The sequence below is a fragment of the Salminus brasiliensis genome, chromosome 7, assembly GCF_030463535.1.
Source record: "Salminus brasiliensis chromosome 7, fSalBra1.hap2, whole genome shotgun sequence".
Lineage (NCBI taxonomy): Eukaryota > Metazoa > Chordata > Actinopteri > Characiformes > Bryconidae > Salminus > Salminus brasiliensis.
Window position 1 is genome coordinate 25,909,502 of NC_132884.1, and position 115,999 is coordinate 26,025,500.

Consider the following 115,999-nt stretch of genomic DNA (forward strand, 5'->3'; position numbering starts at 1 on the left):
TAAAAAAGCCTTAAATGTAATGTTATTAATATGTGATTCTATACTGATTGATGAACGTACTGAGGCATTCCACCGGAGTGGTTCACTTGTTAACTTGGTACTCGATCAGTTTCTGGACCACATACACACACATTTACTTCTTAATTTTTTTAACTTGAAGGTTTTCTCCAGCCTCATTCCGAAATTGAAGGAGATGACATTGAGGGTAACACGTTATAATAAGGTAAATTTTTCTGTAATGAAGTAGTGTATTCAGTGCCCGTTACTCTACAGTATTTGCACGCGTGTGTGTTTCTTGCCACAGATGACTGCACATGACTCAGGATTGTCAATTCTCATGCATTGGCCATGAGCTCTAATCTCATGCTCTCACGCCACACTTGCCATTTCTCAAGAATTTTTACCAACCCCTTGCTCCCCTTTAAAACAACTTTCAGATGACTTTGACTACTGATAGACTACTGAGGTTTCCTACTTATGCCATTCCGGATTTCACTGATTAAACACACTCTGAGCCGGCAGTGGTGGACTTCTGATGAAGTAAAGGAGAGCTGGCTAAGTTAGTCAGTCATAGCCTGACAAGTATATGTATATACTTTATGAGGGATCTCTCCAGTCAAGAAAAAAACATCTCCTAAACACAGACAAGAACTGAGAAAAAATCAAAGAAAAAAAAAACTCTATAACTGAACACCATCAGTAACCAGGCAAATCTATAAATAACATATATATATATCAACCTAGTTTATGAGGCTACAAGAACATGATTTATCTAGTCTCCAGCTAAAATATCCATGGGGTCCAATGTATGGGTAGCCCAACTGGAAAACAGAATGTTTTATTCCATGTTGGTCCCACATTGGATGGCCACCGCAGTCAGTGTTGAGATCAGAAGGGGTTTTAAACATAGGCCTCATCTGGGATGTACACTGCATACGAGGCCTAGATGGAACTCATGTAAGATTAAGGTGGGCTGTAACTATGGGGTCCATATGGGAGTCCCAGTAGCAACACATATACAAACACACTCAGACAACACTAAATACTAAACACCATAGTACTAGAGTATTCAACATTTTTGTACTTGCAAGCAGTTGATTCTAAAATGTACTACTTAAGAACTGAAAGTAAAAGTACAAGTGTTTTGTTTTGTAGTTATTATAGAAAGTGTCATGGCTGGGCAGGGCTTAAACAGGCGGGGGGGGGGGGGGGGCTCTGGGAACTGAGCTGGGTGAGCAGGATAGGGAGAATGGGGGAATACAAACAAACCTTCCAGGCAGAGCCTGGGAAACTAAGGGGAAAACTAAGGACATGCATAACCCTGCGCAGAGTCAACTGAAAACTGGGGGAAGAGAGCTGGGGAACCAGTCGCTGAACCATAAATGGCTAGGCCGACCAAAGCTGAAGACGCGAAGTAGAAGAGGGTCGCCTAGCTGGAGCGAGAGTCGAGGATATAACCAGGGAACGAGTAAAAGCGCCTCGCTAAATCCAAAGATCGACTGATGGTCCGCTCAAGGACCTGAACTATGAACCAAAGCTGGCCTAAACAAACCGTGATTCATGTGTAGAAAGTCTCAGGCTACCTCGAGGCTCTTAACTTACAATTCTCGGCGACGAGCTCTGTAGCCCAGCACATTAAGTAAAAAATTTAACGGAGTAAATGTGTTAAACTCCTCCAAAATATGCAGTGAAGTAAAGTCGAAGTAGAAGAAAAAAAAATAATACAGATTCAGCATTTTAGTACTTAAGTACTAAAGTCCTACTTCATTACTGTACATCTCTACGTTTGTAAGGAACATGCATGTGTGGGATAAGCAGTAGAGCAGAGTATGTAGGTTGCGTCCATGAAAGATTTGCCAAATCTTCTCTGCCATTGACAAACAGCTCATTTTGCTGTTGCTATTGGCACTTGTTTTGAGCTTCTGGTACCCCCTGGTGCTGCTGACCAAGTGCCTGATTATATATAATATATTTATATTGAAGGCCAAGTTCCATATAGCGGGGGATGTCAGAGACAAAAACGACACCCCAAGAAGATTGTTTCCTCACCCTGTCAGCTCTTAGGTACTGTAGGCTGTCTTCTACAGATTTGCAGTCAAGGTTTGCTGGCCCGTTTGCACTGGTGTCAGCAACATCTGCACCGGAACCTGAACATGTGGAGGAACGTTATGTTCATTGATGAGTCCAGATTCCAGTTGGATCGTAGGGTCAAAGTGTGGAGAAGGCACAGGGAACGCTTTGCTGATTACTTCTCTGATAGAGTAACATCTGTTGGTGGAGGCACTGTGATGGTGTGGGGAGGCGACATCTCCATCACTGGAAAAATGAGGCTTATCATCTTTGGACGCTTAATCTCAATGCAGGAAAAAGTGCCAGGCTGTTGTGGCTGTGTATGGTTCTTCCACACGCTACTTCAATCATCCAGTCCACCAAACATCAAACGAGTCAATGGCAGAATAAGCTGTTTGGCAATGGCAGAGAGGATTCAGCATTTTTTTTATGGGCACAACCCACATACTCAGCTCTGCTGCTCATCCCACAAATACATGTTCCTTACAAATGTGACACCATTTAAATGGCTTTCCAATGGTATAAGATTTATTGCCAAGACGCATGGTTACAACAAAGAAATAATCGACCAAACACAAATTGCCTTACTTTTTGTGTTAAGTTTATTTATATACTTGACTGAATTTACGTGATTATGTGAAACTGATTTATGTAGCGTTTTCTAATATTACTGTTAATGTGGTATTTTCTAAAGATCTAAAGTTGTGGACCTATTTGACCTATTTGACCTATTTACATAATAGCGCTCATGGCTATTTTACAGTAGTATTGTACATTTCTGTACTATACATACGTTAACGCAGTTTTAGTGGTGGTGTGTTATTTTTAACACACTGTTCAGTGTGGTAGTGTGTGATTTGGGACACAGCCTTGCACTGTGCATATGCACCGAGCGTCACACTAACCATGCCAACGTGAAACTAATGGATAAAGACCCTGTACTGAGGAACAGTTCTGAAAGTTTACGTTATTTATTATAGCTAAATAAATACGGTATGAACGTTTTCTAACACCATCAGCATCCTTTCTTGATTTTAATCTGTGTTCAGAGTAAAAAAAAAATGGTTCACTATGATCGGCTAGCTGGAGCAGAATTGAATGGGTTTTAGCAATGAGTTGTGAGATTACCTGTTTTCCAGGAAGTATAAATCAATTCCATTACAGTATGAGAGAAGTAATTAGTCATTTGTAACGGATTACAGACTTCTTTAGCTATACCCAACACTGTTGAGATGTCTAAAAGTCATCCGGCCTGTGTCCAGAACCGCACACTGCCGTACTAAACAGTATGCCTAAAAATAAGTGCACCTCCATCAGAAGTGCATTAACAGCACTGGTATGTACAGCACAGCAGTGTGGGCTTTTGGACGCGTGTACAGGCTAATAGGCTCTTGGCCCCTCCCCGCGCGCGCACCAGTATGAGCAGGGAAGGAGCGCGCGCGCACACACGAACGATGTGTATGAGAGAGCTGGACGACTTAAACCGAGGGCTGTTCATTTCGACTTATCGGCTTCAGTTTGGACTCAAACGACTGAAACCTCTCCAAGACTATGGACAGATGACCTGGGTAAGTCACTCTCCTCAGCCACAAAAAAGCTGGACTGCGAAATATTGCGGTTATGGTTCATGAAATCGCTAACAGCAGGTTATGGTTTACACACAGAGTGACTCACTCAGTCCTAAGGCGTTGGGCTAGGTTGGCTAACAGTGTTTGGTCAAATGTTTGAGGCTCTTTCTGATTCTCTTTAGTGCTCGGCATGCTAGAAGCAGACGTGCTCTTGGAGAAAGTGGGTCCCATGCCTCTTAAATGCAGCATTTGGGTCAACTTCATTTTCCTGCTGGTCCTGGCTACTGCAACACCTGCGAACAGGGCAGGGGGGGATGGTGTGTAGCACAAAGTTCACGACCACTTGAGGTCACACAAACTCTGTTTCTGTCGTGTTTTGTATCATCCTTACATGAGGATGGCTAGCCTATTTGACTCACTTGTGTTTTGTCCTGTGTGTGTGTGTGTGTGTGTGTGTGTGTGTATGTTTCTCAGAGAAAGTATGCACCATACACGCCAGCAAGGAGGTCCATATGGGCTCCAGCTTCCAGATCTACTGTGTCTTCAAAAAAGAGTGCAACAAATTGATCTACCAAAATAAGGTGCCTTTGCATTACACCAGCTTTAATTTAACAGCGGTGATGAGTGTTGTGAAGTTGACGCAGGCCACCACCTTCACCTGCAAGTGTCACAACCATCCAGAGCCCTGTGGGACAGACATCACTCCAGGATGTATGTATACTTCTTAATACAGCATACATGAAACTAAGCGTTGTCTAACCGACGTCTGCCACTTTTGAGGAAGTTTTAGAGCTGAACTGCTATAACTACTCAGGGTGTAAATGCTGAGTGTTGTATTACCAGAGAACTGAGGAGAAAATGAACAAGTGCAGTAATAGGGTGGAGACACACGCGCACACAACTGTGTCCCTGTTTTAACACATGATATGTAATCACCCCAGCAGTTTTTTGACTTTCTTTTTCAGATCCACCTCAGGTTCCACAGAATCTCACATGTGTGCAAGAAGGAGAACTTGGCAATGTGAAGTGTACATGGAAAACAGGATGGGAAACGCACATCCAGACCACATCACATCTGTGGTTAGTAATGAGAGAAATCAGATCAATCAGATCAGATCAAGAAAGATCTTTGACTTTACTTTAATCATATATGATCTGTTTGGTGTGGGCTGCAGCACTGGCCAGTATACTGTCTATGCAGTATTGGTAACACTTAACATTGATATTGATTTTTAGTTTTGGCAGTGTTGCTACAGAGAAAAAACCTATTTACCTGAAATAGGTCATTTGCTGGATGCTTCAGGTTGTAAACAAAACAGCCCGGTTCAGACAGGATTTGTTTTCAATGGGGAGGTGGAGGAACGTAAAAATGATGACTTGAAATCTTGGCATAAATGACGTGGATGCTTGGTGCGAGGTGGATACTTGACTGACACACACTGCCATCACCTACAAAAATTAGATTTTAATCCACTTATAGTAATAATGATATTTTAGTTTGAAAATGAGCAGCTACATATTTATAACATATGTAGGCTATAGGTTATGCTACACAGATGTGTTGCACCTCTGAGAAGTCCTTGGCTTATCTTCTGGAGGTTTGTCACAGACCCGAGGTATCTGTACCATACACAACAGTACTTAAATGCCTCCTCGAGCGCCTCCATACTTGAGAAAACTCTTTTCCACAGGATATAATAGAATATGTACCCATATGCTGATTGGCATTGGATTAGTATAACCTGAGGTGATTTTTATGAAGGTAGGTAAAAATGACTGACATCAGCTAGGGCTAAAATCACTGAGAAACTCTGGTAGTAATTACATTACCCCACCTCTCTATGTAAAACTAATCCTGTCTGAATAGAGCTGTAGATATGGAAGAGTAGCAGTACTCAGGGGGCAGGGCGCATCTATTTGATTCCATGCTACATTTGGGAAATATTTGTACTATTACATTTTATCAGTACGCCCCAGTGCTAACTTCATGTTTTCTGGTTTTACACAGAGACGCACTGAATTATGCTACATATTGTATGTTGCATTGTTTTACAGGGTGCAAGGGGACCCTCCTGTTATTTATGCAGGTAAAACACCCAGTGATGGGACCCATTCAGCTTTGTTTCCTGTCCCAGGCGCACAGGAACAATTTACAGTGTGGGTCAATGTCAGCAACAGCCTGGGCTCCGCAGTGTCAGCTGTCCTCAACTTCGTGCTCAACGACATAGGTATAGTAGGCCTAAAATGTAGGACTGATATTTTACAGTTTATTGAAAAGAATGCTGCTTCAGAGTAAGCAATAACAGTACCACTTTTGGTCATAAGTCTGGTAATCAAACAATTAGGAAATTGACAACTTCATTGAAAATATAAAGACTGATAAAAAAATAAATAGAGAGAGTTCTGGTTGAGTGTTGAACAGCATGGCAATATTGGACTTTTAGTGATTTATTTGAACTGTTCTTTTTTTTCTGGGGCAGAACCAGTCAGTATTGTTCCTACAGTATCAAAAATGTATACCCATCCACTTAGATTATTATAACAGTTATAACAGTGGTGTTGAGTCCCAAAATGTATTTTAACTTGCCATGGTCTCAATTTGCTGTCAGTAAATATGATTGACTGCAGCTGGTAGCTTCTCTGTGCACACAATAAAAGGGTTTGTTTGACATCACTAAATGTGCAATGGGAAAGTCTAAGGAGCTTAGTGCAGTTTGTGGGAGGTGTAGCCACTTTTCCGAAAACCTGCTGTAAGGAAATTGGTTTGAATGGTTAGGAACAACCCAAGAAGCACCAAAGCACAGACCTACCATGAACTGAAGGTTGTGTCTGTTTTTAGTGTCACTGTTTTTAGACAAAGACCAATGAACAGAAGAAGTGAAGGTGAGGCATGTCCCAAGAACACTGTATCAACTGTTGAATAAATGGTGGTGGTAGATTCATGCTCTGGGGCTGTTTTGCTTTCATTGGAACTGGCAAAATGCACAAAATGGATGGAATAATGAAAAAGGAGGGCTGCAGACTTACAGGTAGCTGCACATATATAACCAGAATTTTGCTGCCAACAGCATCTGGTCAAGGTGCAACTTGCTAAGGGAGATTAATTTTGACCATGTATGTATAACTATATTGATTTCAAAATGCCTCAGAAAATTAAATATTGTTTTGTCTATTAATGATGTGTGTTGTTTGCACCTTCTGCATCAGAAAGAACAGTTTAAATAAATTAATTCATGTCCAATACTGTATGCACATACCCATCAACAACTGCATATATATATTGTCAAATTATGGACTCTATGAAGTATTGTCTTGCAAATTGACAAGTAATCATATCAAGAGATTTTATTTTGTGGAATCGTGGTAGCCCTAGTAACAATACAGTATGTTTATAAATTGTCTTTGGCTCCATGTCTTCTGCCGTTCTATCCATGTGCAGTAAAGCCTTCGAAGCCAAATATCTTGAAAGTGGAGTGCTCTTCAAGACATTGCCTACTACATGCAGACAAAGCACAAAGCATTCAACTGGTGGAGATCTGGTACAGAATGGACCAGGGGAGCTGGAAGCCTGCATCATTCAATGTATGTATACCTGGTTCACGTATTGCAAATTCAGAACATATTGTACAAAAATTGATTGCTGGACTGATAAGGAGAAGCATGGTGTCCCTCTTTGAACATCAAAAACCACTTAATGTTTAGATAAGATGCCTAGCAGATGCTGTATAGTAGCAAACCGTTGACTCATGGTGACACTGGCAGCCCACAAGACCAAACGGCTTAGGTTAGTATGTAAAGCACAAGCACTTTTGTGGGCTGATTCAGATCTAGACAGATAAATGTCAGGGGATTTTGCTATCCTTGTAAGGTGTCAGAACTGCCCATTTTTACTGTAAAAAGTAAGGAGTGTGTTAATCTTTTCAGCATTTTTATTGTTACCGTTTGCATTTAAATATCTTCTCAAGTTGCACTGGCAAGTGATCAACAAGTAAGATAAGTAATGTAATGTAATAAGTAAAGAACAATGTGAATCACTTGTTCTTGTGCATTTCAGGTTATTGAGTGTACCTAACAAAAATAACTCATAGATCATTTTAACTGATTATTAACTAAACATCACACTGCAAAACAGAAGTCATGAAGGGAATTATAGCGAACTGAAAAAGCCAGAGACAGCATGTCTGCAATAGAGTTTGTGCATGCTGTAGCTGTGGCACTTGAATTATTAAGGCAGATCTTGCAGTGCTTGAGCATATCAAAGGGGAAATGTGACTGAGAAGCACTCAAAACTAAACTGAGACTAAAGTTCATCCTTAGGACTAGAACTACTTTTAACTGCCTTTCTCTAGGCAGTTACTGCAATATTTTAATGTAACAAATATCAATATGCAGAAGTATCTAGAGGATTTCATGTGGGAGGGCAGATCTAAAGAACCTTTGCAATAGAGGCAGGAACCACGTTTGTTATTTTTGGGATCTATAATATCATATAGTCTCTTAAATTTAAATTCATTTGGAGCATTCTATAGCAAAAGAAATCATTCATTTAGCATTACAGTGCAGATGACTAGACCTGTGTGGTAGGCTTTTTATTTTTTTTTTAACTCTTGTAAAAATGTTGAAGATACTGTGTGTATCTTTGGGTGAATGACTAGAGGAAAAAAAATCTCAGAGAGTACACCAGAACTTTCACCACTGGTGTTTCTCAAGAACAGATTGGCATGTTTGTGGTTTGCATTGAAGTACCTGTGAAAAAAGTAAGTTCAGTTTTGTAACAAAGTCTTGTGGCTTGGATACATTGCGCTGATTGTGCTATAGTATGATAAAACATCACGCATTAGGATTAGCAATTACACATTTCTGCTGCTACATTTATATGGAGAACCTTTATGTTGAGTTCAGTAAAAGTAGGAGATTTTGAATAAAATCAGTCTCACAATTACATAATAGGCAAAAAAACCTAATGTCTGTGGTGTATGAATGATAGAGCATCATCTATCTATCTATCTCTCTAGCTAGCTAGCTATCTTGTTGCTTTTTGTAGTTTTGTAGCATTCATTGTAGTGTTCTTTTGTCTTATCTCTTTGCAGCATACAAATTCAAGCACAAGCTGGACTATAACTTCGCTGTATCCGTATAGCTTGTATACGTTCCAGGTCAGATGGAAACTTAGCCCTGCAAGAGGACTGTGGAGTGAGTGGAGCAAGGCTGAGATAATGACTGGTGAAGAAGGTGACTAACACAACAGTAGCACATTATTAACCGTGTCTAAACCAAGGAACTTCTTTAAATTCATTGGTTTAGATGTTGTAGCTTCACTCTGTTTAAGCATCAGCACTGAGTACACTGTGCTTTAGGAGCTGAGGTGTTTGATGGAAACAGTGTGTGAGAAGTATGATGGCGTTAGATAACTCCACTCTTATGTTCTGACGTAGGTTTTTTAGCTGTTATTTGTCAGAAAGTCCGAGGTGTAACTTATCTTCCAAAGGCTACTCCTTCATACACGTAGCTGTAGTGAGTAGTTTTTTACTGTTATTAGTTCTGTCTGAGTCTGAATAAAGAGAACCCAGTTAAACAAATCATGAAAACACATAGTTTTTACATTTATTTATTGAACAAAATTATCCAACATTAATGTATCTTTGTCAGAAAACGTATTTGGATCTTTGCCTTCAGTATCCTGACTGACGTGGCGGATTTAGACAGTACTAACACTGAGATACACCAGTATTAATTACATTACTCTACCTCTCCATGTAAAACTGATTCCGTTTTTTGTTCTTGTAGTTTAGTTTTAGATATTAGATAAAGATCTAAACAATGCACAGATATGAAGAAGTATAAAGGGTTCACACAATGCTTGCTTGGTGCTGTTGAATTGTAATAGTACTCTGAGCCTAAAATGATCAACGAGTCATTGTGACTTCCTAGACTGGACCACTTGAGCCCCCTAGCTGCACACACAAACATTCCAGTTTGCATGACTTCTTTGTTTTTTTTTTTGTTTTTTTTTAAGACATGAAAACCTCACAACAGTGAATTTCTTTCTGATAATAGACCACTGAAAGACACTGGAGTGTAATTTGTGGCCATGCCACCATACTAGGCTACAGCACAGATAATAATGAAACTTGTTATCAACAAGAAGTGGTAACTTGCACCTGAAAAGCAAGATATCCAAGTGTGCTTGTTGTGTTTTTTTCCCCCAGCTCCTGCAGCAATGGTTGATGCTTGGTATCTTGAAGAAACCACACAGTTGGTTGAAAAGCCAGTTACACAGTTATTCTGGAAGGCAAGTATTACTACATATCATTGCTACATTGTATTGTCCACATATCATAAGCTTTAAGCTTAGACCACACTTTGAGGAAGCGTTAACAGTGTTTAAAAAGAGGTGACGTATTGGTCTTGATGCAATCTTGCACTACAAATAGCCTTAAATCGGACACACTTACACTATGTGATATTGTTATCTGTGTCATTCTTCCTGTGGAATAGTAGAGCTTGAGTACTCGATAGCCTCAAATTACTTTCAGAACTTAGTAGTTTTTTTTTTATAAAAAGAAGAGAGGAAAATTCATTAGTGTTTCCACCAGTGTCTCCATTGTCCATCACACCCCCTTGTTACTTCCAGGTGTTCCTTGTTATCCTCTGTATAAGTACCCCTTTGTTTCAGTCGTACCCTGTCTGGTCTTGTGTGTGGGCATGCCAGTTTTGTGGTTTCTTGATTCGGCCTGTTTGTGATTCTTGTGTTGTTCATTGGGTAAGCTTTGTGATTGTTGGGTTTCTGTTTGGTGTGTTTTATTTTCTTGTATTAAAAGTATCCAGCGAGTACGTCCGCCTCTGTCTCAAAGTGTGAGAAACCGTGACAGTCTTTTTACAATGCAATCAAATCCTCACCGCAGTACTCTAGTAAAAAGCCTTCCCTGGGCAGTAGAGGCAGTTCATCCAAAAAAAAAAAAAAAAAAAAAAAAAGCAGGATGATTTTTTTTTTTTACACTAATTAATTTTTTTACACTAATTAATTTAGGAAAAAACAGTGAATGAGCAGGTTTCCCAATACTTTTGTCCATATTGTCTCATGTCCTCGCAATATATTCGCAATAAGCATTCTTTGCTTAGATAAACTCCAAATTACACTAGAACGGACGCAGGTCAACAGTAAAAAGTCATCATTTCATATTTTGAAGAAAGTAGTTTGTCTCATGAGTTTGAAGCACAAAGCTTGGTTCCACATTTTTCCTGGATGCCCCTAGCTAGCACGCGGATATGTTCAATTCCATCACCAGCTCACTTGATTTCATATAATTAAGCACTGATTTAGCAAACCAGGTGTATAAATAATACTAGACTCAATGATTTTAAACTAAAAAAAGACTAAAAAGATTTTTTAAATTTTTTAAAGCGTGACAGGAATTTAAAAAAATGTTATTGCCATTTATTCTGGTATGTCAGTTTTAATGAGTAAATAAACACTTGTGCATGTGTATATACCGGATCAGTATTGGTATCGGCTAGTACTCATGATTTTAATGTTGATACTGGATAAATATCATTCAAGGCAAGGATAGCACAATACTGGCCTGAAAAATACAGTACTTCTTCTCTATATGTATGGGAATGCATGGTACAGTCATGCTGCTACTCCAGACAACCCCCTCCCCAGGAGCTACATAAAGGTCAAACCACTACTGAGCAATGACTTGCATGATATGAACGACATCCTTTCAACCACTCTGTTAAAGCAAAAGCAAGAAGGCTTTCAGGTTTCAGTTTATAAAAAATCAAGTAAGGCTTAGAGGAAATGACGGTGCTGACTAGTATCCTATTCAGAGTTGCTGCCTCTATGATTTTTTTTCAGGTTTCATATTATTCCTGACCGTATCAGGATTAGATTGTTGGCATGTTTAGAATGCATAGGATTCATAGACCGGTTTTAAAGCTTAAAAAAAATGAAAACATTCATTCAGTTTGAATATGTGTTCTTTTGGAATTAGGAGCTGAGCAAGTCAAAAGCAAGAGGAAAAATCCTGGGGTACAATGTGACTGTGGTGGACAAGAGGAAGGAAATCAGCAGTACTTTTATTACACATCCACGCAGAAATCACAGTGTGGCGTGTGCTTTCTGTAATATATCCATCTTTGCCATCAACTCAGTCGGCCAGTCTCCTGCCAGGCTCATTCAGCTGCAGCATATAGGTAAGCCATAATAACTTCAAAACAGCAGCCCTTTGTCTTGTGTTACTCTTCTTGTTATGTGAAAGGAACGTACGCTAGTGGACATCAAGTAAACAGGTCTGAGGCATTTGTGCATTTTAATCAAAGATCTCAGAGTTTGTTCCTCATTTTAACTAGAAAGTCGAAAAACATTTAAGGCTTAAGTGTTTCTGATTTTCCAGTGAATCTAAACTGCTCGTCTTCTGGTTTTTTTCAGCTTCGCATCAATATACTGTTTCACACAAGTGTCTAGATAACTACACTGTTGCCCTCTCCTGGCAGAGGCCTGCCAATGCACCCAAACTGAAAGAGTACCTGGTGGAATGGTACCCTGCTGGACGTAAACCACGGCTTCAGTGGATTAGAGTGGAGCATCACCTAAACACTACAAATATTACAGGTTAGTTTTTATACCTGTATTGCGGTCTTTTCTTTCAGTTCAAGTAATGTAATAGGTGTTAACTATGTGTTAAGGTATTGTAACTTTTTGACCCGAAATTTGTGTGAACAGAGCAGTTGTATGTGCACGGTAATGTCAAATCTACAGATTTCTATTAACACTAACGTGTGAGAAGTGAAGGATATACATTTAGATGGATGGTAATAGAATGATTGAATGGTTAATTAGTTGTAACATTTCCTACTAAATTATAACATCTACATCTGAAATGGTAATGGAGAAGAATTCTGAAATGGAAGTACTGAGAATTATGATGTGGTAGATAAGGGAGCTGTATGTTACAAGGATTGCTGACTTGATCAGAAAGTCATGAGTCATACTCAGCTGAAGTGGAGTCCTTTTCGGTTATTGGAAAAATATTTTGGAAATATTTATCAGAGAAGAATGGTGTCATGTTTTCAGGGTTTAGCTAAATTATAATGGTCTTTCAACCATTAAAATTACTCACTCACCTTAAAATGAGTCAGTTGTGGCACCATTTTGACATCAGCTAAGTCCTTTTAAGGTCCCTGAATTTGACCACAAAAACAAAACAAAAAAGTTAGTGTATGTGACATGAAATGCTCACACAATGAAAGAAGTTACTTTAAATTTTGTCATATGGTTAAACATCACTGCTCACAATAATGAGTACTTTGGTTTTTGCTTAAACCGACTGATCCTTCCTCCGCCGCCCCTCCCCCCGTACAGGTCTGCAGCCTGCTGAGTGCTATGATGGTGCAGTAATTTATCTGTCTCCGTCTGGGACAAAAAAGGTTGTCTTCAGTGATATCGCAACATGGCAGTCAGGTCAGAAAGTTTCTCCCTTAAGCATGACTTCATAAAAGTCCTCGATTAATTGATGAAAACACAGATGTCCTAAAATGATTTACTTGTACCCACAGCACCTCAACAGGGCCCAGAGTGTGATGCCACAGTAAAAAATAACAGTGTGGAGGTGAAATGGAAAGAAATTCCTCCAGAGAAGAGAGGAGGCTGTCTGATAAACTACACTGTCTACCTGCAGGATCTAGGGGGTAAAATGAAACGTTACGGTAAGAACCGAAAGTTCTTTCAAGTTGGGCTGAGTGGTATGACCAAAAATGTGCTTTTTAAAAGATTTTTAAAACATGTAACATACTGTAACCGTATGAGCATTTCTTGCCATTGTTATTAGAATATTAGGCCACATTTTGAGGTGGTGAAATAATTGAGCAATGTTCAAAGTTTAAAAAGTCAACAGCTTACATAATACAATCCCTCCCAAATACATTCATTTGTATGGAAAGGTCCTGTTGTTGACATGCTGAGAATGTATTGTGTTGCAGGTACAAGTGAGAGAAAATATACCATCACTGGCCTGGCCCTTGGGCAACGATACAAGGTCTGGGTCTCAGCCTGGACTAAAGCAGGAGAAGGACCCAAAGGAAGGGAGCGCAACATTGCAACACCATCAGGAATGCTTTCAGGTATGGCATGGACAGTTATTTTATCAGAATAAAAATCAGTGTTACAACCCAACCTTTGGTCTGGGGTGCTGTGGGATCAGTGATAATGTATGGCATTTTAGGAAGTTTGACACAGTGTAGCCAGGAAAGAGACTAAGAAACAGAAGAGCTTTTATTAAATTGCCATTTTCTTCATACTACACATCACAGACATAAAATGAAACCACTGTGTGAGCAAGTGCCATAGTGGAAGAGTTGCACAGTGGACAACACAAAAATCCACACCTCCTTACTCTAAGTCAAGACAGGTTACAAATATAAACAAACAAGGCTACTCTGAACTTCCCTTGCCAGCAGCCAAAAATAAGGCATGGTACCCATCCACTAACCTAGAGAATTAAACAAAGCAGAAATGAACAGGTGCACTTCTCTTACCTGTTTGAAACCCCACGCGGTACAAACAATCAGACCTCCCTAAAACAGAGTTAGATAGTGCTGGAAAAAATAACCAAACAGCAAACTCCAACAAGAGAGGAGGTAACTCATGCTCTACAGGTAAAGTACCTCAAACAAAGCATGTCCAACACAGTTCCAGACTCCATTGAAACAGAGTGCGGGAGTGTGCTAATAAAACACCTAAAACTAAAACCACTGTGTGATAACAGTGCTCTAGTATTTCCGCCTTCTTGTCTCCTACCATTAAAGGGTAGGCTCCTCCTCCAATTACTCCAACTCTCATTTGTCAGCTAGTTCCCACTTAATGAGGGCTGGCAAAAAATCTGCAAGGATCTAGTGTGCTTCTCTTTTAAGCATTAGTGCAAGCTTTCCACCTTTGTCTCATGTGTATCCTGTGACTGTCGTCTGACTATCTGTTACTAATCTGAATGAGCCATTGGTCTTCCCCTTTCAGCTGAGAAACCTCTGGCTCTGGTTGTGTCAGTTGGTGTTGCTGTTTTCCTGACCTGTCTTTTTTTACTGTGCATCTGTCAGTTTTCGTCAGTGCAGAGAAGGTGAGAACACAAAAAAAACAGAACCACAGTCTGTAAAATACACACTTTTCAGATTTTCTTAAATTAAGAAACACTATATGATCTTTCGTCCTGCAGGTTGTCACGCTGTTGCCATTGCTTAATGCCAAGCATAGTTCCAGATCCTGCCAACAGCAAATGGGCGAAAGAGTGTGCAAGTGAGAAGGTATGTTTAAATTTGATGAATGTTTACTTCATATCCATCTCTGCATAATACTAACACAGGTGATTTTTTTTATATTATATACAGCTCTGGAAAAAAATAATTGTTAAAATTAATGTTATTTCTTAAATTTGCGTCTCTATGTGTATGGCAGACATTTTATTCCAGGCAAACAAAGTTGAGTTATCTGAATTTGCAGACTATGAATGGCATAAAGTCTCCAACAGCAATGTGAAAGTCTAGTGGAGAGCCTGCCAAGACGTGAAAGTTGATTGGCAATAATATTTGCAATATTGTTTAGAGTCATTTTTCCTTTAGTTTAAGACTGTGTTCTGTGTTTTTTGTTACTTGTCATACGTGTTGCTCTCACCAAGACAAATTCCTTGTATGTGAACATACTTGGTGAAATAAAGAGATTCTGATAAAGAGATTCTGAAATTTGTAATATTTATATTTGGAATTTAAGGGAAATGTTGTTAATGGTTTATGAAATACAATACAAATATTAATTTTCCCAAACACAAAAAGCCACAAAATAGTAAAACCAGAGAAACTGATAATGTAGGGTGGCCTCTTCATTTTTTCTGGAGCTGTATATATTTATATTATAACTGATTTGTACAAGAACAATAGTGGATATGCACTACTGATTATTAGGACAGCAAACCTACATTATCTAGATAAAATCGGGAAACCTGCTCACTCATTGTTTCTTTGGAAATCAAGGTTATTAAAAAGGAGAACATCCTCCCTTTTATTGGAGTAACTGTCTCTGCTGTCCAGGGAAGGCCTTTTACTAGATGCTGAAGCATTGCTGTAATGATTTGACTGCATTCAGCAACACCAGCATTAGTGAGGTCAGGATGTTGGATGACCACCACCCCACCTCATGCCTAACTCCGCCGCCTCATCTCAAAAGAATTGTCTCATTTCAGAGAATACCGTTCCACTGCTCAATGACTTGGGGCATCACACCCCTCTTGCCCTCACCTGGTATTAGGCATGGTGTCAATAGGTTAATGTTCATCGGGGACCAGACAAGCTGTGTGTGTGTGCATTTGCACATCTGTGTCAGCAATAGGTGCAACCTATAGTAGCTGAATGCATTCATTAGAAGGGTGTCCACAAACATTTGGGCATACAGTGTAGTAGCATGTGGAGGTAGCAGTTAATACTTGCACTTAAGAGGAGTTAATTTATACATCCTAATAATTCATACATATGGCAAGAGGTGAACTGCTAAGCAGCAACAGTAATAAAAAAGCAGTGAAATAATATTAGAAGAAATGATCTAAAATGCTTACTTTTCAGTGCAGTTTTACGCTAATTGACTATGTCAAATAAAACTTAGCTTTCTTGCCTGGCGTTTAGTACTGCAACAGCACTGATGTTTCTGTTCTTTTACAAAGGGTGAGATGAAACTGCATTTGTACCTCAGCGACTCCAGTATGAGTGAAGAGGAGCCAGATACTGTAGAAGTGCAGGAACTTCCACAAGAAAAACTGAAACGAGAAATCGTCCCCACAGAGGGAGGACGTCACTCAGTCAGCAACCTCAGCGTCCAGAAGCAGGAGCACCACATTCCATCATCACCCTATCAGCCTACCACAACCAGCTCATACCTCAAAAGCTTTTCTCATGAGTCCAGCTCCTCCGACAACACTCAGGACTCTAGGAGCACAGATTTGACCGTGGAATACATTTCTACTCATGGAGTGTTGAGTGGCGAAGAAGAGGATGATGATGATGAAAATGAAAACTTCTTCCCCTGTCCAACAAGCCCTTTCCTGGACCCTTTGATGTCTGTAGGAGGAAAACTGACTCTGGACACAGTGAAAATAGACTGCAGTGATTTCTTAGATTTCACGTGAAATTTGTTTTCTCTGCATACAGTGAAATGTAAAACGCTGAACTGTCGTAATACTGGTGATCTACTTACGGATGAGCGCTGAATGTGTCTATACTGTTTTTACGCTTCATTCTCAAACGTTTCCATCAGTCAAGAGGACCACTGTTGGCAGCCACAGTCTTTATGCTTTATGTTTGAACATTTCAAACTAAGCCACTGTAACACTAACAGAACACTGCAGTATCGAACTACACTGTTGAGCAAATCATGTACGTGGTGAGAAGACCGTATTACACCAACCCAGTCAAATCCATGCTGTGAAGACCTGTTACCACAGAGCTTTAACATGCCATCAGATCATGTTTCTGGCTTGTAAAATTAGACCAGTTTACCTCAGTTGTGTTTTATTCTGTTGTAAATTCTGTTGTACATATTGTTACTGACATATTACAGGTGTGTTATTCCATCCACATGAGCTGGTAGAATTGTTTTTTTTTATATAAAGTTCCACTACTAAAAGGACAAGTTATGGATTTCCCAAAATGCACATACTTGGTAAATTCTTCAGTGTAATAAATATATAGTCAAATCAGACTATATACTGTTGCAATGCAAGTTTGAACACTCCTGGCATTTAAAAAATGTAAGAAAATACAGCCTCTGCTGCAGTAAATTATAGGAAAGAAAATCTTCCTCAAGCACCCTACTAAGTCAGTACCTATTTGAGTTAGATCACAGCTTGCTTAAACCCTTTGGGAGTATTTTTAAGTTTGTCTTCAAAATTCCTTGCCGATGTTTTTAATTCTGTGATATTCTTGGGTTGACCCATCCATAGACTTTTAATGATGTTCGAGTCAAAGGACCATGAGGGCTATTCTTTTAAGTGTCCAGCGTTCCTAGTAGTTGTTCACAGGGAACTTCAAGGCGTTTTGTATTATTGTCATCATATTATCAACCTCAGCCTTTTTCAATTTCTTGATGGTCACGTTTCACAATTTGCTGCTATTTAATTGAATGTATTATTCCATTTATTTGTGTAAATGTTTAGTCTGTCACTAGCTGCCCCACATTTCAAGCTTAACAGTTGGCAAGGGTTGCTTTGCCTGTATAACAAACATACAAGCAGCTTTTTAGAGCTTTTTGTTTTTCCAGATTGTGCTTTGACTCAAATGGGTAGGGAAAGATATTGTAGGAGAGGAGAAAACTCTTGAAATCTTGGACTGGAATTTGTGGATGGCCTTTGCTTTGAGCTACTTTGGACATGGTTACCAAAAGCCATGTGCAGCTGCCACAGAGCATTCATTATAATAGCATCACATTTTATGGATTATTTAAACTGGGCAGAATTGGATGCCCAAAGGCTGTTACGACCTTATGACAAATTTATATACAATTTGTGATTTTTGAACCTCTCCTCACCCATTGAAATGAAAGACTGGCTATTCTGATTGATTGCCCTACATTATCTTAACAGCAAGCTGCAACATACCTGAACCATGAACGGTGAAGCTAAACTGCTGTAGGGTGCCTATACGTAAATATTTTCAAGAACAAGTTGGTAATGGGCTGGTTTTGCAGGATCACTTCTATATATGGACTGTGGGGATAAACTCAGTACCTTTCTATGTATACTACAACTATGAAATTTGTTTCTCCATATAGGCCCTTTAAAAGTAGTACAATTGCCTAATTACAAGCAGCGTCTAAATAGTATGACAGCATACAGAATCCTACCTAGAATGCAGCCTGACTGCATCAGATCAAATAAACACAAATGGATTATACAAGTTTAAGGTTTTTGACCCAAGGTCAGATTTTACCTTCCAGTTCACAATCACTTGAGTAACAGGGACAGAAACAAAGGGAGATCAGTGCTGATATTTTGTACACAATTTGGAAACCTTATTCAAGTGTCTGAAGTCCACACACAACCACTCAATATGAATAGACCATCTTTTAATTATGGACAGAGGTCTGAATAATAGCAGGGTTAGAATTCACACATTTTCATAGCACGCTGTTGTTCCACACTGAACAACTAGTATTTCTTTCAGGACACCTATGCAGTAGTGCTGTTCTAAAAAAAAGCAATGGGGCAGAAAGAAAATGAACAATTGAATTTAAAACCGATTTAAAAACAGATGCCTGTATTAAAATAAGAACTGATTTATACTGCCATCAGTAAACAGGAGTGCACAGTGTAAACTCTACTTAAAAACAAAAACTTTAAGGGCATTGAATGAGTGCATTTACCATCCTCAGAGCAACCTGCAACTGATGTGAATATAAACCATTCTCAAAATGGTTATTCAACAAGTGTCACATTTGGGTTATAGGAACACACCTCAGAGGATTATCAATAGCTATGATGAAGGTAGAAGAATCAAAGATTTTGGCATCAAGCTATAAATCAAATTTCTTGCAACTTCATTCAAAACATCAGAATCGAATCTGTTAAAGGCCTACTGCAGGGTTCACAAACTGGGTTCCTTCCAAGCCAAAACTCTGCAGAGATTAGCACTTCCAAGCTCAACTCAAGTAATGAAGGCCTTAAGAAAGAATAACCTCTGTAGTGCTTTGGCCTGCCTAGACTGCCATCTGACACATGGCCTACTGTATAACAAGTACTTTGAATCAAATCTTGCTCCAAAATGTAGGCAACATTTTAGAGACAAAATACTCAAGACCTGTTTTTGGAGCAGACACCTGTGAGTGATCCCTAAGAAGAGTGTCTAAGGCATAAGAAGAAAGCAAGCCACGGGCCACCACAAGCCAACTGATGCACTCTTCACACCTATGTGGAAACGCATATTTTCAAGCAGCAGTACAAAAATTATTCATGGAGAATGCATAACCTCTGAAAAAAAAATACTGTATGAAAACATCCCTGCTACCTCATACTGAATACAAAACCTCTACCAATAATTTGCTTCTGAGTAGCAAGAAGTCCTTCCTTTTTTTGTAAGATTTTCTCCTTTTTTTCTAAAACAAGTAAAATTCAGTCCTCAGGGGTGAATGGGATGGATGACAGTCTTCCATCATTTCATCTGCTGAAGGATCCATTAGCATGCAAGCCTCGTAGCGAAGGGCCCTGGGAGGGGGCTCAGTGGCATGGCTGATCGTAACTACCAATCAGGCAGCTTAAGCCAGGGCTGGGAAAGCCTCTGGGTCATCCACGTCGGGGGCAGAACCTCCGCTTGACTGAGGAGAGACATAAAGCATAATGAGAAGTTAATGACTTGAGTATTGCAGAGGCCTTCCAGTTCATAATCATCTTCATTAACCAAGCTCACCTTATCTGGCCTGCGCTCACGAGGTGGTCTGGCAAGCCCAGCCCCACGGCCTCCTCTTCCTCCACGAGGTCCACCACGACCACGTCCAGTGCGGCCAAGATCCCCAAAGTTAATCTCCAGCTGGGACGTAATGTCATTGGCTGGCTTGCGGAAGTGGTGATCACCAGCAGCATCATCATCAGAAGGAGCCTAATGGATGGAGATACAAACCTCATTTTAGATAGTTCTAAAACAGTGTCTAAAAGAAGGATGTGAATTTCATACTCAACACAAATCCCAACCACACATTCCATGGACTGTAACCTACATTTTTAAACAAGTTTCTCTCCCAGCAAGACATCCCAATGATTAAAACAAGCAAAAGTGCTGACTGCCATATCATGTATAGTAAAACAAATATCTCCATTTTACTGTACTGTATTGTAAGACTTAAAATCTTTCAAAAGAAAAAAAAGTAAACTTACATCCTTGGCCTTAGACTTATGCAGCAGGAACCCTTTCTTCCAGTCAGTTCCCTCGTTGGCCTTACGAATGTTAAAGTCTGAGACCTTGGCTCTCTCTTTATCCTGCTGGGCCTTCCATTCGTCCAGAGTCATCTCCTTAGGTTCCTCCTCCTTCACCTCTTCAACCTCGTTTTCCCTGAGACAGGTCATACACACAGGTCAGTGCTCATCAACCAAGATAGTGAGAAAATGTGTTCCAGCAACTGCAGTGTGCAGTAAGCCGTGTACAGTGAGCCAAATACTTAAAGATTTAAACACTAATTTTAATTAACTTTCAAAATAATGGCACATAAATGATATTGCAATTGTCACAAAAACCCTGTTTTTTTTCCCCAGACAATTTGAAGCTTGCAGTTGTTTACATGTTTAATTTCATCCGCTGCCTTCTTCTGTAAAGTTGCTCTTTAAAAATACAAGGTTTGTGTGTGACTGCAATGATTACAACAAAACAAAATCTATACACACTTGTTCTCAGAGTCAGCAGGTGGGTGCTCCTCTCCCTCATGGGCTTCCTCCGTGACATTTGACTGGTCAAGCTCGCTGTAAGGACAAAAATAAGTCAGTCAGTGTTTTTGAGCATAAATTAATGATAGTCTCGTTTTATTATTGAGTTTAGAAGGGGAGATGATAGGCTAACACTGGTTCTAATCTCATCTACATAAAGGCAGATCCAAAATTCAACCCGCTCAACATGGACCCAGATCTCTCTTTATTTGGCTTAGATACATTTTTGCGGCTATGACTGACTTGCCTTTATTTATTAAGGAAAGTTCAAAGGTGTAACCATGTTATTTTAATAAAACTCTTTCAATCCTGTTTACATCCTTTTCCAACTATTTTGTGACGCAAATAAATATATTAGAAACTATTTTACACAAGACCTGTGTGCAATTAATTTCCAGAAAATAATGTGCATGGGTCGTTGGGTGGAAACAGTTTGGTTTCCAGAGATGAGCCACTGGGCAAATTATGCCACAGAAACATCACATTAAAGGCAGCCTCTCACAGTCTCAAACACCACTCTCCAGTGCTGCTTGCAGAGTCAGTGAAATACAATGAAGTGTGCCATTGCCTAATGTTTTTAAAAGTGTAAAAAAACAAACAAAAAAAACACTTATTTAAATATCCAGCATGCAGTGCAGTACAAAAACTGATATTTTAACAGTATACTTTAATAAGGTTTTCGATAAATCACTTATATCACTATATATTAGCTATATATATATTTCTATACATACAGATCAGTGACAGTTCAGTTCAAGTTCAGAGTTTGTCTACCATCTCTTCGTAGACTGAAGAAACATCAGATACCAAAACATATATCTTGGCTGCATCTAGGTTAAGTGAGGTAATTTTCAAAATGATTCCTTTAACTGCCTACGTATACTATTCCACACCCATTTACACTTTGTGCTTATTTCACAATAATTAGGTTTCACCAACCTGAAAAACCCTGTATGTGAGCTAATAAAAGCTTTAACATGTAATAAACATGCTCAAAACTGCTATGAGTGCAAATATCCTGCTGTACTGACCTCAGTTCATCCTTAACAGTGCCCCAGTTGTGAGATCCACTGCCTCCCCGCTTCTCCTCTGCTTTCAGGCTGCTGAAACAAAAATTCACACTTAGCCTTGAGATACTGGAGTTTGGGTTAGTGCTGCACCTGAACTGAGAAACATTGGAGAGCATTTAAGAGCTGGAAACAGAACTGGAATCACTTACGAACGATCACTGCCACTGTGTCTATCGAATTCTCGTTTGCCGCGCATGTCAAAGCCATCGTTTCGGCCAACGCCCCTGCCTCGCCCTCCGCGGCCTCCTCTGCCGCCTCCACGACCACGGAACGGCCTGTCTCCACCAGTCCTGAAATAAGGGGATTAAAGAGTGAGCACCTAAGTGAATCCTGATTTAGCTCATGTTTTTGAAAAATAGCACTAGTAAATTAGTAATACTCTTACAGACACTTAAATGTCATTGGTCCAACCTGTTTTCACTTGGTAACCAGAAACAAAGCAGTACTTTCTGTAACATGAAGCTTGTTGGAAAAGCTGTCTATAGAACTGTAAAGCACTTATTTGCAACTGCAGCACAGAGCTTGGACAACTGAAAAGATTTCAGCTAGCAGATCTGTTGAATAACCCTGATGTTAAAACAGTGGTTCATATTTTTTTCCACTGGAACAAATCTGAGGACAACCTCAGAAAATAAAAAGTGCTAGTCTAGCAGTCACTGGACTGCTACAACAAATGAAGTGCTAGTTCTTTAATGATTATTACCAGCTTTATGTTTAGCTATGATTGCAAATAGGTGTTTTAATGTTTAGCCATGCTTAACACTGACTGAGGAAATATCTAACTTCACTTAAGCCTTTAAACCTTTCCCACAGTGAGTGTGTGTAGTCTGTGTGATAATCACTCCTAAATTTAAGTGCAAGCAATAATACAACCTATCATTAAGACAGACTTTGTAAAAGTCTTTAAATTTTGATGTTTTAGGAGCAACAATGAGTTTCTCCTTTAGACAGTACAAACTTACCCCAACCCTGACTTAAGAAAACCTCCACTAGATGGGTTTAAGCCACAACTTAAAATAAAAACCTATACGTTTCCAGGGTCTTAAAGTGGTCAGAAGTCTTTATGGAGCATATCAGCTTCATATTTATTAGTGACAATCACAAGGTTAGCTATGCTATCAAACAACTGAATCAAAATTTGCTGAGATTTAGAGCATGCCGTAAAAGTGTAGATCTAACATTTAGTTTACACTGTAGTCTTAAAAATGTCTTATATTATTTCTTAATACCAAATAATAATAATAATTAAAAAAACAACAATAATAATAGTCCTGCCCTGCTGCATCACTCACTTTTCCACTGAAAACTCTCCACCCTCGGCTGGCTTGTCTTCAGCAGGTCTGTCCGGTCTGCGCTCGCGTGGGGGCCTCCTGTCAGGCCGCCTTTCTGCCTGAGGCCGACCCTCACCCTGAGGCCGACCCTCACCCTGAGGCCCCTGCTGTTGCTGGAAGCCTTGTTGACCCTGCTGACCTTGCTGCTCTGGACGACGGCCCATTCGCCTCATGCCTGAAAAACAAGACAAAAGTAACTCAACCAACCCCAACACACATTACAACCATGCGCCCCCCCCCTCTCCCCTCTCCCCTTTACACACATTTGTTTTTAGAGAAAATTATTTAATTACCACAAATGCAGCCTCGTGTATGATTGTGACAAATCGTTTTAAAGGAACACTCCATCCTAAATTGTGCTGCACAATTTTTCTTCACGTTTTGACAGCTGTATAAAAGCCTCTACACGCTTTTAGGAATGTGATCTTACACACAACGGGGTCTGGGACGCACCTACTCAGGCCGATCACGCAGGCCTACCGAAGCATTTAATGTAAAGTGCTTAAGAACAGGCTTTAAAAAGAGGTCCTAAAGCTAATATCAGACTGCCCATATCTCCAATAAAACAGTAATGGTGCAGCACCAGTGTCGGTCCTGGAAAGGCGCCTCCTGCTGAGCCTGATTCTCCACCTACCAAAATAGCAGCACAGAGGAGCTGCACCTGTCTGTCTGTCCGTCCGGCCTCCCTCCCCTCACCCAACGTGAGCCCTCCGAGACGAGCCGCAACACTGGCGACGATTAAAAAAAGCTTTAGGAATAATTAATTAATCCATTTCTTCTCCGAAAAATAACCAAGACCGCTTCACTTCAGCCGGTGAGAGTTGATCAGGAGCTAATCCCGCTTCACGGTCATCGCGGAGGCTGCCAGTACAGCTCGTTAGCTAGCTAGCTACTTTGTTAGCCTGCTAGCCAAGTGCCCTCGCCTCAACTTCACACAAAACGAAAGCTAATTAGCTACCTACATTGGAAAAAAAAGGAAAATCCCCTCGTGTTTAGTGGCTTTTTAATAAAAGTCTGAAGCTGAATAAGGTGGGGAACTGTAGTGAACTGTATATCTGACGTTTAACGCGCACGCCGCTCTGCTCCAGCCACGAGGTTTGTCTGTGTCTGTTGATCCACCCGCTCGTATCGCGGTTATCTCCCCAACTCGCCCCGCCATCTCCAACAGTGCTGCACACAGGCTTCGGCCTAACGGTGTGTGCACACCATGCATCGAGTATTAGCGTCGCTGGTTCGCGTTCAGCACGTCTGCGTCGTGAGCAGGCGTTTTACAAAAGCGTCAGATGAGGCAGAGCCTCCATGAGGCTCGACGGAGATCTAGATAACACGACCGTGAGACCACATGAAGGCTCGCTAACCGTGAAGTTGCTCCTCAGGCATGACAGCACGATTACGACTAAAAGGCCATGAGCACCCTGATGAGGATTCAGCAGCAACAGGTTTAGTCCGTGTACCATCAAAAACAGCCACGCCGGGCAGTTCAGCAGGCTGCAGACACGGCTTTCTATTGTGTCAGACTACAAATACAAAAGTGCTGCTGGATGCGTGACCTCATGGTGCAACCTGCACACCCTGATCTGGAGAAAAGCAGACATTAACCACAGACAGGTGAACCCCGAACACCCTCACCTTCCTTCTTCAGGGGAACGGGCGCCTGTGGCTCTTCTTTTTTGTCTGGAAGTGGGGCTCTCCTGTCTTTCTGGGACTCTTTTTTGGGTTGCTTGGCTGCCTGAGCCGCGCTCTTGGCGGCACCCGAAGCGGGCGCGTCCTTCTTCTTGGTCTCTGCCTGCTTTAATACCTCGAATGGATCTTCTTCATCATCAAATAACTGGTCGAACCGATTGGTTACGACACAGCCAAAACCTTCTTGCAGATGTCCGGGCATGATGGCGCCCCTTCAACAGGATTCTCCTCCGATTCTACGAGGCTTGGTGCGAACAGCTCGCTTGCAAAGGCCACAAGATGGCTGGGGAAAAGACTTTCTCTTCTCTTCCGGCGTGGAAGACATCCGGGACCTTGGGTGTCGTAACGGCTGGGATTTGTAGTTCTACAGCCTGATACATGTGTAGGTCAAACACGTGTTGGTATAAAATGCACTAATAAATAAAAAAAACACTTTAAATACGTTTGTTTTGATAACATTAGAAAGATCGTTGAATTACACTCGTCCAGTTTCTAAAGACAACTCTTAAAATATGTGTTATAGTAATATAATAATATTCAGTTATATAATAATTAGTAATATAATAATATTGATAATATATTACTAATAATTATATATTATATAGTAAGATAATAATATTCAGTAATAATAGTCAAAAATGTGAGGGCCTTAGAGTCACTATTGCTTATCAGTGAAAGCAGGCATTTTATAGTGGGTTTCATTTATATGGACTTAGATCACAAAACACAAAGCACCTCAAAATAATGAGAAATATAAATAAAAATTACTAAAAAAAATAAAAATTTAAATAATGCCAAAATATAAATAAAATCATAAAACAAATATGACAGTGTTTTAAAAGAATGACTTAGTGTCTCAAATAATGACACAGCATTTCATATTTCAGCTTCCATATTCTCCTCTATAGGTGTCCCTTAGACTGACTCCTTAACCGTGTTTGTTAACCGAGTTGTTGTCTCAGCAGTGTGTTTATGGCATTATTATGTGTGCTTGCAGAAAACATACTTCTATACATGTTAATTAGTTATGTCAGTTAGTTATGAGGCGTAAACCAGTTCTGGGGGTTTTCACCCATGCCTAAACCCTGACACTTCAACCACATTACATAATAAAGCTGCAGAGTGCAATATTCCCAATGCTTTCCTCAGCTAACCTGTGTGGTATTTAGCACAATAGTCTTTTGTACAACACACTCTAAGTCCCTGATCTTGTTATTTCCCGTGCCCGTGCTGTGTTTCATTCAGCTTACAAACTTGCTTCAAACTTCTCTTTAAGAATCAGCTCTTCTTTGTGCTGGTTTATGTGTACTGACTCCTAAGAAGGCCTAACAACTGGAAGGCTGGAGCCGGGTTCTTTATCACTCACCCCAGATGCAGTTGATCAGCTACAACGTTTGATATCTGACGTGTGCTTCTTTAGTTTAGAAGGAGAGGTGCTAGGCTGGCACTGATAACAAACATGCTGCACTTTGCACTTGGACTTGCATCAATCATCTCGCAATAAATACAGGCCAGAATCTACATTTGTTTGCTTCAATCCATAAAAAAATCGAATTGTTTTGAAATAGTAAAAATGTTTAGTTCAACGTTTTAACTTAAATTGGAACAGTTACTCCACATGGCTGCTCCACCATTCAGATACGCAGAGAGGTTTATTGTTGTAGACTAAAGTAAGTCATGCCTTGTTGTAAACCACACTGATCTGTCTGCGCTGAACACCTTCAAGTGTGCATTTATAAAGATCAGATTGGTCTCTCTCACTGCGTAACACTGTGGCTTTGCCTCTAGGGTTTTATCTGAGCTTTTTCAGTGTTAGAATTTCTTATTTCTTATTAAAATGATCATTCATGAGTCTAGGACTGAGGTGGCAGCCCAGTCTATAGGCCTATTTGGTTGTGACTAAGAATGAGGTATCAGTCTTGCTTATACCATCACACTCATGATCTATTTTAAAATAAATATACACTCTCAGTATATTACACACAGTATGTTCCATTTTTAGTTCATGTACCATTCAATGTTTTAAAATAGATAAACAGGCTTAATTATGCTCTCTTGTATGTATATATGTATGTATGTATGTATGTATGTATGTAAGGAACACCCAGTGACAGTAATCACAATATGACCAGGAAAGCACATTATAGGGTAACATCATTTACCATGGTAATCTAGTGTGTCTAACTTGCCACCTCTTCGCATGACCACTGCCGATAACAGCCAGTGCATATTAATAATAATATTATAGAAAATAAAAGAGACAACTGTGCTATTAGTCAGCAGACCTGCGCCTCTCAGTGTGCTCAACAGTGTCCTCTCAATGTTCCACAGCACCACTGCCTTCAAGGTAATGTGTTTTAATGGGGGAGGCTGACAATCCTGGTAAATGGTTTAATAGAGAGGAAAGTGAAACATTGAAGAGTACAGCATGTTCAGAAACGAGCCTCCATGTTCTGCTGGATACCTGAGCTGTGATGGGGAAACCAGTGGATCCTGGTGTGTGTGTGTGTGTGTGTGTGTTATTAGACGCGAAATGATGTGAATTTGACCAGATTCACAAGATATTCTGCTTTTTGGAGGCGAGTAAAAAAAAAAAAAAAACGAATCAAACGAATCGATTCATTCGAGTCTTTTAAAGAGTCATTCCTCTGCGAATCTTCCTGGGACCAGCTTTTGGCAGCTCCATCGGTTTCCTTCACACGAGAATCGCTCTGCAGCCTCACCACCAAGACATCTCTGAGGAGGAGTGTCAGAAATGTCTCACGCCGTTACTGAAGCGATGATTGAGTCCTATGCCCTGATGATCTTGGTGATGTCCACGTTTTTCGTGTACTTCTGTGGCATGGTGTGGGCATTCTGCAACCCCAAACTCAGCGGCTTAGAGGAGGAGGAGGAGGAGGAGGAAGAAGGAGAAGACACATTACAGTGCCAGAGCGACACTGGGAAGACCAACGAAGTTTCACTGGAGCAGTTCTTTGCCTTCCCTGCAGAGATGCAGGGCAGCACAGACTGGTGGGATCTAGCCCCCACAGCTGAATTACCGTGGGCTCACTCTTGTGGAGATGCGAGGTTTGTGGAGCAGTCTCCTCATAGCTGCTACATAAATTCCTCCTACGACGTGGATTAGCTCAGAAACCCACTTGGACTTTCCTGGGCTATGACAGGGAAAACCAGCTGGGAGCAGTAACCTGTGGGTCCTGTTCTGAGGTAGGAGACCAATTCCTGGCACTGAATGTATTAGTTTTATTTAATTGTATTTCTTCATTATTATTAATTCCATTTATTTGTTGTGTAGGTGGGAGATGCCTTAATCTTCTAATCCCAACCTTCTGCTTTGGCCAGCAAAACATTAATCACCCCAGGAGAAGCTTTCCAGGAGCATCATGCTGTTTTATGAGACTGTAGAACAGCAGTAGAGCAGCATCGTTGGAAGGCTTTGGTCTGGTCCTTGCTTTACTGCTCTACTTTATTATAGAAAGGCTGGTTGGGATGTTTTTTTTATCCTGTTACACTTGTCAGTTCAGTGACAGTCATACAGCATTGTGAAAGCAAGCATACTTCAAACCAATAAGTAAAAAGACCAGACGCTTGATGTCAGGCAGTAATTTAAGTACGCACATTGGTCCTGTGTTTATACTGCATGTGTTTCATTAAAAAGGCCAGTGCATGTGTTCAACAGGTGTTCAACAGTTGCTCATAGTCCTAAGACTTCAGCTGAAATACATGATGAGGACAAAACTGCCAACTTCCAAACTGTGAAAACTGCAGCTCCATACCAGCCCTTTCCAGACTGGATTAGGGATAAGAAAGAGCACACACACAGCTCTGTGTCCATGGTCAGCCACTGGAAGGTGATGACCCAGCAGACTCAGTGTCCAGCAGCACTAGCAGTGCTCTATCTGATTTGGACTCATCTCTCACAAAAGGGCGACATCATCGTTATCTCAGCTGCCAAATGAGGCCATAGGGGACCAAAAATAACCACTAAAGCAATCACAGACACAGGAGTCAGTTAGAAAATAATTAGTTTATAGGAATGTTTTGAAGATCAGGTAAAGTTCAAACCACACAAGGCACCTCTCTAATTTCAGAATCTAAACTCATCCATATGCTCAGATAGGTAGTATTTAATTACTGTTTTGCAGAGCAGTTGGCAGAAAGGCACTGTACAGGCAAGGATGATCATTAGAAAGAAATCAGTTATCTAGAATTATGTTGTAGATTGGTTTGGCTCAGATAAAAGGCCTACAGGACCACCCTCTGACCAAATAACCCCCCAAAATCACAACCCTTAGAATGTATAGATGTCTTAAAAAAAACAACAATAATACTACTACTACTACTACTAATAAAGGTGTGTCTACTGTATAAGCCCCTCCTTGCCTTGTTTTGGTCACTCGCTGTGGTTTTCATTAAAAATATACAATTATAATCACTATACTTGACTTGCACTATACAGACAAAAGTATTGGGACACCTTCTCATTAACGGGTTCTTTTAAAATCAAGGGTATTTATATATATATAAATATATATATATATATATATATACTGTGAGGATTTTATTGCTTTCAATGACAAGAGCGTTAGTGAAGTCAGGATGTTGGATAATCACCCCTCCACCTCACCCTCAACTCATCCCAAAAGTATTGGATGTCGCACCAACCATCATACCAGAGAACAGTTCCACTGCTCAATGCTGGGGGCTTTATACCCTTCTAGCCCACGCATGCCATTAGGCATGGTGTCAATCGGTTTAATGAGTTAAAATGTAAAAAACATAATTCTCACATGTGTATTTCACATCACATACAACAGTGTAAACTCACACTAGTGAGTTTTCTACAAAGCGTGTTTGCATGGTAAAATCTCCTTTACACTCCATTTGGGTGATTTATGATCTGCGCTCAAGATCTTCATTTTTCAGTTTCTTCCGAACTGTGTCTTCCAGCTCTAGTAATTTCTCATAGAGCGCCTCTGCCATGGTGTCATCAACATCCATCTAAACACACACACACACACACACACACACAAACACAAACACAAACACAAACACAAACACAAACACAAACACAAACACAAACACACACACACACACACACACAAACACAAACACAAACACAAACACTGTAATTTCACTTCCAGATAAGCACTTCCATCCAGAAGGTCAGGTCTGTGTTTTTGTTAGGACAGTCGTGGTAAGGGTAAACTTGAAGTCATGCAGAACATGACTGATTGTTTTTCACTGAAAATGTGACTGAAATGGCACTGTGAAGCTGTAAGAGAAGGGTCTAATGCCAGCTCTGACCTTGTGAGGCTGAGTATAGTTGTTTCCCAGGCCGGAGGTCAAACTGTGATATTTGGCCATTGGATCCAGTGCCTCAGGTTTCTGCTTAAACAGCCAAAACTGGAATACAAAACCATAGCTGAATACCGACCTTGACGCAGCAACACAAAACAAATATGAATGCAGGTAAATGTGTGTTGCAGTTTTAAATGTGCCATAGAATTTATCCAGTATTTTAAGTTATCATGTATAAATAATGAGTAAAAATATTAGCCCATGCTTTTCCTTCTGATGTGTGTTTAGCTTCAATCTCGTACTCAGGATAGTTCAGCTAGTTGTCAAGGGAGAGGATACTGGAGAGAAGAGATGGCAAAAGCAGCTAGCGTTAACCTTTAGCCTAGCGTGAAGCTTTGGTGTTGGCATTTGGAATCATGACCCTAGGCAATGATTTTTTTTATTTTTATGGAAAATTATATAATTATAACTATACTTATTAATAGGGTTCCAATGGTATGACAGCTCTCTCAGAAAATATTGCGTTTTTACGGTATCATAGTACACAATATACAGTACTTCACAATTGTTCTTATTCATCTTCATTTTATTATTATTATTATCAGGTATAATGACCTTTAAAGGAATAAAAACATATGTTTTAATGAACAAATGCTTTACTACAGATATAACCTTTTAAAATGGTTATAACAGAAGTATATGTAAAAAGTCCCCCTTCTGATAATAAACAGTAAATACATAAGAAGGCTACAAATGAGGTGGATCCTTTTTTAACTGTTTCATATCTAGATAATGAATATTCTATTAGATTAATTTTATTAGATTGATTTAATTAGATGAGATTAATTTGCTGATTATTTTCTCATTGACTGTCCTTCCAAAGTTCAAACATAGTAAATAATTGGTGGGAAGCTCTGTTTTGTTGCATTTTTGTAAATGCTGGTATTAAACACATGTACCTGGTATGATGATCATTCATTTTCATATCATGGCATAACTAAAACCAGTATACCGCTGAAACCCTACTTTGTATAAGCTGTGAATCCTAACCCAAACCCAAAAACTGCATGGATAAGCAATCATTAATCTTTCAGCTGTATTATAAATAATTCAGTGACTACTAAATTTCGTGTTATGAGAGTCGGGAACCACAGGTAGAGCTTGGAATGGTTTCAGCCTCTTAAAGGAATACTCCAGAAATGTTGGAACCAGCAGTCTATCTATAGCTTGTGATTGATTACTGCGGACAATACGTTTGCCACGTTTCCCTCCCTGTAGGTACACATGGGTCATTAAGGGTCAAGGTGTTTAATTCGATTAGAAAGGGTTTCTGCCAGCTTTTGGATTTATACTGGCCGTCATTAGAAATAGAAACCTAAATTAAACTACAGTAGATGTGCATATGTGTAACTGCATGGCACATACCAAAGCCTCAGCTCCATTATAAGGTGTGAGGGTAAAACTGTTGGTGAATATTCTTATCTGAGCAGAAAAAAAGAATAAAAACAGCAACAGCATCATCTACTGAAATACATATAGGATGGCTATATGAAAATATACCAAGTACAATACACATTTATCTTATTAAATATTGGGAACTTACAAACCACATTATGGGCATGATAAAAGTCCAGAAGAAGGAGGGTAGAATGCCATAGGTTAGGTTAGTCATCACAAGTCCAGGGCACATTGCTGATGAATACAGACCCTATAGGACATATAGGAGTATAATAAATACCTTTGGTGATGATAAAAAATGCTCATGATAATGTCTAATTCAGGGTCACAGTCAGCGCTGTGGGTGGGATCTGCTTTAGGGAAGGCAGTATAATGATGTGTTGTCATTATCATGTAAATTACACCACAATGTGCTGTTTTTTGTGCTGCCATCACCTGGTTGTTATAGTGACGGTTGAAGGCCAGACTCAGCAGGTCTGCGGCGTATTTGGAGGAGCTGTAAGGCTCTTTGCCTTGCTTGTGCTGCAGGTCATCCAGACTGAATGCTGACCGGCGGGCATTACTGGACGATGTCCAGATGACCTGAGAGCTACTGCCTGGACGGCACAACAGGGGCTCCAGCTCTCGTACCTGCAACAAGAGGAACAAACAGAAACATCAGTGAAGGCCGTGCTGGAAAAACACCAGCCTACAAGTTTGTGTAGGTGATCCATGATCAAAAAGTGTGATTCTGGAGGTGGAGGATTCATGGAGGTGGATCTTAGGAGAAGCATCTTGATTACTTGCTAAACTGCAGCATAAGCAAAGTGAGGGCTACAACTTAGATAAACAGGTCAAACTGAAAAGAAGGGTACACAAAAGTTCAGTGTCCAGACCTTACCTTCTTTTCAAAGTAATACTATTGTTAATAATTACTGTTATTGTTTTATGATGAGTGTACTGGTTTTGTTCTGACTGTGATAATATATTGGGTTATTACTAGTAGGTCCCAAATATTTGACTATTATTTGAATATAGTATTATTTGAATATTTGAAGCTGTACAAACCCAATATCGCCTTAAGCAAAACACAAAAATAGAAAAAAAGGAGTTTGTATGAGCAGAAAAGACAAGGACAGAAACCTAAACCCTAAAGGTCCTCTATCTGTGCTGCTAAGGCCAGCGGAAAACCGATACCTGACCTACCGGCTCACCCGACCCATCACAACTACTGCAACTTTAATGCACACCTGAGCCGCAGTATTGGCCCTGCCACAAAAAAAGCCTCAGACTAACTGCTCTGTAATTCTGTCTCAGCTTGAGCTTTTACATCTGATGAGCAGGACTTTAAATCAGCCATCACAAGAGACATCAGAGGAGCCAAAAGTGTAAAAAAAGACTTAAATGACCTGGATTTCTTTATCTCTACTCACCAATATGAAATGACCGAAGAGATTAGTAGCGAACACTTGCTGTAGACCATCTGAGGTGACCGCGTCTTTCTGGGTCAAGAGACCCTCACCCGTTGAAAACATGTGAATCGCCTTACTGTGAACAAAGCATATCCGTAAGTGAGCAGGTTTCTACTGGGTAAAGTTAAGTGCTTTTAAAAAATAATTTATTTGTCCCTCACAATTTTTTTGTGATTTTATAGAACAAAAACAATTTCTTGTTAAATGACCATTTTCACACTGTCTCTATTCCTTGTTGTTGTTCCTCTAAGACTGATATATGCAAATCTCTGTTCTGATTGGCTGCCCTGTACTGTGCTTCATTTGAAAAGCAGTTCAAAGCAAAACACTCCTTCTAACGTCAGTCTGAATGGGCAGGGCTACTGTTGTATGCTGCATAGGTGACTATGTATGTAAATACTAGAGGCAGGGGGTGGGGGGGGTAGATTCTTACATGCATCTTAATTCTGAATTGAATCTAATCTAAACATCAAAAATGGGTTTTCTAAATGTTAACTTTTAACGTTATGTTGACGGAAGCCAAAAGGCGGACGATGGATGGATGAGCGAAAGACACGACTAGTGTCCTCTGCTTTAAAAGCTAGCATATGGAAGCATCCGCTACTTGCTTTGGCTTTTCTGAGTTGGGTGGCAGCTTTGACATCGCTCGCTCGGTGGTCCTGTGGATGGCAGACTGTTACTGCTGCTACTCAAAGGACTATTGAAGATATTTTACTGACACACGGACATCCATTGCCATAGAATCTTGTGTCACCATAAGTGCACATTTATTATCCACGAGGGGCAGCTAGCGTCTCATGTGCTCTAAAACAAAAGCAGTAAATGAGAGCCATGGGTGCAGATATGGAGGAATGACAGATTTAGTGTTAGTTACTGATAACACTCTAACATGTCTGTTCCTGCTGAACCGAGTAATTGCAATGCCTACATGCCAAACATTGGCCTCTCAGCGATCACTCAAGCTCCCCACTGTGTCAAGGTGTTTTTCCACAGCCCTACTGCAAAACCTACCAGTAGACTTGCCACATCAATTCCCTTTGTTTAATTAATAATAGATATTGGAAGTAAAACCAGTATGGATCATTAAAAATACTTTGCTTTATAGGCCCTTTAAGCAATATGTCAACAGCTGTACATGTTACTGTACTACATGCTGCACTGTACATTCATACAGTATATACAGAGTGCTGGGTTTGTACCTGGAAAACAAGCCTTTGTAGAAAGCTTTGTGATCCACCTGTGGATTAAGCATGATTCCAGCGTTTAGGTAAAGGCAGTCCAGCCTGTTGTACCTGTTGAGAACAAGGATAACTGAGTCTGAGACTGCAGAGAACGCCTCAAGTCAGTTAGATCAACAAACCTTTCCTAAGTTAAAGTGAGGTGAAGTATAAGAGCAGGAAAACAGGACATGGGTACTCCAGGACCAGGGTTGGGAAGCAGTAACACATATTTTCAGTTTTGCAGTTTCTTATTTTGAGAGAGTGAACCAAAGGGTCTCCAGCAAATAAACTTTACCTCTGTCTGACCTCCTTGGCAGCTCTGAGGACAGAGCGCATGCATCCGACATCTAGCTGGACGAGGGAAATGTGTGCCTCTGGGTGGGAGACCAGGAGGGCCTGGCGAGCAGCCTCAGCCCTCTGGCCGTTTCTACAAGCCAGACACAGCTGCAACTGAGCATCGTGGCTCAGGAGGCGCTCACAGAGGGCAAGGCCGATGCCACTGTGCACAGACGGACAGACACACACACACACACACACACACAATGCAAAGGAAATCAGTGATAAGTTAGGATTATTAAATCACATAATAGAGGGTATGCACTGACAGTCCGGCTGGAACACAACCACTTTAGTCGGCCTGAGTGGCAGTCTGTTCATTAGGGAAACAGCCCAACTCATGGCTGCCACTCAGTCTGTGTTTTGACCGCTGAGTGGGCGTGACCGCAGGGACTCCCGCCCCCTGAGACGTCACCTGCACGCCTTACCTCCTCCATACCATGTTTCTTTATATGAATTTCACACATCCACACAGACCTACTGCTGGACACGAGGTGAACATTACAAGGCCATTGGCTGCTGTTTGTCAGTTAGCTGCATGGGTTCATAGAAAAAGTCTTATGAAGACATTGTGAATGGCTTAGATCCATCATTTCATTTGCATTTAATTACTTTATAAAACTTAGTTTTCGATATTTAACAGATATATTCAGTTTAAGTACCTTAAAAGCGTTTATCTGAAAATGTCACGAACTATTTTTCATTCCAAAAAGAATGAGGACATTTCAGGTCACTCTTTCTTCATATCGCACGTCGTGAACATTACAGGGAACATTACAGAAACGTTAAAGGCAGCTAGTCAACACAGCGCTGCTGTTGGTGCACTATGCACAACCTCCCTATACGGAGGCTAAGGTGAAAATACGTGTGTAACTCGTGTCGAAATGGTCAGAGATGTAGCACTATGAACATGTCCCAGCCTGAGTGAAGCCAGTGTTACACACACGTTGTACAGAAGCATGAACTCGGATGTTTACCTGTTCGCCCCGGTCACCAGCACCACCCGGCTCATCCCCGCCGCTCTTCCACACTTCATGACGGCTCCACACTGCGCGCGAGGTTACTGTAGGAATAGGCTCCTCCCCTATGGTCTTATTGGATGTCATCGCATCACCAACCAATAAAATCGTTCCTCTGTCTGACGTAAGCCGAACAAAGGCCAATGGCGTTGTCCCTACAGTCAGGCCAGCAGTGTGGAATTTGACTCCAGTGCTGGTGAGCAGGGTGAGGAGGACACAGGCAGCCAATCCCAAATTCACTCACTTTTATTTCAGTTTACAGTGACCCATTCCAATATGGCCGAAACAAGGCGTTTAGCATCAGCTGAAGGAATGATCTGAGAGTACAGAGACTAGAATCACTACACATGATGGTACAGACATCAATACCTGCACATTTCCGCTGACAACAATAAAGCAGATGCTGTGAAGGAGTCAGCTTGTGTGAAATCCATGCTTTTTGATAAAAATGGCAGGACAAATTCACCGGTTTACTACAAATTATACACTTTCCTACCATGAACAATGTATGCTCCAGGAGGAACCATCAAAAAATAAAAAGAAACAAAAGGTTTAATAGTAAATGTCAACACAGACGCAGAAAACAAAAGGCTTAACACATCATTTAAAGAGACATTTCACTCTGGTGGTCTTACTTGAATCTAATCGATCTGCAAAAAAGCAAAGAGGTTTTTAGAAAAAGTGGTAAAGAAATAAGAAAGTCTTTATCAGGCAGGCTGACACATGACTGCATGCTTTGCTCAATGAATGAACTACTTACACACTCTGGGCCTTCTGAGAGGCTGCCTGTAACACTATATGGGGCAAAGTTGACTGATAAATAGTCATGTGAATGTTCACCATAACAGGACTTGAAGAGTTGAACAGAGAACTGGTGTTGACATCCTGGTACTTCAAATGCACAGAAATCTCAGCACCACCACCAGAGACCACCAAAACACTTCAACCTACACCACCACCACTTTCCCTGATTACGCTCAATGACCATAAAATCACACCTAGCCTAGTCGTAGTTAGTGCATTTAGAGCAGTAGAAAAGCCAAACTGCCCTGGACTCCAGTCCCCAATGACCTTTGATCTAGATGATCAACAACCTACCGTTGGTTTTCTACGAGTTTTGTACGTGCAGAACTTTTAGCATCCTATATCACAACCTACTGTGAGTCTCCCTAGTCCTTCTCAGCATTACACATCCATTATTTATCCCAAAGGGCTTTCTGCAACATTTCTACCAAATACATAAAAAAAGGCAAAATAGCTTATCTTGACCTTTTTTACATTTTCTCAGCAACATTACTTACTGTAAAACGTTTAATATGCACACTGCATACTTTTTACTTTAAACAAATATAATACACAAACAGAAGACATAAACAGAAGAGGATAGAATATGAATATACTGCATACACCTAAAAAGCTGAGTGAAAAAACTGCCTTAGAAAAGATGACAACAGACTACACTGATCTTCCAACTTAATGTACCTATTGCTAAGGAGGAATGACAAGAATTTATTGGTCATTTCCAAAAATGCGAACCTACAGTATACGTATGTGCATATCTGTGCTAAGATAACTGAAACCAATGGAAAAAAGCAATGGAAAATGGTAAAATAGGAATGTCACATATGAAACCATTAAATGTTCTCATTTGAAGTAGGAATAAAAATAGAAAGCAGGAAACATACATATAAATATTAAACTACATCAAACTATAATGCAATGTAAAACGGTTGCAACAGTTATGGGACAACTCCAGCAATTCTCCAAAATTTCTGCATATTTTAATGGTTAAGATGTAAGCAAAGGCAGACCTGTTCACAGTGGTGGTGACATGAACTAGCTGTAAACAGATTAACACCAATAACCCCTAAATAACCCCTAAACTGAATACCTCTAAAATTCTAGTTATCCCTCAAAATGTATTATATAACCTAATTATTGTCGCTTACTAAAAAACTATAATAGTTGTAAACAAACTTGCAAAAATTAAAAAAAATATTTGAACACAGCAACACACAATATTTTATATCATGTGGACATGATAAATGTGCTAATAAATAGCTCTTGGAATAAAATCCTATTATTAACTACATTAAGAATTCTTATCTCCTCTTAAGTAATAATGTATGAATAGTTTTTTGTACAGTGATGATACCAATAGAGAGGTGCATGCAGGGCCTTGTACGGAAAAATAATATCATTTATTATAAATGAAATATCAATATCAGAAAATATATCATTTTTACCACTGGATTGGACAGTTTTGTTTCTACAATTTCAGATGTATAAACATTTAATGTGGGTCCACTGGTTACATTGGATAGCACATAAATTCTTTATGTGGACACTTTATTATGTTACTGCTATTAATCCATTCATGCTGCTACACTTATCTCATATCGTGATTAGTTTACTATTTATGTCTACCCTTCTTATATTCTAGGTTATTATTATTATTATTTTATTTATTCATAATTGCTCTTTGGGTGTAACTGGGACCTTGAAATCTCAATTTCGTTCCACCCTCATGTACCACATGTGATGCGAATGACAATAAAAACTCGAATCCTTGAATCCTTTGCTTATCTTAATGATTCAAGTATGCAGATGTTTTTGAAAATATGGTGAAAATCCCCCCTAACAAATGTTGTGTTTAAAAAGTGTCCTTTTAAAATGTTGATTTTCTTTAGGTCCATGCATGCTTGGGCCTAATACACTTATTTGTAGGTTATTCAGTTTGCTTAAAAAACAACAACAAAAAACCAAACAATTAAAACTGTCTGAGATGAAGTTCAAAAATTAGAAACAAATCTTAACACATTTGTTGAGATACATGAAAATCTGGATTATGTAAAAAGAAAATCGAAACTCTTATTTACATTCAAGCTGTCTTCTAATTAAACGCAAACATAATACATAACATTTGCAACTGTATCAAGCTTCACTAAGTTTCACTATTGTTTTGATAGGAACTATTTTCTGAGATTTATCAAATGTCTTAAGCATAAAATATTTAAAAATACAAAATTACAAAGTATTCTTTTCAAAAGTGCCTGAACTCACTGCTACATTTTATTTAGCCTCCTAGTCCTCTACCTTGTGCCAACCAAAGGCATTTAGTTATAGGTGCATTCAATATGATGACCATATGTGTACCATCTGTACCTTCTAAACCTTTTCAGTTGTGAACAATCCAACCGAAAAGGGGCCGTAGAACAAATCTGGATACCTTTCCATGGGACTGTGCGGAAGGAGGTGTGTGTTAGTGTATGTGCGGTTGTGTAGGTGTCTGGAGTCCTGTGGGCACACTAAAGCGTCTCTGGCAGTGCTGCGGTTGGTGAAGGAGCTGGCACTAAGGTTTGCACTCTAGCAGTACTCGATGGATCTCCTGGAAAGATGGTCTCTCTTTGGCGTTTCTGTGCCAGCAACTCAACATGAGCTTGTAGACGGGGTCAGGACACATGGGTGGCTGCGGCAAGTAGATCTAGGAATGGGAAAATACTCATAAGTGTCAGATATTTTTAAGAACTTGATTCTTATATATATATATATATATATATATATATATATATATATATATATATATATATATATATATATATATATATATAATTTTTCTTTGAATAATAATTTTTTTACTAGACCAGTAGTAGTTTTTTTTTTGTTACTTCAGAGTTCATATATGTAAACGACCCCCTTTTGATTGGATGTCATGTATTGTGTCTCATTTAAATGGCACAATGATTCAGACCTCAAGTGCCCCAGCCTGCAAGTCTGTATTGTTCTAGACAACTTAGATTTTGTGAAGTGTTTATTGGTACTTTTGTGAATAGTTACAAATATGTGGAGGACATGGGTTGCAAGTGAGAAGGCATAGCACACCTCCCAAAGCTAGGGAGTGTAAGGTAACGGCTAATGGGTAAATGGTACATACACACTATCAATAACTTCAATCTGACAAAAGTAATAATAAATAAAAATTCTATTAAAATGAACAAATGAAAATCTGACATTGATTTTGAACCATGCTTTAACAGAATTATAAAAAAAAAAATAAACTTATAAAACAGGCCTGGACAAAAATGATGGTCCCCTTAACTAAATATTTTGTTGCACAACTTTTTGAGGCAATTACTGCAATCAAACAATTCCTGTATCTGTCAATGAGATTTCTGCACTTCTCAGCAGGTATTTTGGCCCACTCCTCATAAGCAAACTGCTCCCGTTATCTCAAGTTTGAAGGGTGCCTTTTCCAAATGGCATGTTTCAGCTCCTTCCAAAGATGCTCAATAGGATTTAGGTCAGGGCTCTTAGAAAGCCACTTCAGAATAGTCCAATGTTTTCCTCTTAGCCATTCTTGGGTGTTTTAGCTGTGTTTTGGATGTCATTATCCTGTTGCAAGACCCATGACCTACGACTGAGACCAAGCTTTCTGACACTGGACAGCACATTTCTCTCTCTCTTTCATTGTACCCTGCACAGATTCAAGACATCCTTTGCCAGATGCCGCAAAGCAGCCCCAGGACATAACATCCTCAATGTTTCACAGTAGAGACAGTGTTCTGTTTTTGACATGCTTCATTTTTTTCATCTGTGAACATAGAGCTAATGTGCCTTAGCAAAAGGTTTTATCTGTCCATACGACATTCTCCCAGAATCTTTGGGGCTTGTCAACATGTAGTTTGGAAAATTCCAGTCTGGCTTTTTTATGATTTGTTTTCAACAATGGTGTCCTCCTTGGTCATCTCCCATCTCCACTTTGGCTCAAACAATGACAGATTTAGATTTAGATAACCATTACCTTTAACATTGTCTATAATTTTCTTTCTAATCTCCTGAGACAACTATTTCCTTTGCTTCCTCTGGTCCATGTTGAGTGTGGTACACACCATGTCACCAAACAGTACAGTGACTACCTGTAGCTCTATATATAGGCCCACTGACTGATTACAAGATTGTAGACACCTGTGATGCTAATTAGTGGACACACCTTGATTTACCATATCCCTTTGGTCACATTATTTTCAGGGGTACCATCATTTTTGTCCAGGCCTGTTTAATGAGTTTATTTTTTTAAATAATTCTTTTGAAGCATGGTTCAAAATCAATGTCGGATTTTAAGTTATTTCTGTGACCATTGTGGGTTTTTCTTTAACCAAGGGGTACCAACAATTTTGTCCACGTGTGTAAAAAAACCCCAAGAACTCCAGTGTCCCATGACATAGTCCCAAAATATCCTTAAACTTTAAAGCAAACATTTGCATGCTATGTATTTTTCCACAAATGCAAATTACCTGTCGCCTCTGGTCCCGGAAGAACTCCCCTGTGTTTTCGATGACCTGCTCATCTGAGAGCTGCGAGTAGGGCTGCTCCTTGCAGAACGTCAGTGTCTCCCAAAGAGTCACACCGAATGCCCACACATCACTGGCTGTGGTAAATTTACCCTGCCAAGTACATATAACCCAGATCAGATTCAGTGCATTTAGTGCAATTCAGTTCAGAGTTGTTATAACATGTTTATGTGTTCTATGTGGGTGTGGTCCTGAGAGAGGGAAAATGTTTGTTAGTGTACTACCAGCAGGATGCTTTCCCAGGACATCCAGCGGATGGGCAGCACGGCTCTGCCTTGGATGCGGTAATAATCTCCACTGTACAGGTTCCTGCTCATGCCAAAGTCTGCTATCTTGATGGTATAGTTTTTGCCGACTAGGCAGTTGCGGGTGGCGAGGTCTCTGTGCACAAAGTTCAGCGATGAGAGGTACTTCATGCCAGAAGCGATTTGGGTGGCCATGTGATGTAAGTTACTGTAGCTAAAGAGAAAAAAAAAATATTTAGCAAACATAAAAAACCTTAAAGCATCACAATATGAGACATTAAAAAATGCAGGATGGAGATGAACTCTGTATCTGTATATCTGTATCCGCATTACTTTAGTAAGACAATATGTTCTTTAGTAAGACTCTTTTTACACACCTGTGCATTTGTATTTATTATTATTAGTACATATTGTTATTAGTTTTGTATAGTGGCACTTATTTTACACTTGGATGGCACATTTGTCTGGACTTTCTTTGCACATTTATCACTGTTATGGTCACATTCCATCATTTATACTGTTTTAACTACCCTGTAAATGTCCTGTACATATCTTATGGATATGATATCTTGTTTTCTTATGTTTTATTTACTATTCTGTATTGAATGATATAGGCAGCAAATTTCCAGGATGTGCAAGTGAACACTACCTTTCACTGGCCATATTAATAATTTTCATGTTATTCTATATTCAGTAAAAAACAACAGTATATTTTTAAATATTATAAACAACATGCCAAAATGTATCATTTTTTAAAAATAACATTAAGAAAAAAAGATTACACAGATGAAACATTTGTGTTTGTGCGTACATTTTAACATTATAATTTATGACTTCACCTTCACCTAACTTTGTGCTTCTTACCCCAGGGTCAGGGGCATCTGGCCCTCTTAATGCCCCTTTACAATACTTTTTTTGTTCTATGACAGCAAAATGCGCAGCTCCAGATATTCTTATAATTATGTGATAGATTAATGCGTCATCATCCTGTACATGCTGAACTGCTGTGCAGATATGGTTTAGCTCTGTAGTGAATAGGCACTGTTTGTGTTTGGGGACATTTTCCCTATCCCCCTCACTAACAGTAAATTAATGTCATCCTAAAGAGGTAAATGTGAGCATCTACCTGACTGTCGGTGCGTTGCTGAGCAGGGCGATCATGCCCTCCGGTTCATGGCGGGACAGGAACTGGTTGAGGTCCCCGTTCTCCATGTACTCAGTGATCATGCACAGGGGATCTGAGCTCATGCATACTGCCAGGAGCCGAATAATGTTGGGATCTTTTAATCGCGACATGATCTTTATCTCTTTCAGAAAGTCATTCCTTTGAAAAATGAATAGACAAAGAGACTTTATTTTCAACAACATTATTAATCATGTAGTGTCTTGGATGGTCAGACTTCAGGCAAAAAGCAAAAGAAGAAGAAATTGAGAATTAAATGGGATAGTAAACAGAAAATATCAATCAATAATATCAATCAACATGTATTGGCTGTCACTCTGTGACATCCATTGACAATTCTGTACAAGCTAAATGATCAAATATTACACTTTACCTGGCATTTTTATTTGCATCTGTCCGTAACATTTTCACAGCCACGAGTACTGTCTGGTTGTCACTGACATCAAAGGAGAAATCTTCATCCATGTAGTCCTCCATGTCTTCTGCCTCACAAAGATGTACCTATGATACAGAGGGCAATAGCAGCCATTTACTACACAATATACTTTTATGGCTCCTGTGAGGAAACAATATTGCTGATCCATCACAAGTACAAAACAATACAAATGTACTTTTATTGTTAACAATTATGACTCTTGTAAACATTCCATTCCTTTTCAGCTAATCCATGCATTAAAACAGGCCGTTGAATGGAGCATCTTTTCACAGCTCACACCAGAACTGACCTCTCCAAACTGCCCCTCCCCCAACTTCTCCTTGAAGGTCAGCAGTTTCCGTGGAAACTCCTCCACGGCTATGTCCTTTCCTGATAGCAGATCCATGGTGAGGGCCGGCACAGCATAGGTGTTGCCCCCAGTTACGCCTTGCAAGTTGACAATGTCTGCCTCAGCGTAATGGGGGACACCCTCTTGAGCACTGGCCTGAGGAGACTTGGTGGTTGTGCAGGTCGATGCTGTGATGACAGGAACATTAGCTACTTCAAAGACAACAAATATACATAACATCGTAAATAGTTCTTAAAATTTATAGGACTAGTTCAGCCAAACACCTGATTCACATAGTAGTACTTGGTGTAATGTGTGCTGCACAGCTAAAGGTAGTAGTAGCAGCCATCTTAAAGCTTGAGGTTTGACTGTAGGGGTGAGAAATATACTGATATTTTATCGTATCTTGATCAATTTTGTTACTGTAATACACAATATGCTTTTTAAGCATATCAATAGCATTGTCAGTGCTCAAAGAAGACTAACACATATCAGAAACAGTATAATTAGTCTGGTTACTGGTTTACCTGGATGATGTGCAGCACTTTTTGTAAAAAAAACACTGTACTCAGTATGGGCGAGTATTTGAATGGTAGTGTTTAAGAATCTGTAGTAGCTAATGTATTTTCTCTGCAATCAGGTGAATTGCAATAAATAATGTGGTTGGTGTGGCGCAACAGATAACACCACTACCTGACACTGAGCTACCATACCATGTGGGAGACTGGGGTTTGATTCCCGGTCTGGGTGACTATGCTGCGCTACACCAATAAGAGTCCTTGGGCCAGACTCCTAACACTACATTGGCCCTCCTCTGTAATATGAGTAACCTTGTATGTCGCTCTGGATAAGAGCGTCTACTAAATGCCGTAAATGTAAATAATGTGTATCTTGAAAATGTCTTTAAATATTGTCATATAATTTTTTTACTATATTGCCCACCCCTTTTCGACTGTACTTTTGTCTATTTTTACAACTACAAACTACAAGCAAGTTCACACAATTTGTTGGCAGCCTATAGATTGTTAGCTACATTAGCCTCACAACTTCAGTAGCAAACTATGGACACTAAAAACGTCCTGGCTGATTGACCATGCTTGGGGTGAAGGCGAGGCCAAACATGCAAAAATTAAAATTTTCTTCAAATAATTTCTTTAAATAGCAGAACTCACCAGTATCTTCTGAGGTTTGTGAGAACTCAGGCAGTTTGCGGACCAGGCGGGAGGGCTCCTGGTAGTCCGGGCCGAGGGGAAAGATGCGCTCGTAGGTGGAGTTCGACTCCTGGTCACTTGGTGCTGAGGAGGGGTTGTTGTTGTTATAGGTGAAGGTCTCGCTCTGTATTGACAGACTAGCAGTTAGTTCATCGTCCAGCATCCTCCGTGATACCTGGAAAAGGGAGGCTCAGTGAAGGAAGCTAGAGGAGCAGCAGAAGGGTGCAGGAAAACTCCAGCTTGCTCCACGCCAATTTTATCCATATAGAAGTTCTGTACACATTTGAATTAAGTATACTTAATGCATTCATTCCAGAGTACTGACCGGAAAGTTCATTTGGTGGAAACCAGGTCTAAGGGAACACTGCACTCTGTTTAGGTAACCGTGTCTATCAGACCTCACAACCCAACAAACGATACCATCAGTAACATGAATGTTTGCACGGCAGAGGGCTCACCTTCTCCAGCATCTTCTGCCAGACTTGTCTCCAGAGTATGATGACAATGATGGCCACCAAGATGAAGATGATGGCTACCAAACAGCCAATCAGAATACGAGTGTTGCTGTCATCTACTTTGTGAATAGGATTATCCCCTGAGGAGGGGATACAAAGGGAAAGATTCTTTTGAGTGAGCAAGCACTATGCTTAGGGGAAACGTGTATAGAGCCTATTGTTATTAAGCACAAAGACTTTAGCCCCTCAGTGGAGCGTAAAGTGAACGATCAGCAGGAGGTCTAACCTGGCTGAGTGCTGGTTGGAGGGCCAGACTTGGGGGGAGCGAGAGTTGTGTTGTACATGGCTGTATCTGAAAAAGCAGAAGCACATATTGAAGAGAAATTTCAATGAAGTTTGGTGAATTCTGACATTACAGCAAAAGCTTGTATCTCTGTGAAGGGTCAGTCTGTGCCATCGGCTGCCAGCAGAGGGCGAAGGCGGTGAAGTGCTATTAGCCGGTAAAACTTTAACACCAGGGGCTAATTAGCACCAACCTGATGCACCTGCTGCTCTCTTGTATTTAAGGCTTGGGAGACAGCTCAGCTTTGTCACACCTTAGTTGAGGGTTGAGGTTTTCTAAAAGAAAAGAAATGAACAGAAGAAAAGAAAAGAAAAGAGAAGAGAAAAGGACACAATATACAAGAGAACAGCTCTAAACTAAAAGAGAGCAAAAATGCAGAGCAGAAAAGAAATGAGAAGAGATATCACAGGTCTAATCAAAAAGATAACAGTCAGAGCTGAAGAACATTCACGGCTCTAATCTTCAGTTAAAATATATAAAAGTTGAAAAGAAATCAGCTTCTTCTCTCTTGAGGGGTGTATTTATGTTTGGTTATTTTCTTTTTGGTTTAGGGAGGCTGTCTTCTTTTTTTTTTGAGCATATTGCCGTCTCCTTTGTTTGTTTTCCAACAATTTACTTTTTATTAGTCAGGGGAGTGTAGTTCTCCATGGCGTAGCGCTAAGGTACTGGACGTGTGTCGCCAAAGTTGCCAGTTCAAATCCAGCTGAGAGTGACTCCTCTCCCAAAGTGCATAACACACTTACTGTCCCTACAACAATATTTATTATATCCCATTATATTATCTATCCATCTATAAATAACAATAAAAATAATAAATAAAGATATTATTTAAACAATTCCGTTCTTATAAAACCCGTTCTCACTGGGTCCATTCCCAATGACAATCTAGTGGTACTTTAAATGTAAGTTCGTTTAAATTACTATTATTATGTTTCTATTAGCCTATTCAACCGGAATTGCTGAAGCAATGAAGGAAGAAAAGTGTCAATTCTGTAAATGATGTAAAACCACTGACACTGATACTTTTTTTTATATAGTATTTTAAGCTCACCTGACTGGAAAGTGATTTCACTGAACATCATCCACATGTCAGCGAAGTAATACTGGCACTTGATGGCACTGGCCATGTGGTTGTGGAGGGAGACAGTGACGAAGCGAGCACTCGGGTTCACATCGTCCATTACAGGGCTAAATGACACAGGGGTGGGTTCCCAGTCTGACTCTGAACGGAAATAACACACCACCTTCTGGAAAGTCTTCACTCTCTGAGAGAACATGTTATTGCAGTGGACCTGAAACAAAAGGAGAAAAAAGTCTGATAGAAGTCTGATTTATAACACAAAGAGCCTGATAAAGCCTTCCGGCCAAACTTAACAAGGTATCTTAAGAAATAAAACCAAACAGGTTTTTTTTTCCCCCCTGAATTTTCTCCATTGCCAATTCCCACCAGCTAGCAAGGATTGTCCCATAACATGATGCTAAGGTGGTGTGTTATTCTGGAAGGGTCTAGGTCAGCATGTTCTTCCTCATGTCACATAAAGCTAGCTACACATTTTTTTTAAACTTCCCCTAACACAATGTCACTAGATAGCTGAACTTGGAGAACACTTATTATCATCCTGCTAAGGGATGGAGGAAATGGAAGGTCAAATATATTCTCTGGGACTCCCACATAGACAGCTCGGTCATGAGATCAAACCAGCGATCCCCACTGATAGGGTCAAAGTTGAGACAGCTGCGCAACTTGAGGGCCCCTTATATGTCTTCTACAAAACATAAATTGTTATATCTCACTTTTTTCCATAAAGAACATTTCTACGTATATATTCTTATTCTTGAGAATTCAAGATCTTTTAGATCTCTTTTCTTGGCAAAAGGGATCTTTGGAAAGGTCATGTATTTGGAAAGCTAACTAAGGAGCTGAATAAGGCATGTTTGGTTAGGAGAAACCCACAACTGGAGCTTGACTGCCCTAAATCTAGAACAACAAAAACAACAGATGATATAGTAACTTATAAAAACAGGTATAAAAGACTCTACAGATATTTCTTATGATAAGTTACCAATCTTCATTTTCTTCATTTAGAAGAAAAGCTTGTCAAATTATGTTGAAATGGGGAGAGATGAGACAGCGCCCTGCGGTAATAGAATACCTTCATGGTGGTAAAATTGCGGGTTCGGTCGAACTCAAACATGATCTCTACATATCCACTGGGGAAGCTCTCGTTAGTCCAGCCCACATAGTCATAGCCAGGCCACACGTTGTAGACATGACTGAGAACGAAATCGTCCAGACCACACATACCATCCGTCAACTGCCCCAACCCTTCTGTCATACTAGAGGGAGAGAGCCAGAGAGAGGAATATTCATTAGGGATTACAATTACTCTGCAATTTGCAACATAATTAGACCCCCATTTTTAGAAAATTATATACATTGGTGTTGCAATATAAGGTGGGAAATGTTTACAATACAAAATGTTTCACAATACATATCACAGTATTTATTTTCTCTGACTTAAACATTTTAAATCATTAAAACATTTTAAAATAGGTATGAAAAGAACAGAAAGCAATAAATAATTGACAAAAATACTAACATAAGATAATACTATGGTCCTCCAATCAGCTGTTAGCTACTATGCCGTTACTATGCACTGTACACTGATCGTATTTACATTATTAATAGGCCTATAAAAGCTATAAATCTCCCAAGAATGCTATTACCAATTTCACCACTAGGTGATAGCACAACTTTAGTATGAAACCAGGCTTACACCCAAGTGAGGTCTTTCAGTTAGTGGTTTTATGACTGTGAGAGTGTGGGCTGCTCTGTGGTATTCTGCACAGACACGCACACACACACACATGCGCACACCCATATACGCACACTGTCATGGAAGGCATTGTTCAGCAAGCCATGAGTCAAATCCTCCCATGAACACTGAAACCACTCTCTCATCTCTGTCTCTCGCTGTAGTCATAGCAACCGGATGCAATAACAGTGCCACTCTGGGCACTTTTCATCTTAACTGGTCAGAGGTCAGTTTCCCTTGTACCAGACTTTCAGTAACCCACCCAGACCTAATCCAAACCCTGAATTAGTGTGGGATGACCAAGACTGCTACGACTATAGGCATGTTAATATCAAACATGACAAACCATATTGTATATGAGCTCTGAAAACAGACAAGCTGCTCTTCCTGTTACTGTAACCAGTCATTAAGCTCAAAATACACAATGGTTTTATGTTTAGTTTGGATTAGACTAAGCAGGAAGGCAAGTTACATAATTCCTGTCCGACTCCAGAGCTCTGTCTCAGGCTCAAAGTGAAAGAATACTGACCTGTAACTCATGGCACCATCATACACAGAGTCATTGAGGTGAATGAGCTGGCTGTGCAGGATCATCTGCTGCCCCAGTGGGGCATTGTATGACACCAAACCATCTAAAAACACACAGGGTAATACCATTACTTCAACAGGTAAACTGTGACAGTGGAAAAATAACCTACAATTATATAAGTTTGCTTCTTTAGTTTAGCACGATAGCTAAGAAGTCTTGGACGTTTATACATCGCCTGCGCAAACTGTATGCCTATGTCATGCCATACATGCCACGCTTAACTTTAACCATGTCAGTAATCTCAAATAAACTTGCTATTGTGGTTTTTGACACTGTAGAGAGCAGGAGAGGAGGATTTTTTTAATGTAAAAAAAATAGAACGTGCTTTTGGTCATCTTCTCATACCTCTGTGAATATAGACAGTAATCAGACAGATTACCCGATGTGAGGGTGAAAGTACAATTCATCCTAAAGGATGTTTTTTCCCCAATAAAATCAACTTTCTTTTTTATTGTGTTTTGATGATCGTCGTGTTTTGAGTTTTGTGTATTCATCATGGAATTCACACTGACATTGTTTTATTCTCCTGGTGGCTGTAATATAGCATCATATTGAACCACGTAAACAACTTACAATGAGAGCTAGCCAAGCTAAAGTACAGCCTCCACACTGAGTGTGTGTAATTTGGCTCATGCTACTTAGAACTGAATTAAATTTGCTTTGTTTTACTTTTAGAGACTTTTTACAACAAGCTTTTTCTGTTACATTTAATCCTGCCCATGGGGTAAGTTGTAACATTTGCATATAATCTGATTATATTTCAATATATTCATCTTGCTCAAATACTTTTATTTTAAATTCTTTTGCAAAAATAAAATACAAATAGGACGTCTCCTGCCTCCTCAGCATTCTGTCCAGCATGCTTATTAGGTGTTAGCTATTTTAGCCTATTAGTTTCTATTCCAACCTGAAGACTTGAATTGGTATAGGTGCCAAAACTGTGTCATTTGGAACTGTTGCAAAACCTATCCTTACTAAGCAAACAGCTCTCGGCTCTATTCCAGTTACATTTTTAGAGGATTAGACAGAAAGTCATTTGCCACGATAATGTGTCTTGATATAGAGGAACTAAACTCTGCTGCTATCTAGGTCTGGTTCATTTACAGCAGATAGCAAGAAAAGGGCAGAGGGGAAAATGTTGAACCATGTCTCAGCAGCTGAACAGCAGCCAAACAGATTTGGTTCAAGCTGACAATGGTCTAATATACCACTATAAACCACTGTGTCATGCTAAAGATGTGTGAGACAGTGTGAGTCCGTAAGACATCGCTGTCAAGCCAGAAAACAGTGACTGCTTGTATGAGCTTAATCATTAAGCGTCATTAGGCAGGAGTCAGTAGGTTTTCAGCAGGAGCAATGAAATCACATACAAAAGAAGTACAGTAAGCACATTTCCCTTTTTTCAGAATGGCCGACCAAAGTGCACACTCACAGCCAGGCAGTTTGTAACGAGAAGTGACTTTTCTGATTAGTGCTTTTTCCAAAATAATGAAATTGATTTAGAAAGAAAGCTACAATATGGTTCTGGATGCAGTCAGCTTTTGTTCGTACCTAGCCATTCACACCCGTAGAGCTCCACACGCATACACACATTCATGGAGTGGTCGATGACAGGCATGAAGCGCACAAAGCGTGCAATGATGGGCGGCTCCAGGTCCTTCAGAACTATGTCATAGGCATTCCTGTTCCCCTCGATCACCTTCAACACAGCAGCCATCACAGACTTACAGAGTTAGCCATCGAATGATTTGTACAGTATTCTACTGACAACTGACAATCTTATTGAACAGTATGTTTAATATAGGGTACAGGGAACTACAGTGCTAATAAACTATTTATGAACACTTTATATGGCCAGGAATGTGTGAGAAGCCCTTTATTTTTTTCTTTAGCTTTTTACATACATGTACCATATGAACTGGGGAGCGATTGATAGATTTTGAAAGACAGAATGTTTACTTTTTTATTTAAAAAACTGATTATTTAGGTAGTAAGTAGTAAGTGAAGGAGGGGGAGTAATCTTCAGTACACACCTGCTTTCCCTGCCGGTTGCGCCAGGAGATCCAGCGGCTGCCATCCCGGCTGTATTTGATCTTGTAGGTCTGGGCAAACTCATTTCCGATGCCTCCCGCATGTCGCCCCTGAGTGCCCACCAGTGTGATAAAGTGTAGGGAGCGAAGGTCTATCTGCAGAAACTCCTTCATATTCTCTGGTTCTCCAGTGATCTCTGGACACCACGCACCGTCCCCATCCTCACACTCCAGTCTGTAACAGGGCGAAATGGCACGCAAGGTAAGAAACTTTATCAGGGGGTGGAATTCACCCTCAGCATGCTCAATGCCAGAAGCTAATCTAAAGCGGTTCATTTGTGGGTAAGAGGGGGGGTACTGATGGGACAGTTTAGTCTAAATGACATCGGCATTATTTAAGAGGAAACAAAATTGCATACTTCCACTGAGGTTTGGCGGAGGCCGCCCACATTTACCATGATGCAATTTTCTTCATAATGAGACCACTGAGAGAAAAACCCACAAACACACACACACACACACACACACATAGGCACACACCCGCTTACCTGCCATATTTTGCTGCTGTTGAGTCAGACCACTGACTTGAAGCAGAAATATCTTCATCTAAAATCTGCCCTCCAGACATCCCTAGAGGGGATCGACACACACCTGTAGAGGAAAATCCATACATAGGAATCAACTTCGCTGTTTATATTTGTCCAAGAAAGTAGTTCCAAGCGTTTGTACAGAAAACAACTTCAAATTTAATGTTTATTGAAGGTTAAACATATATTTATGGTTACAAATTGTGAATAAAGCAGACAGTGACAGACACTAATATATATCCCAAAGAAATGTGATTCTAGTTCTAACACATCCGCGTCAACTTAGCAAGGGCTTGACAACCTCTTTTAGCACATCTTCTAGAGGCCATTCCACTGAAAAACAAAAGGTGTCTCTAATATTTTTCAAATAAGTAAGATTTACATTAGGATCATTCTTTACAGTCATTCCACAGCAGTATTACAGGATTTCCTGTGTCTGTATTTTGCCCATCTGTGGCAGTGAACACAATCACTAGTGAATTGGGGAAGTAAGCAGTCACTTCAGCACAGTTAGCTGCCCTGCCTAAGGGCATCTCAGTCGTGAATGTTGAGATAGGAGAAAGCACTGTTTCTTTTTTGTCCCTTCCTGCTGGTCGTGGGGTCTGAACCCACGACCTTACGGCCCCAGGCTCGCTCCTCTAGCCTAAATTAAACACTTTTGCCTGTTTACTCTCAAACAGGTGGAAATCTCATTTTATGAGTAGTGTGAAACTAAGTTAATGAGGTGATGAATTAGAGTGAGGTGCGTTGAGAGTACAGAGGCTAAAACAGATCCAGCAGGGGACCCATTTAACTAGGAGGGAGTATCACTGGTCTACAGCATTCAGGTCTACAGTATAGAAATGATGTGTGTTATGAAAATATCCCTTGCCAGCAAAATATATATGTCTGACATAGAGCAAAATCAGAACTGCAATAACAATAAATAAACCAAACGTCTGAGGGCAGAACGCATTACTGAGGGAAAGGCGTGGGCAAAGTTTGAGGTGAAATTGAGCAACACTCTCCCATCCCCAACGATGTGGTTTCCCTACAGAAACGCGGTTTGGGAAATATATCATACTCCTTGGCTTGTATGATTAGTGCGGCCGCTAGACGTCCTCGTTTGGATTGAAACGTTGGTCAGAGCTTCACGGCATCTCCTGTGTGGTCTCTGCTCTCTTATTTACTTTACAAGGATGCGATTAAAGTCAACCCACCTCCTGAGAAAGTCTTTAAGAGCCTTTCTGTAATTTAATCCTGTTAGCAGCCTACCGAGAATCTGGGCTACGCCGTTAATGTTTATGAGCAAGAAATAGAATGTCATTACATGTGGATGCTGCTTGCTGTAAAAGCAAATGATGATGAAGAAGATTCTTTGATCAATATTGTTACAGTATGGCCCGGAGGAACAGGAGAAGGTTTTATACAGCTTTATGGTTCATTTCCGTTTGTCTGGCCTGCATGAGGCATCGCTGCTGGGTGGCACGGTCAAACACCCACACTCAGCAGGATGTGCTGGAACAGATGAAACACCTCACTGGAGTTCTATTGCTCTCTGATGGTTTGAAACCAAAGAACAACAACAGCTAAGGCTGGTTTGTTGAACTGACTGAATTATGGAGCCAGTCCTTACATTTAGAATTTTCCACATTTTACAATGCAATACAACAACAAATAATACACATGGATCAAGGCTGTGACCAAAGAGTGTTAAATAAATATAGCATATAGCAAGGGCTTAAAAGTCACATGTCATGGACAATTAAAATTCCGATGATTCGATTTGATACATAAGCCCACACAAATGTCTAAATGGTAAAAAAACACACATTAATACAAGAATCACAACAGACCATTATCACACTTCCGCGATCGTTAATGAACAAAATAGTAGCGTTAAATGGCTTCATGTCATCATGTGTCATTTTTACGTTTTACTAAACACGAAGATCGACAGTCATTTAATCAACATTCATTCAAACTGCTATCAGATAGCTTAAAAAGTCTGAGAAACAGACCCCACAGTGGTGGTAGTTTAATGTAGATATACAATGCTGTGACTTTTTGCTAGTTGTGGTGTTCAGGGCGCTCAATAATGCTGCTAATATTTACATGGATTGAGTGTGAGGAGTTAAACCTGACAGACTTTTCTTCCTCTAACATGAAGCTCAGTAAGCGCCGGTCTTTAGTCTGTCCATACAGAGATGTGATGTTAACATAAAGAAGCACCCTGTCCCTTCTCTGCTTTGCTAAACTCGTCACAGGCGGATCCGATTCTGATACGCTCCACCGTCGGAACGACGCTGCTTTACACACTGGACGTGTTCACCACTGAGCTCCATTCAGTGGTAAACAGTATGCTGCAGCAGACGTGAAGGGTCCCACAAAAGGGACTTCTCGATATGTTAGCAGCCCTCCTGCTGGTTATGCTAAAGCCTAGTGAAGACTTTTGAGGGAGGCTGAAATCCAGCGAGGGCTCTGTTAAACGGTGCAGGCGGAAGTCTGATCATGCTACTATTTAGAGCCGGACAAGACGACGCAGATTTGTAACACACAAGAAAAATAGTGGGATATCGGCCCTTTAAGCATAAACCCCTATATTTCAAAAGTGCAACGCAGAAATCATATTACACAATGCAAATGTAATACTCTGTATATGTGTTTGTGTGTCACGGGCTGGGCGATAAAAGTGCATTCGGAAGTGCACAAGGCCTCTGCTGGTCCGAGCGGCCCCTCCATCTCAACAGCAAGCCTTTGTGCGCCTGCCAGCAACAGCAAGGCGAGTGGAGAAGGCCTTTTTTGTCTTCCCTTTTCTTTTTTCCGGCTCTCCTCCAAATGTTTGCTTAAAAGTCAAGATGGGGGAAACCTCAGAGGCTTGGTCTTGGCAATGACGAGCTGATATGGTCCAAAACGAGCCCAATCCCCCAACAAAAACTTCTTCCAGATGTGACAGAGCTGCCTCCTACACCCCATGTCCCTCACCACGCCTCCCTCTCTCTGGCAAAAACCCATGAGCCCATGCACAGAACTCACACTGAGTATTAACACTGTGCACACTGAAATATTGTGCGTTTCCACATGAATCCATTACAGATTACATCAAAACAGGCTTGTCTTTCAGTTTACTGCCTTTTGGTAATGACCGTGTTGATAAGGTCTATTGTGTTTATGTAAAATTCACACATTTTGGAATAAAGTTACTGCTTCGTGAATGCAAGAACACTCTTAAAAAAACACAGGTGCTTCAAAAAGCTCTTTGAGCTATGCCATAGAAGAACCACTTTGGTTCCATAAAGAACCTTTAAATTGGCAACTAAGAAACTAAATATTCTTTAGACCTTTAAAAGGTTCTTTACATGAACATCTCTATTACAAACATTTTATAGGTCTTCTGGCATTGCTCAAATGTGGGTTCCAAGTGGCTCAGTGGTTTAATTCGCAATTCTGAGCCATGGCGCTTTGCCATCAGTGGCCAGAGTCCGAAAGAGCACAACTGGCCGCGCTCTCTCTGGGTGGGTACATGTGGCTCTCGCCCCTTCAGCAATGCATGTGTCTGTATGCCCTTTCTCATCAGTCACAAACCCACTTATGACTATATCTACATGTTTTTTCAGATACACTGTAAGTGTCAAAAAAGCACTAACCTACCGCTCATTCAGTATAAAGTAATCCACATGAAGTACGCTCACTGATATGAACACACTGCACCTAAAACATGGCAGACCACCACATTCACGCAAGAAGATATGACCCTCTTATCCCACGCCTTAAACAGTTCTATCCACCAACATTTTATCAGAAACTATCACAACCAGAACTTTTTTCATCTTGTCCCCCATTCCCTGAATCACCCCCCCCCTTACCTGTATCTATATGTATGTCCCAATAGTCTTCTTTCTATGGTGTTAGAGATGGACAATGTGGGCAAGCAATACTAAATAAATTCATAAATAAATACTCAAGTACATACATTTCCCCCTATACTCTACATGCCAATCAGTCAATAAGTGTTTGGTGTCCTAAGTTTGCTTCTCTAGATTTGCACTACAACTAGCAACAAGACTAATGTAGCTGAGTTGTGCGAGCTAATACTGTACTGTATAGTGCATAACTGCTACAAGAAATTCTGAGTCATCGCACCATCTGCTAATACTGCTTTTGATGAACTTTTATCTATTAATTAACTATTAACAGTGTGTCATACAGTGTCAAGGTCCACATCAGCAAGCCTATTTGAGATCACTACTTTATACAGTTAGAGGCATGTGATATGATGATTCAGGCATTTGGTGACTGCTCATTAGTAGGCTTTACGCGTAGGGCCCACCCACATGTATTCAGGATATTTGATATTTCAATACAGAGATTTCATTACTTAAATTCATTACTTCATTACTTCATTACTTTTTTTTTATATTTAAAAAACACCTGCTTTTTTGTGTCTGTATGGGGTGGTTGCACCTCACAAAGAGAGACATCAAAACCAGTCACCAAATCACGGATTCTAAATCTAAACAGTGCACTATACGTTTGCTATAGACCAGTATTTACATGTATCTATGTTGAAATATGAAATCTGGAGCTATCTGTGTGCAGACGTTATAATTGTATGATTTATGTAGTTTACTTATAGTGCATAAGAGATTCAGGCAGAAACAGGCATGTGATTTTTTATAGTTTTCATGTCAACAGGAGGCCAAAATGCAGACGTTTGGATACGTGTGGACAAGCCATAGCTTTTAAGATTAGCCTCGTAGCTCCAGTGCAAATTTAAAGAAAACAATGACTATAGAAAACATGGACGTCATGGTTCCCTACCCTTCCGTTCTATAGAAATGAAGCCAAAACCGTCTGCCATGTTGTCAAATCTGTGCAGTAGAGACCAGTGGCACAGCCAGACTACTCCGTGAAACAACTACTCCATGTAATGAACACAAAGGACGTGATGGAGTGATGTGTCCTGCAGACAGTCCCATCCAGCCAAAGCTGTCAATCAATTCATTCTAGTGTAACCCCGCCTCCTTACTTAAACTGATTTCTGGGGGGAAATATGAAATAGCACAGTGAAAAGACAGTTGGAGGAGAGATATGAGATGGAAAATGGGCTGTTTTGTCACTGAAACATGGGAGGAGCGGAGCTACACATTATACAGCAACCGGCCGGCAGAGGTGCTAGACCTCGGGTTGCTTCACTTTTGAGAGATGCTTCGCTGTCCATGTTTTCTACAGTCACTGAAAGAAACCAACTACAGCTTTGGAAAGCCTCACAGACAGATGACTGCACTCTCTTTTGTCAGGGAACCTTTTCTACAGGGACACTTACAAACAGGAACTGATTGCTAAGACAAAACCTCCCACACTAGGTCTGTTCAGAGCAGAGTGTTTACTTGCAAACACACTTTACTTGGCCATACGCTGTAGCATATGTGCTTGAAGCGCTTTATTTACTCAGTATCTGTTTTCCTGCCCTCTCTGCTTGACCCCCAAGGGAAACGAGCACGTTTTTTTTTACAGCCTGAGGAGCAGACGCTGCTAGCGTTCAGCTAGAGAGCCTAAAAATACCATGTGCTTCAGAAAGGTGGAAAAATACAAATTTTGTCTGGAGAAAATGCAGGCTTAGGCCTATTCGCCTCTTTCTGAGTGTGTGTGAGTGTGTGTGTCCATGGCTAGCTATAGTGGACTGATGCAGTAGCTCATAACTCCAAGTGTCCCTTTTTTCCCCTCTCACCAAGGCAGCTTTTTCCATGCCCTGGTCTTGTGAATGGCACGTTTGTTTCACTGTGTTTGCTGTCTAACCGCTGGCTCCAAAGCCACACACGCACACACAATGTAACACACAGACACAAGAATATACACATATGTTCATGCATGTGTGCACACATATATACAGTGGCAGGCAAACGTCTGAGCACCCCTCGTGATAATTTCTATTACTTTGAGTAGTTGAGTAGAAAATGAATTGCCAAAGCAATCCCCCAAGACATGAAGTTAAAGATGAAACCCTCTTTTTAACATTTTAAGCAAGATGAGTGTATTATTAATGTTTTGTACAATTTTAGAGTGAAAACTAAAAAGGAGCACCATGCAACAGTTTGGGTACCCCAAGATATTTGAGCTCTCTCAGACCTTAATTAATAGCTTGGTTAACAGTCATTGTTAGAAAAGGTCGGTGATGTACATTCTAAATCTTTATGAATATTCTGACTACTCAAATCATGTCCCAAGAGTCAGCAGCCATTGGCTACTCTATGCAGCTGATTAGCACTCAGAAAGGTTAAAAATAAAAAAAAGGAGAAGAGAAGGCTATAAGAAGAAAGCAAGTCACTGTCAGGCAGCCGTTTCCTTAGTTGGTAATGTATTTAAGAAATGGCAGGAACAGGATTAACAAGAAGTTGGGGTCTGGAGGACCAAGAACACCTTCTGAGAGAACTTCTCGTAGGATTGCTAGAAAGGCAAGAATTATCCAACTCTGGAATGGTGGTGCACTGTTCTACTGTGCAGCGACACCTGCACAAATACGATGTTGATGGAAGATTCATCAGCAGAAACTGTTCACTGTGTCAACATCAGAAGCTTTTGAGCGTGATGCATTTTGTATTGTGGCCGCAGTGAGTAAAGGAGTGTTTGGAGATAAAAGGGTGCAGAATTTCAATTTCAGGAAAAGACTGCTGTGTTGCAGCCAGTGGCATGGGGAACATTTCACTGGTAGAGGGAAGAATGAATTCAATAAAATACCATCAAAGATAAAAGGAGGATGGCTTCTACAGCAAGATAATAATCCTACACACCTCAAAACAGTTAGTTCTAAGTTATGTTATATTATGATTATATCAGTACACCTGGGTAGAAGGTGCAGTCTTATGTGAGGGCATGGTGATGTTTTATCAAAAATTTATAAATAGTTCTGACCAGAGGAGGATGGGTCTGCCTTGGTTCCTCCCATAGTTTCTGCTTTGCAACAACGTTATAAAAAGGTGTTGCCATGGCCCTCACCTAAACATCACTGAGAATCTGTGGATAGATCCCAAATAAGCAGTGCAAGCAAAACGGCAAAAATCTCACAGAACTAGAATTCTTTTACAAGGAACTGAAACTGACTTTTAGCTGGTTACAAAGAACATTTACAAACTTGCCAAAGGGGGTGTACTGATATGCTATTTTGAGCCTGATACTATGGAAATGAAAAAGTTACAGAAAGGTTTCCTCTTTAACTTGCTGCCATATGGGAATCAGGTCATATTTACGTACTTAGCTATTCACATTAACAAATATTTTAACCAGGGGTGCCAAACATTTGCATGCCAGTGTACAAATATACAGACTCACCCATGATAAATAGAGAATTGCCAAAATTATTAGAGAATTGAAAAAATAGGTCATTAAAAAATATTAAAGAAGTATTAAAAAGAAGAGAATCAGAACAAGAATAATTAAAGGAAACACTTTCATGTTGGAGTAAGTGATCCTTGAGTTTCCCTGTTCAGTATACCAGCACTATTGAAACTGAAAAGCGCCGTCCCATCACGCCAAAGGAGAAACTGGAAAAAACGTGGTGTGGTATGGTATAACTATAGTGCTTGGGAATTTTAAACAGGGGAAAATTGGCACTGGAGCACGTCATAGCTCCTAAATTCTGCAACGCACTTTTCCTGCTGCTGGAAAAAAACCTTTCATTTTAATTTCAGCGGAAATATGGTGGAGCAACTAGAGATTACAGCATCTGCCTCACATCACAAGTATGTTTAAAACAGTGGAAAAATGACGGAAATGTACCATCCTAGCCGAGAAGCTATTCTGAACTTCTGAAGGCGTTACTGTATCTCCACCACTAATATCACTTCTTTAACCTCCCTCAACCCTTCTTCTACATCTCCGAATGTGAGAAAGACTGTGCTGTGGCTCACAAACCGGGCAACAAAAATCTGGGAAACACACAGAAGCTCTGGAAAAATTAAAGAAAGAGAAGCCGATTCAATGTACTTTCCTGTTGTCAAAATGTCTGGTATGCAGTAGCCACAGACTCCAGCCTGATTGCTGAATCCACTGTAAACAGTCATGCTTGCTCTCTTGCTTCATTCAATAATAAACTCGAGGCAAGGTCACAATCCTCTAATAGATCCCAGGATTCTAGGTGCAGCCAAACATGTATTTGACGTACTGACTGATGGAGCTTGACCTTTTTGCACTTCAGCGTTGCCTTTTTATGCTGCCTTGCTCCCTTAAACACTAACAGGAACACACTCCCCATTCATCCAGAACTGTCTGTGAGCATCACAGCTAAACAGTTCCCTGTGTGTTGCTTAAGAGAGCATTTCTTCAAGGTAAATTCAGTGTTATGTTGTGTAATTTTTTTAAAATTTTCAGATGTTTGGCTTTTACTTTTCAAATCAAATCAAATCAAATTTTATTTGTCACATACATAGTCATACACAGTATAACTTGCAGTGAAATGCTTTTTTGACAGTCTGCTCACATCAAGCTATACAATAAAAATCTACATTTAAACTTAACTACACCTTAACTTAATGAAGTAAAGTGCAAAAGTGCAAAAGAAAAATAAAATAAAAATGAAGAAAATAAAAATAGAATAAGTTACATTTAAGTTAAAGAATAGAATATAAAAATTAAAATATAGAAATATAAGCAAAAAAAAAGTACAGAATACAAATATACAAATATATATACAGAGATGAAATAGTGCGTGTCTGTGTGTGTGTGTGTGTGTGTATATATACATACATATACATATGTACATATTTATCTGTATGTGAGTGTATGTGTGAGTTAAAAGAAATATTTTCATTATTGTCCGTAGTGTGTTTTCCGTGAGCCATGGTTGTGTATTGTAGTGAGTGAGGGTCCAGTTTGTGTATGTAGATACTTTGATTTAGTGTCCTAAGTCCCTGTCCCCATTCAAGGCACGGATGGCTTGTGGAAAGAAGCTCCTCCTCATTCTCTCTGTGTTAGCCTTCAGGGTTCTTAAGCGTTTCCCCGAGGGCAACAGAGAGAACAGTTTTACTTTTACTTTTCTCATTAGGGGGCTTTAAGCCTACGGCTCGTCCACATGTATTCAGGAAATTTGATATTTAAATACAGAGATTTCATTCCTTCCATTTTTGAAAATATTTCCGTCCACACAGAGACACACAGATATTTTTGCGTCTGTATGGGGAGGCTGCACCTCACAAAGAGAGACATTAAAACAAGTCACAACATTACGGATTCTAAATCTAAATCCAGTGTCACGTTCTGTAATTTCTTTAGAAATGTTCAGATGTTTGCCTTTTACTTTTACTTTTCATTAAAAAAATAATCCTGCAAAAGCTTTGTTTACAGAAAACAACTATAACAATTCTTTAGACGTATTTGGGGCTCTTGGCATCATGTTAATCTAAATGTCCATCCAGTTCTTTTTTTTATTGGGTAGTTTCAAGATATGGTTAAATACATATATTGAAACTTTTTTGGTTTAAAGGTTGTTTAAGCACCCAGCAGCTTTGAGAGCTGACATCACAACCAGAGGAAGCAATGTGAGGGCTTTGGCATTAGTTTGGTAAAATTAGGATCTTTACATTCATCAATATAAAAACCTGTCCGATTTAAATGAAGTCAAAAAGAAAAAAATGAAGATACAGGATTTTTCTGTAAAAGTAACAATATGTTTCTTTTAATTAAAACCTGAAGTCGTTAACCTGTTAAACTCATTGGAACAAATGAGCTAAAGTGTTGCTATTGAAGTTTGCTTCAAAAAGATTGCAATAAAATGTGTGTACACCGAATTCCTCCTAGTATGTTCACAAAAAAAGAATCAGTATTAAATTCTGTGAACTTAGTTTGATGTTCTTAAACTTTTAAACTTTTTAAGTTTAAGGCACCAAAGTCTTTTTACTGGGAAGAGATTTTAGGTATTAGATGTTCATTACATTTTAGCCATAGTTTTAGCTGTAATACTTTTAGAACAAAGCAAAGTTTAAACACCAAACACATCTTAGCCAATTAACTACCTTTAAGGTATAGGAAAAATATGTAAACTATAGATATAAATCAGATTTTTTTGCTGGGCCATTCCTTTTAAATGCTAAAATTACGTTATTGCAAATTGACAACATGCTATTTTGTATTTAAATCATGTTAAAAATCTAAATCTGCTGTAATCTGCCAATCTGTGATTGGTGTATAGTTCTCCTTTAAAAAAGAGCTTTGAATCCCAAGTAGCACTTTAGTTCTTAATAGGTTTATGCTACAAGTTAACAGTTGGTGGTTGGTTTTCTGTCTGAAATTGAATCACTGTGTGCTTAGTTCAAAGCAGAAGAACTGAGAATAAATGATACCTAGTATAAACAGACAAAGGAAAATAACGTTAACCTCATGTCATCATATTAAAGTCATGATTTAATGAACTAAAGTCATCTCTAAACCAGCTCATCCACATGCAAGGCAAGAGCTAAATGCAGTAGGATGGCTGGCAGGTCATGTTTCTGCAGTGGCCACAGTGTACTCCAGCGCGATAAAAAGGACATCAGGATCCAGGGCCTGCTTCTGCAATACAATTAGAGCACAGCGACTGGAAAGATGGACTCGAAATGACACAGAGTCTTAAAACCACAGAGAGCTGGGAGACAGTTTTCTTTTGTTTGAATTCTTCTGGGATCAGTGATACAAAAAAGCTAGCAGTGCCCCATGCTGAGCTGGATAATCAGCCTGGGTTTGTGAATTTGTGTGTGGGAGTGTTGTCCAAACTCCAAAGTTCTCCAAAATTCTTAAAAAGTATGTTAACCCAAAGTGCTTGTTGTACACCATATGTCAATAAACTCCCAGCTTGAGAAAACAGTATTCGGAACAGCTATGTGTGAGGCTTTTCATGAACATGGAAAGCCATGAAGCCCTTAAAGCAACCTCAAGTCCTTGACCACCACCCACGGGGACAGATATTCTTTACCTTGAAACACACCAAAAAAATGCTGGTGGCAAGCCAAACAAGGCAACAATTAAACTCTCCTGTTAATCTGTATGAAGAACTGAACATTTATTGTCCTTCCCATGCCATAAAGCAACATGACACACAGCTGTAAAAGCAACCATTAACTTACACTACACATTCCACATGCATCACCCAGCCATGCTCCGACTCTTCAGTAACTTCAGTACCTAACCTAATATACCTAATAGAATTTATACTGATACACTGTAACAGTATGGTGTGATTTTCATACTCTAGGATCCTTTCTCCTCATCTCTTTCCCTTGGCTCTACTGTAATCTTCGCTTGCCATGTCACTAGCTTCTGGTTCCCTTGTAAAATATAATTGAACCTCACATTGACATCACACTTTCCTTCCCACAAACCACCCATGCTGGAGGGAACGAGCTGGAGTAGAAAGGCGCGGATCAAAGCTACGTAGAAGGTTTCACATATAATCCAGAATAGAACTTCAGCAGCTTCCAAACCCGATTCAGGGCAAGTGGCCTGCTCTACTCCAGTGCAGGCTAATAGTCTGTCTCAAAACTGTACTCAAGTCAAAGTTTGGCTACAGTATCAAAGCCTTTCTTAATTAAAAAAATGGAGCCAAAACAGTCCAAAAGTATTTACGATTAAAAAACTAACTCAAATAATTTTTTATTTAAAAATAAAGTTGTAGTTCGGTGGGGTGTGATGCAGTGATATTGTGGTAACTAACTGGTGGAACTAAGCTTAAAATATTGACCACACACAGCATTTAGATGGTGATATCAATTCTGATGGATGTTTCAATAAAAACACTAAATTTAAATGTATGGAAACTGACTAGCACAAGCAAAGTGGAAAACCCCTGAGATTTGTAATGAGTACCTCAACGTTCTAAGTGTTACATTTCAAAAATATTTCAGTAAATTATAACTCAACCAAAATACTAACTAGGTCTAGTAACAGTGGATAATAGTACACTTTATTACGTACATTTCCAGCCCTACTAGTAGTACACCATGTAACACAGTATATAAAGTAAAAGACAGTATGTTTTAGGCTTGGATTAATGTAAAATAATCATTTTAATAATGAATAATTCAACTAATTTATTTGAATTTAATAAACCTAGTTAAATTGCTTGTTAGCACTTAAGGTATATGCTATAACACTGAAATCTATATTACGACTAATGGAACATTTTACCATGATTATGATTAATGAACGATAATATAAGCAGCCTGAGTTGCTAGGTTGGCTCTGTGTTTAAGTCGTCCTCCATGTTGCTTCCAAATCGCAGTCTGGATGGGGAGGAGCCACATGACTACACAGAATAATCAACATCGGCAAGATTACGTCGATTAGAGGATTTAAAGCTTGGTTTTGATTAGTTTTTGATTAATTGCCCAGCTTTATCTTTTTTTGCCATGTACACAAAGCCATAGGTTTGCCCAGCGTTTCTCAAGAAAGATCAGAGCTGTATCCTGACATTACAGACGTGTAAAATGAAAGACTTGGTCAAAACTTGGTCTTACTTGGATTTACTTGGGATTTTGCAGTCCCTAACAGGTACAGAAGAAGTGGTAATGGAAAGAGCATCTTCCAAAGGTGATTCATCTCCAGTAGACACCAGGCCTGGGGAGCAAACACAAAAACAAGCTTTAATGTAACATATCAATCTAAAAGAAGAGAGGAAAACATACATTAGGACACCAGGAACAATTCCATACTAGGCGTCCTTATTCTGTAGTGTTGTGTAATGGGCTTTTCAGCACACTGACATTAGGGCACTAAGTTAGGAGGTATATTTAATGGCAAAACAAACGCCTTTTACTCAAACCATGATTTTACTTAGGCCAATAAAGATGCAATAATTGCCTGCAGGGGCTGCTGGAGTTTCCATTCATTAATCACACCACAGCCATGTGAGCTGTGCTTCTCAGAACAAAATGAAATGGTGGGAACAGTTTAATTGACACACAGCACTCTGGACCGAACTGATTAATTACCTCAGTGCAAAAAGCCAGTCACAAGATGTTGAGATTTATTGCTCTTCATAGAGTCATGGAATTATGCGAGGTTCGAAAAATGGAGCAGGAGATGTATTTAGATGTAGGAAAATAATGCAGCTATATAAAGTAATTCAAGCAATTCAATTTCACCTTTGAGCACCATGAAACTATTAAATGAAGACAATGTTGTTAATGGCAATTTTGATTTTGCATTACAAACGTATTGGCTAAGAGTGCTTGGCATTAAATCTAAAAACAAACTAAGCAGAGGACTCAGAGCAAGGCGCCTGACAGTGACTCAGACATTACCTCAGCTGGACACTGCTCACCGTGCCAATAAGAGTAACCATTTCAGGCAATGTGAGTCCACACACAGAGTCCTTTTCCTTAGCCAAATTCGCCAAATGACGGATGCACCACTGTGACACTCACAACTGTTTATATACACAGGTTGTTTTCATCAACGTTTTGGAAAGTTGCTTCACAAAGATAAACTGTAGAATGACGCAGGAGATGACCAACACATATGTTGCTTGACTGAAAATCATGTACAGGCTTGAAAAGATATTTGGAATCACCATCATTACTTTGTCATGCCAGCCTTTTTAGGTTTTATAGGAAGTTACAGAAACCATATCTCACAGAATTCCCACACTGATGAGTCTCAACTCCTTAAGTTAAGACAAATGCTGAAACTTATTATTCAGTAAAAACATGGAAAACAATGAAAACTGGCCAAGTTATTTATAAGTTACAGAAATTAAGACGGGAACCCTGGACTAATCAGTGGTTCATGGCCTTTTAAGGGGTTCAAGCTGTGTCAATGTTTTAATTTCCAGAATAAACTGGAAAAAAAACCTCAAGAGTACAAAAGAATATATTGTTGCTATCCAAGAAAAAAACATGTATTTCCACTTTTTAACTGGTATTTCTATTTCTACATTCTGCAGATGTACATTCTGCTTTACACTGCCTGAACATTTCATGATGAATGGACCAATAAAACCTTTCTCAGTTGGAAGGAAATCTCTTTACGTTAACGTAAACTGAAACTTAAGAATGTCTATCCTTCTCCTGTAAAGTGACTATTTTCTAGAAATACATTTCATTTTTAGACAGCAATGTTATCCAGAGACTTAGTTGTAGTAGTTGTAGTGACTATGACTTTCAGAAGAGAACTGTTAATTGAATATAACAAAATGACGAGAGACAGATGCTCAACAGAATTATAAACAAGCATGGTGTTGTTTGCTGTTGCAATTTTACAGCCTTTTTTGAGGTTTGGACATGCTGTTCTTAGTAGCCATGATAAATAGAAAAAAGGACAGACTTAATTTCTGTAGCTAACTTTGATACATTAGTATGTCTCTTTACTGTCGCTTTACTGTAGCATATTACAAAAAAGACAACACAACAGTCCACAGTATTGTATCATTCAATAATACTAACTTTTCATTTGTATATATTAGTTGTCTTTCACACATTCTATGTACAAAAACAGCATCTAAAAATCTGACTAGACAACAGATTAAAGATTCCTATTATAGAATGTTTGAGCAAAGCCCAGCAGTGTGTTTACGAGTGTTATATAAATCCAGTGTAAAGGGTGAGTGACTGAAGGGCAACACAAACATGGATCTCTGCTGGATAGCTCAGAAGAGTTTTTCCCCCTGAAAAGTATTAATCCACAGCCAAACACAACTCTCCTCGCAGGGCTGCGTAGGAGTGGCCCATATATGAACATGTTGGGATCTGACTGTTTTCCGCTTTCTCTGGTCCAATTCAGACCGCTTTCTATTGAAGGTCCTTCTACTCCCTCAGACCAGTAAAAAAAGAACCTTGTTAAACTCTTAAACCACAGGGCTATTATACAGTGATTGGTTTTACTCTTCAGTAACTACCATAATTGTTTGGTAACTATTATGAAACTAGCACGTAATTTGTACTGTATATAAATAATACTGTATTCATAAATACAGGTCTTTAGAATTGAATGATGCTCAGCTAAGATGAGCAGATAAAAAACCTACTACTCCCCATGTCTGTGTGGATATGGTAAGATGTTTTTTTTTTGTCAGCCAAATTACCTATATTGTATAATTGAATTTGCTGTACAATTCAAATGTACGTGACATAACATAAATTACATTCCCATTTGATTTACGCTCTAGAACTAACAGCTCTAGGTCTACACTCCTGACCAATTACCTCTTAGAATATTCCATATTCCATATACCAATTCTCCTCCAACACTCATGCCATAGACAAAAACTTCTTTTTAGGCTCCTTAGGAAACCTTTTTGTCATGATATACTGTATAAATGTCTTTTAAAAATCTTTTTAATAATGTAATTTAATAAAGTTCTAGCAAGAAATCCAACACCTGTGAACCATGGTTCTTTAGGGGACAAAAAGTGGTCTATCTATAGCATCTATGTAAGTACGAAGCACAAAACAATCATGCACCCTCAAAAAAGACTTCTGGTTCTGCATAGGACCATGCAAAAAAAAAACCTTTTAAATGTGTAAATGGTTCTTTGCCTGGATAAATCCTTATTTAAGTACTATATCAACCCCACCTTTTTAGAGTGTAGTGTTGAACAAAATTTGTCTTCTTGAATCACTGAGCTACACGTGAAAAATAATGAATATTAAATGTAAAGTTTAAAGAAATAAAAACACTAAACTGCGTGAGCGGTAGTGGCTCCACACCTGCAGCTTTGGATGGGTATGACAAATTAGCAGGTGGACTAAATCTTGAATTTCCAGAGGGTTGGGAGCTACAAGTGTTACAGGCCAATGCCTCAGAACAGCGCAAGACTCAAACACCTGAGGATCGCTGGTTCAAATCCTGGGTCATGTTGCTTGCACAATTGAGAAAGCACAATTGGCCTTGCTCTCTCAGATGCAGGTTGATGGCACTTCCTCCTCACATCACTCCTACTGGACTGTGACGCCTCAGCACTGACGTCTGTTAGCTGTTGTATGGAAGCTGGGGGTCCGATGTTTCCTCTGAGCACGTTGGCTGCCTAGTGATGCTGCATAAGAGGTGCAAAAGAGGTGGTGGCTGACTCCTAGTGTTGGGGGCATTGCTAGTGACAGGGAGAGTTCACATGAATGGGGACTGGGTAATTTGCCTCCAAACTGGGTAGAAAATGGGGTTAAATTAGACAATGTCTCACACTTACAGTAAGGCCAACCGGTTAAACTGGAACTGGTTAAACGGTTTGGTTGAGCTACTATTAAAAGAACAGCTGAGCAGATATTTAAGGTAGGCCAGACCTCCACCACTCCACTGGGCACAATCACATAATTGCCTCTATGTGGGACTAGATTTGGACACAGATGCACTAGTGGGAAGTTTCCTTCCTGGTCTGCATACCCTCCAACAACTCCATGACTCGACCCCATATGGCCTCTGGTAGACTCACCCTACAATAAGCATGCTTTGCACCTCCAATAACACCAGTGACCCTGAGTTAACTCGTGTGAACTTGCCGGCACAGGCCATACCACACAGAGAGCGCAGCAGCCATGACCTGGGTTATGAGGGACCCTCAATTACTCAGTGTGGTGCATGCTGGGGTTACAGCACAGTGGGGAGAAGGTTCTTCACTATGCTGTTCTACCAGCACTTCCCACCGCCACACACAGGCATGCTTACATTCTCACATAACTACTTTCACACAGACTTGTGGTTGAAAAAGATATTTTTTTTTACTCTCGTAAACTGCAGGCCTTATTATTCAGTTATTAATCTTGGGGCTTTGTTACATCAATCTTTTAAAAAATGGGGATTTCACCCGATTTTTCAGAATTTTCCCACAATTCACTGGTGGAAATGTAAACACAAGCATTCAGAATGGTTTAATGTGAAATGCTCACTGGGTCAGACTGTTCTCGGAAGTGTTGAGGGGAAAAAGTTATTTCTAGTGGAGAGAGGCAAAATACAGAGGCGCGTACAGGGAGTTGTAAGGCAAAATAATGACACATAGTGTAATAAAAATAAACAGTGGTAATTTCTTTTAGACTTACCACTATGTTACCATAATCAGCACTGTATGACAAAAGTGTGCAGATTCAATGGTAAAAAAAAATACACAATATGTCCAAATGTTTGCACGCACACACACACACACAGCTTGTCTGGTCCCTGTAGAGAAGCAGAATAGGATTCTGTGGAGCAGATAAACATCCACAACTCTTTTTCATAGCCTTCATTTCAGAATAAACAATGAATGAGCAGGTGTCCAAACCAGTACCTAACTTCACTATTGCTCGTGTGGTGGAATGCAATCAAATTCTCACAGGTTCTACAAACATTTGGACATGTATTGTATGTATGACCTTGCGTCACTGTCTCAGTGAATTAAAGGCAAAGTTCTGGTGTGATCCCTCAGAACCATGCATTTATTCGACTCTTATTGCTGCACACGAATACATCAAATGAAGGCTGATGGACTGTGGATGGAATTCACATTCACCTCTGTTACTGTAAAGGCACAGAACCATCTGTCTTTGCTGTACCTGTTTCCATGGTTACACTGGCACAGGGCTAACATAAAAAATCAGCTTACGCTCGGTTGCCAATTACTTCAAATCCCTTACAGACACGAGCAAGAGAAGCTTAAAAAAATAAATGTCATCAGTTTGGTTCATTTTGTAAAAGAATGTCTATTGGACAAAGAAAACAGGTAAAACAGTAGTTATCTAAAATATTTAAATCCTCCTTACTCAACACACACACACACACATATACATATGTCTGTTCCACTTATACCAGCGCAACACACACTAACACCCCATCATCATGTCAGTGTCACTGCAGTGCTGAGAATGATCCAATATCTGTCCTTTGGTGGTCCTGAGCATTGAAGAACTGGGTGATAGGAGGGCAACAAAGTATGCAGAGAAACAGATGGACTACAGTCTGTAATTATAGAACTACAAAATGCTCCTATATGGGCAGTTGAGCTGATATAATGGACAATGAATGTAGATACAAAGGGGTGCTATTAATGTTATCGATGATTAGTGGGTGTGTGTAAATATATATACATATATATATATTTACTTTTTTTATTTAAACATATGGACATTTAATCTTTAATAAACTGAAGAAATGTATTTTAATAATAATTTGTAAAATGTAATTAAAATAAATACAATTTTCTTGTGAGGAAATAGTTTGAACACCCCACATTTATTACTATTTTAAAAAGCCTAAAATTACAATTAGGTGCAGCACAACAGCTGCAAATGATTAGAATATAGTTAGAGAATATATGGTTAATTATATAATTAATTATATTTCTGTGTCCTTATTTGAAACTTCATATTTAGTTTGGTTTGCTCTTGAGTGATATCAACATGGCGAGATCTAAAGAGCTCTCTGAAGGTTGCAGAAGCATGTGAGTCTGAGAAGCAGTTTAAAAAGACCTCAGAACAATTAGAAATCAGTCTTCTTTCAGTGCTGTTGAATTGTTTTCTTAAATAAGATTGAATGTTCATATGTTTAAATCAATGAAAATGACTAAGGCTTTTATGGGGTGTCTTATTTTTCTACACACAACATACCAACAGACGGACACAGAGTATCTATTTGTTAAAAATGGTCATTGTATTGTTGGGTTAAATTACACTGGCCGGTTCGCCCCCTCCCTTAGCCCTGGCCTGGTTTGTGTAAGTCCCTGAGTCATTCTCCATCCTGACAGCCGCTCTGAGCTTAGGTTAAGTACACACTGAGGCATTTCTCACATGTATTTCTGTACAGCGCAGTCACTCTACATACATATGCTTCATATTCTCACACTAAGACACAGTCAGGGCTGAGAAAGAACATACTAGGTTGTACATGTGTTCGTGTACACACTCTAACACATTTTGTAATACAAGTTTTCAAAAACAGTGGCAATAAAATTTGTAGTTTAGTTTGCTAAGATGTGTCTAACATGATATGTTTTACTTTTACAAAATGGCAGATGGGAGAGGAACGCATCACAAACAGGGCCTATTATCTGTGAGAAGTGTGTGTGTTTGTGTGTGTAAGTGATTTGCGCTATATGAATCTGTAAACCTGCTTAAAAAGAAAGAGAAGTCAACACATTTACAATGTACTACACATCACTGGGCAAAATGTTATATTTAAAATTTTATTTAGTTGTTTTTCAGTTTGCAAAATAATTAAGACTTAACTGGAACAATGGAGGACAAGTTGAAGTCTACAAGGCCAGTAAAACGTTCACAGAGAACTGCTCAAAAATATTGCTAGAAAGGTAAATCAAGGGTAAATCCCTTCTTTGACTGCAAAACACCATAAAAGATTTGCAGACTTTGAAGTGGTAATTGCAGGTTTACAGTACAGTGATACCTGCTCAAATAAGGCCCTTACTAAGGCCTTGTTCTATGGATCAAGTTAAAACAGAACCTTTTAGTTGCAGTAAGAAAAGATACATTTGGAGAAGAAAAGGTGCTGAATTTCATAAAAAGAACACCTCTCCAACTGTTAAGCACATGTTTGTCAGGCTTGTTTTGCAGTCAGTGGCACAGGGAACATTTCATTGGGAAGAATGGGTTTAATAAAATACCAGCAAATTCTGGAAGCAAGCATCACACTGTATGTAAAGAAGCTAATGATCACGATACTAAATACACCTCAAAATCCACAACAGATGACCTCTGAAGGTTTTGCTATGGCCTAAAAACCATTGAATATCTGTGGATATACCTCAGGGAATAGAATCTCACAGAACCAGAAGGTGTGTGCAAGGAAGAATGGGTGGAATCCCCCCAAACAAGAACAGAAAGAATCTTGCTGGCTACAAGCTGTGTTACTTGCCAGGGGGGTGTTGCTAAATACTGATCTTGCAGGGTGTCCAAACATTTGCTTTGTGCCTTTTTCTCTTTTGTTGTTTTAAAACTGTACAACACTGAAATACAAATGTAATCTTCCTTAAATATTGAAGGAATGTGTCACAGATTTTTCATGCTTGCCAAAATGTCTCTCCCCTAAAAGGGGGAATTCCACCAAAACATGTTTTGCTTTCCAGCCTTTTTAATGGTTTTCATATGAGTGACACAGAGTTCCACAGTTTGTAAGCACATAAACAAAGGACGCTGTTTTGTAATTTACACAGAGTATCTACAGAGGGCCAGAACCTGTAGATTAAAGATCCCATGTTGGAGCATAATCAGAGAGGGAGGTACACAGGACATAAATACGAGTAAATCAACTTCTTTCTGGTTCATTAATAATAATATTCATTAATAATCCTTGTTTTAGTGAAGATTAGTGAAGAATATGTGCTGTTTTCTTAGGAAGAGTGTTACAACAATCAAATCTACTTGTAACAAATGCATGTTCAAGTCTATGTGCATCACTCTGAGAGTGAAAAGGCCTAACTTACGAAATCAACAGAATGTTTTGAAATCTAACCTTTTCCACAGGACAGCTCCCAGCTGCTGGACCTTAGCCTAGCCTTCTCCAAAAGCACCGCTACTCTGACGTAAACAAGTACTTTGTGTAATAAGGCCAAGAATATCACTTCTGAAAATATCATTACTGAAAAGCAAACAGGAAAAGTGTTGGGGCGGAAACAATCAGCATTTAGAAGAAATACCTCTTTAAAAACAACACACTAACTGAAGACTGATGGTGCGCTACGAGGCCTTACCCTCTAAGAAACCCTGCAGTGTCAACAGTGGAGGATCTACCTGATCCCGAAACATAATACTGCCCCTGAGTGGTGCATGGAGAAGAGAACAAGTACACAGTTCATGCCCTCTGTGTGGCCGCTACAGTCAACACAGCTCTCACGCGAATGGTAAAGAACGAGGGAGAGTTATGAGCTGTGCAGGCTTTAGATATGCACATTAGATATGGGAATAAATGAAGCCTTGAAATTCAGCCTTAAATTTGTATAGAAAAGAAAAGGGGGGCATTTCGCCTACGTTAGGTTGCATACTGACTGTCACGCTAAATTCATGTATCTCCAAAGCCAACTTTCAATGGAGGTTAATAATATAGAGGTCAAAATGGAGGTCACAAATATTTATTTGGGTAATTGCTGTGAGAACTTGCAGCAATTAAGTCACTTGCAAAGGAAATCATTAGTCATTAGGCCTAATTATGACCCAGTGTTACAAATAGAACAGAAACAGCCAAGTAGTAGGGGGGTCTAAGTGTCTTGCCCAATGGTACAACCAAAAAACCCAGTCATTCCTGGGATTGAACCCACACCTTTCCGGTAGCTAGCTCACCTCCTTTACCACTTCCAGCCACCACATAAGCATCAGCAACTACACTAAGAACAAAAAAGATGAGCAACTATCAGCTGTGTAGAGATTTCTCGTGCAAGCATCCTGGCTTCCACAGTGAGCTCTGTACAATTTCACTGGTTACATCAGCAGACCCTGCTTAGTCACTTCTCTGTGGCTGCTTGTTTTGTGGGATGCAGATGAGTCAATCCCTTGTGGAAGGAAAGATGAAATCTGCATCCTGTAATTGATTTTCCCTTTAAAGATGATACAGTAGTCAAGCCTTGCCACAAGTTGCCAAAAGAACCCAAAGCTTCGGACAGGGGCCTGATCACAGCGTCACATTTCAATTTTGTCAGTAAACTCAAGCTAGTTCATAAGACCTATGAGAATCAGGACATGGGCCTTAGGTGTTCAGATTGCAGGCAAATCAGATTTGTCTGTTCACACGGTTTGCAAGTGATCAGATCAGATTTGCATACAGATATCACAAACCTATCTGCATGGGTTTGGGAGAGATGGAGAGATGGAGGACACTCTAGATTTAACGTGGTTGTTATCTGTCGCTTGGATTGAGATGCGTCCATACAAATCCGATAGTAATTACATTTCAAACCACCTCCAAATGTGGTTTGGATCCGATTAACAAAGAATGAATTTCATGTGGTTTTTGGCAGTTCAGACTATCAAGAATCAATCTGGATACAATCTACACATGCCAAAAATTACATGTGGGCTAGCAGTCTCAACATTGCCTAAGTTAGCTTGAGAAGAAAGTCACTGATTCTCTAGTGCACTATTTTTAAAAGGACAAAAATGTTACAAACCATATTTCCATCTTTCCTTAACATTGTTAAGCAAGATTAATGAAAAATCAGGAGTAAAAGGAAAAAGGATACCCACTTGGGGAAAACTAACTTGATGTTAGCCCAGATAGAACTTTAGCTATTAATAAAGAGTTGTGCACTTTCAGCTTTATCTTAAGATTAAGCAAACAATTGAATAATAAAGCTCAAAATACATAAAAAAAAAAGAGGAGCAATACCATATGTTTTCAAGAGAAGCATGTTTTGAAATTGATATCAGTGGAGTTGAGTGGGGTTCAACTGCAAAACCACAAGCATTTAGACATTTTTACATCATTAGTTCAATTTGTGAGTTGTGAATGAGTATTTTACTGTATTTGTGTTTAGCATAAAATCATTATTTACCCATTAGCTTAAAAGTCAGTGTTCTGGCTGTCCTTCAGTTGCCTTTGTGCCTTCATCTAAGAGAGAGGAAAGTGGAAAGACAGACACACATCATGCTGCATGGGGAAAAAGGTTTAGTAGGAGTATTCATTCACCCTATTTTTTTTTTTGGATAAAAGAAAACTTAGCTTAGTTTTCAAGATATAAAAAGTCCATTAAAAAACTGCAATATTTAATGCTGGGTGCTGAATAATGCACTACTGACCTCATTTATTTATTATAAATGTATGAAATATTCTTTCATTATAAGAAAGAACTTTTAAGCACTACTTTATTTCACTTACATTGTAAGACAGGCATTCATTATCCAAAGCCTCGAATTAACTTCCAACACAGTTCAGTGTCAAAGTCTGTTTGCAATTAGTGGCCCTGGCTGGGAGTGCTGGGGAGCCTGGGCTTTCCGAGCACTGTAATTGTAATAATTGAGCCGAAAATGACAGTGAGGGCCCTTCAAACGCCACTTCTTCAGGCATTTTGGTTTACTCCAAAGTCTTCCACAGCTCATTTGATCTCATTACAGATGACAAATCAATAATTCCTCTAAACAGTAAGAGTGCTGGTCACATCCCAGTGAACACTGGAATTACCATAATGGTTGTAGAAACCAGTAGTTTTAGGCCAACACAGACAAGGCATGAATTACTGAAAGCTGGCTGCTGGACACCTGCAGCAATAGTTGAAATACTAGCATATATGCACATGCACACAATTACATCTAAATATGTACACGAGTAAATCTGCTACCAAAGCCAGCCAAGGGCCTCGGTCAGCAGTTAAAGCAGAGATATCTGGTTGAAATTTGGAGGGTACACAATGCCCCAAAACATTCCTGTGCCAAACAAATACGTCCCATTGTGAGAATAGCTTATTAAAAAGGCAGCACTCGAGTTGGCATAACCCAGAACAATGCACTTTATGAGGCCTGTTACATGGTGTTGTGGTGAACGCCTCATACTTGAGCTGATATTCACACACCCGTACACTTAAGCGTGAAGGGAACATGTGCTTTTCATTTGAACCCTCTTTTATTTCCCCCCTAAGGCAATGGACATAGCATTGTAGATATTTTATTTTTATGGGAATGCATGAAATCCAAATCAAATGGCAGTTCCAGCTAAAGTGGATCCAGGTGATGGCAAGAAAAAGAATGCCAGTGAAATAGCACAGTTGATGTGAACGGATTGACAAACCCGAAGCTCTACAGCAACTAAGGTTCATGTACGCATGATGTTTACACAATCTATATTTTGTCGCTGTCTCCATTTTGCTAGTTTTGACCTTTTGACGTAAATGTGAATCTGGCAGTTGTTCTTTACAATGTCTCAATTTCAGGATGAATGGATCAATAAAAAATGCTCCAGACTGGGACCTGGATGACTTAAAATATATGAGTTTGTTGAATGTCTACAGTTAGTTAACAGAGTAGTGATCGGTGTGTTAATGCCAAAACGTATTATTGTAAATTTAAAAAATATGTTTATTTTAATTGCTTCCCACACATGGATTATGCCTAATAAATGAAACTAAATTGCAGTGTTGATGATGAATCGCCGTTGGAAATTCTTTTTAGTCTTTTTTGGCCTAACCTGAGTCTGGGAAACTGTCATTTAATAAAATCATTTTAGTTTTTTCCAAAGAAACTGTAATTACTTGAAAGTTTGGCCGCAATGTCAAAATCACAGTAAAGTAAAAGTATAAGCTTAGAGGCCAAACATTCTTGAGTAAAAGTAAAAAAATTTATTGAAATTAATTATAAAAGTGAAAAGATTGTGATGTGTGATGTGCTGTTGTGTGTTGTGATGTGGCAAGTAATCAGTAGAAATAGTCCTCAAACAAAAAATAAATGCCGTATTTGTGGGCAGTTTAATACTGATGTTAATTGTGTAATACTATATAAAGTTTGAATACTCAACTGATTAGAAAGAGAAACATTTTCTTCTGGAAAAGTAATTAAGAAAACAAGTATTCGCTTTCAAAAATACTTCAGTAAAGTACAAATCCTCTAGATGAATTCTATAATTTTATAATTAAACAAAACACTCCATTTTCTTTTTACAGTTACTGATTAAATGAGCAGCGTGCTACTGATCATACTCTGATCAGGCAAGTTGAAGTGCGTCAGTTCCTTTCTAATCAGCTGCCTGATCAACAGCCAGAGTCAAACTTCCACAGCTGCTAACTGTATATTTCAAGCCCCGGTTTAATGAAAAACTGGTGTCACAACCCAGCATTGATACAGGAAATCCAGCTGTTTGGTAAAAATACACGCTTGAGTTAAGACCCTGTGAGTTGTGGCTAGAACGAAACAGCCCCTTAAGGGAGTGCTAGTAGCTCTGCCTTTTGCACCTGCAGAAACCAGACCTAGCTGCATGATCAATTCTACCTCGGGTTTTCAGAGCTACATTAAACCCGGCAACCTCGCCTTGTGGAAAAAGCGGCCCTGGCCAAGAAATCCTGTTCCATTTCCTTCCATAAAAGCAACACTCACTTCACACAGGGCTGCCTGAATGATGTGCGACTGAGACGTGGTGAAAGCTGTCAATGCCTTTTAATTACTCCTTCAATACACAATTTCTGAAAAGCAGGTCGAGTTCACAGTCTCAACAGAAACGAGCAACAGTTGCTCTATGCAGTAGTAATAATAGCTTTATTACTATCACAGAAATAAAAAAACAGAAAATAAATTCAATCGAAGACTTAGATGTCTAATACATTTAAAACATTTCATTAATTTAACTGTAACTTCTCACAAAACTGTTGCAAGATCCTATAAAATTTCAATGCTAATGGTAATGATGCTAACAGACTGTCTAAGCTTAACGTCAGGCTTGATCGCAGACAAAGCTCAGGTCACATTTAACCCCAGATCTCTGCTACTTTACTGGCACCTTTTATAGCCTTGTCATCATCCCATAGGGGGATGTAAACCATCTCATGCTGTTTTTATTAGCATTCTGCATCAAAAAAAAGCCTAATCCATTATATCCCTCTGGTGAAGGTGGGCCAGCAGCAGCAGCTGGTAACAGCTAAATCTCATCAAGCATGTACACAAAGTACATATTCCAGTGTAAGGTTAAATAACAGATTACTGAGCACCCGTCTCAATGTTTAGATGTAAAATGTTGTTGTGTTGGTGTGCTGAAACTAAGCTTGTTAAAGCTGGGTGGAGAATACGGGGTGTGTGTGGGACACAACCTGGTATTTTCTTCAGCAATGCATTCAACTTGTTGCTATTTATACATGCTGAACAAGTTGTTGTTAGGACGGGGAATACTTCCCCGGTGTCCGCATTCAGCTGCATTAAAACGGAAAATGGATTTGTCAGATGGCGAGCAACAGAACTGTGGAGAACAGGGTGCCTCAGATATTCTGAATCTCGCATTCAAATTACACACCAAACCGGAGTATATCATTATGCCGGATATCAGACGTCCCGCCAGTCATTCCCTACTGAGCTCTTGCCCAAGAGGCCTGCATCACTAATCTAAATGACATGTCCACGATTCCAGATGATAACAATCTGTCAGCACCCTTGGATAAGCTAGAGGATGTTTCGACTTGAAGCTCAGGAAGGGAAGAGGTTTAACTAACATCAGAAAACCATCTACAAAAGAAAATCTGTTAAGTATTGGAGGAGTAGACCACGTGACTAAAAGTGGACCCACGCTTTAGTTTTAATTTTTTTTTTAAGGGATACAATAAAAGAACCACTTTTGGTTCCATCAAGAAACATGTTTGCAATAAACGTATGAGTGTTACAGACCTTTTAAAGATCTAAACAGCCTTCATATGATGTTTTTTTGACCACTTTAATCTCATCTCTATTGCAAACATGATTCTTTAAGGAACCAAAAGTGTTTTTTCTATGGCACCATTTAAAGAACCATCTGAATCACCTTTATTTTTAGAAGTGTATGTAGTTAACTGACATATTAGCTACAAAGTGGTGGCCAAACAGCTCCTAGTTAATATGAAATAATAAGTCTCAAGACAAATTCATTATAATAATAAGCATATAATTCAAAAGGATTAAACTCTACAGGCTAGATAAACCTGTTGTGTGTAACTGTGATCATTTAAAACATGTGTAAAGGCCATAGAGGGTGGCCCTGCCTGTTCCCTTTGGTAAGGTCATGACCCAAGTCTAACATAAACAAAAGGCAAGTCACTGGTGCACCTTGTGTAAACTACACCTTGGCCACAAAGACCCCTTTACGCTACGAAATCTGTAAATTAGGCTATAATCCCACTAATAAACATGCCGACCCTTTAATCTGATAGTCCACTGTGGGTGTTACATTTAACTAGCATTCAAATCTCTTCATTGACAATCTGTCAAATACAAAAGAAATGTAGGTTTAGTGTAATGAATGCTGTTAAATATACCCCAAAACATCTAGCATCAAAAACATTCCAAAATCGTGTCTTCAATAACGCTGCTGAGCTTCACTAAATTGGCTACATAACGATCATCTGTGGATCATTTTTAGGGGATTATCAAAAGTAAGTGATATAAGAACATTTTAAAATATTTTTTTTTAACATTTCAGTAATGTAGAAAATCTTAAAGATATTCCAACTGAAAGCTAAGCTGTTTAATATCCTTTTTAGCACCTTTCATCAGAAACTGTCAAAATGTGTCATTCTTATTGTAGAACGCCTAGTTCCTCTAATCATTTTAGCTCTACGAACCAGCAAGTGGCATCAGTTTCACCAATGTACCCGACGAGCACTCTCTGTGATTACTGTAACTGTACGGGACAGCAATCTGAAGAACGCTACAAGAATAAGAAGAGGAAAAGAGAAGGAAAAGTGAGGCTACATGAATAAAAGCATGAATTATACATTTTCTTTGTGTTTGACGTCAATGAAGGACTAATATTATGTAGCAATCCAGAGAAAGCACCACCTCTTACCAGCAAAAAGCCAAATCAAGCACTCTGCTCCAACTGCACAAAGTTCAGAAAGGTAAAATCCTCTTGCAGATGGCGTCCATATTGGTAAAGCCGTCCAAAACAGCTGGGTTTGCATCAGTTCACTGTGCAGTAGGGATCAAGTATCAGTTTGCTCTGGTATCCACTATTTTAGCCTGCCATGCAAACAGTAGCCCTTCCAGAGAAAGTTTTAAGCACAAAGAAGAGGAACTAGGGCAAACCAGAGCATAGATAATGCATGACATCTCACATTCACAGACAAATAAAGAAACACACGCATCTTTGTCCTCTCTGAGATACTTCTGAAGGTGATCAATAAAAAAGGGCAGACAAATAGTTCAGCTGTAGAAAAGCCTGAAAGAAAACTTACTGTTTGCAGTTGCTCTTCTCAAACCATTTGTCCAGAGATCTTAATCCCAATCAGCGAAAAAGAGGACAAAGATAAAATCCAAGCAGTTCCTTTCTCTCTATATTCTCCCAGACCTCATATCCAGGCACACTGAGCTGATGTAAGACAACTCTGGAGAAGAAAAAAAAGAGAAGGGGGAATGAGAGGGAGAGAGAGAGGGAGAGAGCGAGAGAGAGGGAGAGAGAGAGAAAAGAAAACTAACATACTGGGGATTCTTGGGTACATGCCAAAGTCCCAGAATTCCTCATGCCATACAGAAGGTTTCAATTAAGTCAGGCTCCAGTGACCAATCGGAGAGTTTTTTTTTCTTGAATGTATTTTTTGACAGCCTAAGGGAATACCGAAAAGATCATCATTCATGCTGGACGTTATTTATGGAGAGCACCGAGACTTTTGCAGCAATGCTATGAATCTTTGTTTCTGGATGCCTTTTGCAGTTTGCGAACGATTCCTGCCGACTCTGCTGTCCTGCAGCAGATTAGCAAAGCTTCCCCTGGAATCAAGCAAGAGGTGGATTCTCTTCAAACCAGCTGTTCACTTTAAAGTTCTCATCCCCTGACTGAACAACACAGAACCAGTCCTATCACTTTTAATTAAAGACCTCAAATAAATATGTTTTGCATACCGAATCACGAATCACACAAGATATCTTCAGCCTAGTTGAAACTGAATAATTTCTGACTATGTAATTAAATGCATTAAGGCGTTCTATTAATTGAAATAATTAATCACAATGAATTGTTAGGCTATGTATAGGGCTGTGTATCGGTAAGAGCATGACAATACAATATATCGTGATACAGGGATGACGATTTGATTTATTGAGCTATATTGTGATACCTTAGGTTGATATAATGCAAGCACTTCAGCTCTAGACTGACCTCAGGAGTCTAGTTACTAGTCAGCTCGGTGTGCTAAAGCCAATATTATTACCCTAATACTGCTCCCAGTCTCAGTTGAAGCAACTTACAATACTGTTATCCAGCGATTGGGTGTACAAAAATCTTTAATACAGTGTTTTTGGGAATCGATAGAGTATCACTAATCGATCAATATTTTCCTACACCCCTAGCTGTATGATACAAATAGATTATTTATTAAACATAATGAACAAACTATATATGGCTATATGCTGATACATGAGCTGAATATGAACGTCATGTGATCTTCACTGAGTGAGACTTCGCAGTTTCCAATTTTCCTCACCAGCAACCAGTGAGAGAAACAGTGGCCACATGTTCCAACCAATAACCAATATATCACATTTATCATATATCATCTACAGCTTCAGTGTCCTCCATGGTTGTTAGAGCTGAGGCTCCTAAGGGGAACTGGAGCTCCACTTTGCTGTTGCTTTTGTTTGCTGCTCAGTGATTCATTCATCCTTACAGCCCTGTCCAATAAAAGTCTGCTGAAGGTGCTGAAAGTACTGCTTTCGGGCCTAAATTTAAGTGAGACAACAACAATTGCAGATTCTGTCATAGCAAAAAACAAACATACAAACAAACAAAAGCAGCTGGTATTTATATTAAAAATGATATCAGTCCTATATATTTACATAAACATATCATTTTACCAGTTAATCATGTGCATGTATGCTACACAAAGTATGCTCACACTATGTAATTAATTAGCTATATTTATTTTTAAAACCTCACAAAAAACTTTAACAACATGTTTATCTGATTAACACAGCTAACGTAACGCTAGGTTCATGTAGCTAGCTGCTAGCGCTAGGTGCTACCCCATAAGATTCCATACATTAGCACTAGCGCCTAGCTAGCAGTGGCAAATATTTACATTTTATGACATAGATTTGAATAGACTCTTATACTTTAAATAATAAGATTATTTGAAACTTAATTAATTCAGCTAGCTAACAATTTTCTGAAATGTGTACTTTGTATGTTTTGACAAGTATTATTGGAGGAGTTTGCTAGCCTTTAAGTTAACTAGCTAGCACTAGCTATCGGGCACTCGATAGTTAGCATAGCTAGTTAGCTAGTTAGCTATTTGCCAAGTGGGCACTGAAGTGACAGAGAAATATATTTCAGTGGCAGAGAGTACAGTGTAGACCTGTTAGCTACACAGAGAGCTTCCCAAAGTCATATTTCGCGAAACTGGTGTTTCAAAAATACTTACAAGCAACACTAAAATGCTTTTAGAGAACATGTGAAGGACCACGTTTCCATGAACGCTGACAGCAAGAGATTCTGGCAGAGCCAGACTGGAGACTGGAGAGAGCTCTACTGTGAGAATACAGGGGGGAAATGATAGCAATCAAGGCATTCACAGAGAATGAGAAATTATTCTCTGTAATTATTTATCATTACTGGTATTAAATTAATTGATCTGTGTATGACGATGCTTTTATTTCATTTAATTTTTTTTAAATAGTTTTCCCTACACCCTCCCCTATCGTACATTTCCACATTTATAGGTTGTCTCCATTCTAGCAGCACAACCAAAAGCAGAATTCATTCCCGGACAATCATATCTCAACCTGTTTTATCCCTTACAGGTGAACATGTTCTTATTACTGTGCCTTTCTGACACATGCACAGTGTATAGGATCCCCCTGTAACTGCAGGCCCACTACTGTGTCTCATTTAAAGAGCAGTCCAGGCTGAGGCAGTCTTTGTAACTTCAATCTCAATGACCGGCACTTAACCAGGGCAGGTTGAGAAGGTGGATTTATGCAAATGTGATATATTTCATTTTATTAAAAAATAATTCAGTGTTCATTTATAGTTTGCTTGGTTCATATTTAAACTTTATCAGTGTTTAAATACAGCATCAAATACTTTTATTGAAAAAAAAAAAAACTGTGGAAATCATTAGGATACAGACCCTTAAAAAGAAGAAGAACAAAGCACTGATTTTTTCCCCAGAGGTACACATAGTCCTCTCTACACAGCAGTACATATGTGAGGTTTGGGCAATTTCACATTTTCTGTTGGAATTTTACTTTGACCCCTCTTTCATTCCCCAGACCCCTACACCCCCTCCCATTTTTAAAGCAGTACTCTTACTGCAAAGTAATGAGAAAAGCACATGGCAGTCCCCAGCACCACATTTTTCTTCCCTTCTTTTTTTTCTAATGATCATGGCTAGTTATGGCCAGGAACATATACTCAATTATAATTCATGGATAGAAAGCAGATGCAGAATAACTGTTCAGTGCAGAAAAAGGAACTGCAGATGAAGAGTGGAATTGTGTGAAATATTTTCGACCTATACACAGTGTCGACACTGGTCTACTTAAAGTACCCCTGGATTGGTTTCCTGCTTTATTTCCAATGCAATGAAGTCATTTTCTGCACTACAATCTACACTGTCAATCACCACATTTTTATATCTAACATATAAATAGAACATATAGTATAAATATTTAAACAACTAAAGATATCAGATGAATTGAAGGAGCTACAATTAATGGTGCTCATGTTAGTACAAACTCGAGCAAAACTCGGGACCACATAACTCTTATTCAGCTGTGAGCTCATTGACTTCATTGTAACTTCAATTTTTTCCCCCTTATTTTTTTAAAATAATACAATAAATGTAAGTGATGCCATAAAAACCCCACACTTTTAACAAACAACAATACTTTTAAAAATTAAAATGAAAAGTTAAAACATTTTACTAGGCAGTGAGAGTTGCTGCAAGAAAATAAAGAGAGCAAGAGAGCAACAGAGAGAGTGAGTGAAAAAGGGAGGGCGAGAGAGTCTTAGATTGCACGTGTCTGAAATGGCTGTTACGTGTGGTGGCTGCGCAGGCACTGGCCAATCATAACCTACCTCATAAACGCTGTGCTGGAAAATGTGATTCCACTCAGTCTCAGCCTCAGATGAAAAAAACATACCTGTCAAACACACACACACGCTTACGAGGAAATGACCCAACCCTTTTCTGTTGGATATATATAGAATTTATTTACTAATTTATTTGGGAAAAGACTGATCAGACAGTTTACAGTAGAGCAAACTTGCATACTCATCAAGTGTGCACCTTCTGTGAGGAACATTCTAACAGTGTAAAGAATCAGCGTAAAAAACAAGAGGAAGAGAAAGAGGCACACAGCACTCACTCCTGAATTTCATCACCGTCTTCAAATATAAATTCAGATTTCTCAGAGACTGAGTGGCAAAGCCCTGATGCTGAGCTGCACCCACTTCAAGCACAATACAGTCTGAGTCATACGGAAAGATTAAGACAGTTACCCATGTACCGTACTTTTCATTACATTACATTCATTTCAAATGTGTGTACACATAAATTAACAGCTACAACGTACCTTCCCATTCTAGGAAACAAAAGGAATTTATATAAAAATAAGTTTTAGCAAAATAAATAGTTTGATCTTAAATGATAACGTTAGGCCCCAGGAGGCCTGATTCCTTCATGTTATTGCACTAGAATGTCACAGTTTCTCCTAGTTTGGTAGGAAGAGAGATGAAGGAGACGAAAACTGCTTGCTTGTTGGTCGTCAGACAGGTTACAGTCCATTGCTCACTTGCTCGTGAATGCCACGCTCATCAATGACCAGCGTTGGGTGGAATTCAGGGTGGACTTTCACAATTTCCTCCAGTCCCTTGGAAATGAGAATAGTGCAGAATTAGTTTCCAACATAGAGTTTAGCATTAACGCTTTCATGCTGGATATTGATATTATGGGGCATGGAGCTGCTTCCATTAACATTCACAGAGATGCAACATAAGACTAAAAAAAAAACATGAGGACACCTCATTAAATATTTAGTTCTTTATTACAAAATATGGACACATGAATATTGGATCTTTTAACAATATTTTTAGATGAAGGTAATATCATTTCAACAGATGCACATCCTTTGACATCAACTGTGGCTGATGTGAAAGGATGTCGATCCTGTGATGACATTTTAGAATAGTTCTTCTTTATACATGTCTTTCCACATCTTACGATATGTTCTTGTGCTGAACTTGAATGGCCTGACCTGGCTTTGCTAGCAGTTGTTTTAAATGTTCTCCTCCTGTAAACTATTTTGCGGACAGTGGAACGGCTGTTTTCTATTGTTTTGAGAATCCCTTCGCTTTTTAAATCCCTTCTCAGACTCAGACTTTCTTTCTGACGGCCTCAGAAAGTTCTTTGGATCTCGCCATGGTGATACCACTCACTTCAACAATTACGAGCAAACCAAACTAAGGTTATATTCAGACTGCTAGCCCAAAGTCTGGACAGCCAATAACTACATAAAATTTAGCAAATCAGATTCAAACCAAATGTGAAGGTGTTTTGAAATGTGATTACAATCAGATTTGCACAGATGTGTCACAGTCTGAATGCGCTGGCCGCTCAAAAAGGATTTCCAAAGTTTCCGGAAATCCAAAGTTTTAAATAACAGGGCAGACCATCATCTCACCGGATCTGCTTTGAGGAACAAATCCAATTTGCCCGCAGTATAAACATAGCCTAAATGTCTGAGGTTTAAAAAAGATTATGTGTTGCACCTGATTCTAATGTAAGACATTTCAAGTATTAATAATTGTGGGGTATGCCAACTTTTTATCATAAGAAATTTGCATTTCTATGAATTATATTTTACAAATAATGTTTAAAAGGTATGTCTTCAGTTTTATTGGTTTATTGAGTACCTCCATCTCTCAATATTGTTCAAATGAAGAGCAGATGTTCTAGATGTTTAAATATGTAAGAGACACGTGACTGTGTGTTACTGTTTCTGAGATACAAAGTCTTCTTGGGACAATGACAATACACTATCAAAAGCCTGTTAGATCTGAGGCATCCCTTACCTCTCCTCCATAGGACACAAGTGGAGAGATCTCACATTTGATTGGCAGGTCAGTCCCATCCTTCAGACTGTAAGATATTGAGAATTAAAATGACTCAAACGCATTACTCAGAACAGCCAATAGACAGAAAGAAAATAAATAAATAAATCAAACAGAAAAATCAGGGTCAGAGACGGTTACACCGGGTAGAAAAGGAGTCGAGGGAGTCATCTGAAAACCCATTTTACTCATGGCTGAGTAAATAGTGGTGTATCAGTATTGAAAGAGAGGAACAGAAGAACGCTGATTTCACATCACTCAGAAATGCAAAATCCAGACAATGGTAACTGAAAAAAGATGCCGTTTCTGTTTGCTGTCAATAAGCAGTTAAAATGATGAGAAATGTGATTATATGCAAGGAAGCACCATGAAAACCTTTCTGCTACACAAATAAATGAAAGAAAAGGTGCAAAACAAGAAAGTGCCCTGTCCCCAGCATGCGCCATTCTGCCGTTAGTACCTACGGTCAGGGTGAGAAGGAGTCAAATGCAGCAGGTTGAGAATACCAACCTTTACCCCCAGCCCCCATCAGGAGAGCAGAGATCTCCCCTGCGAGCTGCTGCATTCTCTATGGCTTACTAAACTGAGTAAGGGAGAAGCGAAAGGCCCATCACCATGCACTATATACAACCGTGGAAATAGTTACTTCTGGCTGCCAGGCGTGAGTGTCCCTGCTGGTCCGTGTCTAGAAATGTTACACAGGAAATAAAGTGTGAAAAGGGTGGATTGAGCCGTAAACACTGTGGACATGTGGTGAAAACTGAAGGGAAATGTGAGTTGGAGTGTATAAACATTTATTCTGAGGTGATGTTGTACATGCTTGGACCTCCCTTTTACATACACGTCTACAATACTACTTATTAAAGAACAAGAGGAGCTGTGTTTTTGCTGAGCCACTGTACAACTGCACGGTGCACAGTGTGCAAACTGTGCTTCAGGTACAGAATGTGTTAATGAATGAGTAAGACAGAGGGGGAAAACGGAAGAATTGATATGATGATGAATAGCGTGTGTGAGGGTGTGCATATGTGTACGTGAGCATGAGTGTGTTCATATGTAAGTGAGTGGAAGAAGGAGAGTAAGCAATGGCAAGGATAAAACAGGAGGAAAATGAGGTAAGAAATGATGCCTGTGTGTCCAGAGCTGAATGTGTTCAATTGACATAACTGGGGTCAGTAGATCTTTTTTCTTTTTTCTTTCTTTTTTCATTTTTTTTTACAACAATCTATGCATATATTAATCTGTACAAGAAACAATTGTGGGGCTAGATAAGGCTAGTAGGGTCGTGTTTTGGCTAGAACCTGGTGTTATGATATGTTTCTCGACACAAAAATGAACCACAAGTCTTTACATGTATTGATTAAAAATAAATACTGTGTTTTTGAGAATCTCAATACTTTGATACTCAAGTGTATCGATTTTCTTACATTTTCTTTTTACATTTTAAGACTTTTCTTAAGTAAAAATGTGTCTGTGTGTGCCAGATGTGCCCACACATTTGCTGGGACATTTTTATTAAGTTTAAATGCTTTTTAAACTGGGGCTTTAATAAAAACGAGAAGAGTGATTTACTTTTGGTTATGAAGGTTAAGGTTAGATGTAGTGGTAATTACTATTTATGTTGATAGAAGTATAGCAATGTGTGTGTATGTGTGTGTACGTGCAGATATAGGAAGAAAAAGCACAGTGAAAAATGCAAGGAAGGTATTTGTGTGCAGAACTGCATCTTAGCCCAGTGTCCAAGTCTACACTCTTGAAAAAAAACAAAGTGAGGCCTAGAAGAACAATTTTTGGTTCCACAAAGAAGACTTTTTGTAAAAGAGACATAAATATGAAGAATCTTTAAGGTTTAAGGAGGTTAGTTTAAAAGGTCCTTTATCAAAAGCAGTTCACTCAAAGAACCTTCTGTAGCACCTTTATTGTATACACCTTTAGTGTATGTATATGTGTTTGTGTGTGTACACACATTCATTAAGCTCACCTGGGAATAGCAGGCATGCGTGTTCCATTTTCGTCGATGAAATGGCCGCCCGCATTGAGGATCCAGCGGTGGTGCAGGGACATGAGTGCGTGTCGAGCTGTGGTGGGATTATCCTTCCCATCCTGACTGTCTGCATTCTTCAGAGGAGAAAACTCATCCTCCCTCAGCACCTCATACACCACAAACTTCCTGAAACACACACACAAACATACACACCTCATTAAAGTGTGCAACTAAAATCTTTATTAAGTCTTTTTTCAAAGACAAACGAGATCATTTCTAACAAACAACACAAGATGATGGCAGTGAATGCTGAGGGAAGTGTCTGGGATTTTGATGTGACCACTGGCATTCTTCTATTTCAACACAAGAATCCCTTTCAAACTACTCAAACTGTTAACCTCTCTAAGCTCTAAAGGCCCCCTTAAAACTATACATGTCTTACACAGTAGTTTTTATAGTAGTTACTAACTCCTAGTAGTTACTGGATAACAAGGTAAGAGACTAAATACTAAGACTTTTACTTTTACTAAGTCAGTTGAATTGAGTTTTATTGACAGGGATTGTCTGGTTCTTCACTCTAAATGTGAAATGTGTATCAAGGCTACAACTTTTGGAATCAAGTTCAATATCACTGAAGTGTCCCAGTTAAAATGAATGAATTAGTCTTGTCTGTATAGGAGGACTGGAGGTCATGCATCATATCCAGAGTCAGGTTAACAATACAAAAAAGGAGCTAGCGCCAGCACCCGTATAAGCAGCAGGTAGTAGAATGTATTGTGAATTTGTGCCTTCTCAAATGTTGAATGTTGTTATTTACAAGTGTTCTGCTATGTATAGTACTGTGGAAAAGTTTCAGACATCTGAGAAAATTACAATGAAAAACATTGAGTGATTATTCAAATAAATATGCAGAACATCTCTGAAGCTCTCCTCATGGGAGACTAGCATTATTTATTAGTTATTATTAGTTACCAGCCAACACCTGGTTTGGAAAATCAGTGCTTAATGATATTGAATCAGGTGAGCTGGTGATGGAATTTAGTAAATTCATAGGGGGCATCCAGGAACCATGCTCGTTCTTCAAACTAGCTCACAAGACATCAACTACTTCTTGTTATTTTTTACTGTGTGTATGCTTACCTGCATCTATCTAGTTTTCGCTTATTGCTGAGATAAATGGTTTTTACAAATAATACATCTAAAAACCTATGCACAGTACTATACACCTTGTGGTGTGGTGTATTAGGTGACATCTTTAATTTCTAAATATGCTGCGATCAATTTGCCCTAGGATGAAAACATAAAAGATGTAATACCAACTACTAATAAGCCTAGTAGTTAAGGAGTTAAATGAAGCCCTGTGTGCTGCAGTATTAGTAGGTTGCGTGTAGATTTTGCTTTGCACAGTATTTCTAGCTCAAAATATTGTCAATGACTCAACCAGACCTTTTAATTTCTCTAAGACAGCTTACAGGAGAAAAAAAGCCAAAAAGGTATACTAACTTGGCAAATTGGAAAATGTCGAAAACAAACTTTTCCATCTTAATTCCGTTGGGTTTGTCAGGTTCGATTAGGTTTCCTCGAGTGTCCACATGAGGGATTTTCTTCCGTGCCACATGGTGCCGCAACTGCGGCTCATGCACACTGACAGACAGACAGACAAGACGGGCAGAGACAGAGAGAAAGTCAGAGGGAAAGAGACAAGCAAGAAAGTGAAACATGTTCTTTCTATTAGAATATCATAAAAATCACAATAAGAGAACAAATCTGGCAAAGTCATCATCTGTTTAAAATACCAGACACATGAAAACTGCAGATGTTCCCTTCTTGACTTTACCTCATATTCTCTGAGCACATTAAAGTCTGTTCCATTCTCCTACTATTTACAAGATGGCAAAGCTTACTGGAAAGAGCTCATAGAAACTGCTGTCCCGTTTAAAATGTTAATGAGATGTTTGTATAGCAACCAAACACACCCTGAACTGCAATTTAATTGAAGCAGTGGTGAAGCAGTAATTGGCTAATATCAGTAATTGGCAAATATACATAAAAACAGTAACATTCCTTTTGCTATATACATTTGCTATATACATAAAAACAGTAACATTCCTTTTGCTATATATATATATATATATATATATGATAATTTGTGAAATGTAGTGACTGACTGACAACTGACTCACTTGACGATGTCTTTGAGGAAAGGAAGAGTGAAGAAATGATTAGCTACATTGCTGGCATTGAACAATAACCGGCCGTCGGGGCTTCGTTTTTCCGCTGTTGCCAAGGTGATTTCACTGTACTCAACCACTTGGTAACGCCCATCTACCTTACAGACCACACCCACTGCCTCTGTCGGATTGGTTTTCTCCACCACCTGCCAAAGAAGCCACAACAAGAAGTGCTTTGCAATTCTCTGTAGATCATAGAAGGGTATACAGCCTCAAATAGTGCTCAAAGGGTGATGCCAAAGAAGATTCTCACTTAGTATCCCAGACCTTTCCTTCTTTTCTTCTAACAAAGAACCGTTTAGGTTTTACACACTTAAACATCTCTATGGGTTCTATTACATGAAATCACATGTGGTTCTTCTATGGTCTGGCTCAAAGCACCTTTTTTCAAAAAGGAAATCATCATTTGAATGATAAAGCTTTAATCAAAACCTGTAGCCATAATCTGTGACAAGCAGTTAGGTTTCTTATTCAATACTGGGAGAAAATATTTGAATATTCCATATATTGTCCATAGCATCCAACAGATAGGAACCATGTATGTTACTAGCCATGAATATTTGAAGTTAAAAATCTGAGAAAATGAAACCCTCAAAACACTTCCAGCTGTGCTCATTAAACTCTAACAACCATTTTGTTCTCATATGAAGAGTAAAAGAAGACGCTTCCCGCTTAACTTAGAACTCCTAAGCCATATTCCAGCCAGCTTCAGACTTAAGTAAAGAAGACCACACACTCCATCTAGTTTTCCTCATGCCTGGAGTCTGCATTAAATTAAAGCAAAGGCAGAAGGAGAAAAAAACCCTCCATCCATCTGCAAGTAACAAATTACAAAGCTCTAAGTTGATGATGGGTTAGGATGGGGGGAGGAGGCACTGAGCTAAAGCCACATTAACTGCATGCTTCACAATTTATGAGGGGTGGGTGGGTTCAACGTTTCTTACAATCGTGCCTCTGACATGAAGGGACTGTTTAATTACTAGTGGAATTCAGAGCCTCGGAGTCGTCTGCATTTTAAAGCAAAAATGAGGACCGTATAAATCTATGCGGACTGTCAAAACCAAATGTTTTCATTCACCATAAATTCTAACTTGAAGGTCAACAAGAACGTCCACAACTATTGTTGCTTAAGCAAATGTTAGGACAAGTGTAATAAAATCCATTGGAGGTTGGAGGCTTGAAACTATTTGACATTGAATAATAGGGCACACTGGAGTTTTCCATTTTTTCCAGGGTGACGAGAAACTGCCAGATTTTACCCTCGATTCACTTTACTCCACTAAAAAAAGAAAAAGAAAAAGAAAAAAATCCACTGGAAATGCTGGCGAGCTGTTTCCTTAGCATCTCACAGGGCAAAGCACATCATAAGCCGAATGACATTTTAAACCAGTGGGGACATTTTCCTCGCCTGCCTTTCTGCTCCAATAAAACCGATATACAAGAATGACCTAGAAATCTGCGTATGCCACTACGAAACAAAATAGGCAATGTATTTCTTGCTCCCCAAGCCAAAGCCCTGCCCTGTCTTCAAATGTTGTAAAACCATGCGGCAACTACACTTTTAAAAGAGAGGACCAATGACAAACGTAGAGAGGCATGGTGGAAGGGAATGTTTGAAGACTGAACTAATTATGGCTAAGTAAGTTTAATCATATCAGTTCTGGCCAGAGCAGTCATGCTGAAACTCGCTGTAATGAAGAGAGAGCACAGTATGTCTTTACGAACAATTAGAGCAACATTTGAAGCTCCTCAAGGAGTCACGGCGTTCAAAACTGGGGCAAAACTCCAGCGTTAGCTTTTTTCTTCCAGATGTCTAATCTTTGTTTCTTCATTAACCAGGCAGTAACAGAGATAACAGACAATTTATGGAACGCCCGAGGATAAGCTCTACTCTTGTTAAGAGATGTCTACCACAGGGAGCCAAGATGTCTGGTGTTTAGCTAATCCCCAACATGTCCAGGGTGTCTGCACTAATGTAATGTTTAAATTCCTTGAGATTGAGAAGGTCACGCATGTTGAAGGACTGGAAATTCTGTTAGTTAGCATGTGCAGATTAGATCTACAGTTAAGATTATTCTACCCCTTCCATCATAGTTTCCTCAATTGTGACACACATTAACACATGTATCCTTTAAGAGGACCACTGCTGCTACTCAAACACTGCAAAACTCTAGAATAAGTACTAAATATGCGAGACCCTTTCATATACGTGCTGGTTATACGAGCAAACACTGCAAAGGCCATTAGCTCCAGCGTTGAAACCATTTCCTATACAACCACACTTCCCTGTAAAGTAGTTTTCCTTCATTGGCCTTGGAACCCAGAGCAACTATCCATTGTTAGTGACTGAGTGCTTACAACCACAGGCTACCTAATACTTATTTCTAAGGGATGAACACTGAAGGACCTGTGGTTGCTATTTTAGACTTCTAGAAACAATTGAATTGTTTTCCAGTTCTACTGGGCATTAAACTTAATCCGCCTGTGGTGGTGAAAAAAAACATTGCTTTTGTGAAGCGAACAGAAAAATAAAAGGTGGTTACTGTAAAAGTCACAATATGAAAGAAGCCTTTCATCAATCATACAGAACCTTCTGGCCGCTGAAAAAAACAAAGAACTTAAAAAGAGAGAGAAAGTGCCCCACCTAGTGATACCTGAAGGAATGTGCAGGTTTCTTGCTTTCACTTCTGAAATGGGCTTAGTAACAAGGTTTGTTATTGAAAACACATCCTTATTACATCTGGCGAATAACTGGAATTTGGATTGATCACAATAACTTATTTTGACTGTGAAAGATCTCTGTGGTTGTGCAAGAGACCACTGTGGTCCAGACCAATGTTTGTCAGAAGCCCTTTGGAAATCCCATGGCCCCAATCCCAAAACAAATGTTCTCCATCCTACATTTCTACTAACTGATTCCAGTTACAGTTCATGTTCTGTTCAACATCCCTGGTTAAAAATTGAATATTGCTGATTAGGTCATATTATCAATAAATCAAATCATCTCGTGGCGTCAAGTCAGCTTTGTAATCTGAGTCACAACGGATATTTTTAAAATGAGATCAGATCTAACAGGAAGTTCCATACCGTTGTAGTTGCTGAATCTCTTTGTGTCATTTGAATATTTTTAGCACCATGGAAGTCCTTTCAGTGTATTCCAGTGTATGGAATATTTAAACAAAACAAAGCACACCGACTGTGAAGAAAGCTCAGTGTGATGCTTTCTAAACCACCCATTGAGTCAGTTTCCTGGTAAAGGATTAAGGATGCATTTTCTCTGTTTAGAAAGTCCAGGACTAGGCTAAATCTCTGTCTATGAAAAATACCCTTAATCCTTTAGAATTAGGCAGTTTTTATTACTCTGCCCTTATGAGTGATATGTTAATGTGCTCTGTATTATGTCTCATCTCAGGAGCTGGGACTGAAACACTCCTTCTCATAAGTAGATATGTACACTGATTGTTTTTTGTCACATAACAAGAACAATGAATTTAACCAGGCACTAGTTACAGCTTCCATTTGTGGACTGTATGGACTGGGGAGGGAATGATATGAAACTTTAACAATGTTTATCAATGCTACATCAAACTCTCACTTTTCTAACTAAGTAAAGAAAATGATATGGAGGACTATGAAGACTTTCAGGATATGGTCCATTTAGCACAATGTTCTATTCCCAGGGAAAACCCAGGGTGTGTGTATGGTGTGGCCTGGTTATTGGCACTGACCTTCGCACCACAGTCTGCTCCTTTACGCACACAAAAACCAATAAAGGTAGGGTCTGCCACTTTCACCAGGATATTGTCCACGCAGTAGACATAAATGTAGGCAGTTCCTCTTCTCTCCATGTCTTCCACAATCCTATGTGCTCCCAGAGATCTGTAAAGGCCTCCGTTGCCATCTGACACGAAATAGGGGAACGAAAAAAACAAATCAGAATCTCTGGTTATATAATAGCTCAGAATGTGCTCAGAGTGTGCACAGAGTGTTTACTGTATTCAGTATTCAGCAGCCAGGTAATAGCGATCATATCATCACTGTCATGCAAATAACAGTGAAAAAAAAATGTCCAAAGCATCAACTTTACAGAAGAAGGATTTTTTTTTTACTTTTATTGGAAGTTTGTGTAAAAATATTTTATTTGGATAATTTTTACTAGTCCATCAAAAAGTTAAGAATGGCAAAAACAGGCACAATATATTACAAATACAAGAGACATAACAGTATATGGTACATTTCTGTGTCTGGGGTCAACAGAAGTCCATTTTTTTAAATGAGCTTCATTTCAGTACAATAACAACATCAAGTTTGGTTTTAGTAATAATGGTGACAGCACATCAAACTGTAATCTGTCTCAGAGTTTTTGCAAATGAGACCATAAAGACCATGAGCTCAATCTTTAGAAATTCTGAGAGTCTGGACATGTATTGCTGCTTAAGGAAGTAATAAAAGCTTAACGATTTATTATAAGATGTTACCTTATTTTCACTTTTCCTTTTGAACAGAGTTCCAAACCTGTGCATATGACTATATGATTATTTTTTCCCATTTCTTGTTTATTTCTTAAGTATACTGGGAAAGCCTAGTAATCTAGAGTGCTCAACTTAGTCCTGAAAGAGCCAAAGCCCAGCACTGTTTAACGTTTCTTCTGCTCCAGCACACTCAAATTGACTTATAAAGACGCTGTGATCATCAGAGAGTTTAATCAGGTGTGAATCTTCACAGTCTTTACCCTCACCCTAGTGTCTAGAATCAGAACACTCTCAATATACACACTTTACCTGGTGCCATGGACAGCTTGCCTTTGCCCTCAAGTATAATCTTCCCGTTGAAGTCCATGGCTGGAAGCATGCCTTGCTGGAAGAATATGACGTTCTCGTCTTTAAGGCCAAAGTACTTGTGTTTTGAGAAGAACTCTTTAGTGGTGTCCATTGTTCTGCCACTCGTCATGATGTACCTAATATGAAACACAAACACAGTGACAACGAATTACAATGAGATTCCTAAGAATTCATAAGCAACTGCACACCAGTATGTGTGTTTACATGACACCCTTAGGTAAATACAGCCTATTAATGAATGATGGATGATCATGAGTAATAGAGGAGGTGAACAATCCAAGTGACACACTGAAATGCCATGCACACATCATACAGACTCGCGATTAGCATAAGGTGTTTCCTCATTCACAGCAGATCTGAATTGCTAATAAATACAGGGAATTTCTGGGTAAATGGTCACCATTTATCTACTTCCTTACTGGAGTCAACGTGCATGTAATGATGCAAGGATACAAGTGCGAGTTCAGATCTGATGATAAGGATGAACAGAGCTAATCAGAAACCAGCTGATAAACACTGACACACACTTCTGACCTTACATAAGCCTACTTTCAGGTCAGCCTGATTCTACATCTACTGCACTTTCGCAATCTTACCAAAGAGGAATGTTAAGACTATTATACGAAGGAATGAACATCTTTCATTATAAAAATGATCTCTGTTCACGTCTGACTTGTCAAATACAATAAAACATTCAACTAAATTGCTCTAAAATATGTGGAAGAAAGGGGTTTCAGACTTTGCTTGTAAAATGATCAGGTCAACAGAAAATCTAATTTTTTCATACCCCAAATTCAGTCAAACAGACCAAATGTATCCAAAGTATAAACAGGAGTAGAATCAGATGACAGATGACTGCTGCTCTACTGCTTATAACAATAATAATAATACATATAACATACTGCAACACATTTGTGTCAGTTTCTATAGGTAACAGTATGTCTATACAGAACATGCATACAAAATGTATACACCAAAAATACCTCTGTGACCACATTCAGTTTATCGCCATCACTTTAAACATGCTTCAGCGTTGTAGCTGTTTCTGAGAACTCCAAAATGACCATCTCACCATGGAATGCAGCACTTTGCCTTGTGATGCTTCTCTGCTAGCTGCTCCAGTTTCAGGATGCGTTCAGCCTGGATCTGAAAGAGGGTTTTGTGGGATGGCAGGCCTAAGTCGTACATGCCCTTGGGGTATGGGACCCCTAGTCGTGTCCCCTGACCTCCAGCCAGCAGCAGGACTGCTACTTTGTTCTGAGAGATACAGTGCAGGCCTGTGCAGACGGATGAGAGGTTAGGTCACCGCTAGACTTGTTTCAGGCAGAGATCAGATCATTTCTGCTGCGGTGTCTTTATAATAAGATAGACATACAGAAGACAGGGCAGGTCATTGGGGTTACACAGTAGAAGGAGTAAGATCAGACAAGATCATTAATACGTCAGCATGTCTACTATGTTTTTTTTTTTACTTTATAAACGTTTAAAAAATGTACGATGAATGAACAAATCTACTAATGTGTAAAGTAATGAGTAGTACGGTCAGGGTGGGGGATATTCTCTACTAAACTAATGCTGAGGCCAAACCTTAACATTCATTTATATTTCATAACATGACATAACAGAACATGGAAAGTCTGGAAAATGCTCTTTGGTAATGTGGCTGAATGTGCCAGAACTACATGAATGTTCACCAAACAGCAAAACACTCTTACATATAGTACATAGTTTTTACTATTTTTTTTTTAAGGATTTTATTTTTTTTTTTAAGAAAATGCTAAAACATGCAGCCTGATGAAGACAATGGCCACTACTGGTGTGTAATAGCCTCCCTATTCTGCCCAAGCATTTTACTATATCTAAATAGATTTGTCATGGAAATGCCAACAGTGTTAAATTGTTGTTTAAATTAATGTAGCATTTTCATTTTGACATTTTAGCTGGATGATGGGATTAATTATCCTCATCAAGTGATCCAACTGGGGTCAGCTACTCTTATTTTTACACTGATTTACAATCATCTCTCTATACATTTATGTGAAGCTGTTCTGGAAATGTTGTGGTATAAAAGCAAAGGTGGCTGCTGTTCTGACTGCGTTCACCTAACTACACTACCAAATATAAGTTTGTGGACACCCCTTCTAATGAAGGCATTCACATGCTTGACACAGATGTGCAAATGCACAGACACACACACAGCTTGTCAACTCCCTGTAGAGAAAAACTGCCAACATATCAGGTTAAACATAAACCTATTGGCCCCATGTCTAATATCAGATGTGGGCAAGAGGGGTATAAAGCCCCCCAGCATTGTAGTGTGGAGCCAATACTATTGAGACGTCAACAAAAGCAGGATAAACTGTTTTCTAAGGTCCTTGATTTCAGGAGAAACAACAAATGAACATGTGTCCAAATACTTTTGTCTATGTAACGTATACGTATGTGCGTGTGATGGTTTACGCTTCATTATCCTGTACTGGCCAAACCCATGTGCAAATAAGATTTCATATTGTTGGAAGAGGAGATTCCCTCCCATTGGTTATGAAACAAAAGCAGGCCCTGGCGATTGGTTATGATCCAAACCAGATACAGAGCCGAGCCTCGTGTAGTAGTTCAGGCGAACAATACCTCAAATTCACTGAATGCATAAATTGTCTTGGAAAGAAATTCACAAATCATGCATTCCTGAACTTTTAAAAACACGGTTTGACACACCTTGATAAGATGGTCCCTACTTATCTTGCATAAACTGCAGTTAAGTTTATTACCACCTAGTCCTACTCAACCTATCGCACGTAACCTAGATTTCCTTTCCTTTTGACAGCACACACCCACACGTACAGAGAAATAAGGGGAGTGAATTGTAGATGGGAAAGGGAATCCATGACCCTCAGCTAGACTTCTCATGTCTTATGAAAAAGGCTTCACACAATGCTGAATGACCTCATAGGACGTAGGACCCCCACTTGCGTCAGTCCTAAATACAACCAGATGTTTAGGCCTCATAGTGAGTCCAGGCCAAAGGGGTGGGCTGCTGGGACAAAACCAAGAGAAGGATTCAGATCTTGAGTCACTTCACTTCTGCCTAATGTCTGATGTTAATCCTGCTAATTAAACGTTGCTGTTTTTTTCCCCACTGAGGAGCAGCACTTGGCTAAAGCCAGCCATGAGTAACATATTAGGCCAGACAGATGTGACCTGCATATTTGTCTGAAACAGCAAATGAGTTAATAACAAGCCCTTCACACAATCTCACCTTCTTCCTCCCAGTCTTTGAGAGACTCTACATCACGTGTCACGCTGCCCAGGATCTCCCGTGGCACTGGCTCCATTCTGGCGTCCACGTTCTCCTGGTGGCCCTGGGTAAAAGTCATCATGGCATTTTCAAAGAAGCCGTTGATCTCTGTAAAGTCCATGCTCTCCAGCTCAGAGTACAGGTCCTCTTTTTCTTCCGGACTGAGCTGGTCCCAGAACTGCAGGAGGTGAGACTGCCCAGCCTCGGCAAGTCTCTGTGCGAGTACGGCAAGGTCCATGTCTCACAGGGTCAGATCTAGGAGAGAAAGCTAAGGGATACGAAGGCACAAGCACATATACAGATGATCCAACAGTTGTTAAGGTCCTAGTTTGGGACATCCATTCATTCATTGTCCCGGCCCAGATTTCTAAAACAACTAAATCATGTGCCGAGGTTCTGTTAAGCATCAGTCATAGGTAGCAATAGTCTTTAAAAGATTTACAGTCAGCTTTTAAGTGCAATCATATTAACTGTGGTGATCTGATCATGCTGATAATGACTGCTAACAGTGACCACAGGACATTACCCAGTGTGGAAGCAAGAAGGAGCAGCTGAACTACAGCTAGATCTTCGACAGAGTCTCGGTTGTACGTGTTTTCTGTGTCTACTCTGTGACCATATGCCAAGTAGTACATTAGGTCAGTAAGTTACTATATTGACACGGTTAGTCTTTGGTTTAGATTTCAGCATCCCATAGGAACCAAAAGACGCTTAAACTGTCAGCCTGAACTGTGTGATCATTATTCGTGAATCATATCAATAACAATCATAAAACTGCTCCCCGGCATAACCCCGAACTGACTGTACAGCTACACTGATAGTGACCTAGAGGTTTAGTGGAGATAGAGAAGGTTTGCTAGGAAAGACTGCCAGCGTGTATGAATGAGCTGTGCTGGGGCTCGTGCTCTCTAACGACACAAAGATTTTACTATAGCTGAATTAACAACGGCTTGCTATTAATGTTCTTACCTTCAGTGCAGTTGACAGTGTCTAATACAGACTTCGCTGTTCCTTCTTCTGAAATACACTCGGCTACGTCGCCTACTACGAGATATTCCGCCTCCCGTTTCCGTCATTTGACGTGGCACAGAAAACATGCGGGAACGCCCGGTAAACGTTTCACTGTGGCTGCGCTCCATTGGCGTATGTGAGTTCTACGTAGGGTTCCTATTCAGTCCGTAGATGTAGTGCACAAGTACGCTGGCGGCGAGAGTCTACGCACTAGCTAGACGTTCTACTTAGAACATAAATATACAGATTGGAACGCAACCATTAAGTGCGCAAATTACATATATGCATATATATCTTTTTAACTTGATACACAGTTCCCGAAAAACTGTATTTATTATTATTGTTTATTTATACTTAGGTATGATATAGCGCAACTTAATTATGGTGCTTGTTTTTTGTTTTACGTACTGACGTATGTAGTGTACTGTATTTCCTCTCTACGTATTTGAAATGTACGGAGTATATCAAGGTATATCAAGGAAGAAATATTTAGATTTAGACATAAACTGTCCAAACAGTTTAAAGGGCTCACTTTAGTTAAGGAACAATGAATTTAATTGAGGGAACAGATTGTTAAATCAAGGTAGCTAATGATTTATTAAAATACAGGAGCATATTGTTAAATCAATGTAATAATTTATAAAAATGAGTGAATTAATTATTAAACAGAATGAAATATTTGCTCTAACTATTATTTTACTCTAAAGACGTCGTAGGAATATCTGTGTAATAAGAGTAATAATGTAGCCACTGCATACAGCAAAACTAAAATGACATTTATTTTTACATTTAATGTTTTATCTGCTTTATTGTTGGTACTGGTACTACTACCTTGTCATCTAGCACTAATTATTTTAGCAGCACCAGTAAGCGAGCACACCAGGCGTGCTCAGCTCCTCATCTCACTCGAGGGGAAGTAGTTTCCGTTAAGCCGTGACTTCATTTCCACCGCAATGGCCGCCAAAACAATGGCCGGAATGTTATCTAAGTTTTGCAGCCAACGAAAATAAGTTTTTCCAGCGGCTTTATATTTGAAATTACATTTAATTTACCACTGTATTTGTCGTAGCACAACGTATAGTGTTGGGCATGCCGTGAGAAGCGAGACTAAGTGTTGAGGAGCTGGTGTTTGAACTCCTTCTGGAGCTTCTGCAGCTAACTCGCAGCTCTCCTGCTCACTGCTTCAGTTTAGGCAGCTATTAGCTAGCATATCTAGTTAAATCAGCCAAGTTAGCAGCATTAACTTACCAGTTCGTGTTCTACGCCTGTTTTTAGCTAGTTCTCCAAATGGAAATAGCCGTGTTCGCACCCGCATGCTGACCTGGCGTTGGTATCAGCGAGCGGATTAAGATGTAGTAAGCAACAGGGCAGTCGCTTCTCTTCTCCGACTGAAATGACCACCTAGCCGCTCTGTCATGGCCTGTAGTTCAGGAACCAGCCCCGTTAGCACCGTACCGGCGCTGCCCGTTGCTTCGTCGCCAAACGAGGCCATGAAGCCGGTCCTCTTCGAGATCTTCGGCGAGATGTGGAAGGTACAGGCCCGCCTGGGGCAAGGAGGCTCGGCTTCAGTGTACCGGGTCAGCTCGGTTAGTTCGGGCAGAGCCAGCTCGGCCGCTGTGAAGGAGTTCCAGGCGGACACACAAGGCGGGGATTACGGGTATCTGAAGGAAAGGGCCGTGCTGGAAGATATCCAGGGACACAAAAATATCGGTAGGTGGATTGGCTAGCAAGGTGACTGCAATAGGTTAGTGGTTCCCAATCCTGATTCTGTATTATCCTCCTGCTTGAACATCGTGGGTTTTATATCCAGTTTTGGGAGCCCCATCCTACATAGCTTTACTCTTGAAATATAGTTGAAACTGTTGAGGACTGGAGTTGAAAACCATCGGTCTAGCAGCCCCGTGATGGCCTTATTCATTAGCTGACCAATTAGGTGGATTAGGTGTCTTGGAGCAGGGAAATCATGTAGCTATAGTCTGGGAGAGATATATTGCTTTGCAAAGTGTTTTGCTTTTCGTTTGTATTGAATGTGAAGAATTTGTCACTTTCAATATTTTGCTTTTGATGTGCAGTGACCCTGTATGGTGTGTTCACCCACCACAATCCACTGGGCATAGCCACACGATGCTTGCTGCTGGAACTTCTCGACGTGAGCGTGTCAGAATTGCTGGTCAGAGCAAGCAACCAGGGTCACTCCATGTGGCTGATCCAGCACTGTGCCCGTGATGTTCTGGAAGCCCTGTGCTTCCTGCACCGAGACGGCTACGTGCATGCTGACCTCAAGCCCCGCAACGTCCTCTGGAGCCCCGATGATGAGTGCTTTAAGCTCATTGACTTCGGGCTCAGCTTCAAAGAGGGGCACCAGGTGAGGCGCTGCTTGTGGGCTGAGATGTAGCAGTTGTTTGAGTTAAAGAAATGCTATATGAGGAGAGGAACAGGGCAAATCCAGTCTAAGAACTGGTGTGTTGAGTTGGCTAATTGTTTTGTTTTCTTGGTGTTTTGGTATTTACTCCTTGTAGGACGTGAAGTACATCCAGACTGATGGGTACCGGGCCCCTGAGGCAGAGCTGCAGAACTCGCTGGCCCAGGCAGGTCTAGAGGGAGACTCGGGCTGCAGTACTGCTGTTGACCTGTGGAGTCTGGGCATTATTCTGCTGGAAATGTTCTCAGGAATCAAACTGAAAGAAACCATCAAGTCCCAGGAGTGGAAGGTCAGTAGGGATTGTTGATGCTTTTTATGCATCTTTGACAACAGTTGTTTGCAATTTTTTGTAACTTGAAGGCTGTCTATAATTTATAAATGTTTTTTTGAATGCTCAGGCATTTCATTTTTAATAGGCAAGAACATATAAATGAATAAAAACAAAACAAACAAGCCAAAAGCAAACCTTATTTTAGGAACTGATGCTTGTTCAACCACTTCACCATGTGATCCATAGAAATATGTTTTTTAAATGAATTAATGAAAATGGAAAAAACTGTAAATATTTCTGTATTCATCCTGCAGAATATAAGTTAGCTTCTGCCATCTCTTTCAACCATTTGAAAGCATTATTGAAGTAGTTTAACAGGCTAGTGAGGTTCATGTCATGCCAAACAGTTAAAATCAAGTATAATTCTATGTATATATGTATGATGAAGTCTTTACACAATGTGTACACATTTACAAATAAAGACCCAGCACCAGTGATAACAATAACAGCACAGAATATGAAAGTACATTAATGGACATGCTATATTCACACTTTCCTTTTATTTTCAATTTCAGGACAACAGTGCTGCAATCATAGATCATATATTTTCAAGCAATTCTGTGGTGTATCCTGCTATTCCTGTCTATCATCTGAGAGATCTCATCAAAAGGTAAACAATGAATACAATGAATAACTCTGTCTATAAATCCCATGTCAGTTTTTGCTCAGAAGTGACATCTGTCTTTCTGCCTTCAGCATGCTTCACAACAACCCCAGTCACAGGAGCACAGCTGAAGCTGCACTGATCAATCCCTTCTTCAGTATTCCTTTTGGTATGACCGTTTAACATAACATAACATAACATATTCCTTAACCAGTTACATGGACTTGTTAGGTAAATGAGAAAATTGCTTTGTTCACAGCTCCTCACATTGAAGACTTGGTCCTGCTCCCCACACCTGTCCTTAGACTGCTTAACGTAATTGATGACTGTCATTTACACAATGATGATGAATATGAAGGTGAGTGCTTTTGTCAGCAGTTTAAGTGTTTGAGGTGCAAGTTACATTGATGAAGGCTATTGTTTAATTAACCTGTCTATTTCAGTGTTCACTGGTGCATGTTATGCGTTTGCCAATAGTAGCCTTTTCTGCCAGTGTGATGTTAGGTGAGAGGTGAGAGTTACTTGAAGGTCTGATGCAAGGGTGCGGGAGAGTATTGGTTATAATATATATTATACTTGGTAATAAGTGTTGATTATTTGGTCATAGATGGGCAAAGGGGGAAAAAGGACATGGTTCACTGGTTAAAATATGAGTGCATATGTTCAGCAGCCAATCAGCATGTGATTTATTTTTGCTTATATTGGTCATTTTATTGGCAGTCATTTGATAGAGCAGCTAACAGGCATATTTTTGTGATTAAAAAAAAAAAAAAAAATGTATTTCAGAGATTATTGAGGACATGAGGGAAGAATGCCAGAAATATGGCTCAGTCATATCCCTGTTGATTCCAAAAGAAAATCCTGGCAAAGGCCAGGTAAGTCATGTGATCTGAAATCACCTTAATCTTGAAATTTGCATCATATTTGTAATGTGTCAAATCTTCTGTTCTGCTCTTAATGTGGAACGAACTTTCTGTTTTATTTAGTTGTAAGTTGTCATTTGTAACTAGGTTATAATGGCTCACTGTTTCCCTGAAGGTTTTTGTAGAGTATGCAAATGCTGGAGACTCCAAAGAAGCCCAGAGACTGCTGACAGGCCGGACGTTCGATGGCAAATTTGTGGTGGCCACCTTCTACCCACTGAGTGCCTATAAGAGAGGTTATCTGTATCAAACTGTGCAGTAAGGGGCTACATGCATATAAATGCATACAAACCGTTTTATTATGAGAGTTGCTTAGCAGCTGGGATGACCACACTGTGTCTGTCGAGATAATCGTCTGTACTACATGAAATGTTTACCTTAGCATTTAGTTTAACATAGCATTGTAAAAGGCACATACACCTACGTAGCATCAAGACTGTCACCTGATTCGGTCTCTTCCATAGTTCACAGGTTACCTGGTGGCTTGCTTACATCATGCAATAACGACAGGTGTTTTCACAGTTACAAAAGAACACCCAAGTCTGAAAAATGTGACAGTCCTCTCTATTGATTGCCTAAAATCAAAAAGTCTTTCCAGTCTGCACATTATGTCGGTCTTCTTAAGAACTTTGAATCTACATTAGTTTGAACACAGACTCTGAGCACAAATGTCACATATTGACATACACACACACATATATATATTAGCTTTATTATTTTATTTGAAATGTTTTGAGGGTTTCAAATGTTGTGTAGAAACTACGGTATGTCCTATAAGACTAGTGTAAAACCTTATGAAACACCCTCCATAAGTTTTAGATTGTAGCTTTTTACTCTAGTGTAAGTTCTCAATGCATCATGTCAGTTTGAATACACAGTGGTACATACAGTACCTGTTGATAGTTGGTGTTGTGAAAGAGAGGGAGTAGTAGTTGCCTTTTGTGTTGACTAGACTGCAACTGTGAATAGCCTATTACCTTGACTCAAGCTTTTTTATTAATATATAAGCTTGTGAGTTTTGTGCTCTGATCCTGAGGCACATTTGCATATTCTGCTGTATTCATAACCACTTTATTTTTTAGTTTATTCACCATCTTAATGCAACTGATGATGTGCTAAATGCCTGTAGATGGTTTTTCAATTTAAATATAGGCTGAGTTACAAATATAGATATTATATCTCTTGGCATTTTTTTACTTTTACATGACCAGTTGTTTCATCCTGGTATTGTTAACTATGCTGTGGTGGCTTTTCCATTTAAAATGATGATCATCAGTGGTTACCTTTAAAACATGTAAAGCCACAATCAGGGATTTTCAAAATGACAGAGGTACATTCAGCACTGAAAGATAAAAACAAGTTTACAACTGCAAGTGGTTTGGAAGGAAGGGGTGAAAGGAAAATATTTATTTAGAAGTGTAATTCTATAAACTTTGGAGAAACAATAGAAATATACTCTCAATTTGGTGCAATTGGAGTCTTGTAGTAGCTTTACAAATTCCTGATTGTGACTGTTTTTTTTTTTTTTTTTTGTGCAGTAACTGTGTAATAGTTGGCATGCAAAATTAGAAATATTTTTTTTTTTGGTCTAGTCTTCCAAGAATTTTAAAAAATCCTGCGACGCCATCCAGAATGCAAAGCAGTTCCCTCCTCTATCCGTTATTGCAGTATGGAAGTGTTTAAGCGTACAAGCAGGATTAAGGCTTGTCTTTCTATATGCAAATGTGCGTTTTAAAAAAAGAGTTTTAAACTTTCTGAAAGATGAGTGTTGGTTTAAATTTTGCACATTGCTCTTGATTGTAGTTTGTTAATGAGCGTTCGCTGGAGATGTTGGACAGGGGACTACTAGACAATAGGTTTTGTTTAAAAGGATATTAGCTGAGGTGTTTTCAGGCTTTTGTGGGAGTGTGTGGAAACTGAACATCAGTGCTGTGCTCAGTGATTACCAGCATTCTGATTCTGACCTTGAGAGGTACAGAAAGTCTTGTAAAGATAAATGAGCTGCATCATGTGGTATAGGTCAGGGTTGAACACCCTTTACTGTAACAGATTACATTTAAAGGTCTAAACTCCATTGTTAAGTAGGTTTTTGCTGTCATAATAATGATTAAAAGCACTCTAGCCACTGAGCAAGCGTCAGCGCTATATTACTGAATTTCAGGGTGAGCGTTCTGCATGAAAGAGGACTGCTCACATTGCACCAAATGGAATAGATTTACCAAATGAAACCCTTGGTGGCCTGGACGAAAATGGACTGAAATGCTGTGACCTATTGCACAAAGACAGCAAAATTTTCTGTTCCACAAAATTTTCTGTTCCACAATCCCTCCTAAATGTGTCACAGGTGGCCTACAGTTCATGTTAAGCACATAAAAAGAAGTGAAAAAAGACCTTGTTTGTTTAGACGATAATACCTCAAAATACAACCAGCTGATAATTGTGCTAATTACGATTCTTCTTTCATAGAGTGAGATCATGTTTCGGAAAAGTTTATCGTAGCTTAGTCTGGAAAAAGAAATTTCTGAAGAATTGGCTGTGCACTGTCTGTGATGAAATTATCCTGGCCATTTCCGCACTGGTTTGCTGGGCAAGTGAAGTCATTAACACAAATAGTGGTACAACCGGGTTCTTAAGATTCCATTCTGACTAATGAGATGGATACAATGGGGGAGTAGGTGTGCCCTCGCTTTCGCTTTGAATGTTTTTACGCTAAATTCCAGTATCTACACCCTTTACTACATTGTGTAAGGCAGTCTAACTGGAATTTGAACTAATCCTGCTTACACTCATTGGCATAACATAACATTTAAAACCATTGACAGTTGAAGTTATTGTGAAACATTGTATAACATTAACATTAATTAACATCATCTTGTGACAATAGCACCTGTCAAGAATTGGGATGTACATATTAGACAGCAAGTGAACAGTCAATTCTTAAAAACGTGAACTTTGTGGGCTGTTCCCTGTATGCAGTGGTGAGTACCCACTGTCCAAAATTGTCTTAGGAAAGACAACTAAGGAACTGGCTGCTTTGGGTGGGTACCATGGGTGTTCAGAGCTCATGGATGTGATCCATGGAGGCCCTGCTTTACAGCTTAAATATCTGCTGCTAACATATTGGTGCCAGATACCACAGAACACCTTCAGCAGCACCTTCAGAACACCTGGCAGCACAAAGGGGGCCTACAAATGATTAGGCTTGGGGTTTAATGTTGTATTTAATGTTATGGCTGATTGATGTTTAGTGTTAAAGTGATTTCTTGGTACTTCTGCCAGAGTTTCCTGTGCACCATCGCAATCATCTGGAATTTCATGCTTTTCTATCAAATTAGTAAATTATTTGGATTTTATCTGGACAGGCTGAGTAGTCTGAATATAGTGACTAATGTCTAGTCAACACTGCAGCCCAGGTTTGATATTTTTTTTTAAATCAGTACAGTTTGTGGGAGTTTAAGCGGCACAGGCTTCTGCTGTTTCACTGTGAGAGCCACTACTCAACACTGAACTAGTTTTCTAACACTGTCTTGATGGTACAGGGAGACTACCCTTGTTTTTCCCCAGGGGAGCACTGAAAATGATTCCCCCAGAAAAGTTGTTTATTCTTCTCTCATCTATGTCCACTGCCGGAATCTGAGGGTCTTTCAGGATCAAAAAGCACAAAAATACGCCTCCTCGACTTCTCTGAAAAATGGTTACACCACGCTGTGTAAAATTAAGTTACCAACTATGAAATAGTGCCAAAAAAATCAGAACTTAACCGACCGTTAGAGTCGACCAATAACGGCAAAAATGACCCAAGGCTGCTGTGAAGACTGCACTGTGGATTTATGCACACTTCTAATTACTTGGGTCTTCATTTGCTTCCAGCAATGTTGTCCGCCGAGCTTCGGATGCAGCTGCTTTAGTTACGGAATACGTAAACTTGCTCACTGTCAACTTCCTGAGCAGTTGATAGTGTTGTACTGGCTGTTGTCTTGTGAGAGCGAGAGGGGGAAGAAAGTTTTGAAGGAACAGCCATGGAGTGTGCACATACACCCCTCTGTGGGACTAAAATGCCCTTTACTGCCTGTTGTCTTCAGAAAGGTCGTTGAACAAAGCTGCCTGTTTAAATGCAGTTTTTGCTGGGTAGCAGTCTTACCCGCTCACCTCCTGGGTTTGCTGTTTGGCAGTGCTGTGCCATGAGCTTGAGATGTGTTTTGCTTCTACTGCAAACTGCAGGTTGTTTCAGAAAAAATCCAGAGGCAAGTTCAAATGGGCATGACATAAAAGTTAGCCGCTTGGGCAGAGGCTCATTGAATCTAAAAGTGCTAATGATGTCAAGTTGACCTGCTCAGGAGGTTTTAGGTGCGGGTTTATGCTAACAGGAAGCTTGTAGTTACTGTGAAAAACAGGTTTGTGTGTGTATAAAGAGCAAATACTTTTGTAGTGGGGTTTTGTTCCTGTGAACAGTCTGACAGCTTTTGAGAAATACATGGGCTTCAGTTCTACTTTAATTATAATCTAACGCAGAACAAGAGGTTTAAACACTTGTACGTCACTAAGAGCTTCATACACTGCATTATTGTTATTTAGTGATGTGGGATTACAGCTTATTGAAAGCATCGAGGCTGGGTTTCCAAAAGGTATCTTAGCACTGGTGATTCTTAAATAGACGAGTGAGCATCCTACTGAATACTCTCTCTACCAGTTAATTTGATCTTAACACTAAGATGCTTGTGGGAAGCTGGGCCCAGAGGGCTCAGTATATCAGTAGCTCACCAAGGCAGTACACAAACTTAGAACAGACTCACTGTATACAATATGATATAGTTAATAAATGTTTTAACCTTGTGTCTTCCGTACGTTATCCAAAAACACCAGCTGCTCTTTATATTGTTCAAAACTCCCTGTTCGACAAATAGAAAGGGCCCAAAATTGCTTTTAACAAAATGTAACATTTACTTCCATTAAAGACACTTACAGTAAGTCTTGTTCTGACCTTTTGGGTTGGATTCCTGGCCAGGGATTCCAAAAGTTATTACACAGCATCCCTGTTCAGCACTGGCCCTATGTGTTTTCTTTTTTTATGATTTGGTACAGTTCTAATTTCTAGTTTATAATTAAGCAAGTTGGTTTTAATACTCCATCCATTTCCTTGTATGTTTTTTTTCTTTAGTTTAACAAAAGTTACAATGTATACCCTTCACATTAAAATGTGCTTTAAGGATGTGATTGTTACCAAAACATAAAGGACTGCTACAGAGCTGCAGCTTTAGCAGTGAAAATGAATAACGAAATGCAGTTTAATCTCCGAGACACTGCAGTTAAAATACAGTGTGGGTGGTAGATGTGGTATCTACTTTACATTGTTAAACAAATCTTGCAAGTTAGTGGTTTTGAGATTCCTTTAGTGTCTTTGTATTCAGACAATCACTAGGTTCACCACTGCCTTCATTGTATGTATCCTATCTGTCTGACTGTGGTGTAGACCATTGTGGTAAAGACTGGATAAGATTGGTGGAAAGAATGCATTATTGTCAGTGTTCTGCCTTATGGCCCACATATAGCCTGCCTTATAGAGCTGTATTTGACGGAAAACTTGAATTTAAGGCTGTTACAGAGTTGAACAATAACCAAATGAAACATGGACAGTTGTGCTCGCATGTTTATATATTCTCATCATGAATCTGAATGTCATGGAAATCTAAGACACCTGTTCTTTTTTAGCTGTTCAGTTATGACTGCACACTGTACATCTTTTAATATGAACACATTTGATGCTTTTGATATCCATCAACAAGCTTCTGGCATAGAGTTTGGTTGGATATTTGACCGCTCATCTTGGCAGAGTTTGATCAGATTTGTTGCCTTGGTGGTTCTTGGGTTGTTCTTGACTATCCAAACCAGTTTCCTCTCAGCTGAGGGTGGGATTTGGTACTTGCATGCAGTTGTTTGAACTATCGATCTTGGAATATGCTTCTTTTGTTTTCCCCCTTTTCATGTAGGCACAAAGAAGCTACCAGTTGTAGTCAATCATGATCACTAACTTGACATTAAGAGGTCTTGGCCTAAAAAGACATTGTGGAACTTGCAGTAGCACGGAACACTTAAGTTGAATGTATGTATGTATGTAACATATTGACCCATATAAGACCTTTCTTTCTAGTTAAGGTGTATGTTGTACACTAATTCTGCCCCAGAAAAAAGAATTATTGAAAGCCTAATATTGCCATGACATGTCCTTGATGAGTGTATTTAAACATCTGACCACAATTGCTGATTTGAATGTGAAAGTGTGTTATGTTGTTGTATGAGCTGGAAATGAGTCCAAAAAGGACTGTAGCCATAATGTCAGATTTTCTAGGAGAGAAGTGCTCTACTGACTCACAACTGTTAGAGAAATTGTTCCAATGAAAATTGCTCCACTGTTTAACGATCAGCTTAGAGTTACAGTGCGTTTGGGGGAAACTCAGCAGAGCAGATTGTATATGCATTATTGACCAGGGAAGCCCATGCTTTTGTCTTGCACGATTCTGTAATGGATGAGTGATGGTCTTGTTTCTCACAATAAAATAAACTAAACTATCTCGTTGGTGTTATGTGTTTACTTTAGCACTGTCCACTGGGCGTAAATTCTCTATATTATAGCTGAACCTTTCCTCCTGTTGTTTTGTAGGCCTTGGACACACAACCATTATTTTTTTATATTTTTACTCAGTGTTGGGATATCAAAAAATTTATATTCTCCAACTTAAAAGCTTATTTTAAAGTTTGCTGTTCGAAAATATACTCTCGACTGAGCCGGCGATCAGCAGTCAACTTGAATTTAGAAAATGAGACAAGAAAAACAAGATATTGTAATTCACATCTGAATTTAAAGGCTTAGAGTTAATGCAACTCTAAAATATAACAGATACACTCCCCAGGTTGTACTTACTGCTTTTTGTCATGTGGGGGCAGCACTAGCATTTAAATAGGAAAAGCTACACAGACATTTAACAGTGTTTCTGTGCATAACCATGTTAGATGACACTTCTAACTGTGATTATTTACGATTATCATTTATTGATGGACAAATAAATGCAAAATGTATATAACAGCACCAAGACACAATGCTATTCAACCCTTATCAATTTTAAAATAATACATATGTATGGTCACTGTCCCACAAAAACCATGTATCTCCAAAATAACTTCATAGACCTTTAAATGGTCAATATAAATTGTTATTTCTAGCCATTTTGAAGCATTTCTATTGGTCTATTTATCATGACATTTAAACACAATTTAAAGAACAACTGCAAGATTCAGACTGTCAAAATGTAAAAAGTCAGACAAAAATGGAGATGCAAAGTTTTAGCATTACAGCTACTCTATATGTATGCATGCATGCAGACCTTGCATATATGGAGGTGTACGTGAAGCTGGCAGTGCATTTTAGATTCTGTAATCTATTTCTTGTAACTCCACTCGGCCATCCAGCTGCTTCTCGTGTATTGTGGTTCATTACTGACCAAGAATGCAGTCCAGACACTCCCCTGTAGAGCGTCTATATTACTGGCCTCCTGTAGTGGTCTGTTGAGCCGCATACGTGCCTCCTGTTTACGGGCCCACATTTTACAGCAAGTCTAATAAAAGAAGCTGTGAGTGTCTGGCCTATTTGTGGGTGTACAATCACTCTCCACATCTGCACAGCACTGCACTGAACGACTAAAGGGATCCCTAGCTGTTTCCCAGTGGAAGCTTGAATTCCATAAATATTCGCTGGAGAAAATGGCTTAGGCCTATGCAGAATTTAACAGCTAGATTCGCTAGTGCATTACCTGGCAACCCTCTATTCTTCCCTCAGACTCAGGCATGACTGCACAAACTCGTCTGCACTCGATTGTGTACACAAGCAGAAACGACTGCGGAGAGAATGGAATGCAAGATTCAGTTTGGGTCAGATGTTGCTTGTTGCTTACCTGAGCGTCTATTCAGTCCTAACGTCATGCTCTGCGCACCTGGTCAATACCTTGGTCTTAAACGCTTTGCCTACACTTGTGGATTATCACGCATCTCATCCACCACCTGCTACCATTAATCCTGAAGCTGGGACAAACATGTGCACCCACACACTAGCCCCCCATTTATTACAGCTGTTTTCTTGTAGATTAAGCTGCTTACTGGCAAGCAAACAATCAGCAGGAACGTACGCTGTCAGGTTCAAGAATTTGAGACTGAGCTGAATTTTGATGGACAATTTCAGAAAGTGTTTGTCCTGACAGAGTGCATATATGTTGAGTATTGGCAAAGGCATTTAAAATAAATCATGCTCACACATTTAAGCCTGGCCAGGGATTTAAATAGAGTACTGTTTTGGATTGAATCCACTATTAGCTGTTGTATATTAAACAAAATATTTATTTATTTTGCTCAAATGATTCACGCCACATTTTACAGATTATTAAGGCTAAATGGCCATTATCTCATTGTCTTTTTTACATAATAAAGGAACTTCTCAAATTTAGGTAATTTTATGGTCATGTAATGTTCCTAAATCTGATTATCATTGACATTAGATCTGTCTGCAGACATTGGAAATGTTTATCTTTCCAGCATTTACAGAGCTTTAAAACAGAAGTCTAACATTGATTTAAATGATGTTTTCTTTTAGAATGAATTCATTTGTTAATATTTTATAGACATGGAAAAGAGAACTAATCTAAATTATAACATCAATATTTTGTGAACAACAAATTAGAAGGCTTTCATCCAGCCCCCAGTTTAACTGCAAACACAGTTTGGGACACCATTCCAGACGCAGACACACATCAAACCTGAGCTCTCCAATGCAACTCCCACACACACACAGCAATTCAACAGTTCATTAAGCATTCATCTGGAATCATCCTGAATATATTGACCCTGTTTACACCTGGTCACTTCATCTGTCTTGAGTATCAGGATTATATCTGGATAAGGTCAAGCCTGTAGAAATGTAGAAGCATTTAATACAGTGTTAGCCTATTCAAACCTCAAGCTGAGGTTATCTTTGGGTAAATAGCAATGCACTCTTGTAGGTCGCTCTGGATAAGAGCGTCTGCTAAAAGCCTTAAATGAAATTGTAAATGTAAATGTATACGAATCCAGTCTCTCAAACCACTTCAGGAGAGGGTCTGAGATGCATTTAAGCCACATGTTAAAGCAGTGTAAACACAGCCCAGTACAACTGAAACACCAGGAATAATTGCTAGTAATTGGATTTCAGTCTGACTAACTGGCTAAAATCTTATACAATCCAGATACTAGTTACATGAAGTGAGCAGGTGCAAACTGGTATGTATGTATGTATGTTTGTATGTATGCATGCATGCTCATTCTGCCCCAGAAAAAAGAACAGCTCAAAGAAATGATTGAAAGCCTAATATTGCCATGACATGTCCTTGATGAATGTATGTAAACATCTGACCACAATTGCTGATTTGAATGTGAAAGTGTGTGTGTGTGTGTGTGTGTGTGTGTTGTGTTGTTGTATGAGCTGGAAATAAGTCCAAATAGGACTGTAGCCATAATGTCAGATTTTCTAGGAGAAAAGTGCTCTACTGACTCACAACTGTTTGTGAGAAATTGTTCCAATGAAAAAATGTAGACGCATTTAACACAGTGTTAGCCAATTCAAACCTCTAGCTGAGGTGATTCTTGGGTAAATAGCAAAGCACACTTGTAGGTCGCTCTGGATAAGAGCGTCTGCTAAATGCCTTAAACAAAATTGTAAATGTAAATGTATACGAATCCAGTCTCTCAAACCACTTCAGGAGAAGGTTTGAGATGCATTTAAGCCACATGTTAAAGCAGTGTAAACACAGCCCAGTACAACTGAAACACCAGGAATAATTGCCATGCAGCAATTGGATTTCAGTCCGACTAACTGGCTAAAATCTTATACAATCCAGATACTAGTTACATGAAGTGAGCAGTTGTAAACTGGGTCATTGCCTCATTAACATTCTAGGATATAATGCTTTAGAAAACCTGCTTTAATTAATCTGCCAAAAATGTTGTCTTTTGGTCACAAAATATATGAAAGTTTGAACATTCCAAAATCGAGTGTAAGAAATGTGCTGGAGTACTGTAAACTCTTGTACTCTGTGCATGAAGACGTCGAGCTGACATCTAAAAGAAAGAATGTGCTACAAAAATAGACATAAAGAACAAACACTGAAAGTTAATCCCACTGACTAAGTATTTTATTAGTCTTACTTAAGTGTTCCCTAAATTCCTGGGATTATTTCGTTTTCATATTACTGCTCGTTATCAGATGGATACAGCTTAAACAGTAGTAAATAAATAAGACACAAGCTGTATTCAGAAGCTTTCCCAAGACTACTTTTGAGTGCCTAAGGCACAGATCTTACAGCTTTGATTCATGGGCTCCAAGACAGAAGGCAGCCAAGATCAAATCTAGCACAGTGGAAGTGCACTTTGTGAAGATCAAGAAAATCAGCCTTTCCCAAACAGCTCTCAGCTCCCTCCTCTATAGTTGTATACTACTGAGTGTCCGTCCACATGAAGTTACACTGGCAGCTGTGAAGGGGAACCTCTAGCTAAAGGAGAGAGAATAAATGCATGGGTAAACTGTGGGATGCCTTTGCCACTCTTCAATGGAAAAAGGAGGCTGCTATCACCATGGCTACAGATTGATGTTCTGCATTCCTAGCTATGTTATCATGTACTGCAGTAACACTTCTCTGTTTACAGATGGAAAGGCCGAGATGTGCTGAAAGTGTCTCTTACATCTCTTAAATATAGATCGTGCAAAAACGCAATCGAATCATTTGCACCTTTTTAAATTGGTTTGAATATGGATTGTCATGCATACAAGTCAACTGCATTTTACATCTAAGTTTCAACTATACACACATTCAGTGATTGTGGTGTTGTTAAAATGTTGTGTAAAACCCCTCCCAATGTCACCCCAATGCAGGGATGCCTGTAGATTGCTCTATTAAAGCACACCATTACAAAGAAGTTAGTAGAGACAATGGCTCTAATACAGAACCCTGAGAGCTCAAATAACCATTCTCTGTGCTGGTAAATCTCTTGTATAGGAGACACTCTTGTATGGCACCCAAAAAGACATATATATAAATATAAATATAAATTCTTCATAAATTTGTCACTTTTTTGCATAATGTGAATCTGTTGTTTTTTAGATTGTGTCAAAATGCCATGGACCAATAGAAATAATTTTACTATTGTGTTTGCTACTGTGCTATTGTAGTCCTGCAAGTGATCCCCTTTCTAATGTATCTGTAATATAGTACTGTTTTTCCTCTGATCAGTAGCTGTAATGTATCCTGATTATGAATGTATGTGGTTCTCAACCTTGTCCTGCACATTTTTTTGTTTACAGTGCTCTTAACACACCTGGTCCAGCTATCAGCTCAATAACAAGCCCTTCAGATGAAGGACCTGAGATGAAGGTAGTGTAGTAGAGCAGGAAACCACAGAGCAAGGCAGGGGGTTGAAAAACACGGATCTAGAGATTAGTCGCAATATACCATGTTGTAATACGCTTCTCAACACCTTCAATGCCTGGATCAGGTGCGTTAGAAAGGGGACAGAACTAAGCTCTCCATGGTCATAGATCACCAGGACACCCCATAATATCATAAATAATGTTTGCCTAAATAACAGATGAAATTTTCTTTTGTGTGCTGTTTGCTCCAACCTGCTACACATAATGTGTTTCCAAAGAGTGTTTCTGAGATAGATGCACCTTTCTGTCGGGAGGTTTATAGCCCACTCCCACTCTCTGCTAATTACATTGGGCTGTAGCGTAAGAAACGAGACTGAGCCACGTTTTCAATCTGCAGCTTGCTCTTATCTGCCAACTCCTCTTTGGAGTTTGCAGATGGCTGTTAAATGGCAAATGAAAGCTCCGAAAGCTTTTTAACAAATCCGGACCAAAATGAGTAGGGTAATAGAGGAGAAGCAGTTTTGCTACTAGAGTTTATTTCCTCCTATAGCTCAGTATTTCCATTGTGGTGGGAATGTGCCGGAAGGAAAACATTGACCTGAGTCTACACTCTCTTTTAGAGGGCCTCATAACATACACACACACAGCACATTAGCCAGACTGTGAGAGGTGCATGATTGCACACTCATGCTATCTTTCCAGAGTGGAGCTTTCTAAAGAGCAATGAGGGTCTGCTGGGAAACGGTTCTCTATTGAGCATTCTCCTTATCTACAACAATGAACATGCGCTCCTGATCAATAAGACTGATGAAACTGTAGCTCACTCGACTGGAACAGGACTCAACCCCTCCTCGCTGTCCTCCTTCTCTAGAGCTCGAGAGGTCGTAATATCGCTGATGGGAATCTGTGTGAGACTCAGGCTTCTCAGACATTGATTATTACAAGGCAGAGGGCCGAGATGGGGGTGTGTCCGTATCTCTGGGCCTTAAAGCTGGTCTTAGGTTGGGTATGACTGCTTATCAGATCGTCTGTCCCCCTCAGGCATTTTATCTGCTCATTTATCTACTTGGGCTGGCCAATCCTGCAGTCAGCATTTCGGGAAAGTAGGACCAGTCAATGATTTGGCCTAAGCGATCATCAGTATAATCTCATGTGAGGCTTATGCATGTCCTTTCTTGCAACTCCAGTAATCTATCCATCTGTTTTCGGGTAACTAAGCAGATTGAATGACATACGGATGACCATGGTGTTATGATACACACCAACCTGTCTCCAGGTTTTTTTGTTCATAGCAATCTAACTTTTGAAGGTCAGTCAATGACTGTACACATTCTCTAATACTATACAGTGCATATGTGTACTGTTCTGCTTGGCTACATTTAACATAAAACAAGCTGTTTTTACATCTTGAACATGCTGTTTTTTCAACCTCTGGATCTTTGTTGAAATCCCCTACGGACCAACGCTGGTGACATCCCACATGAATAAAACTTAGTTGCGAACATGACTTTGTAAGATGTGGGAACAAGATGATGTCATGGCCATTACTTAGGATTTCATGTTCCCACGCCTTGTGATCAAGTCGTGATCACAGCTTAATTATTTTGTTTCCATGCTTTACTAAGTTGTGGGCACAACTTAATTATCCTGTTCCCATGCCTAACTAAGTCATGTCCATGTCTTAATTATCTCGTTTCCACACCTTTCTAAGTCATGGCCATGACTTAATTATCTTGTTCCCACGCCTTACTAAGCCATGGCCACGACT

At 39.5% G+C, this 115,999-nt stretch overlaps 6 protein-coding genes across 13 annotated transcripts; 2 read left to right on the forward strand and 4 right to left on the reverse strand.

Annotated features, from left to right (window-relative positions):
• The first annotated feature begins 3,540 nt into the window (after positions 1 to 3,540).
• Positions 3,541 to 17,401, forward strand: il12rb2 (interleukin 12 receptor, beta 2a). The gene is made up of 16 exons (XM_072684338.1): positions 3,541 to 3,638; positions 3,821 to 3,955; positions 4,113 to 4,349; positions 4,604 to 4,718; positions 5,694 to 5,866; positions 7,078 to 7,220; positions 8,729 to 8,870; positions 9,848 to 9,930; positions 11,636 to 11,837; positions 12,073 to 12,255; positions 13,006 to 13,104; positions 13,200 to 13,349; positions 13,623 to 13,763; positions 14,653 to 14,752; positions 14,849 to 14,936; positions 16,343 to 17,401. The coding sequence occupies exons 2-16, from the start codon at positions 3,829 to 3,831 to the stop codon at positions 16,802 to 16,804; spliced, it is 2,445 nt and encodes an 814-aa protein (XP_072540439.1). The 5' UTR covers positions 3,541 to 3,638; positions 3,821 to 3,828; the 3' UTR covers positions 16,805 to 17,401.
• Positions 17,402 to 18,721: 1,320 nt separating this feature from the next.
• On the reverse strand, positions 18,722 to 25,464 carry serbp1a (SERPINE1 mRNA binding protein 1a). Of its 2 annotated transcripts, none has more exons than XM_072684341.1 (8): positions 25,113 to 25,464; positions 23,445 to 23,658; positions 22,302 to 22,442; positions 22,114 to 22,182; positions 21,044 to 21,118; positions 20,540 to 20,714; positions 20,076 to 20,264; positions 18,722 to 19,983 (listed from the first exon to the last, which is right to left on the reverse strand). In XM_072684341.1, the coding sequence occupies exons 1-8, from the start codon at positions 25,366 to 25,368 to the stop codon at positions 19,924 to 19,926; spliced, it is 1,179 nt and encodes a 392-aa protein (XP_072540442.1). In that variant the 5' UTR covers positions 25,369 to 25,464; the 3' UTR covers positions 18,722 to 19,923. The 2 variants fall into 2 exon arrangements, with proteins under 2 accessions (XP_072540442.1, XP_072540440.1); XM_072684339.1 differs by having other exon boundaries at positions 22,114 to 22,185.
• Positions 25,465 to 29,181: 3,717 nt separating this feature from the next.
• Positions 29,182 to 35,975, reverse strand: hsd17b7 (hydroxysteroid (17-beta) dehydrogenase 7). The gene is made up of 9 exons (XM_072683038.1): positions 35,910 to 35,975; positions 34,892 to 35,095; positions 34,576 to 34,668; positions 33,338 to 33,452; positions 32,361 to 32,555; positions 32,071 to 32,175; positions 31,893 to 31,949; positions 30,474 to 30,572; positions 29,182 to 30,167 (listed from the first exon to the last, which is right to left on the reverse strand). The coding sequence occupies exons 1-9, from the start codon at positions 35,966 to 35,968 to the stop codon at positions 30,060 to 30,062; spliced, it is 1,035 nt and encodes a 344-aa protein (XP_072539139.1). The 5' UTR covers positions 35,969 to 35,975; the 3' UTR covers positions 29,182 to 30,059.
• A 206-nt stretch (positions 35,976 to 36,181) lies between these two features.
• ddr2a (discoidin domain receptor tyrosine kinase 2a) lies at positions 36,182 to 79,405 on the reverse strand. 5 transcript variants are annotated; one of them, XM_072684344.1, is made up of 18 exons: positions 78,662 to 78,719; positions 73,931 to 73,986; positions 63,987 to 64,086; positions 51,487 to 51,589; positions 50,942 to 51,173; positions 50,460 to 50,607; positions 48,849 to 48,951; positions 47,657 to 47,840; positions 46,555 to 46,795; positions 45,447 to 45,512; positions 45,164 to 45,300; positions 44,667 to 44,880; positions 43,456 to 43,682; positions 43,104 to 43,231; positions 42,674 to 42,871; positions 41,527 to 41,761; positions 41,246 to 41,395; positions 36,182 to 39,435 (listed from the first exon to the last, which is right to left on the reverse strand). In XM_072684344.1, the coding sequence occupies exons 3-18, from the start codon at positions 64,066 to 64,068 to the stop codon at positions 39,304 to 39,306; spliced, it is 2,580 nt and encodes an 859-aa protein (XP_072540445.1). In that variant the 5' UTR covers positions 64,069 to 64,086; positions 73,931 to 73,986; positions 78,662 to 78,719; the 3' UTR covers positions 36,182 to 39,303. The 5 variants fall into 5 exon arrangements, with proteins under 5 accessions (XP_072540445.1, XP_072540446.1, XP_072540447.1 ...); XM_072684345.1 differs by lacking the exons at positions 73,931 to 73,986; positions 78,662 to 78,719 and adding an exon at positions 79,274 to 79,405 and having other exon boundaries at positions 45,164 to 45,276; XM_072684346.1 differs by lacking the exons at positions 73,931 to 73,986; positions 78,662 to 78,719 and adding an exon at positions 79,274 to 79,405 and having other exon boundaries at positions 44,667 to 44,829.
• A 3,821-nt stretch (positions 79,406 to 83,226) lies between these two features.
• On the reverse strand, positions 83,227 to 98,564 carry uap1 (UDP-N-acetylglucosamine pyrophosphorylase 1). Of its 2 annotated transcripts, XM_072684351.1 has the most exons (11): positions 98,467 to 98,564; positions 97,459 to 97,765; positions 95,275 to 95,479; positions 94,143 to 94,318; positions 93,090 to 93,262; positions 89,314 to 89,507; positions 88,634 to 88,774; positions 87,128 to 87,316; positions 85,793 to 85,831; positions 85,108 to 85,174; positions 83,227 to 83,906 (listed from the first exon to the last, which is right to left on the reverse strand). In XM_072684351.1, exons 2-11 carry the CDS (start codon positions 97,733 to 97,735, stop codon positions 83,811 to 83,813), a joined length of 1,557 nt encoding a protein of 518 aa, XP_072540452.1. In that variant the 5' UTR covers positions 97,736 to 97,765; positions 98,467 to 98,564; the 3' UTR covers positions 83,227 to 83,810. The 2 variants fall into 2 exon arrangements, with proteins under 2 accessions (XP_072540452.1, XP_072540453.1); XM_072684352.1 differs by lacking the exon at positions 85,793 to 85,831.
• An 874-nt stretch (positions 98,565 to 99,438) lies between these two features.
• Positions 99,439 to 109,357, forward strand: uhmk1 (U2AF homology motif (UHM) kinase 1). 2 transcript variants are annotated; one of them, XM_072684353.1, is made up of 8 exons: positions 99,439 to 100,218; positions 100,581 to 100,873; positions 101,028 to 101,219; positions 101,777 to 101,871; positions 101,958 to 102,034; positions 102,125 to 102,223; positions 102,652 to 102,740; positions 102,904 to 109,357. In XM_072684353.1, the coding sequence occupies exons 1-8, from the start codon at positions 99,924 to 99,926 to the stop codon at positions 103,048 to 103,050; spliced, it is 1,287 nt and encodes a 428-aa protein (XP_072540454.1). In that variant the 5' UTR covers positions 99,439 to 99,923; the 3' UTR covers positions 103,051 to 109,357. The 2 variants fall into 2 exon arrangements, with proteins under 2 accessions (XP_072540454.1, XP_072540456.1); XM_072684355.1 differs by lacking the exon at positions 102,652 to 102,740.
• The last annotated feature ends 6,642 nt before the right edge of the window (positions 109,358 to 115,999 follow it).

Coding starts and splice junctions, on each gene's coding strand:
- uhmk1 (XM_072684353.1), top strand. CDS start 99,924: ATGGCCTGTAGTTCAGGAACCAGCCCCGTTAGCACCGTACCGGCGCTG. Junction 101,872..101,957: donor CTGAGAGATCTCATCAAAAG/GTAAACAATGAA, acceptor TTCTGCCTTCAG/CATGCTTCACAACAACCCCA. Junction 102,741..102,903: donor AAAATCCTGGCAAAGGCCAG/GTAAGTCATGTG, acceptor GTTTCCCTGAAG/GTTTTTGTAGAGTATGCAAA.
- il12rb2 (XM_072684338.1), top strand. CDS start 3,829: ATGCTAGAAGCAGACGTGCTCTTGGAGAAAGTGGGTCCCATGCCTCTT. Junction 12,256..13,005: donor AAACACTACAAATATTACAG/GTTAGTTTTTAT, acceptor CCCCCCGTACAG/GTCTGCAGCCTGCTGAGTGC. Junction 14,937..16,342: donor AAGAGTGTGCAAGTGAGAAG/GTATGTTTAAAT, acceptor TCTTTTACAAAG/GGTGAGATGAAACTGCATTT.
- ddr2a (XM_072684342.1), bottom strand. CDS start 64,068: ATGAATCACCTTTGGAAGATGCTCTTTCCATTACCACTTCTTCTGTAC. Junction 44,881..45,163: donor GGCAGAAGATGCTGGAGAAG/GTGAGCCCTCTG, acceptor TCCCTTTTCCAG/GTATCACGGAGGATGCTGGA. Junction 43,683..44,666: donor ACAAACCTCAGAAGATACTG/GTGAGTTCTGCT, acceptor CTGTCATCACAG/CATCGACCTGCACAACCACC.
- serbp1a (XM_072684339.1), bottom strand. CDS start 25,368: ATGCCCGGACATCTGCAAGAAGGTTTTGGCTGTGTCGTAACCAATCGG. Junction 20,715..21,043: donor CCTGCTGACTCTGAGAACAA/GTGTGTATAGAT, acceptor GACCTGTCTCAG/GGAAAACGAGGTTGAAGAGG. Junction 20,265..20,539: donor ATAAGTCTAAGGCCAAGGAT/GTAAGTTTACTT, acceptor TCCATCCATTAG/GCTCCTTCTGATGATGATGC.
- hsd17b7 (XM_072683038.1), bottom strand. CDS start 35,968: ATGAAGTGTGGAAGAGCGGCGGGGATGAGCCGGGTGGTGCTGGTGACC. Junction 32,176..32,360: donor ACCGTCACTATAACAACCAG/GTGATGGCAGCA, acceptor TATGTCCTATAG/GGTCTGTATTCATCAGCAAT. Junction 30,168..30,473: donor ACTATACTCAGCCTCACAAG/GTCAGAGCTGGC, acceptor GTGTGTGTTTAG/ATGGATGTTGATGACACCAT.
- uap1 (XM_072684351.1), bottom strand. CDS start 97,735: ATGGACCTTGCCGTACTCGCACAGAGACTTGCCGAGGCTGGGCAGTCT. Junction 95,480..97,458: donor CAAAGACTGGGAGGAAGAAG/GTGAGATTGTGT, acceptor CCGTCTGCACAG/GCCTGCACTGTATCTCTCAG. Junction 85,832..87,127: donor CGCATGCCTGCTATTCCCAG/GTGAGCTTAATG, acceptor TAACATTTCTAG/ACACGGACCAGCAGGGACAC.